Raw genomic sequence first — 144,179 nt, 5'->3', positions numbered from 1 at the left:
ATAGTAAACAAGCTGTAACAACTCAAGTCTAAAAGAAGGAGTATGATCTATGGCCAGTTCTCTGTCGAATTCCCCACAACAGCTCAACAGATTATAGAGAAGAGAGGGAGAGGGGAGGGGGGGACTTAATAGCATCTGTCTGTGGAGGCTCAGTCAGACTGAATCCAAACCCTGGCTGTCTCTCTCTGGAGTGTGGGTTAACACAAGAGAAGAAAGACCACTTTTATGTGGAGCTACTTACTGTCTGCTTTGACAGCCACGGTAGGTTACATATGCAAGAGAAGTGAGGAAAGACTGTTGAAGTGAGGAAAGACAAAGACTCTCATGGCTTTCTGATGAAGACTGATCTTGCCCATGCACTTCAGAGCATACTATGGCATAACAGTGTTCCACGTGCAGAAACAAAAAATTCACTAGAGAGGTCACAGTCATGTTTATTTGTTTTATTTTGATTTAAGTAGGCAAGTCAGTTAAGAACAAATTCTTATTTTACAATGACGGCCTACCACGGCCAACCCCTCCCCTAACCCAGAAGACTCTGGGCCAATTGTGTGCCGCCCTATGGGACTTCCAATCATGGTCGATTGTGATACAGCCCGGGATCGAACCAGGGTCTGTTGAACATCACAGTAGGCTCTGGTGGCAATCACTCTGATTAATATTCTCATCTATAATTCTGTGGAAGACAAGATGAATCAGAGTTCATCTCGCTGCTGGTGTATTTCTCGTTTCTCTGTTGATCCTCTCTGAGAAGCAGCAGTTGTGGGAAGTTTAGTTTGCTGGGGAGATGGAGTAGCGTTGTTTGTGTCAGAGAGAGAGACAGAGAGAGAGTGCAAGAGAGAGAGAGAGCGAGACATGCTATCCGGAGCTATAAAAATGTCTCATTATCATTTTAATTATTAGCGCAGCAGAGACAGAGATGGGAATGGAGACGGAGACGATCCTTCACAGAGCCTTTAATTAGGTGGTAGTGGTGAAGGCTGCAAATCCTCTTCTCAGAGGCAGCAAATAAAGACGGGAGACGGGAGACGGGAGAGCGAGAAAAACAAGCTAAAAGGTGACAGAAGAACCAGGGATGAAGTCCACATGATCTCAAAGTCAATGTGTACTCTTCTCTGTTGTGACAGTTCTGTCTTGTGATGTATCAGATATACAATTGCACATGCTGTACAGACCTGACCCAACAAGTATCTTAGCATGAGTTCTATTGTCAGATTTATCGTCCATGCCGCAGGGGTGTCAAAATCAATTCCAGGAAGGCTGGTATGCTGGTTTTTATTATTTACTTTCAATTTGGGTCCAATTAAGACCTACACAACCTGGTGAGGGGAGTTCCTAATTAATCAATTACCTTAGTTGATCAGTCACATACAAGGAAGGAGCAAAAACCAGCAGACACACAGCCCTTGAGTTTGACATGTGTTCTAGGCCAATGGCATCTGGTTGAAATGTGCTGATAGCACATGTTGGTTATCTCCCTGTTTTTTTAGTATGGCCCCTTTAGCCATATGTGACTGGTGCATTTTAGAGGTTTTAGTTATGCAGGATCTGCCGTTTACAGAAAACGGAGACAAGAGAGACCTCGTTTGAGTACCAAATGGCCCCCTTATTCCCTATATAGTGAGGCCGTGCCCCATTGGGCTCTGGACAAAAGTGGGAATAGGGTGCCATATGGGACTCAGTCCTCTGCAGCTGTTATTCTCTGACATCTAGGTATTCCCTGGTTAGTGTCAGTTCAGGTTATCATTTTCCTATGTAGCCATTACATTTAAACAGTATGAGCAGCACCAAGGACTAATAGCATAAGGCAACATTTGTGAATCTGACTCAAACTGATGCCATGCGGCCCCAAGACACTCATTTTGTGCACACACGTATCGTGATATGCATAGTAGTTTCTGATCTTCGATTCACTGCCATAAATTCACCCATCAATCTTGCTGCATATGGGAGTGAATGCCGCAAGTGTCCCGAGGAGAGGAGAGTCTCCTAACTCTCCTTCACGAGATGCCATCAATCTTACTCACAGCACAGGCATTACTAAGTCATTTCAGGACCCATTCTGTAAAGGGCAGGCTGAGTTAAATAAGGTCAGAAAGAGAGAGAGAGATCCGTTGTCAACACTTTCTCTCTCCCACCCCCCAACGGTCCTGTCACGTCATGAGTGTTTTTGATATGATCAGAGGATTGTTTGGGATTGGGTCGATTTTTCCCTGAGCTCAGATGAAATCATCCAGAAAAACTCTAATTCACCCTCCTAGTTTGTTTTATGCTCAATGAGTTACAGAACACGGTAGTAGAGTATCATAATTGCTTTTGTGTACAAGATATGTGGTCCAAATGGTATCCAATATCAAGGCACAAGGCGAGACCCAAATGCAGACACAGGAGGCAGATGGTTGGAGTATTACAATGTTTATTAATCCAAAGGGGTAGGCAAGAGAATGGTCGTGGACAGATCAAAACTAGATCAGCGTCCAGGAGGTACAGAGTGGCAGAGAGGCTCGTGGTCAAGGCATGCAGAATGGTCAGGCAGGCAGGTACAAAGTCCAGAAACAGGTAAGGGACAAAACCAGGAGGACTAGAAAAAGGAGAATGCAAAAAGCAGTAGAAAGGGAAAAACACTGGTTGACTTGGAAACATAAAAGACAAACTGGCACAGAGAGACAGGAAACACAGGGATAAATACAGTGGGGAAAACAAGTGACACCTGGAGGGGGTGGAGACAACAATGAGGACAGGTGAAACTGATCAGGGTGTGACAATCCAATATCTGTCTCGGTCAGCTGTTGGGTGAGTGTATTGTAAATGGAATGGGCCAGAGGAAAGCCTTCGCTCAGAACGTCCCCCGGTCATGAAAGTTCATACCCTAAAAAGCTCTCTTTATCTCCTCTAACAGATATCATGTTTAGAGGCAGGTGGATCAGACTTCGCAACGAGAGCAGGAAGGCGTCAGTACAATGCCCCCTCTCAGTGTTCCCAGCATTAACTAGTCATTTTGGCAGGAATGTGAGACGGGAGCGCAGAGCAGAGCTACCTCCTTGGCTCCCTGTCAACAGTAGGATAGACCAATCCCACCACACACACACACACACACACACACACACACACACACACACACACACACACACACACACACACACACACACACACACACACACACACACACACACACACACACACACACACACACACACACACACACACACACACACACACGCCAGGTGGAGCCTGGTGAAAGCACTGTCTGTTCTGTACTCTCCAGAGGAATTCACTGCATGGGTAAAAGAGATAAAAAGAGATACCCTGTGATCCTACAGCGGGTTACTGGGCTTTGTACTTCATCAAAGGGGTATACCACAAAGCAGGATAAATGAGGAATAATCAGGAATAACTATAGATGTTCTGGTTCATTATTAATTAAGAAAGCTAAGCTTAGATATGTTGTTGAGTCAATTAGACCATGCCCATTTCAAGCTTATTGTTCTAAAAAATACTAAGTTATTTCAGGATATTTAGTTAACTGGCTCATTCATTGATCCTGCAGTGGTGTATACCCCACCGGTTGTTTCACTTCATCCACCGCAGACATATTGTAATATTGCAATGATCTGACACTTGAGGTAGTTATACCTCAGGTGTTTAAGTATTCAACTCTTCCCAGTTTAGACAATACATTGTTTGAGCTGTTTTGGTTCTGCACACTCTAAGGAATGGTTGAGCTTATCTCTTTAATATTTTATTTTACATAATGATAGAGCAGTTTGTTCATCTCGGTCTCGGTCAGCTGTTGGGTGAGCGCATTGTAAATGGAATGGGCCGGAGGAAGGCTTTCTCTCAGAACGTCCCCGGACATGAAAGTTCATATCATAGACCTAGATCCATGCCCACCATAATACAACAGCACTTGCAAAAGCTCTCTACTGTCACAAGTGTAGAGAGGAGTAGGCAGGAAGCAGTCGCAGGTTTATAACTACTGCATTTATTAAAGCACTGTATGTAGTTATTATATATACACTGCTCAAAAACATAAAGGAAACACTTAAACAACACAATGTAACTCCAAGTCAATCACACTTCTGTGAAATCAAACTGTCCACTGAGGAGCAACACTGATTGCCAATAAATTTCACATGCTGTTGTGCAAATGGAATAGACAACAGGTGGAAATTATAGGCTATTAGCAAGACACCCCCAATAAAGGAGTGGTTCTGCAGGTGGTAACCACAGACCACTTCTCAGTTCCTATGCTTCCTGGCTGATGTTTTGGTGACTTTTGAATGCTGGCGGTGCTTTCACTCTAGTGGTAGCATGAGATGGAGTCTACAACCCACACAAGTGTCTCAGGTAGTGCAGCTCATCCAGGATGGCACATCAATGCGAGCTTTGGCAAGAAGGTTTGCTGTGTCTGTCAGCGTAGTGTCCAGAGCATGGAGGTGCTACCAGGAAACAGGCCAGTACATCAGAAGACGTGGAGGAGGCCGTAGGAGGGCAACAATCCAGCAGCAGGACCGCTACCTCCGCCTTTGTGCAAGGAGGAGCACTGCCAGAGCCCTGCAAAATTACCTCCAGCAGGCCACAAATGTGCATGTGTCTGCTCAAACGGTCAGAAACAGACTCCATGAGGGTGGTATGAGAGCCTGACGTCCACAGGTGGGGGTTGTGCTTACAGCCCAACACCGTGCAGGACGTTTGGTATTTGCCAGAGAACACCAAGATTGTCAAATTCGCCACTGGCGCCCTGTGCTCTTCACAGATGAAAGCAGGTTCACACTGAGCACATGTGACAGACGTGACAGAGTCTGGAGACGCCGTGGAGAACGTTCTGCTGCCTGCAACATCCTCCAGCATGACCGGTTTGGCGGTGGGTCAGTCATGGTGTGGGGTAGCAGTTCTCTGGGGGGCCGCACAGCCCTCCATGTGCTCGCCAGAGGTATCCTGACTGCCATTAGATACCGAGATGAGATCCTCAGACCCCTTGGACCATGCCTCAGGCCTACCTGGCATGATGACTCCTTGCTGTCCCCAGGCCACCTGGCCGTGCTGCTGCTCCAGTTTCAACTGTTCTGCCTGCGGCTATGGAATCCTGACCTGTTCACCGGACGTGCTACCTGTCCCAGACCTATTATTTGACCATGCTGGTCATTTATGAACATTTGAACATCTTGGCCATGTTCTGTTATAATCTCTGCCCGGCACACCCAGAAGAGGACTGGCCACCCATCATAGCCTGGTTCCTCGCTAGGTTTCTTCCTAGGTTTTAGCCTTTCTAGGGAGTTTTTCCTAGCCAATGTGCTTCAACACCTGCATTGCTTGCTGTTTGGGGTTTTAGGCTGGGTTTCTGTACAGCACTTTGAGATATCAGCTGATGTACGAAGGGCTATATAAATACATTTGATTTGCATGCGAGAGAGAGTAGATGTCCCCCGCGGGAGGGTAGAACCAGGCAGTAGGTCGACATGTGGCATGAGTCTTCGAAAAAGCCACCTGTAGGTCCTGGTATTCCTCCGGGGTAGGGACATCGGTGGCCTGGTCCGGACTTTCCATGGAGGTGGCACAGATAGGCACAGAGAGACACCTCCCCTGACACTCCTGTGACCAACCCAACAACCTCCTTTCTGTCCACGATATCCTGGGGTTATGCAACTGTAACAAGGGAAAACCTAAAATTATGGGGTGTGCAGGAGAGCCAAAGATGAGGAAAGGGATGCGTTCATGGTGGTTGTGAGGGAAATGGGAATCGTGGTCTGGCACACCAGTCCTGCTCCTAGGGGATGGTTGTCTTGGGCATGGACTGGGAGGAATGCGAAATGATAAGGCTACTGACCGGCCTAGGAAATTGCCTGCAGAACCTGAGTCCACTAGGGCAGGACTCAGTGGGGGGCCAGGATAGTCAGGGAAGGTGACAGGAAGGCAGACGGGCTGGGTGGCCAGAGAGGAGCAAGGTACTTCCACAGCTACCTGAGAAGGTGCAGGAGTGTTCCTCGGCCTGTAGCTTCCTCGCCTGGTTCTCTTCTGGGACAGGTGTCCCGGGGGTGGTCCGACTCCCCGCAGTAGGAGCAGAGACCCTGTTGATGGCGGCGTTGACATTCCTCTGGGGAAGGTGCTTCGTGCCCTCCTCCATGGGCTCAGTCTCGTTGGAGGTTCCTAGGGGAGACCCGAATCACCGGGATGGGCGACGACGGGCATGCAGGATATTATCCAGGTGGATTGCTGTGGCGATGAGCTGGTCCAGCCTGAGGTCCTCATCACTATAGCCCGCTGCGGAAAATCGTCAACAGGACCCTGGTCGTTCCAGCCAGTGGACGCAGCCATCGTCCAGAAATCCAGAGTGTACTCAGATGCTGTCCTGGACCCCTGGCGTAGACGGAAGAGACGCTCACCTCCCTCTCAGCCCTACCTCCCTCTCACCTCCCTCTCGACCCTCCCAGTGGTCAAAAATGGCACGGAAGAGCTGGGTGAAGCGGTAATAGGACTGCACTTCTGGACCGTCCATCTCCCAGACGACGTGCGCCCACTCCAGAGCCCGGGCCTTTTAGCCTCGAGATCATCTTGTCCCATCTACCTCCATTACAGAAGACATGGGCAAGGGACTCAGAATTAAGCTATCTTTTTCTCCTCTTACAGATATCATGTTTAGAGGCAGGTGGACTTTGCAAGGAGAGGAGGAAGGTGTCAATACAATACCCCTCTCAGTCTCAGTGGTCCCAGCATTAACTAGTCATTTGGCAAGAATGTAAGATGTGAGCGCAGAGCTAACCCCTCGGCTCCCTGTCAACAGCAGGGGTGATTGTTGAGTTTAGGTCAATCTTTTTTAATATATTTTTTTACATAATGAGAGCAGTTCGTTCCTCAAGAAAGAGTCCCACCCCCTTTAGCCCTCAGAACAACCTGAATTCGTGGGGCATGAACTTCACAAGGTGTCGAAAGCGTTCCATAAGGATGCTGGCCTTTGTTGACCGCATTGCTTCCCACAGTTGTGTCAAGTTGACTGGATGTCCTTTGTGTGGTGGACAAGTCTTGATACACACTGGAAACTGTTGAGCGTGAAAAGCCCAGTAGCGTTGCAGTTCTTGACACACTCAAACCGGTGCACCTGGCACCTACTACCATATCCTGTTCAAAGGCACTTAAAACTTTTGCTTTTCCCATTTACCCTCTGAATGGCACACATACACACACAATCCATGTCTCAATTGTCTGAAGGATTCTTTAAGCTGTCTCCTCCCCTTCATCTACACTGATTGAAGTGGATTTAACCTCTAGTGTCGAGCAATCCCGTATCCGGGAGCGTAATCATAGCCTCAAGCTCATTAGCATAACGCAACGTTAACTATTCATGAAAATTGCAAATGAAATGAAATAAATATATTGGCTCACAAGCTTAGCCGTTTGTTAACACACTGTCATCTCAGATTTTCAAACTATGCTTTTCAACCATAGCTACACAAGCATTTGTGTAAGAGTATTGATAGCTAGCATAGCATTAAGCCTAGCATTCAGCAGGCGATATTTTCACAAAAACAAGAAAAGCATTCAAATAAAGTAATTTACCTTTGAAGAACTTCAGATGTTTTCAATGAGGAGACTCAGTTAGATAGAAAATGTTCAGTTTTTCCAAAAAGATTATTTGTGTAGGAGAAATCGTTCCGTTTTGTTCATCACAAAAAAAAAATTCAGTCATTACAACGCCAAACTTTTTTCCAAATTAACTCCATAATTTCGACAGAAACATGGCAAACGTTGTTTAGAATCAATCCTCAAGGTGTTTTTCACATATCTATTCGATGATAAATCATTCGTAGCAGTTGCCTTTCTCTTCTGAACCAAATGGAAAAGTGGACGCAGCTGGAGATTGCGCAATAATTTCGACGGAGGACACCAAGCGGACACCTGGTAAATGTAGTCTCTTATGGTCAATCTTCCAATGATATGCCTACAAATACGTCACAATGCTGCAGACACCTTGGGGAAACAACAGAAAGTGTAGGCTCATTCCTGGCGCATTCACAGCCATATAAGGAGACATTGGAACACAGCGCATTCAAAATCTGGAGCATTTCCTGTATGAAATTTAATCTTGGTTTTGCCTGTAGCATTAGTTCTGTGGCACTCACAGACAATATCTTTGCAGTTTTGGAAACATAAGAGTGTTTTCTGTCCAAAGCTGTCAATTATATGCATAGTCGAGCATCTTTTCGTGACAAAATATCTTGTTTAAAACGGGAACGTTTTTTTATCAAAAAATTAAAAGAGCGCCCCCTATATCGAAGAAGTTAACAAGTGACCTCAATAATGGATCATAGCTTTCACCTGGATTCACCTGGTCAGTCTGTCATGGAAAGAGCAGGTGTTCCTAATGTTTTGTACGCTCATTGTAATGCACTGTCTGGTCCATAAATATTTGGACAGTGACACATTTTGCTCTGTACGCCACCACAATGGATTTGAAAGGAAACTATCAAGATGTACTTTAAGTGTAGACTTTAATCTTTCATTTAAGGGTTTTGTCAAAATTATTGTAGAAACCGTGTAGGAATTACAACTATTTTTTATACATTTTAGGGGCTCAAAAGTAATTGGATAAACTAACACAATCATAACATTGTGAGTTTTTAATACTTGGTTGCAAATCCTTTGCAATCAATGACTGCCTGAAGTATGGAATCCATAGACATCACCAGATGCTGGGTGTGTTTCCTGGTGATGCTCTGCCAGGCCTTTACTGCTGCTGTCTTCAGTTCCTGCATGTTCTTGGGGCATTTTGCCTTCAGCAAGTTAAATGCATGCTCAATTGGATTCAGGTCAGGTGATTTTAGCCATTGCAGAACATTTCACTTCTTTGCCTTAACAAAGTATTGGATTGCTTTCGCAGTATGCTTCAGGACATTGTCCATCTGCACTATGAAGCACCTTCCAATGAGTTCTGAAGCATTTTGCTGAATCTAAGCAGATAATATAGCCCTAAACTCTTCAGAATTCCTCCTGCTGCTTTTGTCAGCAGTCACCGCATCAACAAATCCAAGGGAACCAGTTCCATTGGTAGCCATACATGCCCACCCCATAACATTACCTCCACCATGTTTCACAGATGAGGTGGTATGCTTCGGATGATGAGCAGTTTCTTCCCTTCTCCATACTCTTCTCTTCCCATCATTCTGGTACAAGTTGATCTTTGTCTCATCTGTCTATAGGATGTTGTTCAAGAACTGTACAATCTTTTTTAAATGTTTTTTTGGCTAACTCTAATCTGGACTTCCTGTTTTTGAGGTTTACCAATGGTTTACATCTTGTGGTAAAGTGTCTGTATTTACTCTGGTGAAGTCTTCTCTTGATTGTTGACTTTGACACAGATACACCAATCTCCGGGAGGGTGTTATTGAACTGGCCAGCTGTTGTGAAGGGGTTTTTCTAATTATTCTGTCATCCACCACAGTTGTTTTCGGTTGGTCTCCCGGGCCTTTTGGTGTTCCTGAGCTCACCAGTGTGTTCTTTCTTTTTAAGGAAGTACCAGAATGTTGATTTGGCCAAACCTGATGTTTTTGCTATCTCTCTGATGGGTTTGTTTAGATTTTTCAGTCTAATGATGGCTTGCTTCACTGGCAGTGACAGCTCTTTGGACTTCATATTGAGGGTTATCAGCAACAGATTCCGAATGCAAATGCCACACTTGAAATCAACTCTAGACCTTTTATCTGCTTACTTGTAAATGAACTAATGAGAGAATAACACACACCTGGCTATGGAACAGCTGAGCAGCCATTGTTCAATTACTTTTGATCCCTTTAAAAAGGCGGGTGACCACATATAAATGTGCTGTAATTCCTACACCGTTAACCAGATTTGGATGTAAATACCCTCAAATTAAAGTTTAAAGTCTGCACTTTCAGCTCATATTATTATTATTTGATTTCAATATGCTGTGGTAGACAGCTAAAATAATAACTTGGTCAATGTCCAAATATTTATGGACCTGACTGTATGCCATACTGTAGATGCATTTCTGTCCTCCTCTCTCACATGAAAGGAAGGAAAGAAATCCTTCTACAGGAAGAGCTTAAGATGTGTTTATTACCACTGCTGCGTAGGTGGTAGCCTGTTTCTCTCCCACTCGCTCTCCCTGTCTTTGTCAATTATTTCTGATGTGACACTAAAGGAAGGGATGAATAATGAGGAGCTTTGCACGTATGCTCAACGTAAATCCGATTTGCAGGGATGGAATGTAATAGTCGTTCAAAAAAAGGGCAGCCGTTCATAAGACGACACAGAAACATGAGAAATGTGGAAGTTGGGAGGGAGGCCGGTGATCGTTTTACATCATTGAAATCGAAGACAAGTGGATTGGAAGAGAATAGACACACACAGCAGTAGAAGGATGCCTGAGGGTGCAGCACAATCACCTCTCTGCAGGGACACGGTGAGCAGTAAGTCAATGGAAACGGGGGATCTACAGCGTCAGGTAAACAACAGCTGCTGGGTTTTGCTGCCCAAAGGTAAATTCAATTACAGGTATTCAGCATGCAGAGTGCTGCAGGATGAGAGAGACTGGCATCCCTTCAGAAAATGAATGAACCCCCTGGGTTAGACTAGACACACGCATAGGCATGCATTCACACACACAAACCCACCCCTGTTTGCTGCCACCAAATGCCTTTACGTAGGCAGAAAGGAGTCTGGGATATGCTTCCTCTTCACACCAACACAGTGGGAATGATACTATTACAGCAACCAGCTCTGAGGGTTGAGGTAAGGGAACCGGGAAGAGAGTATAACCACAGCAACCACCATAAGCTCACCATATGCAGAGAGGTGGGATCCAATAATAACTGATTGACTGCAAATCCAGAGTGTATATGTTTGCATATGGGTGCAATGTGGTCTTCGGGCAGTAGGCCTATAAGCTTTTGATTCTCAATGTTCTGTCTGTCTTTTCTGTTGGTCTCCTTCATCCTATTTCTGATCATTCCATTGCGAGACATGAAACAAGTGAGCGCACAGGAGCTTCTATTTTAATAACCATGATTTTTCAAATCTACATAGATTTAATGCTTCCTATATTTCACGGTGGTTGTAATTTAACAGGTGGTATCTTGGGTGCTTTTAATATCACTCTCAGCCATGATTGTTTGTGGATTTTCATTCCCAGGTAAGATTTTAAGGTATGTGTCAAATTCTATGTCTGGCATGCAGTCACAACAACACAATGCCCTGAAGTGTTCTTTGGACAATTCCCTCTTCTGTCTGAAGAAAAACAATACAACATAAAACCAACAGAAAGATAACAGAGCTATGTTAAGTAAAAAAAGCAAAGTACAGTATCTTGAAGATAGTTGACTAGCGTCATACATCAGGGAAGAGCTTTATGACTGTCAATGAAAGACAAAGCGTTATCGTGATGCCTATATTTTCGCAAAAGCTTCACTCTCTTCAAATCAAATCAAATGTTATTTGTCACATACACATGGTTAGCAGATGTTAATGCGAGTGTAGCGAAATGCTTGTGCTTCTAGTTCCGCCAATGCAGTAATAACCAACAAGTAATCTAACTAACAATTCCAAAACTAATGTCTTATACACAAGTGTAAGGGGATAAAGAATATGTACATAAAGATATATGAATGAGTGATGGTATAGAGCAGCATAGGCAAGATACAGTAGATGATATTGAGTACAGTATATACATATGAGATGAGTATGTAAACAAAGTGGCATAGTTAAAGTGGCTAGTGATACATGTATTACATAAAGATGCAGTAGATTATATAGAGTACAGTATATACGTATACAGTGCCTTGCGAAAGTATTCGGCCCCCTTGAACTTTGCGACCATTTGCCACATTTCAGGCTTCAAACATAAAGATATAAAACTGTATTTTTTTGTGAAGAATCAACAACAAGTGGGACACAATCATGAAGTGGAACGACATTTATTGGATATTTCAAACTTTTTTAACAAATCAAAAACTGAAAAATTGGGCGTGCAAAATTATTCAGCCCCCTTAAGTTAATACTTTGTAGCGACACCTTTTGCTGTGATTACAGCTGTAAGTCGCTTGGGGTATGTCTCTATCAGTTTTGCACATCGAGAGACTGAAATCTTTTCCCATTCCTCCTTGCAAAACAGCTCGAGCTCAGTGAGGTTGGATGGAGAGCATTTGTGAACAGCAGTTTTCAGTTCTTTCCACAGATTCTCCATTGGATTCAGGTCTGGACTTTGACTTGGCCATTCTAACACCTGGATATATTTATTTGTGAACCATTCCATTGTAGATTTTGCTTTATGTTTTGGATCATTGTCTTGTTGGAAGACAAATCTCCGTCCCGTGTTGCTTTTACGCCAAACATAACGTTTTGCATTGTTGCCAAAAAGTTCAATTTTGGTTTCATCTGACCAGAGCGCCTTCTTCCACATGTTTGGTGTGTCTCCCAGGTGGCTTGTGGCAAACTTTAAACGACACTTTTTATGGATATCTTTAAGAAATGGCTTTCTTCTTGCCACTCTTCCATAAAGGCCAGATTTGGGCAATATACGACTGATTGTTGTCCTATGGACAGAGTCTCCCACCTCAGCTGTAGATCTCTGCAGTTCATCCAGAGTGATCATGGGCCTCTTGGCTGCATCTCTGATCAGTCTTCTCCTTGTATGAGCTGAAAGTTTAGAGGGACGGCCAGGTCTTGGTAGATTTGCAGTGGTCTGATACCATTTCAATATTGCACAGTGCTCCTTGGGATGTTTAAAGCTTTGGAAATCTTTTTGTATCCAAATCCGGCTTTAAACTTCTTCACAACAGTATCTCGGACCTGCCTGGTGTGTTCCTTGTTCTTCATGATGCTCTCTGCGCTTTTAACGGACCTCTGAGACTATCACAGTGCAGGTGCATTTATACGGAGACTTGATTACACACAGGTGGATTGTATTTATCATCATTAGTCATTTAGGTCAACATTGGATCATTCAGAGAACCTCACTGAACTTCTGGAGAGAGTTTGCTGCACTGAAAGTAAAGGGGCTGAATAATTTTGCACGCCCAATTTTTCAGTTTTTGATTTGTTAAAAAAGTTTGAAATATCCAATAAATGTCGTTCCACTTCTTGATTGTGTCCCACTTGTTGTTGATTCTTCACAAAAAATACAGTTTTATATCTCTATGTTTGAAGCCTGAAATGTGGCAAAAGGTCGCAAAGTTCAAGGGGGTGAATACTTTCGCAAGGCACTGTACATATGAGATTAATAATGTAGGGTATGTAAACATTATATTAGGTAGCATTGTTTAAAGTGGCTAGTGATATATTTTACATCATTTCCCATCAATTCCCATTATTAAAGTGGCTGGAGTTGAGTCAGTGTGTTGGCAGCAGCCACGCAATGTTAGTCTGATGGCCTTGAGATAGAAGCTGTTTTTCAGTCTCTCGGTCCCAGCTTTGATGCACCTGTACTGACCTCGCCTTCTGGATGATAGCGGGGTGCTCGGGTGGTTGTTGTCCTTGATGATCTTTATGGCCTTCCGGTAACATCGGGTGGTGTAGGTGTCCTGGAGGGCAGGTAGTTTGCCCCCGGTGATGCATGTGCAGACCTCACTACCCTCTGGAGAGCCTTACGGTTGTGGGCGGAGCAGTTGCCGTACCAGGCGGTGATACAGCCCGCCAGGATGCTCTCGATTGTGCATCTGTAGAAGTTTGAGAGTGCTTTTGGTGACAATAGTTCATTGCGGCTCATGAACGATACCATGTTGCTGTGGAGGGGTGAAAGCACGTCATTTACATCCTACAAGCTGCATCCTGACTCTAGTAGTGTGAGATGAGACAGTACCCCATAACTATTATCATTAAGCTATTACCTCTCTGGAAAGAGCACTGCACTATGCAGAGTGGTTGGTGGTCCACAATCACAGAAGTGTTTATCAAAACCAACCAACCCCTGCCAAGTAGCTTTCAGTGCCGCCCAGTCTTGACCCCTTCTAATGCGGCTGAGCCTTAAAGCCGTCGAAAGCCCCCGTCTAAAGCCCCTTTAATATGTGTAAACAGACATTTTGGGCTGTAACTCTGAGATGAGGTGAGCTGGAGTATATTTGTTAGGCACCAAAACCGACTGAAACCGGGAGGGACTACCTGAACTTGTCCAATAAGAAACGCTTGTTTTTCGCTTTCCATTGCAAAGCGTTTTGCTACGGCATGCCCTAATGAACACGACCCTGGATAGCTACTGTACCTACTGCAGCTGGAGCCACTCAGACCCTGCAGGCCAGCCCTACCCACAGCTCACAGGACCAGGCTGTGCAAACACCTGCAGCCCCACATCAAACAGCAACACTCATAGGACGGCCCATGAGAAGGACCTGAGAACTGGGAAAGCAACGGGCAACGTCTGGACTTAATTACTAGATCACGCTGATCCTATAGGTCTAATGGGCTTTGCTACCGGTCACCCCTGTTATTCACTTCACACTCTGATCATGTAGCTTCCAGGCTTTCCCAAGATGAGATGTTACTTCTCAAGACCAAAGGCTTGGGTTGTGCAGGTAGAACAAGAGCCACAGCTCTGTAAAGGGCTCTGAGTAGAACTACAGTATGTAGCAGTATGATAGGCACTCCTTCGGTACACAAAAAGCATCGGCCAGAACTGTTGACGACTTTGTATATTCCAAATATGATCCAGGAACAGATTGTCAATGTGAAGGAATTTTGGGTACGTATGGTATATCAAAAGTTGTCTCACATGGAACTGATACTGCATGTACATCTATAGCAGCTGGTTTCTTCTTGAATGCTTTGATACTCTGGACTACCAGGTTTATTGAGTTTCTTTGTAGTTTTGATCTTTTCATGGTATATTAAATCTTCAAAGAAATATCCATGCAGGCTTTCCTCATATTTTTACATCATACACTCCTGAGCTCTTTGAGTAAATCTAGAGAAAAGCCTGTGATTGAGAAATATTTACCACTCTCTCTCTTTCTCTGTCTTGTGTGATCAGGGTCTCAAAGCATTGGTACGTTTTTCTCCATCCTTCTCTCTCTCTCCTCTCTATCTCAGACAGTGTAAGCGGTCTCTTGCCTGCATGTGAGATTACACTGTGTACAGTGCACATCCTCAGGGCACTTCAGTTCTTATTTAACATGCTCGTACACTGGCTGGCTGCTGCCATTAAACTGTTCTCCTCTGATCTAAATTAATTACAAATGGTCCCTGGCAGTGACCGTTTTGCCTCTTGCTACTTTCTCTCACTTTACAATATCTTCATTCCCTTTCTGACTCAATAATTCAGGGTAGAACTTGAATCCTAGACTTCATAACTGAGAATACGAGGGACAGTTTGAGAGAAAGAGCAAGAGAGAGCGAGTAGTAGAGCACTGCCCAAAGACCCTGTGATTGTAAATGCCATGACTGAGGCCTCTGTTTTGCTTCACTGTTCGCACGCTTTGAAAATAAAGTTCATTCTAACAGCCTTCGCCCCAGCTGAAGCTTTCTAAGTTAGATTTGAGCGAGGGCGGGAAAGGGAACTCTCTCTAGCTAGCCACATGCAAGAGCTTTAATTAGTAAGCAATGCAGATCTGAGGTGCCTTCAATTCGATTGAATGTCTCTACGTTGCGCAACGATTTGTGCTGAATGACACGTTTCCCCAAAACGCTCTTGTCCATTCTTGAACAGATTCAAGGTACATTTGCTCCATTCGGTGGGTGTGGCAGGTGTGGCTTGAAACAATGAGTGATGTCTTTAAAGGGCAGCAGCGCATTTTGAACCCCTCAACCCAACACCTCCCTGTTTTTCAACGGGTCACTCAGTACAGCACTGCTTCATTTTCATTTCAATGTTCCACTACCTGTTTGCGTACTGAACGCAGCCCCGATCTGTGTCTCGTTGGATATGCAGCTGTTTCACCCTGGGAGAGAAGCTAAGACCAGACATACATGAATATGTGGTGGAATGGGAAGCATATGGGGATCTGGAAGGAGTGATGAGGTCATGGAAAGAGGAAACAACTATGCCAGGGTGTTGTAACATTTCCGCGACACTGACCCACAAGGGCATGACTACAATACAGGGACCTTGTCACACTATGCCATACACTTGAACAACACTGCCAGCCCGAGAGAAACCGTACATATAGCTTTTAAGTTAGAAAAGTAGATGTTTGAAATGAGGTTGAGAGAGACACAACGGACACAGTGGGCGAGACACAACATGAGAGGTCGAGTACTAATCCCAGTATGCCTATGTGTGCTAGGCTAATCCCAGCATGCCTATGTATGCTAGGCTAATCCCAGCATGCCTATGTATGCTAGGCTAATCCCAGTATGCCTATGTATGCTAGGCTAATCCCAGCATGCCTATGTATGCTAGGCTAATCCCAGTATGCCTATGTATGCTAGGCTAATCCCAGCATGCCTATGTACGCTAGGCTAATCCCAGTATGCCTATGTGTGCTAGGCTAATCCCAGTCATCCCAGAGGAGAGCAGCCTTCCGCAGCCTTACAGCACCAGGCGTTAGCAGCACTGTGATGAGCGCTCCAGGAGGCACACTGCTCATGATCAGTCCCCAGCAGGGGGCCAGCAGGGAGCCAGTTGCAGTCTGGGGCTCATTCATAAACATGAAGCGTAGTCCCACTGGGCATCCATGGTGGTGCCCCACCACCACTACTCACTCAGCACCCCTAAAGTGTCCGCCCTGTCCTTCACCACTTAACATTGCTTTAATGGTTATTTTGATGTAAGTCTGCCCTTCATTTCAACTCCAGAGTTTGGCTGAATAGTAACACCACTGGGTGAAATTCCCCAGTCTGGACTCCTGAGAGGGTTCGCTTCTTAAGTGAGGGAAAGAAACGAAGGAAAGGGGTTTTCAAGTCAAATTCAGAGTCATGTTCTTCACTCAACCTCTTGGCGAAGTCCGACTGACCTAGAAACGAGCGGAGAATTCCAATCCGTCTGACTGTGCTCTAGTCGTCTGAGCATTACATAACTGTGTTCTGCAGTCCCGATCCTATCTTCAAAGTTTGCTGTTGAAACAGCATGTAGGACACCACAGCAGCACGGCTGAAATCGCTCAGATCTCCTAGCTGAGTAACCAAAGATAGAAGCTCGACTGCACTGTATGTACACTGATGTTGTTTTAGTTAGGGTACACCCAGTATCATAATAAAGGAGTAATATCGATGTGAACCCCTTAAGGGAAAAGGGGAAAGCACACTGATGTGGTACCTACCATACCATAACATTATTCTATCTCCTTATTCACACAAGCAACCCAGAAGAAGCTCATATTCAGCTTACATGCTAATTGTATGTACGGTTTGGGGCTTATCTACAGTAAAAACCTGGTACACAAAGTCATGAACTCGACGGGGTCACTTTCATGAATTAATAGATGAATTCATTAATACTCATTTCAGTGTCTTGTCATACAGAATTATTAGACACCATTTTCTTGTGAAGGTGCTCTCGGTGCATTCCTCATAGTCAGTCCCCTGGGACAGGCCTGTCCAACAGAGCAGCAGAGAGGAGAGGGACCTGGCAACGGAACAACGCGCCACAGACAGGAAGCACAGTCTGGGTCAGCCTGTCTGACTGACTGGGAGACAATGTTCTGCTGAAGAGACACAGAGAGAAAGAGAGAGAGAGAGAGAGAGAGAGAGAGAGAGAGAGAGAGAGAGAGAGAGGGAGAGAGAGAGAGAACAAGGTGACCTGCCAACACCCAAAAGGGCTATCTATCAGTCTTCCTCTGAGAGTGTGGAATTTAGTGCACATGGGCAGAATACATTTAACCCTAACCATGCCACTATGAAATCAAAACAACACTCCACAAGCAACATCATGATATTGGAAATGATTTATTCTCAGAAAGAAAATTGCTCAAAAGGCAATTGTTGTATATTATAAATGTCAGCTTTTTATTTATTTTAATTGTACATTTATTTAACTAGGCAAGTCAGTTAAGAACAAAATCTTATTTGCAATGACGGCCTAGGAACAGTGGGTTAATTGCCTTGTTCAGGGCCAAAACGACAGATCTTTACCTTGTTAGCTCGATCCATCAATGTGGTAGCCTAACAAGTGATTAACAGTGATTTTGTTGAGGATTTAGGTCTTTTAGGTTGTAGTGCCACCCTCTGGTTAGAAGTGCATAGTTTCATTCTCTTTGGTCAAAATGATGCGAAGAAAACAACATTTAATCGGTTATTTTTCCATTATAGGGCACCTTACGATACCAATATGTCATTCATTGAAATGTTTTCATCCTGTATCGGGACACTATCGGTTAGTGTTGACTGAATTAAGAGGGTTCAACTTTCTTTGTTGTTCAACAACATTGACATTGGGAGGTGGAGTCTATTTACAGTAGACTATGCACTCCAAATGTACTCTCTCCTCTTGACTACCGTATCGATTTAAAATCAGTAATTATCAACTGGTTTAGGGACTGTTGTATATCAACCACTGGGTGAAAAGTTGTACAAACGGCAGTAAAGCAGCTGAATTTGCTTTCGTCAAGGAGGCGTGTGAGGTGACTGGGGGATTTAGTGAGGAGTCGCAGAAACCCGTCGACACTGGACGTTAATGCGCAAATGAAAGGAAAATGAGTGAGAATAAAGAAACCGATTGCTTGTGTTTCTATGTCAACGGTAAAAAGGTAAATCATTTACTGTAATATTGTATTGTGCATTAGCTGTACGTTGGTTTAAGTTGTAGCACTTTGCGATTATTTTGCACATTGCCTTAACTTTAGCCTACTGCGCTCTGTTCCTCTACAAAACTGTCTGCATGGCTGCTCATGTTGTTGACCAATGATTACTTCCCATCGTCTGTGTTTGTACCGAAGATACTGGCTGTAGGCCTCAGGCCAACTCTCTCAGAATGCCCTCCCAAAAAACTCATGCTATGTGCTTTACACGATTCCTCTCCTACGTTCAAACAGGTGACCGAAAACAATGCAGACCCAGAGACTATGTTACTGTCTTACCTCCGTGAGAGATGTATCCTTTCCTTGCTGAAAATGTATAGATGAGAAGTGAAGCACCAACATTGAATTAAATATTTACATTGAAATGAATAATATAGTGTACTATTTTTGTTTTTGTCATTGTGATTATACTATTATTAATATTTATCCTAAAGAAAAACGGACAGATGTTGTGTAACCTATAGCCAAATTATTGCACAATCAGTATCTTATAAAAAAATCCATACCTTATGGGTAGCCTAGGGTGGTGCACTGATTTTATAAGTGTGTTTTGTTTACCACACAAGCCAGTCCAGAGTTTGAGGTGTGAAAATAATGATAAGGCCTATCGGAGATGGTTCCGTGGTGCGTGTCACTGTGAGTGTGCACTTTCCTTTGATTAGGATTGGCTGTATAATACATCCGTTGAAATCATTTAATGTTATGCTATGTGGAAATATGGATACTGATTGTCCAGCGCAAGCAGAGTGTCTCCTCAGTTGGTAACGTTGTGGGTTGAATTTCTGCATTGATCACATACTGAAAAATGTATCTATCGATCACTCACTGTACTGTAAATCACTTTGGATAAAAAAATGTCTGAGTGGCATATACTATTATATTCCTTGACGGTGCCTGACTCCAGTGAGGTTGACTGGTACCAAGTACGGATGTGGAGGAGGAGCATGTGGAGCCTGTACTGTCATGGTGTCTCGCTACCAGCCCAGCACCAAGACCATCCTGTATCCATTCATCCCTCAACAAACAGCCATCATTTGGATAAATGATTGACAGATTTTTGATGAACTTTGCACGGTTGATGAATACTATTATTGGCATACTGAGACAGTAACTTTTAAGTAGGCCTTTTCTGTGGGGTGGCAGGTAGCCTAGGGGTTAGAGCGTTGGGCCAGTAACCGAAAGGTTGCTGGATTGAACCCGAGCTGACAAGGTAAAATATCTGTTGTTCTGTCCTTGAACAAGGCAGTTAACCAACCCACTGGTAGGACGCCATTGTACATTAGAATGTGTTCTTAACAGACTTGTCTAGTTAAATACAAATGAATAAAAAATTAGATGGGCAAAACTATACACTTTTGTATGAAGCGCATAGTGTGTCACAAGTTGCATGAAAAAAAAACGGGTGCATTTGACGAATCCAACATTTATCTTCGTGTCTTCAAAGCCCTACTTATGATGTTCTCTATTATACTTGGATGATATATTATGTTCATATTGAAAATGTAAATGCCAGTTTACCTTCACCTACTAGCCATTACTCTGCCAACGCCTGCCTGCTGCCAGTCTGCCAGCTTCAGGGGGCAGCCGTCACCACTGTGGAGGGCATTGGCAACACCAAGACCAGGGTGCACCCAGTACAGGTAGGCCCTACGATGGATGGCTGAAGCTCTCATTCAGTGTGGCTGACTGGATTATATGCTTGTGTGTGCTTGCAGGAGCGTATAGCCAAGGCCCACGGGTCTCAGTGTGGGTTCTGTACTCCAGGCATGGTGATGTCCATGTACACTTTACTGAGGAACAAACCACAGCCCAACATGGAGGACATCACAGTGGCACTTGGTGGCAATTTGTGCCGGTGCACAGGATATCGTCCCATTGTTGATGGCTGCAAGACTTTTAGTCCGGTATAAATGATATTGCACATAACAGACACATGCATTGCATTTGTATTTACTGTCTGTAAAGTGAATGTATAATCCATCCTGTTATCCATCATTAGGAATCAAACTGTTGTCAAGCCAATGGTAATGGTGCTGGATGTTGTCTGAATGGAGATTCGCCTCTGGAGAGATCAGAGAATGTGAGTGACTCTTTCTATTCAGGCCATACACGTTTTATTAAATGTTTTAACAGATTTTCCTTTTTTTGAAAAGTGAGGCAAGTGGGCGAATAAAAGCAAATAAATAAAGTAGAACCTCTTGTTAAAATACTATATTAACCTTAGTTCAACACCTAATCAAGAGATTCTTGCCTGACTTGGTTAGCCCGATAGGAAGTATTTTTTATCTCTTTACTGGAAGCTTGAGGACATTAATTTTTGCTCTAAATCATGCAACTTAAAAATAAAAAATAAAAAACGTGTGTGTGTGTGTGTGTGTGTGTGTGTGTGTGTGTGTGTGTGTGTGTGTGTGTGTGTGTGTGTGTGTGTGTGTGTGTGTGTGTGTGTGTGTGTGTGTGTGTGTGTGTGTGTGTGTGTGTGTGTGTGTGTGAAGAGCGGCATCCATTAAACGGTAATCTGCAGTTGCTACATCAATTTTTGGACTTGTAAACAAATGATATGCACCCATTCATTCTTGACAATCTAACTTATAAATGATTCATGGGCTTAGTTCAGCTGTCGTACCGCATCAGAAACCCCAAATATAAGCTTGTTTTACTCCAATGTTTTGTAAACAAAATAAGGTAAAGAAACACTAGATACCCTCAAAACATGGTTAAAAACTAACATTTTGATGGATGGTCAGTCCTTGCATCCATTGCTCTGTCTATGCATTGGAGAGTGTTTCTCTAGCCCTATCCCTCTGCTTTTTACAGAAACGGGGGAAGCCACTTTTTATTGCTCTTTTAAACATTACATTTAATTTGTATGGCTTAACTGTATAATATCATTTATAGTCATTGTATTATCGAATCGCACAGTGGTCTTAGGCAGTGCATCTCAGTGCTAGAGGCGTCACTACAGGCCCTGGTTCGATTCCAGGCTGTATCACCACCGGCCGTGACTGGGAGGCGCAGAATTGGCCCAGCGTGGTTAGGGTTTGGCCGGGTTAGGCCGTCATTGTAAATAAGAATTTGCTCTTAACTGACTTGCCTAGTTAAATAAAGGATATAGTTAAACAAATGTTACCACCACTAATGATATTGGAAAGTTATAGTTCACAATTCCATGACATTGCTGCATTTCATCCGATTTAACACACTTGTTTTATAAAAAGCGAGATGTGTTTTGTTGGAACACATGACATTGACTGTGTCTTCCAGGAGCCTCCACCACAGCTGTTTGACCAGGAGGACCTCCTCCCTCTGGACCCCACCCAAGATCTCATCTTCCCCCCAGAACTCATAGTAAGGCAGCAGGACTAGTAGCTACTCAATATACTAGTGGTCAAATGGTGAATTACACATTTTGATATGCTTTCCCCATATACTGTATGTCACTGTGTAACAGTCAAAAAGTACCGTTCTTCAGTCTAAAATAATTGAACTAACAACCTTTACACAAGACAGAATAATTAATTTACACCAAATCGGCGAAATACTGTTATTTTGCTGTAAAAGTTGTCAGTTGAATACCTCATAGGTCTTATAGTCTGTAATGTCGTTAAAACAGTCTGTATCCTCGTTAGTCTATGAACTAGCGATATTTATATCTTGACAATCCTCCGCTATTCTCCACTCAGCTGATGGCAGAGATGGAGCCCCAGGTTAGTCAGCTGTTCCGTGGCGAAAGGATGGTGTGGGTTTCCCCTGTGTCTCTGGAGGAACTGATCCAGCTGAAGACCAGCCACCCTCAGGCACCGCTGGTCATGGGCAACACCAACATCGGCCCAGACATCAAGTTCAAAGGTGCCTGGCATCCCATAATAATATCACCCACCAGAGTCCAGGAGCTGTTCGAGGTTACCAAGACTCCACAAGGTTAGCTCTTTCAGTTCTTATTCTCTCGGGTTCGGTCTCTCTCTCTCTCTCTCTCAGAACTGTTCATGCGTGTCTGTTGTGTCTGTAGGTGTGTGTTTCGGGGCTGGCTGCAGTCTGTCTGTGGTTAAGGCCTTGTTGGAGGGGCTGGTCCAGGAGATTCCTAAGGAAAAGACGGAGATATACAGATCCCTCCTACAGCAGCTGGGGAACCTGGGAGGACAGCAGATACGCAATGTTGCCGTGCGTATGAATCATCTGTTTCTGTCATTCACTATCAGCTTTGTAGCCTGGTCCCAGATTGTAGCCTGGTTTGTCCGGTCTTGCCAGCACCTTTGGTCATTGTTGGCTATATAGCACAAACAGGTCTGGAACCAGGCTAACAGCTGTGCTGCACATTACTGTCCGAATCTCTACGTCTTAACTACCCTCAGGGGATCACTGGTAAACATGTATTTTTGCATTTGTTTGACTGTTAAACATATTTATGGTGTGTTTCTGTGTGTGTTAGTCCATAGGAGGCAATATTGTCAGTGCATATCCCAATTCAGACCTGAACCCTGTGTTCGCTGCTGGGAACTGTACACTTAATGTGGTGTCAAAGAGTGAGTTGTCAGTAGTGACTATTTTCATTCATTTAATTTATTCTGCGTCTAATTTAACCATGTTTTGGATTGAATTATTACAAATCATTGTGTTAATTGGTTCTATTCCAGGGGGAAGAAGAGAAATCCTGCTGAATAAAGATTTCTTTGTGGGGTTTGGAAAAACATCTCTAAAACCGGATGAGATTGTCCTGTCTGTGTTCATACCAGTATCTAGACAGGTACAGTAAGACGCTTGGGAATGGAGAACCTCTTGAGAATCTCACGCATTTGACCTCACCAGGAAGAACTCCTGGCCTTGAGGTGAGTTGAATCCTGTGACTGCGTGAACAACAACGTTTTTCCCCAATCCAATGTGTCTTTGCAGGGAGAGTTCATGCGAGCGTTCCGCCAGGCCCCTCGTAAGGAGAACGCCCTGGCCACAGTGACCACTGGGATGAGGGTCATGTTCATAGAGGGTTCCAGCGTGGTCAAGGAGCTGAGTATCTACTACGGCGGTGTAGGGCCGTGCACTGTCAGCGCCACCAAAACATGTGCTGCAGTCATCGGAAGGTACAGAGGGAATTTTTCACAGTTAGCAGGATTTGGTTAATGGGCTATTTTCTTTCGAGGAGAGCTGGCTAAACTGGTTTGTGATTCATATGTTTCCTTGTTATCCTCCTCAGCAAGGTTCTTGTTGTGTTACATTATCTGTGTTTTACATCATTGCATGTTTTGTACCCTCCTCCCCCCCACGTCCAAACACACACCCCTCCAGGAAGTGGAATGAGCAGACGCTGAGTGAAGCCTACACCCAGCTCTTAGATGAGATATCCCTGTCTCCCTCCCACCCCGGTGGGCAGGTGGAGTTCCGCAGGTCCCTAACTCTCAGCCTCCTCTTCAAGTTCAACCTGCAGATGCTGCACAAGCTCTGGGAGATGGTATGGACTGGGTCACTCTTCGCCCCAATTGGTAGCCTACTTGGCAAACTTGAAATTTGGAACTTTTATTTGCTAATGTTTCTCAAAATATAGATATGTTTTTGGCATTGTACAGAATGTGATCCAGGAGGACCTATCAGAAGGGGTCAGCAGTGCAATACGTCCACTACCTAAACAGCTACAGCCCAGCCTACAAGAGTTCCAGGTCTGTTTGATTGGATCTTAGTCGGTTGAAGACGAATTTAGCGATTTCACCTACCCCAACCCGTGACTCTATTCCTCATTGTGCAGTACGTGTGATCTGACAACATGAACAAATGCTCCAAAAACACCCAAATCATCCTTGTAGAAACGTGATGCAGGTCTTTACATGTTGTACCCGTGACATTGTCATTCTGAACGTTATATTCCATTTTGTTGCGACTCGAGCGATACCTCGCTGTCCTTTCTAGTGGCAGGCCATACGGAGAATGGAACAGCTGGATAGGGGAAACGGCTCGAGTCGTACCATTTCATGTTTACAGCACTTAAAGAACCCGCATCATTATACTGGGACATTTCGAAAAGTATGTTTTAAAATTATAATTTTTTAGCATTTGTTCATGTTTTTTCAGAGCCTCCATACTGCATAACGAGGATGAGGAAGTGAAGCGCTGGTTGGGTAAATTGTAAAAATACTGAAAATCGGAACAAAAAAGTGTCTGAACCCTTTAATACCATGCGATTTACATCGAAAATGAGAACTTCTCCTTTTTTAAGAACAAATTCTTATTAACAATCATGGTTTGATCATGTTACCCCTTCCTTAATCTCAGTTAACCCAGGACTAAAATCTCGCATCATTTGATCAGTTCACGTATTCTGTCCACAAAAGATTACCCCTGCCTACAAACCAACATTTCCTCTGAGGACAATAAAGTTGGATTGATTGATCTGGATACAAACACGGCTGTCATAAAAACGTGTTTTGTTTTGCAGGCTGTGGTGAAAGGCCAGATTGGTGACGACCCAGTAGGTCGGCCTATCATGCACCGTTCAGCCATCAGCCAGGCTACTGGAGAAGCTGTTTACTGTGATGACATCCCCAAGATGGACGGAGAGCTCCACCTCGTCCTGGTCACCAGCACCAGACCACATGCTAAGATCCTGTAAGTCCTGGAGAACATTGCAAAGGATTCATGGATAAGTTTCCTCACAAACCACTTTTTTTTTAAGTTCATAACATACTGAGCTCTAGTTTAACAAACCTAAAGCAATTGTAAATCTAAGCACTGGCGGTAGCACTATAGGTCGGGGGGCCGGGTCAGAAATATTTGTGCTATTTTCACAGCCGGAATTGTGAGCGCATTAGCTAGTGGTGGCACAATGAATAAACAAGTTGTAGGTGTGACGAGGGCTTGGCCAGTCACTGGCCTATCAAGGCGTTCCATGGCTTAATACTTTATGCTTTTGTCATGTTCTGTTGGTTATTGGCAGTCTGTGCGGTATCATCAACACTAATTCGGCTGGGGGAACGAAATATTCTCATCCTAGTCCCCCTTTATTAAGAAATAAAAGCATTTAGAACTTATTCGGGGTCTTAACTTATTGTTCAGAGTTAGAACAATAGAATGCACAAGGTGCAATTAAGACATTTGGTTGTGCGTAAGCTGTTACACAATTAGTCCATGTCAGCTCATTTCCTTTCTTCCAGCGGCCAGCTATCTAAACTTGTAAGCATGGTCAAATTACTGACCTGTGTGGGGTCCATTGATCATCGGGTATCATGTTAAAAACTGCAAACGTTTGCCTCCAACCCATGACAAAATGTGCTAGAATTCAGGAAATTTGCTGTAAAACTGCACATTTTTCTCTCAGCCCCATGGAAGAAAATGCGTAGAATTGCAGCAAAGTTGCTTTAAAACAGCAATATTTTCAGTTTCTGACGTACGTGGAATTTTTAAAAAATATTTATTTATTTATTAACACGCATACAAAATAATAAAAGGAGCCAAAATAATGTGTACTGAACAAAAACATAAACGCAACATGTAAAGTGTTGGTCCCAGGTTTCATGAGCTGAAATAAAAGATCTCAGAATCTTTCCATATGCACGAAAAGCTTATTTCTCTTACATTTGTTGCAGAAATGTGTTTACATCCCTGTTAGGGAACATTTCTCCTTTGCCAAGATAATCCATCCACCTGACAGATATAGAATATCAAGAAGCTGATTAAACAGCAAGATCATTATACAGGTGCACCTTGTGCTGGGGACAATAAAAGGCCACTCTAAAATGTGCAGTTTTGTCACAACACAATGCCACAGATGTCTCAAGTTTTGAGGGAGTGTGCAGTTGGCATGCTGACTGCAGGAATGTCCAGCAGAGCTGTTGCTAGAGAATTGAATGTTAATTTCTCTACAATAAGCCACCTCCAACATCATTTTAGAGAATTGAGTATGTCCAACTGGCCTCACAACCGCAGACCATGTACAGTGGGGCAAAAAAGTATTTAGTCAGCCACCAATTGTGCAAGTTCTCCCACTTAAAAAGATGAGGCCTGTACTTTTCATCATAGGTACACTTCAACTATGACAGACAAAAAAATGATTTTTTTATGAATTTATTTGCAAATTATGGTGGAAAATAAGTATTTGGTCAATAACAAAAGTTTATCTCAATACTTTGTTATATACACTTTGTTGGCAATGACAGAGGTCAAATGTCTTCACAAGGTTTTCACACACTGTTGCTGGTATTTTGGCCCATTCCTCCATGCAGATCTCTTCTAGAGCAGTGATGTTTTGGGGCTGTTGCTGGGCAACATGGACTTTCAACTCCCTCCAAAGATTTTCTATGGGGTTGAGATCTGGAGACTGGCTAGGCCACTCCAGGACCTTGAAATGCTTCTTACGAAGCCACTCCTTTGTTGCCCGGACGATGTGTTTGGGATCATTGTCATGCTGAAAGACCCAGCCACGTTTCATCTTCAATGCCCTTGCTCATGGAAGGAGGTTTTCACTCAAAATCTCACTATACATGGCCCCATTCATTCTTTACTTTACACGGATCAGTCGTCCTGGTCCCTTTGCAGAAAACCAGCCCCAAAGCATGATGTTTCCACCCCCATGCTTCACAGTAGGTATGGTGTTCTTTGGATGCAACTCAGCATTCTTTGTCCTCCAAACACGACGAGTTGAGTTTTTACCAAGAAGTTCAATTTTGGTTTCATCTGACCATGTGACATTCTCCCAAACTTCTTCTGGATCATCCAAATGCTCTCTAGCAAACTTCAGACGGGCCTGGACATGTACTGGCTTAAGCAGGGGGACACGTCTTGCACTGCAGGATTTGAGTCCCTGGCGGCGTAGTGTGTTACTGATGGTAGGCTTTGTTACTAAGGTCCCAGGTCTCTGCAGGTCAATCACTAGGTCCCCCCGTGTGGTTCTGGGATTTTTGCTCACAATTCTTGTGATCATTTTGACCCCACGGGGTGAGATCTTGCGTGGAGCCCCAGATCGAGGGAGATTATCAGTGGTCTTGTATGTCTTCCATTTCCTAATAATTGCTCCCACAGTTGATTTCTTCAAACCAAGCTGCTTACCTATTGCAGATTCAGTCTTCCCAGCCTGGTGCAGGTCTACAATTTTGTTTCTGGTGTCCTTGGATAGCTCTTTGGTCTTGGCCATAGTGGAGTTTGGAGTGTGACTGTTTGAGGTTGTGGACAGGTGTCTTTTATACTGATAACAAGTTCAAACAGGTGCCATTAATACAGGTAACGAGTGAAGGACAGGGGAGCCTATTAAAGAAGAAGTTACAGGTCTGTCAGAGCCAGAAATCTTGCTTGTTTGTAGGTGACCAAATACTTTTTTTTTAACCATAATTGGCAAATGAGTTCATTAAAAATCCTACAATGTGATTTTCTGGATTTTTTTTCTCATTATATCTGTCATAGTTGAAGTGTACCTATGATGAAAATTACAGGCCTCTCATCTTTTTAAGTGGGAGAACTTGCACAATTGGTGGCTGACTAAATACGTTTTTGCCCCACTGTATATGGTGTTGTGTGGGTGAGCAGTTTGCTGATGTCAACGTTGTGAACAGCGTGCCCCGTGGTGGCGGTGGGTTATGGTATGGGCAGACATAATGTATGGACAACGAACACAATTGCATTTTATTGATGGCAATTTGAATGCAGAGAGGTACAGTGACGAGATCCTGAGACCCATTGTTTTGCCATTCATCTGCCGCCATCACCTCATGTTTCAGCATTATAATGCACTGCCCCATGTCACTAGGTTCTGTACAAAATTCCTGGAAGCTGAAAATGTTCAAGTTCTTCCTTGGCCTGCATACTCACCAGACATGTCACCCACTGAGCATGTTTGGGATGCTCTGGGTCGACGTGTACGACAGCGTGTTTGAGTTCCTAACAATATCTAGCAACTTCGCACAGCCATTGAAGAGGAGTGGGATAACATTGCACAGGCACACAATCAACAGCCTGATCAACTCTATGCGAGGGATATGAGTTGTGTTGCGTGGGAAAAATGGTCACACCAGATACTGACTACTTTTCTGATCTATGTCCCTACCATTTGTTTAAGGTATCTGTGACCAACCAATGCATATCTATATTCTCAGTCATATGAAATATATAGATTAATGAATGTATTTCAATTGACGGATGTCCTTATGTGAACAGTTACTCAGCTTAATTGTTCAATTTTATATTTTTGTTCAGTGTGGATAAAACGGATTTCCACTTACTGTTTTGCTGCTCCCGAACTTGATCTTTTTAATAAAGCTTTGGTGATTAGCTAAAAGTCTATGCCTTTTAAAAGAATATTTATTGTTTTAAGATTGTCATACCATGGATTATTTAGCTATTTGATTTAGAATTTTAGGACCCCCCCCCCCCCCCCCCAAAGTTATATGATAAAATATTGCACTTGGCCTTTAAACATTTATAAATGGCAACAGACAGTCCAAAAATGTTAAATGTTTTGAAGTGTTTGCCCTAGATCTAGGAGATTTACAGTAAGAAAGCTCAGGAAATATTTTTGTTTTTGGGACACACAAAACTACCTCCAAAACCAGCATTTTTCAGCTTAGATTGTAGGCCAAACCGTTTGGACACAAGACATTTTTGTGAGAAGACCGATAATCGGGGTGTCTCATGGTCTGACAAATACCACTGTAGCTTTAGTAGGGGCGGCAGGTAGCCTGGTGGATAGGAGCATTGGGCCAGTAACCGAAAAGTTGCTGGATCGAATCCCCAAACTGACAAGGTAAAAATCTGTCATTCTGCCCTTGAGTAAGGCAGTTAACCCACTGTCACCCGGGTGCCAAAGATGTGGATGTCGATTTTAAGTCAGCCCTCGGCACCTCTCTGATTCAGAGGCGTTGGGTTAAATGCGGAAGACACATTTCAGTTGAATGCATTCAGTTGTACAACTGACTAGGTTTCCCCTTTAACAGGTTGAAATAGTCAAAGACCATATGCTTGACAATTGGGCTGGCTTAATGCTGTCTGAAAATAGAGCCCGCCTAGGGTTAACCAACTATATTCAGCTGCCGGACAATTTTTGGGGAGTTGATGGTGGGGGGGGGGGTAATTATAATTTGTACTATGCAAATTGACTACAAGTAAGCCCAATAAGCGATTTTATTGGAAAATAGCATAGTGACTTCATACCTTGATTACATTGAGACACGATAACGGCTCTCTTATTTGTGGGATTACTAAATCATTTTTTATAATTAAAATCATTGTTTGTTTTCCTAAACTTTGGAGGGCCTGCAAGTGATCACTTGCAGGCCGGTTTTGGCCCACGGGCCGCCTACTGTACACCCCTGGTGTAGATCATACAGTGAGCAGAGTCCCAATCATTCATATAATCACCAATACTGCCTCTCATTTATTGAGGAATCTTAAGATATTCATTTGGCTGCACCCTTGCTAAATATTAAATTATAAAAATCCAAATGAACCCTCTATCCACAGCTAACAGAAATAATGGGTTTTATCCAGGTTGTATAGAATACAAAGTATAGACCATACTCACACATTCACTATTCATTGGACAGGAAGTGGGCTTCAGAGACACCAGTGTGGAGAGACCTGGCTATTGTTAACTAGCATGGTGCGTCATGTGGGCCTCGATAGGTTGTTATCCTCATTGTTAAATGGGTATACACCACCATAAATCCTTATCTGAATGTTATTCACTGTAAATGAGTAATGGCCATGTAAAATCCTAACCTGTATGAAATGAGCTGTAGTATTGGTTAGTATGTGCATGACTGTCTCTCGACTCACTGTCATTTTTCTCCCCTCCGAACAGAGACATAGATATCAGTGAAGCTCTCCGGGTTCCAGGTGTGGTGGACGTCATCACTTCTAAAGACATCCCAGGGAAGACGTTTAGGACGTTTACAGGCATAGACGAGGGCATTCTGGCTCAGAATGAGGTATTGTAGTGCTTCATCGAAGAGACACAACCAGAATCGCACATGTCATGTCATATGTGTTGTTTTCATACAGTGTATGATGTAATCAAAGCCTTGTGCAGTGTGTTGTCACACCGGAACTGAGTAGCCATGCTGTTTATTCACCTCACAATGTAGACTATACTGTGTATATACAAAAGTATGTGGACACCCCTTCAAATTAGTGGATTCTGCTACTTCAGCCACACCTATTGCTGACAGGTGTGTAAAATCGAGCACACAAGTCATGTCATCTCCATAGATTAAACTTAGGCAGTAGAATGGCCTTACTGAAGAGCTCAGTGACTTTCAAAGTGGCCCCATCATGGGATGCCACCTTGGGAGTCATGGGAGCTTCATGAAATGGGTTTCCATGGCCAAGTAGCCGCACACAAGCCTAAGATCACCATGCGCAATGCCAAGCTTCGGCTGGAGTGGTGTAAAGCTCGCCGCCATTGGACTCTGGAGCAGTGGAAACACATTCTCTGGAGTGATGAATCACGCTTCACAATCTGGCAGTCCGACGAACGAATTTGGGTATGGTGGATGCCAGGAGAACACTACCTGTCCGAAGGCAAAGTGCTAGCTGTAAAGTTTGGTGGAGGAGGAATAATGGCCTTGGAATGTTTTTCGTGGTTAGTGCTAGGCCTATTAGTTTCAGTGAAGGGAAATCTTAACGCTACAGCATACAATGACATTCTAGATTATTCTGTGCTTCCAACTTTGTAGCAACTGTTTGGGGAAGGCCCTTTCCTGTTTAAGCATGACAATGCCCCTGTGCACAAAGCAAGGTCTACAGAGAAATGGTTTGACTGGCCTGCATAGATCCCTGACCTCATCGAAAACCTTTGGGATAAATTGGAACGCCGACTGCAAGCCAGGCCTAATCGACCCAACATCAGTGCCTGACCTCACTAATGCTCTTTTGGCGGAATGGAAGCAAGTCCCCCAACTCCATATTAATGCCCATGATTTTGGAAGGAGATGTTCGACGAGCAGGTGTCCACATACGTTTTGGTCATGTATGAAGGCCATTCTCACACAGATGCATGACTGTTAGTTAATACTATGTTCACAAATGTTATTGCCAGGTGTCATGCGTGGGTCACATGGTGTGTGCAGTGGTGGCGGACAACAGGAAGCAAGCTAAGAGAGGGGCGGCTCTAGTGAAGATCGCCTATGAGGATCTGCCAGGCCCAGTGTTCACGGTTGAGGAGGCTATTGAGAAACAGTCCTTCTTTCTGCCCCAGAGGATGATCGAGCGAGGCAACGTGGATGAGGCTTTTGATAAGGTTGACCATATTTACGAAGGTACAGTATGTGTTAGCTTCGTATGCGTACTAGGTGTGTCCACCTGGTTCTTATCTTGAGTGTTTGTATCGGTGAAGTCTATGTACTGAGCCGTGTTGTGCTCTTTAATCTCAGGGGAGATCCGGCTTGGTGGTCAGGAGCATTTCTACATGGAAACACAGAGCATGGTTGTTGTGCCTTCGGGAGAAGAGAGGGAGCTCAAAGTTTATCTCTCCTGTCAACACCCAACCTATGCCCAGGTACAGTCAACTCTACTCCCTCAATCTCCATCCCTGAGGATAGGAAAATATCAAGTAGTCACTGTTGAAGTGTAAGTCATTACTCCTAATTGGCAAATTAGATATTTCTTGTCTGTCTTTTTTCTGTAGGAATCCATCGCAGAGACTCTTGGGATTCCCTCCAACAGAGTGTCCTGTCATGTGAAGAGAGTTGGCGGAGCGTTTGGAGGGAAAGTGACCAAAACGTCTATCATAGCCTGCATCACTTCTGTGGCTGCATGGAAGTAAGTCAAATACTTCAAGAATAACTGACTTGATCCAATGATACATGACTTATTTAACCCAAATGCAATGGTGATCTATAAATTCAAAACATAATTTATGTGTTTGTTTGAATCCCGGCCTGTTCTGATCCGTCTACCCAGGACAGGTCGGGCCGTGCGTTGTGTTCTGGAGAGAGGAGAGGACATGCTGATCACTGGGGCCCGCCACCCTGTCCTGGGCAAACACAAGGTGCTCCCCCTCTTAAGGCTTTGTGATGTGACTGACTCACAAAGGGAGGCATTTGAGGGATCTTTAAGTGGTACTAGATTTAACTGATAGTGTGTTAATGTCCCAGGTGGGCTTTATGAACGATGGAAGGATAATAGCTGCTGATCTACATTATTACGCCAACTCTGGAAACACTGCAGATGAGTCTTTGTTGGTGAGTCACTCTTCCTCTGCCTTTCGCCATTCAATTCTTAACCCCAAGTCCTCCTTGAAAGCTAACACCAGACTCCGTCTCTATGCTTGTCATAGGCAGTGTCTGAGCTCTCTGCCCCCTCCTTTTTCTCCAGGTAATAGAGAAGATTCTCCTTCACCTGGACAATGCATACAACGTGCCCAACCTTCGCGGTCGCTCGGTGGCGTGTAAGACCAACCTTCCCTCCAACACGGCGTTCCGAGGCTTCGGCGTGCCCCAAAGCATGTTGGTCACTGAGAACATGATCAATGACGTGGCCATGAAGTTGGGCTGCAACGCTGAAGAGGTCAGAGGTCAAGTGTTAGGGGTCCTGTTATGTACTTGAGTGAAGACCCAAAAGCGGTTTTAACAGAAAACAGAGTTCTTTAATGAAAAAACAGGTATGGCATAAATCCTCTTCCAACGTTGTCAATGGAACAAAAAGAACGTTAGTATAATGCAGGATGCACCTGCCAGGCGGACTCCGACAGGATAGGACAAGGTGGAAGCAAACGAGACGACAGCTTGCTTCTGGCATCAAAAACACAAACAAGAATCAGACACTGAAAGTAGCAGGAACAGAGAGAGAAATAGAGACCTAATCAGAGGGGGAAGAGAGAACAGGTGGGAAAGAGTGAATGAGCTAGTTAGGGGAGATGTAGAACAGCTGAAGAATGAGAGACAGAGAAGGTAACCTAAAAAGACCAGCAGAGAGAGACAGAGTGAAGAGAAAGGACAGGAACAGACATAACAAGACATGACAGTGCCCCCCCCCCACTCACCGAGCGCCTCCTGGCGCACTCGAGGAGGAAACCTGGCGGCAACGGAGGAAATCATCGATCAGCGAACGGTCCAGCACGTCCCGAGAGGGAACCCAACTCCTCTCCTCAGGACCGTACCCCTCCCAATCCACTAGGTACTGATGACCACGGCCCCGAGGGCGCATGTCCAAAATCTTACGAACCCTGTAGATGGGTGCGCCTCGACAAGGATGGTGGGGGGAGGGACGAGCGGGGGCGCGAAGAACAGGCTTAACACAGGAGACATGGAAGACCGGGTGAACGCGACGAAGATAGCGGGAGAAGAAGTCGCACTGCGACAGGATTAATGACCTGAGAAATACGGAACGGACCAATGAACCGCGGGGCCAACTTGCGAGAAGCTGTCTTAAGGGGAAGGTTCTGAGTGGAGAGCCATACTCTCTGATCACAACAATATCTAGGACTCTTGGTCCTACGCTTATTAGCGGCCCTCACAGTCTGCGCCCTATTACGGCAAAGTGCCGACCTGACCCCTTCCAGGTGCGCTCGCAACGCTGGACAAAAGCCTGAGCGGAGGGGACGCAGGACTCGGCGAGCTGAGATGAGAACAGCGGAGGCTGGTACCCGAGGCTACTCTGAAAAGGAGATAGACCGGTAGCAGACGAGGGAAGCGAGTTGTGGGCGACTCTGCCCAGGGGAGCTGTTCTGACCAAGACGCAGGGTTACGAAAAGAAAGACTGCGTAAAATGCGACCAACAGTCTGATTGGCCCGTTCGGCTTGACCGTTAGACTGGGGATGAAAGCCGGACGAGAGACTGACGGAAGCCCCAATCAAACGGCAAAACTCCCTCCAAAATTGAGACGTGAACTGCGGGCCTCTGTCGGAAACGACGTCAGACGGAAGGCCATGAATTCGGAAAACATTCTCGATAATGATCTGAGCCGTCTCCTTAGCAGAAGGGAGCTTAGCGAGAGGAATGAAATGAGCCGCCTTAGAGAATCTATCGACAACCGTAAGAATAACTGTCTTCCCCGCTGATGAAGGCAGTCCGGTGATAAAATCTAAAGCGATGTGAGTGAGAGGGAATGGGAAGCGGTCTGAGACGGCCGGCAGGAGGAGAGTTCCCAGATTTAGTCTGCGCGCAGACCGAACAAGCGGCGACAAATCGACGCGTCACGTTCCCGAGTGGGCCACCAGAAACGCTGGCGAATGGAAGCGAGCGACCCGAACGCCGGGGTGGCCGGCTAACTTGGCAGAGTGAGCCCACTGAAGAACGGCCGGACGAGTAGGAACGGGAACGAACAGAAGGTTCCTAGGACAAGCTCGCGGCGACGGAGTGTGAGCGAGTGCTTGCTTTACCTGCCTCTCAATTCCCCAGACAGTCAACCCGACAACACGCCCCTCAGGGAGAATCCCCTCGGGGTCGGAGGAGACCTCAGAAGAACTGAAGAGACGAGATAAAGCATCAGGCTTGGTGTTTTTGAGCCCGGACGATAAGAAATAACAAACTCGAAACGAGCGAAAAACAGAGCCCAACGAGCCTGACGCGCATTAAGTCGTTTGGCTGAACGGATGTACTCAAGGTTCCTATGGTCAGTCCAAACGACAAAAGGAACGGTCGCCCCTCCAACCACTGTCGCCATTCGCCTAGGGCTAAGCGGATGGCGAGCAGTTCGCGATTACCAACATCATAGTTACGTTCTGACGGCGATAAGCGATGAGAGAAAAACGCGCAAGGATGGACCTTGCCGTCAGAGAGAGAGCGCTGAGAGAGAATGGCTCCCACGCCCACCTCTGACGCGTCAACCTCAACAACAAACTGACTAGAGATGTCAGGTGTAACAAGAATAGGTGCGGATGTAAAACGATTCTTAAGAAGATCAAAAGCTCCCTGGGCGGAAACGGACCACTTAAAGCACGTCTTAACAGAAGTAAGGGCTGTGAGGGAGCTGCCACCTGACCGAAATTACGGATGAAACGACGATAGAAATTAGCGAAGCCCAGAAAGCGCTGCAGCTCGACGCGTGACTTAGGAACGGGCCAATCAATGACAGCCTGGACCTTAGCGGGATCCATCTTAATGCCCTCAGCGGAAATAACGGAACCAAGAAAAGGGACAGAGGCGGCATGAAAAGTGCACTTCTCAGCCTTCACATAAAGACAGTTCTCCAAAAGGCGCTGGAGGACCGCACGTGCTGAACATGAATCGGGAGAGACGGTGAAAAAATCAGGATATCGTCCATGTAAACGAAAACAAAAATGTTCAGCATGTCTCTCAGGAATCGTTAACTAGTGCCTGAAAGACAGCTGGAGCGTTAACGAGGCCGAAAGGAAGAACCCGGTATTCAAAGTGCCCTAACGGAGTGTTAAACGCCGTCTTCCACTCGTCCCCCTCCCTGATGCGCACGAGATGGTAGGCGTTACGAAGGTCCAATTTGGTGAAAAACCTGGCTCCCTGCAGGATCTCGAAGGCTGAAGACATAAGAGGAAGCGGATAACGATTCTTAACTGTTATGTCATTCAGCCCTCGATAATCCACGCATGGGCGCAGGGACCCGTCCTTCTTATGAACAAAAAAAAATCCCCGCTCCGGCGGGAGAGGAGGAGGAGACTATGGTACCGGCGTCGAGCGAAACCGACAAATAATCCTCGAGAGCCTTACGTTCGGGAGCCGACAGAGAGTATAATCTACCCCGGGGGGGGGAAAGTTCCCGGAAGGAGATCAATACTACAGTCATACGACCGGTGTGGAGGGAGAGAATGGAACGACTGAACACCGTGCGCAGATCGTGATACTCCTCCGGCACCCCTGTCAAATCGCCAGGCTCCTCCTGTGAAGAAGAGACAGAGGAAACAGGAGGGATAGCAGACATTAAACAGGTCACATGACAAGAAACATTCCAGGATAGGATAGTATTACTAGACCAATTAATATAAGGGTTATGGCGCACTAGCCAGGGATGACCCAAAACAACAGGTGTAAAAGGTGAACGAAAAATTAAAAAAGAAATGGTTTCGCTATGATTACCAGAGACAGTGAGGGTTAAAGGCAGCGTCTCACGCTGAATCTTGGGGAGAGAACTACCATCTAAAGCGAACAAGGCCGTGGGCTCCCTAACTGTCTGAGAGGAATGTCATGTTCCCGAGCCCAGGTCTCGTCCATAAAACAGCCCTCCGCCCCAGAGTCTATCAAGGCACTGCAGGAAGCAGATGAACCGGGCCAGCGGAGATGGACCGGAAAGGTAGTGCGTGATCCAGAAGGAGAGGCCTGAGTAGTTGCGCTCACCAGTAGCCCTCCTCTTACTGATGAGCTCTGGCTTTTACTGGACATGAGGTGACAAAATGACCAGCGGAGCCGCAGTAGAGACAGAGGCGATTGGTGATTCTCCGTTCCTTCTCCTTGGCCGAGATGCGGATACCCCCCAGCTGCATAGGCTCAGCATCCGAGCCGGCGGAGGAGGGTGGCAGTGATGCGGCAGGTGGCAGTGATGTGGAGAGGGGAGCAACGGAGGAGCTCCTTTCCACGAGCTCGGCGACGAAGATCAAACCGTCGCTCTATGCGAATAGCGAGAGCTATTAAGGAGTCCAGACTGGAAGGAACCTCCCGGGAGAGGATCTCATCCTTAACCTCGACGAGGAGACCCTCCAGAAAACGAGCGAGCAAAGCCGGCTCGTTCCAGTCACTAGAGGCAGCGAGAGTGCGAAACTCAATAGAATAATCCGTTATGGATCGATTCCCCTGACATAGGGAAGACAGGGCCCTGGAAGCCTCCTCCCCAAAAACAGAACGGTCAAAAACCCGTATCATCTCCTCCTTAAAGTCCTGATACTGGTTAATACACTCAGCCCTCGCCTCCCAGATTGCCGTGCCCCACTCACGCGCCCGTCCGGTAAGGAGAGAAATGACGTAGGCGATGCGGGCTGCGCTCCTGGAGTAAGTGTTGGGCTGGAGAGAGAACACCACATCACACTGAGTGAGGAATGAGCGGCACTCAGTGGGCTCCCCAGAGTAACACGGCGGGTTGTTGATCCTGGGCCCGGAGACTCGGAAACCCTGGAAGTGGGCGGTGGATCGAGGTGGAGTTGGTGAACCTGTCTTGTGAGGTCGGAGACTTGGACGGCCAGGGTCTCAACGGCATGTCGAGCAGCAGACAATTCCTCCTCGTGTCTGCCTAGCATCGCTCCCTGGATCTCGACGACGGAGTGAAAAGGGTCCGGAGCCGCTGGGTCCATTCTTGGTCTGATTCTTCTGTTATGTACTTGAGTGAAGACCCAAAAGCGGTTTTAACAGAAAACAGAGTTCTTTAATGAAAAAACAGGTATGGCATAAATCCTCTTCCAACGTTGTCAATGGAACAAAAAGAACGTTAGTATAATGCAGGATGCACCTGCCAGGCGGACTCCGACAGGATAGGACAAGGTGGAAGCAAACGAGACGACAGCTTGCTTCTGGCATCAAAAACACAAACAAGAATCAGACACTGAAAGTAGCAGGAACAGAGAGAGAAATAGAGACCTAATCAGAGGGGGAAGAGAGAACAGGTGGGAAAGAGTGAATGAGCTAGTTAGGGGAGATGTAGAACAGCTGAAGAATGAGAGACAGAGAAGGTAACCTAAAAAGACCAGCAGAGAGAGACAGAGTGAAGAGAAAGGACAGGAACAGACATAACAAGACATGACAGGTCCGGGAGGGTAATGGGGACAGGGAGGAAAGCCATAAAAATAGAATCAAGCTAATTACTTTTCTATGATGAAAGAGTAGGTGGTACAAGAGCCTTCTATTGAGGAAAATCGAATTGATATAAATAAAAATCTCTCAATGGTTAGTCTCGTGACAGACATGCATAAATCAAAAACTGATGACGTCTGAGATTATTATTAAGATAGCTGAATATGCTATAAAGTCAATATGCTGTAAATGCCTTATAGATTTCCTAAAAGTACTGTATACACTTCATAACACAGTTCTCTTCATAGTTTCTCTTTCTTGAGCAGATCCGTGAGACAAACATGTACAAGGAGGTGTCCCTGACACATTACAAGTTTGAGTTTGATCCCAAGAACCTCCTGCGTTGCTGGGATGAATGCAAGGTGAAGTCTGACTACGGCAGCAGACGCAAATCCGTCGCCCGGTTTAACCAGCAGAACCGCTGGAAGAAGAGGGGCGTGGCCACGATACCCATTAAGTATGGCATCGCATTCTCAGACGGCTTCCTTAACCAGGTTAGCGTTGCCTTTGCACTGTCAAATTAGTCAATCCAAATTATACATCATGAATCAAGAAAATAAAAGGTTTGATATTTTCTCTGTGCGTGTGTCTGTGAGACAGGCTGCATCTCTGGTACACATCTACAAGGATGGTTCTGTTCTAGTCAGTCATGGTGGAACTGAGATGGGCCAGGGAATACACACTAAAATGCAACAGGTAGGTAGAGTGTTTTCTCACTTAGCTTGACTCGTTGGAGTGAAATAATGATTGTCGTACACATTCTGTACTAACTATAACTATTCCATAAATGGGTACTGCTTCTACTTGGCTTGTATGTACTTTTTTTACATTCAGTCAATTCATCAATACCTCCAGGTGGCAAGTAGAGAGCTGCACATCCCCGCCTCTCTCATCCACATCACAGAGACCAACACCAGTGCTGTGCCCAACACCTGCCCCTCCGCCGCCTCCTTTGGCACGGATGCCAATGGCATGGCCGTGAAGGTACAGTATTGCCTGGGATCTCCCCAGCTAGCCTGATCCCAGATCAGTTGGTGCAACCAACACCTGATGTGGATATTTTCCTGTTGGCGTGTTAGTATGGATATTCAACCAATCGATCAGTCATATTCAACCGGTCTGTTTTTTTTTGTCTTGTCCTTAAGGATGCCTGTGAGATCCTGTACCAAAGACTAGAACCTGTCAGGAAACAGAACCCAGAAGGCACATGGCAGACCTGGGTATTTCATATTGATGTGCACTTCCCATGACAACATCATTATTTAAGTAGAACAGAGGGATATACATCAGTTCATGAATAGCAACATGGTTCTAAATGACCTGTTTGTGTGCTGGAAAATAGGTGACCTCCGCATTCATCCAAAGGATCAGTCTGTCAGCTACTGGATACTACAGGTAATGAGATTCAACATAGATTTCCATGCAGACCTAACGCAGAGGAGTGTTTTGAAGCCTTTCATATGGTCTTTTATTTCACTATTACAGATACAAAACCATTAACTTTTAGGACTGTAGGGCCTATGTGTAAAATATTGCTACTCTTAGCTAATGTGGAAAGATACATGTATAATTGTATATAATTACAGTAGATAGCGTTGTGTGTGTGTGTGTATATAAATGATGTATAACATAAACTGCTGACGTTTGTATAGGGGTCATGACCTCTACATGGACTGGGAGAAGCAGGAGGGCCAACCGTATGCCTACTTCACCTACGGTGCCTGCTGCAGTGAGGTGGAGGTTGACTGTCTCACTGGAGACTACAGGGTGACCTCACTTACACAACCAGTATCTCTTACATGCTTTTTCTGTTACACACTTTACCTTAGGTACTAGTCAGATGGTCAAATGAAGACATTCACTATTTCATACTATTAAATATGCACAATTTGACATTTGTTTTCTGCCTATGTCTAGACGGTGAGGACAGACATTGTTATGGATATTGGAAGGAGCATCAACCCCTCCGTAGACATTGGCCAGATTGAGGGCGCTTTCATCCAGGGTTTGGGTCTGTACACCATGGAGGAGCTGAAGTTCTCTCCCTCGGGAGTGTTGTACACACGTGGCCCGTCCCAGTACAAGATCCCTGCTGTCTGTGACATACCACTTCAGTTCAACGTCTACCTGCTTTCAGGCTCTGACAACCCACATGCCATCTACTCATCTAAGGTGAGCGAAGGGTGTGCCAGGAAAAACTATCGTTAAACTAGTTGTGGCCTTTAACCAAGACCTTTGGCGTCTACAGTAGTCCGTAAAGAATGTTCTGTTGAATTAATTGGACGATAAAGTAAATATTCTCCTCTACAGGGAATCGGAGAGCCGGTGCTGTTCCTGGGTAGCTCTGTGTTCTTCGCCATTAAAGACGCGGTGGCAGCAGCCCGGGTAGAGGCTGGTATGGTGGGACCCTTTACCTTGGACAGCCCTGCTACCCCAGAGAGGACCTGTCTGGCCTGTAACACCCCCTTTACTCAGAAGGTAAGGCGATGCCACCAGCCAGTCTCAATTCACTCCCTACCCCAACCCATAATGCTTGACCCTAACCCATCAATGTTTGCCAATTTGAATATGGAGTTTTCATACTGCTTCCATCTTACAGAGCTGCAAACATAAAGGGAGTTAGGAACAGGAAGGGGTAGGGAGTGAAATGGAACCGGCAAGTCACCAGTTCAATGTACTGTACCTTATTCATGTGGCAGCCATGACTGTTTGAAATCCAACTTACTGCTCGGGAGTAATGTCAGCCATTGTTCTCTTCCAGATTCCAGCCAGCAAACCAGGATCATTCCAACCGTGGGCTTTGAGTATTCCCTGAATTAAAATAATATTCTGACTTGTCAGAGGTATTGATCACTGCCATAAGGAATACTACCTAATCATAGAATGTTACTAACATAGAAATTCTTTATTTAGCTGAATAAGGATCAATAACACTGTATGATTGTAATACTTTAAATATCAAGTTACAGAATAAGCCTATGCTTTTGCTGCCTACATATACTTTGCTTAAAATAAAATAAAAAATGTAAAAAAAGTTTGTCTCAAATTAAATTTGATGTAAAAGGTAGGATTGTCCAATTGTGAATCCATCCAATGCCGTGTACGCCTTTCACTTTCAATAAATTGCATGTTTCTCAACTTGAATACAATGCTTCAAAAATGTATACTTTATTAGTCAGACATCCGAATGCTTTACAGCACAGAATTAAACCAACGCTCAAAGTTCAGTTCTATTTTTTTTAGGTGAATCTGGGTTCTGTATGTTGACCGCTCTTGGCCGTAAGTCACAGATGCAGGATTGTTAAAGTTTTACCAAACAGCCCAAAACATACACGACCAAAGCAACACCAGATGGTGTATTTGTCTTACCCTTGGTTCCTAGGACAAGAGTGAAATTTCAAGCAACAGCGTCAATCACATATTCTAGATACATTTCCGAGTCATCCAGAAAGCACACAATCTGCAAGAAACCCACCAATACCGAACGATACGTTAAGATGAGGTGAATGATTAACAGTTGGAGCCAAGCCCAGGTCTGACGAGGCTACCGAGTCATATTCAGTTGATGCTCCATGGTTTGAATGTTCCTTTCTGTGGTTTTAATGTTCCTTTCTGCAACAAACACACAGTTAATTGTATAAAGCCAATGACATAACATAAATCAAAGGCTCATACATGCTTATTGCATGTTCTAAGGCATGCCTGCAGGTACAGTATGAAGTGGTGTTAATTCACATTTCACTGATTTCGACAAACGGTCACACTACTGTACTTCGTGATCTCCAGTGAGACAGTCAATCTCCACTTCTGAGTAGCAGGCCCCGAAGGGTGAAGTAATAGTAGGCTGGACCCACGCTGTTCTCCCAGTCCACACCCGTGTGAGGTCCCCTGGAATCCATATGGTACCCATATTAGGATAGCCTCCTTGTGACTGAGACTTTCCCAATATGAGCGCCGTAATCGTGCCATTGCAGTGATCACGGCCTTACGACAGTCAGTGATTGATACGTTGCATTGCTTCATTACACACTGCAGTCTATTGTATTGACAGGCTACGTACATGAAGAAGCCAGTTGCAGATTAGCTGACCTTCTGGCAATCTGTGGGAAAGAGCAAAAGTTATTGTACGCTATACCATTATTAGTTTATTATAGCCTGGTGGATGTTTGTTGATTACCCATTGTTGCCATGTATATTTGGGATGATTTTCCATGACCGGCTTTAAGCGCCTCATCAGTTTCTCACAAGCATCCTGAGATCATACACAGTAACATCTGGTAAGAGTACAGCAAACACATCGAAACGGTATGTCTTTATAAGCCATTGAGAAGCCTGTGAGAACAGAACATTGGCGCTAGCCTGGTCCCGGATCTGTTTGTGCCGTCTTGCCAACTCCTATGGTCATTGTCCATAGGAGTTGGCGTGACAACACAAACCGATCAGAGACCAGGCTTCGTTGAAATACCTTGACTGCCTTGCCCACTGCGTCCGTGCCAAAGGAGGCTGCTGAGTGTGCAGCATTGGGAACGTTGCCCGTACAGGTCTCTGATGTGGATCTCGCCCTTTGAAATGTTTCCAGAGGCTGTTGCCTTGGGAGAGCAGTTAGTGAAAATCTGATGTTCTATTAAGTGTAAAGGTACCCAGCTCCCAATTGAGTAAGGCCTGGCCATTTGTTTGTTTTTGCCTTACGTTTTACCACGAACGCCAGCACACACACAACCCACCCGTTATGCATATTTGTTAGTGGTGTTTAATACCGTGTCTGATTTATTGTGTGGGGTCTTTTTATTTGGGTTTACTGTGGTTCTTCACGGGTTAGAAAGGGATGCACCTTTAAAGGGAACACAAATACAATTTTCTGAAGTATCTATTGTCCAAATTCTGGTTGCACACATGTAAATTCTCCTAATAAGAAATGTACTGAAACCCCCAATGTAAACCTGGTGCACAGAATGTTTGAAATGTCTTTAAATAATGAGTCTGAAAGCAAAGGGAAAATAACACTCAGTTAATGGTGTCGAATGACCTCTGTCCTGACTTTCTGGTGAGGCCTGATCACCCTCGCTAGAAAGGCTAGAGACATTGGGTGAGATTTAAGTATAATATGTAAATATGAAGAACTGTTGTTGTTTGTTTTTGTCTTGTGTCAAAACAAATCTCACCAGATTGGATCTGCTGTATGGCCTGGATTTCTCCCTAAGAGTTAGCCCTCTAACTCCCTGACACTATAACGCTGTGGTGAGGTCTCCAAAATAATAAAGGAGTATAAGTCCATTTGAAAAATGGCTTCAACAGCGTGTTGTTATTCTCTTTGACATTTCTCTTGGATATTTCTATTAAGAATATTGGGAATGTAATAATTTGTCATACAGTGAAAAGTTTCATAAATGCCCTGTTGTTCTGGTCTCTTTCAAGATTATGGCAAAGGTGACCACAGATGGTATCTAGATGCATGGAAGGGATAGTTTGACTGAGAACAGTGTGAGCCCCTTCCCATCTAACCGGCTGAAGTAATGGCAACAATGCCGTTCACTATGGCCTTTTCTCTCGGGAGTGAGGCATGAGTCCGGAGACCGTCCCCGTGGAGTGAGCATGCAGAGAGATCACGTCTAAACTTCTCTCATTCTGCTGGTGTACTGGTCGGAAAATGGACACGACAGAATGGACCGTAAAGGAAAGGTGGTGGAGGCTCAGGTAAAAAATGTGTCTGTTTGGGAAAATCTGATTATACCCCAGATATTGAAATCAGGACATTATCAAAAGCCATTCACTTTGATGTGCATGAGTTACATGTGTGCCATTGGGAGGATGAACTGTAAAGCTATCTGAAGAAGAAAATGAAGAAACTCCAGAAGAAAGAGCGCCGAGTGATGGACTCAACGTGAAGCACTAGGGACTGACATTCTAAATTTGGGTTGGATAATTTAGCAATAGTTCTATTTATGATTCGGAAAGGTAAGATGGAGAGACAGAGCGCTGCCCCTAAACTGTGAGGAGAGCACAAAGTGAGGGAAGGGTGCACTGCTCATCCTGCAGGTGGCTTCTGAAATGAATTAAGAATCCAGGGAGTTTCGGGAGGTTATCAGAAAACCTACTAGATTGTAGCTTGGGCAAACCATAATTAGGACATTGACAGTATGGGCTTTGTGGTCCTTGCCCCAATCTGATTCTCATCAAGGGTGGTGTGAAATGATTAAACATTATTACTAAACAACAGAATATTCTCTATCTTCCCTCTACAAGTCAATATGTTCTCGAGGTGGCGTGGAACATGTGAGTGATCATTGTTCCAGATGAGGGACGGTTGGAAGCTGACGAGAGCCCGTTTTAGTATGTTTATAACTATATACAGTGCATAATAGTACAAAACTGAAATGTCACATTTACATACAGTACCAGTCAAAAAAAAAGTCAAGGGTTTTTCATAATTTGACTATTTTCTACATTGTAGAATAATAATAAAGACATAACTATGAAATAACACATATGGAATCATGTAGTAACCAAAAAAAGTGTTAAACAAATCAAAATAGATTTTATATTTTAAGATTCTTCAAAGTAGCCCGCCTTCGCCTTGATGACAGCTTTGCACACTCTTGGCATTCTCTCAACCAGCTTCGCCTGAAATGCTTTTCCAACGGTCTTGATGGAGTTCCCATATGCTGAGCACTTGTTGGCTGCTTTTCCTTCACTCTGCAGTCCAAGTAATTCCAAACCATCTCAATTGTGTTGAGGTCAGGTGATTGCGGAGGCCAGGTCAGCTGATGCAGCACTCCATCACTCTCCATCTTGGTCAAATAGCCCTTACACCGCCTGGAGATGTGTTGGGTCTGGGTCCTCTTGGAAAACAAATGATGGGATGGCGTATCGCTGCAGAATGCTGTGGTAGCCATGCTGGTTAAATGTGCCTTTAATTCTAAATAAATCACAGACTGGCACCAGCAAAGCACCCCAACACCATCACATCTCCTCCTCCATGCTTCATGGTGGGAACCACAAATGCGGAGATCATTCATTCACCTACTCTGCGTCTCACAAAGACACAGCAATTGGAACCAAAAATCTCAAATTTGGACTCATCAGACCAAAGAACAGATTTTCACCAGTCTAATATCCATTTCTCTTGTTTCTTGGCTCAAGCAAGTCTCTTCTTATTATTGGTGTCCTTTAGTAGTGGTGAAGGCCTGATTCATGCAGTCTCATCTGAAGAGTTGATGTTGAGCTGTGTCTGTTATTTTAACTCTGTGAAGCATTTATTTGGGCTGCAGGTGAAGTGAAGTTAACTTTAATGAACTTATCCTCTGCAGCAGAGGTAACTGGGTCTCCCTTTCCTGTGGCGGTCCTCATGAGAGCCAGTTTCATCATAGAGCTTGATGGTTTTTGCGACTGCACTTGAAGAAACATTCAAAGTGCTTGAAATGTTCTGGATTGACTGACCTTCATGTCTTAAAAGTAATGATGGACTGTAAGTTTGATTGGGCTAAAAGAAATGCCATTTGCTTATGAGAATGATGAAAATAATGAGGACTATAAGGAACTCACTGAAGGTCATGAAGAGTATAACCATGTTCTCCCCCCTGCTCATGATGATAGAATTTCCATAAATTGTGTAATAAAGCATTTGTGTAACAGTATGAAATTAAGGTCTTAAATGATACCATTCTACTGCAATGATTTTACATGTGTAAGGGCTAAGGAATACCTATGTAAGAATGCTGTTCATTGACTATAGCTCAACATTCAACACCATAGTACCTTCCAAGCTCATCATTGTGGTGTCAGGAAAATAACCTCTCACTCAACATCAACAAAACAAAGGAGATAATCGTGGACTTCAGGAAACAGCACCCCCTATCCATATCCATATTGACGGGACAGCAGTGGAGAAGGTGGAAAGTTCCTCTGTGTACACATCACTGACAAACTGAAATGGTCCACCCACACATACAGTGTGGTGTAGAAGGAGCAACAGCGACTTGTCAATCTCAGGAGGCTGAAGAAATTTGGCTTGTCAACCAAAACCCTCACAAACTTTTACAGATGCACAATTGAGAGCAGGGCTCTCCAGAGGGTAGTGCGGTCTGCACAACGCATCACTGGGGGCAAACTACCTGCCCTCCAGGACACCTACAGCACCCAATGTCACAGGAAGGCCAAAAAGGTAATCAAGGCAACAACCACCCGAGCCACTGCCTGTTCACAACGCTACCATCCAGAAGGCGAGGTCAGTACAGGTGCATCAAAGCTGGGACCGAGAGACTGAAAAACAGCTTCTATATCAAAGTCATCAGACTGTTAAACAGCCATCACTAGCACAGATAGGCTGCTGCCTACATACAGACCTGAAATCATTGGCCACTTTAATAAATGGAACACGAGTCACTTTAATAATGCCACTTTAATAATGTTTACATATCTTGCATTACTCATCTCATATGTATATACTGTATTCTATACTATCATTTGCATCTTAGCCTATGCACTCTGTCATTGCTCATCCAGATATATATATATATTCTTATTCCATTCCTATACCAATAGATTTGTATGTATTAGGTATTTGGTTGGGGAATTGTTAGATGTTACTTGTTAAATATTGCTGCACTTTTGTTACACTCGCAATAACATCTGCTAACCATGTATGTGACCAATATAATTTGATTTGATTGTATGGAATAAGGATCGGTTACTAGTTAGATTGTACAGCCCAGAGTGAAGGGTTTGACAGGATAAAGTGTCTGGTTTCACTTTTAATAGAAGTGTTTTGATATAACCTTCTTTGATAGTGTAAGCCATAATATAATGCTTACCTTAATATGTAACAATAATTATCACAACAGAAAGAGCTTGGAGTTATGAGTTAAACTAAGGTCATCACCAATATCCAGAGTGGTATTTGAATGAGAGAGTAAAGCAGTTATTCCTCGCTGGTTTGGAGTAAGGGATGTCAATGGACAGAAGGACTTCATCTGGTCAAAGCTCTGTCTTGCCAGTGAAGAGATCTTCATTCAGAGGGATCTCCCATGTCCCATTTTCTACAACAAAAAGACAGTTTCATACTATGAATCGAGGCATCACTCATGGTTGATTAACCATGTCCTTCCCATTTAGGTCATGTGAATTGAATGATCACGAACTGAATGAAAAGGATCAAATCAAGGAGAATCAATGCTTTGCCCAACAGTACCTGTAGACTGGACCTGTAGCATGCAGTCCAATGCAGCTAGGACACTATTGAGATCATACTTTGGGTTGGCACTGAGGATATTGCCTCCAATGGTCTGTAAACATGGGACATCATAAAACCCATCAAATAAAACACATCAATAAGGCTTTCAGGCAAGAGTAATGCAGTGGTCTAATGTCATGCGACTGGCCTATTGCACGACAGTGGCCCAGCGACACCCTTTTCACACTACATAGCCAAGCCAAGCTGTACTGTCTATGCTTGCCTAGTTATGCATTGACCATAGATGCTGGAACCATTCTAAAAAGGTGAGAAGAAAATATCTGAGCCAGCACAGTTAAGTTTGTTGGGTACATACAGGTGTGCGTTCTTAATTTGATCATTCTGTTGTCACAGGGAATTTTCCTGTGCAGGAGGAAATGCAAATTAGCACAGTTAAGTTTGTTGGGTACATACAGGTGTGCGTTCTTAATTTGATCATTCTGTTGTCACAGAGAATTTTCCTGTGCAGGAGGAAATGCAAATTGTAGTGTACTCAAGGTTTAAAAAGGCTTCTAAAGTTGGTCATTTAAAATGTCCGACTTGATTTACCCTAACTAAAAATGTATCAGCCAATACAACCATGTCCATTAATTATAATCCACATACTAATTAAAGTGTCCTTTTGCTGCAGGATTACTTTCCTGCTGTGAGAAACTGGTCAAATTATGTTAGCACATCTGTATCTGTAGGCAACAGTTATAGGGCTTACAGCCATGTTGCGGACCTGTTTCCTTGCTAGACACTGCAGGGTCTGAAGCAGGGCCTGGTACCACCTGGTTCTCGCTGCCTCCATCTCCCTCACAGCCCTCTCCATCTCCTCCTTCAGACCGGACAGGGTGCAGATAGCCACCACACTTACACCTGCATGGACACGAACACACAGCAAGTAGATGACGAAAAGCTGAAAAGTCATTGAAATGAACAGACAATAAATACACATCTAAACCTTCCATTCCTTCCCCCACGTCACAGTATGTAAATCTGAAACTCTCCCGGCGTAGATGGTAAGAGGATGATGGACTCCTTTCACTTGCATATTTGGTCCTGCTCAAAATAAATACACGCATAATAGATACAATGTGGCTTAGTAGTCATCAGGATGAATGTTTGTTGTACAGTATACAACGTATGGGTCTAAACTCAGCAAAAAAAGAAACGTCCACTCACTGTCAACTGCGTATATTTTCAGCAAACTTAACATGTGTAAATATTTGTATAACAAGACCCCGGGCATGAGCAGGGACCCTGGGTATCTTTCATTTTGTGTTTTTTAGAGTCAGTAGAAAGGCCTCTTTAGTGTCCTAAGTTTTCATTGAAAAAGCTACTTTGCCCCTTAGGGCCATGCTGACCCTATTCATTCTGAAACCCCAGCAAAAATCTGCTTTTCATTTATGGGACTTTCATTTATCTGCATGTCCAGCCCTTATATTTAGCCTGACAATTAAATGTTTTACCATTTTATTTTTTACAACAACCAGGGCGACAAGTAGACTAGTACACAAAACAATTTGACATAAACAGTTGCATTCCTGATTTTTATTGACATAAAATAAGGTCTGCCAAAGCAAAAACTTGATAAAAAAATGAATTTATATGAATGCGAAATAGTTTGCTCACTGGGAAATTAATATCCATCGAGTCAGTGACAACTGTGTGGAGTTTGTGACAGCAACTATGTGAGCTTATTATAATATTGTCACAATAGACACAAAACGTTCATATTTGCCATATTTGCCATATTTGTCATGGTAATTTCCTGTATTACTAAACATTGAGAGAGCAAACCACACTCAAGTCAGAGTTATATTATAAAGTCCATCTTTAATTATATATGAGCTTCACCATAGCCCTGTGACTCTCAGATCAATTCAGTGTCTATAAAGGAATTCTCTGAGAGTGCTTACAAAACAGTTCTTAGTATCATTTATAGCCAAGACACACTCATCTCAACTCACATGACGAAACACAGAACTCAGGAACAGTTCACAAAGAACCCTTTACTTGAAAGAGGAGTATCCCATAGCCAGATAGCATTAGCTATAAATTATCGTTCAGTTTGCTCTCCTAAAACGAGAGCTTAGGACCAAAACATTACCTTATCCAATGGCATATATCAATTTTCAATTCTAGATACTCCCATCTCAAATACACCCCCTCCTGGACAAGCTCACGGAGACAGTGAGCCTCTTCGGTCATATACTAAATCAAGATAAGGGCAACCTCAGAGGGGACATACAATAGTTACAGACACATTCCCATAAGAAGACAAGCCTCCATTCTGTCCTCCTCCCCTTCTGATATTCTTCACAGCATTACATGGTTTAACAGATACAATGACATATGAAGACAAGCCTGACCTCTCCCCTCTCTGGGCCCCTAGTGACTAAGCCCTAGCAGAGAAAGGAGAACTGCAAACTGCCAACAGTATTATCCAAAAGAAGACATCCTAATGACAAATATCTCACATAAGCATTGTTAAGTAAATAAAACATAATTTATCAATGTTACCTAAATAATTCTGATTCAACAACGACACGAGTCTCAGCTTTTAGTAGTTTGTAGCTGAAACCATTCGAACTCCACAGACATGTATGTAAAAGACCCAGCCCCGTGCCCCTTCGGGATCCGCCCTTGACTCACAAACACCACTCTAGCTCAGCCCCCATTAATCACAAAGTCTAACGGATGCAGAAGAAATATACACAATGTTTAAAATGTGTTAAAAGTCCAAAACACGCCGGCGTTACGTTGGGACTCGTTGGGTTAAGGGGACTATACCATTCCCTAACGCATCTTGCTCAAGTATAAGTGGAATTCCTTAGGTTAAAGTGTAAAGTATTAAACTCACATCACTATTCATGTGTTGCTTAGTTCCATTCTCTATACAGCACTTTCCTCCTGATTCTCCATTGCGGCAACATCCCTCTTCATTCTCTGATACCTAGTGATATGTAACATGCATTTTACAGAACATGTGCCAAAGTAATCAAAAGAGAAAGCATGTGCATTTTGGTTAAAGAGACATGTGCTTTGAATCAAACAACTAGCTTGGGGAAATGGGTTAAAGGCATTTCTCACATCACAGAAAGTACAGTGGCAGAGGTTTCCTTTGAGGAAGTCAAAAAACTGTCAATAATGTTCGAAAATAGCTAGCACCTACAGCTAACGTTTTTGTAGAGACCTTCGGACTATTCAATATTATAAAAATAATAATAATAGCCTATGTTTTATATTTGATCTGTAAAATATATAGAAATGACCTCCTAGAGCCTCTCTGATGTCCTCCATGTTGGGCTGTGGTTTGTTCCTCAGTAAAGTGTACATGGACATCACCATGCCTGGAGTACAGAACCCACACTGAGACCCGTGGGCCTTGGCTATACACTCCTTGAAGAACATAGATCAGCTTCCCTTACAATGAATGGTGAGATCCACGTGTAGGATTTAGGATCACAAAACCCTATATAACCCTATAGTAGGACCTACCTGAACCGGATGCAGTTTGGTCTTGGTGCTGCCGATACCCTCCACTGTTACCACAGCAGCCCCATGCAGTGTGCAGATGGGCTGCAGACAGGCGTTAACAGTGTAGTGGCTAGGATCAGAGGTCAAGGATATTATAAGCAGTGCCGTCTCAAATGGAATAGAATAGTGTGATGCAAATTGAAGAAGATTCCAGTCATTATACCCCTAAACTGTGTTTCTCAGTCATGATATTTTGTGGTGGTGTTATTTAGTAAAATATTAAATTGTTTTCTTCCCACATATAGTTGCGAGGGCAGTATTAAAATGAAAGGACACAGAACTCTGTTGTGGAGTTGGTCATATCTGGACACCATGACTGTGCAGGACCCACAGCCACCCACTCCACAACCATACTTAGTCCCAGTTAAAAGCACTATATAGGGAAGAGATACATGTAGATGATTTTGTCTAAGCATTTTGAAATGACTCACTGCTACTCAACCCAGCACCTTAGAGGCTGCAGCCCTATTAACATAGACATGGAATCACTGGCCACTTTAATAATGGAACACTAGTCACTTTAATAATGTTTACTTACTGCTTTACTCATCTCATTTGTATTAACTGTATTCGATTCTACTGTATTTAGTCAATGCCATTCCATCATTGCTCGTCCTAATATTTATATATTTCTTAATTCCATTCTTTTACTTTTAGATTTGTGTATTGTTAGATACTACTGCACTGTTGGAGCTAGGAACACAAGCATTTTGCTACACCCACAATAATATCTGCTAAATATGTGTATGTGACCAATGAAATTAGATTTGATGAACATAGACATTATGTGCTGTTTATTTACATAAAAAAAGGTGTTGTTATTTTGTTGAGAAAAAGTACCTTTCCTTCTGAGGAATTTGAGTAGCACCTCCTCTCTAAGATCTGAAATGTGTACATCCGCCAACGCACGCGTACACACACACACACACACACACACACACACACACACACACACACACACACACACATACATACATACACACACACACACACACACACACACACACACACACACACACACACACACACACACACACACACACACACACACACACACACACACACACACACACACTCACACACACACACACATACACATACATACACACGTACACATACACACACACACCACACACCACAATCTATTCTAAGACAACCAAGCCTCTGTCTGTGAGAAAACAGTAACAAGGCATATCTACATCAGGAGACAGGAAAGTCCCTTGAGACAGGAAAGGACCCTGGAGAGTCAAAATGAAAGTCTATGGTACCTTGAGACAATTTTGGTGGAAAGGACCCAATAATGGAGTCATAGCATCTAAATGATATGACAATAATCAATATTGGTGGCATCTAATCTATGGAGACAATAATCAGGATATTGGTGTCATACTCTCTGCATCTAATCCATGGTACTATCTGTGACAATAATCAGGATATTGGTGTCATACTCTCTGCATCTAATCTATGGTACTATCTGTGACAATAATCAGGATATTGGTGTCATCTAATCCATGGTACTATCTGTGACAATAATCAGGATATTGGTGTCATACTCTCTGCATCCATGGTACTATCTGTGACAATAATCAGGATATTGGTGGATAATCCATGGTACTATCTGTGACAATAATCAGGATATTGGTGTCATACTCTCTGCATCTAATCTATGGTACTATCTGTGACAATAATCAATATTGGTGTCATACTCTCTGCATCTAATCCATGGTACTATCTGTGACAATAATCAGGATATTGGTGTCATACTCTCTGCATCTAATCCATGGTACTATCTGTGACAATAATCAGGATATTGGTGACAATAATCAGGATATTGGTGTCATCTCTGCATCTAATCCATGGTACTATCTGTGACAATAATCAGGATATTGGTGTCATCTAATCCATGGTACTATCTGTGACAATAATCAGGATATTGGTGTCATACTCTCTGCATCTAATCTGACAATAATCAGGATAATCTATGCACTCTCTGCATCTAATCCATGGTACTATCTGTGACAATAATCAATATTGGTGTCATACTCTCTGCATCTAATCTATGGTACTATCTGTGACAATAATCAGGATATTGGTGTCATACTCTCTGCATCTAATCCATGGTACTATCTGTGACAATAATCAGGATATTGGTGTCATACTCTCTGCATCTAATCCATGGTACTATCTGTGACAATAATCAGGATATTGGTGCATCTAATCATATCTGTGACAATAATCTGCATCTAATCCATGGTACTATCTGTGACAATAATCAGGATATTGGTGTCATAACTCTATCTGCATCTAATCATGGTACTATCTGTGACAATAATCAGGATATTGGTGTCATATTGGTGTCATCTCTGCATCTAATCCATGGTACTATCTGTGACAATAATCAGGATATTGGTGTCATACTCTCTGCATCTAATATATGGTACTATCTGTGACAATAATCAGGATATTGGTGTCATACATCTAATCTATGGCATGACTAATCAGGATATGGCATCTAACTATCTGTGACAATAATCAGGATTTTGGTGGCATCTAATCCATGGGTGACAATAATCAGGATATTGGTGTCATACTCTCTGCATCTAATATATGGTACTATCTGTGACAATAATCAGGATATTGGTGTATCAGTCTGCTGACAATCATGTGCAATCAAGTGAACATTTTGAGGTGGGAGGACTGGAGGAATATGCATCAATAAATGAAATACTGCATAATAAAATATTTCAGAAAATTATACATTTTAGAAAGCAGCCTTTTGTTTAATATTTTCTTACAGTGATGAAGTGATATGATTTCCTCATACTAACCATAGAAATAATAGAAAGTATCACAAACACAATACTTATTTACCAGACAACTGCATGACAATTATTATTCAATTTAATTTGGAACTAATGTCAATTGAGCTGCTCAGCAAAAGGAACATATTCCATCCTCTGCAGTTTGAAAATGTGGCCTAATGTTATTCCAAAAGACCAGTACAGCATAAATGGTCAAACCAACATCTAATGGAGAGTAAATAAAGTGTTGATTCAATATGGTTAAGCAGTCCGGATTTTTTTTACACAGGCAGCCCAATTCGGATATTTTACTCCATTATTGGCAAAAGATCTGATTTAAAAAAAATATAGATATTTAACTATGCAAGTCAGTTAAGAAAGAAATATTATTTACAATGATGGCCTACACCGGTCAAGCCCGGACGGCACTGGGCCAATTGTGTGCCGCCCTATGGGACTCCCAACAACAGCCAGTTGTGATACAGCCTGTATTCGAACCAGGGTATCTGTAGGGACGCCTCAAGCACTGAGACACAGTGCCTTAGACCAATGCACCACTCGGGAGCCCATTTGGTTAGTCAAAAGACCAATAATAGGGCAAAATATCAAAATTGAGTCACATTAGAAAAATCTAATTTCTTCTTTACCCATTTACAATTGTGGTATTTTGTTTGTTTTTTGTGTTTTGTGTAACTTATTGACCAAAAATAACTTCTGGACATCTGTAACGGCTGTTGTTGGTGGAAGAAGGTGAGGACCAAGGTGTAGCGTGGTATGTGTCAATATTTATTAATTGAACACGGAAAGAACAAAAAAACAAAGAGAAACGACCGAAAACAGTTCTGGCTGGTGCAGACACACAACAGAAAACAGAAAACAATCACCCACGAAACACTGGTGGGAAAAGGTTACCTAAGTATGATTCTCAATCAGAGACAACTAATGACACCTGCCTCTGATTGAGAACCATACCAGGCCAAACGCAAAATACAACATAGAAAAACAAACATAGACTGCCCACCACACCTCACGCCCTTACCATACTAAACAAAGAAAAAACAAAGGAACTAAGGTCAGAATGTGACAACATCAGAACAGCAATTACTCACCGTGGACTGGAAGAAACGTTTTCCTTTAACGAGTCCGACAAGAAGGATATCATGCTTTCACCGGAACAGGACCAGATCCACGCCTTTTGCGTTAAGAAAAGAAGCAAGAAAAGAGGCTGCAGATTGGACAGCCTTCTGAGAATCCGTAGGCTAGCGAGTAAACTCCCACTGCCATCCGTTCTACTTGATAACGTGCAATCATTGGAGAAAAAAATTGATGATCTACGATTAAGATTATCCTACCAACAGGATATCAAAAACAGTAACATCTTATGTTTCACCGAGACATGGCTGAACGACGATACGGACAATATAGACCTAGCGGGATTTTCCATGCACCGGCAAAACAGACCCCCACCCCTCTGGTAAGACGAGTGTGTGTCGGGAGGTATTGCCCGCCTGAGGTAGAGTACCTTATGATAAGCTGTAGACCACACTATCTACCAAGAGAGTTATCATCGATATTATTCGCACCACCACAGAACGAAGCTGGAACTAAGACTGCTCTCAACCAGCTCTATAAGGCCATAAGCAAAGAAAAAAATGGTCATCCAGAAGCGGCGCCCCCTAGTGACCGGGGACTTTAATGCAGGTAAACTTAAATCAGTTTTACCACATTTTTACCAGCATGTCACGTGCAACCAGAAAAAAAAAATCCTAGACCACCTTTACTCCACACACAGATGCATACAAAGCTCTCCCCCGCCCGCCATTTGGCACATATGACCATAATTATAGCCTCCTGATTCCTGCTCACAAGCAAAAACTAAAGCAGGAAAATACCAGTGACTTGCTCAATACGGAAGTGGTCAGATGATGCGAATGCTACACTGCAGTCATTGGCTTCATCAATGAGTGCATCGATGATGTCGTTGCCCTCAGACGAACCATCAAACAAGCAAAGCATCAATACAGGATTAAGATTGAATCCTACTACACTGGCTCTGATGCTCGTCGGATGTGGCAGGGCTTGAAAACTATTACGGACTACAAACAAAAGCCAGACGCGAGCTGCCCAGTGACGCAAGCCTACCAGATGAGCTAAATACCTTTTATGCTCGCTTCGAGGCAAGCAACACTGAAGCATACACAAGAGCACCAGCTGTTCTGGATGACTGTGTGATAATGCTCTCTGTAGCCAATGTGAACAAACCCTTTAAACAGGTCAACATTCACAAATCCGCTGGATTACCAGGACGTGTACTCAAAGCATGCGTGGACCAACTGTCAAGTGTCTTCACAGATATTTTCAAGCTCTCTGTGACCGATTCTGTAATACCTACATGTTCCAAGACCACCATAGTCCCTGTGCCCAAGCAAGTGAAGGTAACCTGCCTAAATGATTACCGCCCCATGGCACTCACAGTGGTAGCCATGAAGTGCTTTGAAAGGCTGGTCATGGCTCACATCAACAACATCCTCCCGGACACCCTAGACCCACTCTAATTCGCATACCGCCCCAACAGATCCACAATCTCAATCGCACTCCACACTGCCCTTTCTTACCTGGACAAAACCAATACCTATTAGAGAATGCTGTTTATTAACTACAGCTCAGCATTCAACACCATACTGCCCACGAAACTCATCACTAAGATAAGGACTCTGGGACTAAACACCTGCCTCTGCAGCTGGATCCTGGACTTCCTGACAGAGTAGGAAACTCTTACCACCTGTGTATAAGATGTATAAATTGAAGGTAAAAGCTGAAGTGTTTATTAATTTACTCCAATTGGGGGATCGGTGGTAGGGTTTGCGGGGAATAATAATAAAGGTATATTCCTCTGGACAAGAGGAATACCTATGTGAGAATGCTGTTCATCGACTACAGCTCGGCATTTAACACCATAGTGCCCTCCAAGCTCGCCATCAAGCTCGAGACCCTGGGTCTCGACCCCGCCCTGTGCAACTGGGTACTGGACCTCCTGACGGGCCGCCCCCAGGTGGTGAGGGTAGGCAACAACATCTCCACCCCGCTGATCCTCAACACTGGGGCCCCACAAGGGTGCATTCTGAGCCCTCTCCTGTACTCCCTGTTCACCCACGACTGCGTGGCCACGCACGCCTCCAACTCAATCATCAAGTTTGCGGATGACACAACAGTGGTAGGCTTGATTACCAACAACGACGAGACGGCCTACAGGGTGGAGGTGAGGGCCCTCGGAGTGTGGTGTCAGGAAATTGACCTCACACTCAACGTCAACAAAACTAAGGAGATGACTGTGGACTTCAGGAAACAGCAGAGGGAACACCCCCCTATCCACATCGATGGAACAGTAGTGGAGACGGTAGTAAGTTTTAAGTTCCTCGGCGTACACATCACAGACAAACTGAATTGGTCCACCCAAACAGACAGCACCGTGAAGAAGGCGCAGCAGCGCCTCTTCAACCTCAGGAGGCTGAAGAAATTCGGCTTGTCACCAAAAGCACTCACAAACTTCTACAGATGCACAATCGAGAGCATCCTGTCGGGCTGTATCACCGCCTGGTACGGCAACTGCTCCGCCCACAACCGTAAGGCTCTCCAGAGGGTAGTGAGGTCTGCACAACGCATCACCGGGGGCAAACTACCTGCCCTCCAGGACACCTACACCACCCGATGTCACAGGAAGGCCATAAAGATCATCAAGGACAACAACCACCCGAGCCACTGCCTGTTCACCCCGCTATCATCCAGAAGGCTAGGTCAGTACAGGTGCATCAAAGCTGGGACCGAGAGACTGAAAAACAGCTTCTATCTCAAGGCCATCAGACTGTTAAACAGCCACCACTAACATTGAGTGGCTGCTGCCAACACACTGACTCAACTCCAGCCACTTTAATAATGGGAATTGATGAGAAATTATGTAAAATATATCACTAGCCACTTTAAACAATGCTACCGAATATAATGTTTACATACCCTACATTATTCATCTCATATGTATACGTATATACTGTACTCTATATCATCTACTGCATCTTTATGTACTACATGTATCACTAGCCACTTTAAATATGCCACTTTGTTTACATTCTCATCTCATATGTATATACTGTACTCAATACCATCTACTGTATCTTGCCTATGCCGCTCTGTACCATCACTCATTCATATATCTTTATGTACATATTCTTTATCCCCTTACACTTGTGTCTATAAGGTAGTAGTTTTGGAATTTTTAGCGAGATTACTCGTTGGTTATTACTGCATTGTCGGAACTAGAAGCACAAGCATTTCGCTACACTCGCATTAACATCTGCTAACCATGTGTATGTGACAAATAAAATTTGATTTGATTTCTTTAAAAAAGTATGTATGTATGTCTATATAGGTATGTGTATGTATATATGTGTATATGTATGCATGTGTGTATGGATATATATATTTACCCCAAAAATATATGGGGGATTGGAAATTATGCAGATAATTACTTTGACGGAAGCAACATTCTTTCCGCAATATTAAGCTGATCCACCCCTTATTTTTATTTTTTTAAAGAATAGGCAACAACACATCTGTCACCCTGATCCTTAACACTGGGGCCCCTCAGGGGTGTGTACTTAGTCCCCTCCTGTATTCCCTGTTCACCCACGACTGCGTGGCCAAACACGACTCCAACACCATCATTAAATTTGCTGACGACACAGCAGTGGTAGGCCTGATCACCGACAACGATGAGACAGCCTATAGGGAAGAGGTCAGAGAACTGGCCATGTGGTGCTAGGACAACAACCTCTCCCTCACTGTGAGCAAGACAATGGAGCTGATCGTGGACTACAGGAAAAAGTGGGCCAGACAGACCCCCATTAACATCGACGGGGCTGTACTGGAGCGGGTTCCTTGGTGTCCACATCACTAAAGAACTATCATGGTCCAAACATACCAAGACAGTCGTGAAGAGGGCACGACAAAACCTTTTCCAGGAGACTGAAAAGATTTGGCATGGGTCCCCAGATCCTCAAAAGGTTCTACAGCTGCACCATCGAGTGCATCCTGACCAGTTACATCACCGCCTGGTATGGCAACTGCTCAGCATCTGACCTATGGCGCTACAGATGGTGGAGCGAACAGCCCAGTACATCACTGGGGCCAAGCTTCCTGCCATCCAGGACCTACACAATAGGTGGTGTCAGAGGAAAGATTTATTTATTTTTTATATATTAACAACAAATTAATACATAAAGCACATGAGGGAACACAAGCATACATAGATTACAAACAATGGACAATCGAGCTAGGGGGTACAATATCACATTACAATTACACAAGGCCCTTAAGGGACATGCATATACTTACAATTCTAACAGCTTTTTTGTTAGTAGAGCATTTAACCATCTTAAAATACAGTTCAATTTCTTTTTGTAGGGTACAAAAATGTGGTTTTCTGTTTGTAAATGTACATTTGTGTGTATGAAATTTGGCCAAAAGAATAATGAAATTAATTACATAAAAATGTTTCAGCTTATTTCTATTGTATGTAAAGAATCCAAACAGTACATCTCTCCACAATAGTGTAAACCCTACTGATGTCTTGCCACAGTTGTCTTACATGCATACAATGCCAAAAAAAGATGCAACACTATTTCTAGGTGGTCATTACAAAAGGAGCAATTTGAGTTGATGTTTTCCTTAAAATGCTTCATATAGTGGTTGGCAGGATAATATTTATGAATAATTTTAAAGGAAACTTCCTTAATTTTGTTAACAAGTAGGTATATGTGTGGCAACATCCAAACTTTTTCCCAACAGATATTATCAATAAATCCATTCCAATAAGGCATGACATAAGGTATAGATAGATACAACATCCTGCTGAAACAAGGATCGTATCGCTCTGTTGTTGAATGGACCAAAAGAGAAAGAAATCTTTCCTACTGATGAGTCAACAGGGTCAATAGAAGGTAGGCTCTGAGGGTCAGGTCTTGACACGTTCCTGAATAACATAGCAACACCTGAGGGAATGGCATCTAAAACAATGACATCGAAAATCAATTCACAGCAATTTGGTGGGATGACATCATTGATGTTTGCTCAAAAGCTCTGAAGTATCATTTGTGGCAGTTTAAATACCTTCGGAATTGACCAATGTCACATGGCTTGAACTTGACCATAATTTACACACATTATCAAGAAAGTTACATCATGACAAAGAAACATTACATATACACTATAGAGCCGTATTTAAACACGCATGCGTACTTGCGAAAACCAGTCACTGGTTGGTTCCGGAAATAGTATTTTTGTTAGGTCGATAGAACTGAAATCGGGTGTTTTGAATTTGTTCTTTCTCTAACCGTTTTTTTATCTGCAGACATTTCGGTAGGTGACCTGCATACTTTGCACATTCGGTAGACAATTTAATCTACACGTGTCTGTTTAAACTAACATGTACTAGCTGGAGTTCTTTTTCAGGCAACTAAATGGCTAACAACGTTAGCTGTCATGTCGGAAGAACTGACTTTGTTCGATATGGCACGTTGAAACGCATGTTTTAATTAACGGCCCACTGTAGAGACACCTAGTTGCCAAATCGACGTCCTTTGGTCCAAGTTTTGTTCGCATTACAGGAAATTGTGGCTTGTTAGCTAACGTTAGCTGCTGTGGGTGTTTCGCAGGTGCCACACGAACAAGCAAGGCCTGGCTGAACAGGCGCATGGGGGAAGGTCCCCGTGCTCACACTAAAGCCTACCATATTGGATGGCAACTAAGCAGGCTAGCTAACTTCACCTAACTACAGTTCGATTGTAACCTAGCTTGGTCACGATGAATATTAAACCATGTCAACTTTGCCAGTTATCCAAATTACCAGGTGTGGCTTGCTAAAAGATATCCAGAACAAGGCATAGCATAGCATAGCTCTGACTGGCTCGCATGGGCCTAACGTTAGGTAAATACTGGTGGGCAGAGCACCTTTCCAACTAGCTATACATAGCCTGCTAATGTTTACTAGTTATCTTGACAGTGCTCAATCACAGACGTTAATGTTAAACTTTTCTCATCCAGAGTGTCTTTTATGAATAATCAAAAGCAGCAAAAGCCAACGCTAACCGGCCAGCGTTTCAAAACGAGGAAAAGAGGTAAGTTGGGCATCTTCTTTGTTGACCAATTGACCACTATTTTGGTTTCACCTTGCTATGTCAAAATGCTACCGGCAGTGAAATTCTGGCATGTTTTTCAACAGATGAAAAGGAGAGATTTGACCCTACTCAGTTTCAAGAAAGTATCGTACAAGGCTTGAATCAAACTGGCTCTGATTTGGAAGCTGTTGCAAAATTCCTTGATGCCTCTGGCGCCAAGCTTGACTACCGCCGGTATGCAGAGACACTCTTTGACATCCTGGTGGCTGGCGGAATGCTTGGTGAGTACAGATCTTTAAGTAGTGTAGAAAATCAGTAACTTTCAGGGATCCCTTGCCTCCTTCCCAAGTCCCACCCATCGGACCTTCAACAATGTGTTTTTTGAGAAGGAAAGGGGATTCATTGAGAGTTTTAGAGGAAGTGTAGTGTTGGAGGTCAGATTCCATACTGTTTGGAAAGCCACTGTTGTCCAGATCAGCACACATGACACTTTCTTTCTCCCCCTTCACCTGACTGCAGCCCCAGGAGGTAGTATATCGGACGACCTGACCCGCACAGAGTTCTGCCTCTTCACGGCACAAGAGGACCTTGAGACAATGCAAGCATATGCTCAGGTAAGAGGATGTGGAAATAATTTCTTAGGGCAATGTATCTATATCCAACTATAGATATACATTCGATTAGCTGGGTAGAGCTTCTTGACAGATGCATCTATATCCAACTATAGATATACATTCGATTAGCTGGGTAGAGCTTCTTGACAGATGTATCTATATCCAACTATAGATATACATTCGATTAGCTGGGTAGAGCTTCTTAACAGATGTATCTATATCCAACTATAGATATACATTCGATTAGCCGGGTAGAGCTTCTTGACAGATGTATCTATATCCAACTATAGATCTACATCTGTCAAGAAGCTCTACCCAGCTAATCGATGCTGTATAATAATGAATTTACCACAATTTCACATCTTCCTTTTGTTTTGGACTTGTAGGTTTTTAACAAGCTGATCCGGCGTTACAAGTACCTGGAGAAAGGGTTTGAGGAGGAGATCAAGAAGGTGAGACAGTTGGTTTGAACTCCTGCTTGGCAGTTGTCACTGATGGGAGTTGCACATAATGGAACCTGCATGAGCTGTTTGAATGGGATATTTTATTTTCGCAACAAAGAACTAAAACATTTACCCTGCAGGCTCATTATTTTATCTACTCCACAGTTGCTGCTGTTTTTAAAAGGGTTCACCGAATCCGAACGCAACAAGCTGGCCATGCTCACTGGCATTCTGTTGGCCAATGGAAACATATCAGCCGCTGTCATTGGAAGTCTCTTCAACGAGAACGTGGTCAAAGAGGGTGAGTGTCTGCCAGCCCACCACTATCTTTACCTGGACCTGTCCAATAAGAGCTGCTTGTTTTCATTTTCACAAATGTTTTGGTTACGGTGGGCCCTAATGAACATGAACCTCTTCACTGGATACGCACCTTTTTGTTAAATGGTCTCTGAAATAGACACAGTATTCAGTCAAACAACTTATTTTTTATGAATCCAATGTCTCTGAAATGTTTTTAGTTCATACAAATGATTGATTTGAGTGCTGTTTATTGCAAGGTACCTGCTGCTTTGACTGTTGCATTATGACTGTTTGCAGGAGTATCTGCAGCCTTTGCTGTGAAACTGTTCAAGTCCTGGATCTATGAAAGGGATATCAACGCTGTTGCTGTCGCTCTCCGCAAAGTCAGCATGGACAACAGGCTGATGGTAAAGCTACAATTCCTTACTCAATTCCTCTTTTTTGTGCCCCTTGAAGGATACCAATACATATAAAGTGGTGCTTTCCTCAACACAGATTAAAGGGATGGTTCTCCAAAGTGACATACGCTTCCTTACAACATTTAATGGCGCCGGAGAGGATGGCTGCTGTTCTATTGTTTTTTTAATTTTTGCGTTTAACTTTATTTTGTACGTAATGTCACAGCTACCGTCTCTTATGACCGAAATGAGCTTCTGGACATCAGAACAGCGACTACTCACCTGGAATTGGACACAGAATTTTTCTTTAATGAGTTGGACGAGAGGGATTTACTGCAGATGCCCGAACAGGCCCTCATCCCTGTCGTTCACAACAGGAGAAAGAGACAAAGATTTTACGGAAGGAGATCGGGGGTGCCTTGTGAGGATTAGGCGACGGGTAGCTAATCTGCCTTTGTATGTTGGCTAACAGCACAGATGGCAATCGCTGGAAAATAAATGGGACGAACTAAAAGCATGTATTAACTGTAATTTTATGTTCCACCGAGTCGTCGTGGCTGAACGACCAACATGAATAACATACAGCTGGCGGGTTATACACTCTATCGGCAGGATAGAACAGCAGCCTCTGGTAAGACAAGGGGTAGCGGTCTATGTATATTTGTAGGAAGAAAGTCTCAAGGTTTTGCTCGCCTGAGGTAGAGTATTTTATGATAAGCTGTAGACCACACGGGCTACGTAGAGTTTTCATGTGTGTTTTTCATAGCTGTCTACATACCACCACAGACCGATGCGGCACTAAGACCGCACTCAATGAGCTGTATACCACCATAAGCAAACAGGAAAACGCTCATCCAGAGGCGGCGCTCCTAGTGGCTGGAAACTTAAATCAGTTTTACCTCATTTCTATCAGCATATTAAATGTGCAACCAGACGGGGGGGGGGTGGTGGGACTCAAGACCACCGTTATTCCACACACAGATGTATACAAAGCTCTCCCTCGCCTTCCATTTAGCAAATCTGACGTTCTATCTTGATTCCTGCTTATACAAGTGAATATTATAGCAGGGAGCACCAGTGACTCGGTCAATTAAAAAAAAGTGGTCAGATGACGCAGATGCTAAACTATAGGACTGTTTTGCTAGCGGACTGGAATGTGTTCCGGGATTCTTTCGATGGCATTGAGGAGTACACCACATCAGTCACTGGCTTCATCAATAAGTGCATCGATGATGTCGTCCCCACAGTGACTGTACGTACATACTAGAGGTCGACCGATTATGATTTTAACGCCGATACCGATTATTGGAGGACCAAAAAGGCCGATACCGATTTTAAAAATGTAAATTTAAAAGTTTAAATGTATTTATTTATTTGGAATAATGACAATTACAACAATACTGAATAAACACGTATTATATTAAGTTAAAATAAATCAATAAAATCAATTTAGCCTCATAAATAATTAAATGGTTAATGGTTAAAATAATGCAAAAACAAAGTGTTGGAGAAGTAGTATGTGCCAATATGCAGTATGTGCCATGTAAGAAAGCTAATGTTTAAGTTCCTTGCTCAGAACATGAGAACATATGAAAGTTGGTGGTTCCTTTTAACATGAGACTTCAATATTCCAAGGTAAGACGTTTTAGGCTGTAGTTAATATATTATTTATAGGACTATTTCTCTCTCTACCGTTTGTATTTCATATACCTTTGACTATTGGATGTTCTTATAGGCACTTTAGTATTGCCAGTGTAACAGTATAGCTTCCATCCCTCTCCTCGCCCCTACCGGGGCTTGAACCGTCTCTAGGCAGCGTTACCCATCGTTCCACAAAAGCCGCGGCCATTGCAGCGCAAGGGGAATAACTACTCCAAATCTAAAAGCGAGTGACGTTTGAAACGGTATTAGCTCACACCCAGCTCACTAGCTAGCCATTTCACATTGGTTACACCAGCCATTAGTGCTGATAGGCTTGAAGTCATAAACGGCGCTGTGCTTGCAAAGAGCTGCTGGCAAAACGCACAAAAGTGCTGTTTGAATGAATGATTACGGGCCTGCTGCTGCTCAGTCAGACTGCTCTATCAAATCAGACTTAATTATAACATAATAACACAGAAATACGAGCCTTTGGTCATTAATATGGTCAAATCCGGAAACTATCATTTATTTCAGTGAAATACGGAACCGTATTTTATCTAACAGGTGGCATCTTAGTCTAAATATTCTTGTTATATTGCACAACCTTCAATGTTATGTCATAATTACGTAAAATTATGGCAAATTAGTTCGCAATGAGCCAGGCAGCCCAAACTGTTGCATATACCCTGACTGCGTGCAATGAACGCAAGAGAAATGACACAATTTCACCTGATTTAATATTGCCTGCTAAACTGGATTAGTAGTTATAACTAGTGATTATGCTTGATTGTTTTTTATGAGAAGGTTAATGCTCGCTTGCAATTTACCTTGGCTTCCACTGCATTCGCGTTACAGGCAGGCTCCTCGTGGAGTGCAATGGTTTGAGCGTTGGACTTGTTAACAGTACGGTTGCAGGATTGGATCCCTTGAGCTGACAAGGTTAAAATCTGTCGTTCTGCCCCTGAAAAAGGCAGTTAACCCACCGTTCCTAGGCCGTCATTGAAAATAAGAATGTGTTCTTAACTGACTTGCCTAGTTAAATAAAGGTATAAAAAATATATAATAAATAATAAATCGGAGCCCAAAAATACAGATTTCCGATTGTTATGAAAACTTGAAATCAGCCCTAATTAATCGGTCGACCTCTAGTACATACCCCAACCAGAAGCCATGGATTACAGGCAACATCCGCACCTAGTTCAAGGGTAGAGCTACCGCTTTTAAGGAGTGGGACTCTAATCCGGAAGCTTATAAGAAATCCCGCTATGCCCTCCGAACCATCAAACAGGCAAAACAATACAGGACTAAGATCAAATCGTACTACGCCGGCTCTGACGCTCGTTGGATGTGGCAGGGCTTGCAAACTTAGACTACAAAGGGAAGCACAGCTGAGAGGCGTGTGTCACTGGGCAGCTATCAGATGAGCTAAAGAACTTCTATGCTCGCTTCGAGGCAAGTAACACTGAAACATGCATATGAGAGCATCGGCTGTTGCAGATGACTGTGATCACGCTCTCCGCAGTCGTTGTAAGACTTTTAAACAGGTCAACATTCACAAGGCCGCAAGGCTAGACTGATTACCAGGACGTGTACTCTGAGCATGCTCTGACCAACTCAAGTCTTCACCGACATTTTCAACCTCTACCTGTCAGTCTGTAGTACCAACATGTTTCAAGCAGACCACCATTGTCCCTGTGCCCAAGAACACAATGTGAGAATGCAATTCTGGGACTAAACAATACCCATTGCAACTGGATCCTGGACTTCCTGACGGGTTGCCCCAGGTGGTAAGGGTAGGAAACAACACATCCTCCACAATGATCAACACGGGGACCCCTCAGAGGTGCGTGCTAAGTCCCCTGTACACTCATGATTGCACAACTCCAACACTATGAAGTTTGCCATTGACAGAACAGTGGTAGGCCTGAACAATGACGAGACAGCCTATAGGGAGGTCAGAGACCTGCCCGTGTGGTGCAAGGACAACTTCTCCCTCAGCATGACAAAGACTAAGGAGATGATTGTGGACTACAGCAAAAGGAGGACCGAGCACACACCCATTCTCATTGACAGGGCTGTAGTAGAACAGGTTTAGAGCGTCAAGTTCCTTGGTGTCCATATCACCAACAAACTAACATGGTCCAAGCACACCAATTTGTATTGTGTGTGTCCCCCCTCCCCCCTCCTCCTCCTCTTCTCTCTACGCTGCTGTTACTCTCATCTATGCATAGTCACTTTAACTCTACTTACATGTACATATTACCTGGACTAACCAGTGCCCCCGCTCACTGACTCTGTACCGGTACCCCCTGTATATAGCCTCGATATTGTTATTTTACTGCTGCTCGCTCTTTAGTTATTTCTTACTTTAAAAAAAGTTATTTTCTTAACTCTATTGTTGGTTAAGGGGCTTACAGGGTAAACAATGTTTACTTACAAGCCCGTGTCCTACTAATTCTACGGAAGGCAGTGTCTGCGGGTTTTTGCTCGTCCCTTGTACTTGATTGACTCCAGGTCACTAATTAGTAAGACACTCCCCTCACCTGCTTGTCTAGGTCTTAATTGCAAGGAAAAACCAGCAGGCACTAGGCCCTCCATGGAAATTAGTTTGATACACCTGCTGTAAGCAGTCTATGGACAAGGCATGACAGCAATCCATGCTTTGTTTTAGTATCCCTGGCGTTGTTTCCATATGTTAGCATTTGTGGCACAAATCCCATTAGTCATGGGACCAATATTAACATTTCACATCACTTTCAAGCTCAACAAAGTGACTTTGTTGAGCTTCACAATCAATTTTAGATACTTTTGAATGATTTAGACTTAATGTGTACGAAAAATGCTAATCTGTCCCATGACTTTAATGGGATTTGTTCATAAATGCTGAAATGTTAGCATATTGAAATTGTGCGAGGGATACTAAACCAAAGTATGGATTTATGTTGTACCTTATCCATAGGGGTAAGGAAGCAAGTATAATTTTGTCATTTGGGTGCTTCTACACCTGCATTGCTTGCTGTTTGGGGTTTTAGGCTGGGTTTCTGTACAGCACTTTGAGATATCAGCTGATGTACGAAGGGCTATATAAATAAATTTGATTTGAACTATCCCTTCAAGACTAGTCGTAGTCTAAAAAGCATGTTCAATGGAGATTGTCTGTTGAACCCTAAGAGTTTTTATATAGGCCTGTAGATTTAAAACAAAATAAATATTGAATGGGAACTAATTACTTGTATCTATATCTGTCATAGGAACTCTTTCCTGCCAACAAGCGGAGCTGTGAGCATTTTTCTAAGTACTTCACTGACGCGGGACTGAAGGAGCTGTCGGACTTTGCCAGGAACCAGGAGGCCATCGGGTCCCGTAAGGAGCTGCAGAAAGAGCTCCAGGAGATGATGGCCCGTGGGGATAACTTCAAAGATGTGAGGCCTGGCTACTCTATTCTTATACAGTGGGCTCAAAGTATTGGGACAGTGACACATTATATATTTTTTGTCTCTCTACTGCATACAGAACTTTGAAATTATACAATGACAGGTTAAAGTGCAGTCTTGTCAGCTTTCATTTGTGGGTATTTTCATTGATTGGGTGAACTACTTAGAAATAACACCACTCTTTGTGCATAGTCCCCACTTTTTTTAAGAGGTCTAGAAGTATTGGGACAAATTAGTTTGTGTATTAAAGTAGTTAACAATTTAGTATTTGGTCCCATATTCCTAGCACGCAACGATTGTAGCGTAATACTCAAGAAGTCTAGAGGCTGTAATCGCTACCAAAGGTGCTTCAACAAAATACTGAGTAAAGGGTTTAATGTTTTTGCTTTGTCATTATGGGATGTTGTGTGTTTGAGGGGGGGGGGAAACATTTTTAAATCCATTTTAGAATAAGGCTGTAATGTAACAAAGTGGAAAAGTCAAGGGGTCTGAATGCGCTGTACAGTTCATATAAGGATATCAGTACATTGAAATACATCTTAGGCGTATCTTTGGATTTCACATGACCAGGGGCGCAGCTATGGGTGGCCCTGGGAGGGCATCAGCCCACCTACTTGGGAGCCAGACCCAGCTAATCAGAATTAGTTTTCTTCCACAAAAGGACTTTATTATAGATACAAGCACTCGTCAGTTTCATCAGTGTTCCGGGTGGCTGGTCTCTACCGATCCCGCAGGCAAAGAACCTGGTTGTGGAGGTTTTGGGCTTGCATGGTTACACATGGTCTGCATTTCTGAGGCTAGAAGTACTGCAAAATTCTCTAAAATGACTTATGGTAGAGAAATGAATGCTCCATTCTCTGGCAACCGCTCTGCTTGACGTGCCTCTTGTCAGCAGAGGAATTGCCCGCTCCCTCAACTTGAGACATCTGTGATGTTGTGTGACAACTGCACATTTTAGTGGCCTTTTGTCCTCAGCACAAGGTGCACCTGTGTAATAAGCATGCTGCTTAATCAGCTTCTTGATATTCCACACCTGTCGGGTAGATGGATTATGTTGGCAAATGAGAAATGCTCACTTACAGGGAAGTAAACAAATTAAAATACACATTTTGTGCATACAGTATGGAGATTTTTTTTGTCTTTTTTCCACTCAAGAAACATTAGACCTCCACTTTACATGTTGTGTTTATATTTTTGTTCTGTATGTATGTATGTATGTTATATTTTTTTATTTAACCAGGTAGGCTAGTTGAGAACAAGTTCTCATTTGCAACTGCGACCTGGCCAAGATAAAGCATAGCAGTGTGAACAGACGACAGTTACACATGGAGTAAACAATTAACAAGTCAATAACACAGTAGAAAAAAGTCTATATACATTGTGTGCAAAAGGCATGAGGAGGTAGGCGAATAATTACAATTTTTGCAGATTAACACTGGAGTGATAAATGATCAGATGTTCATGTACAGGTAGAGATATTGGTGTGCAAAAGAGCAGAAAAGTAAATAAAAACAGTATGGGGATGAGGGAGGTAAAAATGGGTGGGCTATTTACCGACAGACTATGTACAGCTGCAGCGATCGGTTAGCTGCTCAGATAGCAGATGTTTGAAGTTGGTGAGGGAGATAAGTCTCCAACTTCAGCGATTTTTGCAATTCGTTCCAGTCATAGGCAGCAGAGAACTGGAATGAAAGGCGGCCAAATGAGGTGTTTGCTTTAGGGATGATCAGTGAGATACACCTGCTGGAGCGCGTGCTACGGGTGGGTGTTGCCATATACTCGCTTGATAGCTGTTCATTGACATGTTTCCTGCTTTGGTTAGATAATTGCCTACGTCAGGGAGGAGATGAAGAAGACCAGCATCTCTGAACAACTGATGATCGGCATCGTGTGGTCTAGTGTCATGAGCTGTGTGGAATGGAACAAGAAGGAAGAGCTGGTCTGCGAACAATCTATCAAACACTTGAAGGTAAAAGCTTTGTAACTAGACTTCTGCGTTATTGAACAGGTCTCTTGCCAGACATTTCTCAATGAGACAAACCTAGATGAAGGTTAAATTGGTTGTTGCTAAATTAACTTCAGATTAGTGTCTTCTGGAACTGTATAGTATTGGAAGAGGGTGGGGTGGTACTAATATCGGCCAGATTGGAGTGTTGCCCCCCCCCCCGTATAGCGGTTAACCTCTTGCGACGAGCAATCCCGTATCCGGGATCGTAATCAGCCTCAAGCTCATTAGCATAATGCAACGTTACCTATTCATGCAAATGAAATTAAATAAATATATTAGCTCTCAAGCTTAGCCTTTTGTGAACAACCCTGTAATCTCAGATTTTCAAAATATGCTTTTGAACCATAGCTAAACAAGCATTTGTGTAAGAGTATTGATAGCTAGCATAGCATTAAGCCTAGCATTCAGCAGGCAACATTTTCACAAAAATAAGAAAAGCATTCAAATAAAATCATTTACCTTTGAAGAACTTCAGATGTTTTCAATGCGGAGACTCTCAGATTATTTGTGTAGGAGAAATCGCTCTGTTTTGTTCATCACGTTTGGCTAAGAAAACCCCCCGAAAATTCAGTCATTACAACGCAAACGTTTTCCCAAATTAACTCCATAATATCGACAAACATGGCAAACGTTGTTTAGAATCAATCCTCAAGGTGTTTTTCACATATCTATCGATGATAAATCATTCGTGGCAATTGACTTTCTCTTCTGAATCAAATGGAAACGCGCATGCAGCTGGAGATTACGCAATTTTGACGGAGGACACCAGGCGGACACCTGGTAAATGTAGTCTCTTATGTTCAATCTTCCAATGATATGCCTACAAATACGTCCCAATGCTGCAGACACCTTGGGGAAACGACAGAGTGTAGGCGCATTCACAGCCATATAAGGAGACATTGGAACACAGCGCATTCAAAATCTGGGCCATTTCTTGTATGAAATTTCATCTTGGCTTCGCCTGTAGCATTAGTTATGGGGCACTCACAGATAATATCTTTGCAGTTTTGGAAACGTCAGTGTTTTCTTTCCAAAGCTGTCAATTATATGCATAGTCGAGCATCTTTTCATGACAAAATATCTTGTTTAAAACGGGAACGTTTTTTATTCCAAAAATGAAATACTACCCCCAGAGGTTCAAGAGGTTACAAGTGTTGTAAATAACCAAAATGTTACCCAAGAGCATCGGTGTAACTTCTTGAGTGTAGGGGGCAGGCTTTTCGTTTTTGCTAAAAACGTACCCATTTGAAACCGCCAATTTCTCAGGCCCAGAAACTAGAATATGCATATACTTGTCAGATTAGGATAGAAAACACTCTAAAGTTTCTAAAACTGTCAAAGTATTGTCTGTGAGTATAACAGAACTGATATTGCAGGTGAAAACCTGAGGGAAATCCAACAAGGAAGTACTGTTTTTTCTGAAAGCTCTCTGTTCCATTGGATGCCTTGCCTCCTTTTTAAAGGGATATCAACCAGATTCCTTTTCCTATGGCTTCCTTAAGGTATCAAGTCTTTAGACATAGTTTCAGGCTTTTATTTTTTTTAAATGAGCGAGAAAGATAACGTCGCGTCAGTGGATAGCTGGGTGTTCGCAGAGTTTTGCTTGCGTAACAGAGTGGAGCAGCCATTGTCTCTCCCTCTCCTATTGAAAAAGCGACAGTCCCAGTTGATATATTATCGATTATATAGTTTAAAAACAACCTGAGTATTGATTATAAAAAAAACTTTTGACATGTTTCTGTGGGCATTACGGATACTATTTGGAATTTTCATCTGCAATGCCGTGACCGCTCGAGCATGTGGATTTCTGAACATAACGCGCCAAACAAATGGAGTTGTTTTGGATATAAAAATCATCTTTATGGAACAAAAGGAACACTTATTGTGGAACTGTGAGTCTCGGGAGTGCAAACATCCGAAGATCATCAAAGGGTAAGCGATTTAATCTATTGCTTTTCTGATTTTTGTGACTAATCTACTTGGCTGCTAGGTGTTTGTAATATTTTGTCTACTGAGAGAGATGTTCTTACATAAACGCTTGTTGTGCGTTTATGCCAGGTGGATTAACAACAAGCTAAAATGTGTTTTGCTATATTGCACTTGTGATTTCATGAAAATTAAATATGTTTAGGAATTTAATTTGAATTTGGCGCACTGCAATTCAGCAGGTGTTGCTGAAAATGATCCCGCTAACGGGATGGGTGCGTCAAGAAGTTAATGACTAAAATGTAAATGTATGTGCTTATTGCTGCTGTCCTGACATCTTGTCATTGCAACTAAGAATCTGTTCTTATTTGACTTGCCTATTAGTAAATTAAAGATTGGATACATGGAAACTTATTGGTCCTCTCTCCACCACAGCATTAGTCCTCTCCTGAATGTGTTCACCTCCCAAGGAGCCTCTGAGATCATCTAGTGTCTCACCCTCCTGTACCCTAACCCCGTGTCTTTCTCTTGCTCTTCTCCACAGCAATACAGTCCTCTCCTGAAGGCATTCACCTCCCAGGGAGCCTCTGAGATTATCCTGCTGGTGAAGATCCAGGAGTACTGCTACGACAACATCCACTTCATGAAGGCCTTCCAGAAGATTGTGGTGCTCCTCTACAAAGGTGTGGGACCTGGTTGAAAGTAGTGCACACTGAAGGGAATAGGGTGCCATTTCGGACCGACTGTGTGGGGCGGGGGCTTTCATGTGACATGTCATTTTTATTAGGTACCAAACGGAAGAAAATGGACTGAAACGGGGACAGAGACTTTCCCCAGACTTATCTAATAAGAAACATTAATTTTCGTTATCCGTTGAGGCTTTATGGTGTGCCCCAATGAACCCTGGTCCCCTGGCTTTCATGACCTTTGACCTAACATTTTTATGTTCCTTGTTCTTGCCCCTCTCTTCCAACACAGCGGATGTTTTGAGTGAAGAGGCCATTCTTAAGTGGTACACAGAGGCCCACGTTGCTAAAGGAAAGAGTGTTTTCCTCGAGCAGATGAAGAAATTTGTTGAGTGGTTGAAGCATGCAGAGGAAGGTAAAATGATTTTTTTTAAACATGTTTTCATAGTAAATAGTCACCTTTTTGAAAAACACAAGTTCTCTTAATATTCATGTTGTAAATTGAAATGTTCTGATTTGAGTCCACTCTTTTCTGTCTTCCAGAGTCTGAGTCTGAGGAGGAGGAAGAGAACTGAGAACTCAACCCTCCGGGTGTGCATTTTAAACGGCACAGTAGGAGCAGTAGAATGTTACTGAAGTGCTCGTCTCTCCCAGTCCTGTTTTTCTATTTTACCCCTCTCCAACTTCAACATTTACATTTAATTCAAGAGCTGTGATGTCAACAGTACACTCCTTTATTAGATTTTATTTGAAACTTACCCTTAGTAGTTCACATATATTGTGAATTAAAACCTCAATCATAAAATGAACAAATTGTGTTGATTTGTTTGGAAAGATGCAGAAATGAACCCCCTTTTTTATTAGTATTTCGTTCTGCTTGATGATTAAGATATTCTATTGATGTTGCTGCATCCAGTCTAAAGTCTGATAAACCATGATATTCCCCGATTACTGCTGTATCTGTTAATATTTCAGTAGTGCGCCTTCTTGCCATGTGACTTAAAGGCACCCTAAAATGACAAGTCATTGCCTTCTCGCCAAAGGATTTACCAGTAGCCCTATCCTCATGTTCGCTCCTTTCCTTACCTTGGCCTTTTGGACAAACCTGTAATGAACAGTTGAATTGGTGATCAAATGAACGTTGTGCAGTGACCGTCATCTTGGTATAACCACCTTTTGACCTGACTGACATCCTCTCTGGAAGATGAATTGCCAGCTAAGTAATTCATATTGGTTACTACTTTCTTTAATCTGATTAAACCAATTGACTTTTTTTTAAGAAATAAAAAGGACTAATTCATATTGTTTTGATTATTTATGGTATACAATTGTCTGTTTGGTGTGTAGCAATCAATTACTATACTTTAACATGGCTGCCTGCTGTACTTATACATCTCCACCTGAGGTCCCAAATTCAGACACAGCTTAATGTTATTACTGGGTAAACCTGATGAGTGTACTACACAAGCCACAGTAAATGGTCTTGAGTGATTTAAAAATATATATATTTATTAAGGCTGTGTTAACACAGGCAATTATGGACAAAAGAGCCCAATTATGGACAAAAGAGCTGATCTGATCAGAATTGGACTGCCTGTGTAAACTTGGCCGAAAGGTCTTTTTACATGCACATTCAAGTCATCAGTCCAATATTATTTTGAAAGTTTAATGATTGTGTTTACAAGTCAAATAATATATATTTTTAACAAATTGTACAAAAATACATAATTTTTTTCTTAAACAGCTTCTCATTGTTTATGTGCAGAGGATAATTGTCTTCCATAAGTTATGAGAAATTCAAGTATGTTTACAACAATTGGAGGTAGGCCTATAATTCTATTAGGTTAATACATTCAGATATCTTCATTGAGGTAAAAGTGTATTGCAACAAGTTATTTGTTTTGGATAATTCATAAAAAGATTGTATTTTTATCTTGCATGATTTTGAAGTAATTTAATATATACCCAAATCAATGCATAAAATACAAATATTGTGTTAAGCTGAAAGGTGTTGCAGGTCCAGTGCAGTCAATTCTGTTCCGGTCTTTTAAATTATATTGTGCTGATGAAACTAACACTGTAAAAGTATGAAAACATTTTGATCAGTGTTATTTCCTGGTAGTTGCTGGTTGAAAATACAATCTACACAGGACCTTCTGCTCAGCAGGTTTGCATGGGTGGGAGTTTTGACTTTCCATTGTGACATCACCAGGCAGTTAATACACCATGACCTATAAGAGTTCCAAACTTCCAACTCAGACCACTCCCAGACAGTCCTAGCAAAAGTCTTGCTTGAGAATTTTTTTTTCTCCCTATTTTAATGGAAATCTATTACAGTAAGGTACTTTGTTAAGTAGAAATGATTTGATGCTGATATAAAAACAGCTGCATTGGGCCTTCAAAGGTGCAACCAATACTGCACAGACACACATGCAGAACTATTGTGTGTTTATGAATTGTGAAAAGGCTTGTGCAATACATGCAAGTAAACATTTCTCAACATACGGTATAACATTGAGCTCCCAAAAGCAGTGTTTACATATATGTATGTTATGTTTTCTTCTGTTCCACACCATGTTACATTTGACATGGAATATGATTTGATATTGTGGTAAATTTTGTAAACACCAAGTGGGGTTGCTTCTGCTGTACTAGTGGGGGGGGGGGCTATATATATAACACTTTAATATTTGGATTCAAGCACATTTTATATTTGTTTTGCCTCCCACATTTAGATTTCAAGACTCCCATGAAAGCAGTGGCTTATACTCATTTACTAAGTGGACTATCCTGGTTAAAATGGAATACAATTTTACAGCTACCAAAGTATATTTGGGGCTATTGAATTGAGTTTGAATTCATAATAATCAAGCAAGGAACCTGCTACTCAGTTGGCAAAAGATGAGTCAGTCAGGAGACAAGCCAACCAGTCCACTACTCTACTGACAGCAACCGCTGCACGGCCTTGGCTTGGGTTACAACCATGTGACTGGCTGCATGGGGGAGGCGAGACTGTGTTTTTAGGAGCGCAACACTAGGGCTTACTATTTCTGATACCGAAATAGCCCACTGTCAGGTGGAACCTTACACATTGTGCTCGAGTTACAATTTGACCAAAACACAGTGGATAAGACACACGTGAGAACGGAAAGTGCATTTCAGTGGGGGGGGGGTTTGTCCTAAGATTTAGCAAAAATATGTACAAAGTTATATCGTTTTTTTTTTTTCACTCGTAGGTACATGTAAACATCCGTGTGACTTGGTATGCATCCTGGTCTTGACAGTAGTGCGTGACCATGTCAGATGGCTGTGTGCTTTTCTCCATCTCTGAGCTGTGAGGGTAGAGAAATTGTAGTAGTTTACATTGAAATAAAACCGTTGAAATACTATTGATTGTGATGGCTGTTATGGAATTGCTCCAATGTTAAATAAAGTACTGGCCCTTTTACTAAATGTAGCCAAATCCCATCCATCCTATTTTGTGGAGATTATGTGCAGCCTTCCATCATAGCCCACAGCCTGTCAACCAATATATACTGATTTATTTTGAGGACTCACCGTTTTCCTCTGGTTACTGAGACAGAAAGTACATATGGGCCTGAGCGGGGGGCTGCTGCTGTTGATGTTGGTGCTGCTCTGCAGGATGCTGTGGTACCTGAGACAGGGCTGTCCGTCCAAACACTCGTCCCCCAGCAGCAGCACGTTGGCAAGGTGGGAGATGTAGCTGGACGCCAGGCGCAGCGTCTCGATCTTGGACAGTTTCCTGTCGGCCGGTTCTGTGGGGATGAGGGTGCGCAGCGCGGTGAAGGCCGTGTTCACGCTGTGGGTCCTGTCCCGTTCCCGCGCGTTGGCTGCCTGTCTCTGTTTGCTAACGCCCGGCAGACGCCTGCTGCACCCCCTCTCCCTCTGCCTGGCTCCCTCCCGGCACCCTCCCTGGGGGCTACAGCCGCCGCCCGTCGACTTGTTGTCGGAGCTTTCCTCGCTTCCACTATCCAGCTCGTCCAGGTCGGAGGGGAAACCGTCCGGCGTGGCACTCTGTTCGCTCCCTGTGGACTTCATGGTGGACCTGGCTGGGTGTCTAAGGCGGGGGGACTGAGCTGCAACTGTGTCTGTTTCATGGTGCAGCCGACTGCTGCCACCCACTTTATAAAAGCAGAGTGAAAATAGCACCTGGGACCAGCTGCCACCGTGTGATCCGGTGACTGGGGGTGGGGGATCCTGCGCTAACTGGGCTCACGCCATTCCCTTGGCAGAGCAGCATGCCATTTCTTGAATAACGGATCCGTTCTGGGCCCGGTCACCGTGCATGCGGCCTCTGGAAAAGGAAAGACAGGTGGAGGCTAGAGAGTAGAGGCCACCTGTCGTGGTTCTTTGGGTGCTAGAGGTTTATATATATATATACACCCACCCCCCCACAGAGGGCCAGCACACTCCCACTTTGCTCCTAACCCCTGCTCCTTGACCCCTAACCCTTCCACGTTTGCAGATCTGTAAGGTGGAAGCTTGACCATTCCACTGCTTATACTTATCCAGCCCCTTCAGATCTGCACGCATTGAGGGGTCAGGGTGTGACAGTGTCGATGCACTACATGAACCTTCTCCTACTCTCAGCCCAGGAAAAGACATGGTTCTGCTGTGATTCTCTACTCCCTGCTTCATCACAAACCTTTATTTTCTCATCTCCTGTTTCCTGGAAGTCTTTCATCTTTCATCTCAACTACCGGACGCCTCAACAACATACACATTCGCACAAGCTTCTACAGTGCCTTGCAAAAGTATTCGGCGACCTTTTGCCACATTTCAGGCTTCAAACATAAAGATATAAAACTTTTTTTTTGTGAAGAATCAACAACAAGTGGGACACAATCATGAAGCGGAACGACATTTATTGGATATTTCAAACTTTTTTAACAAATCAAAAACTGAAAAATTGGGCGTGCAAAATTATTCAGCCCCTTTACTTTCAGTGCAGCAAACTCTCTCCAGAAGTTCAGTGAGGATCTCTGAATGATCCAATGTTGACCTAAATGACTAATGATGATAAATACATTCCACCTGTGTGTAATCAAGTCTCCGTATAAATGCCCACTGTCAAACATGGTGGTAGCAGCTGGGTATACAGTTTTATATTTTTATGTTTGAAGCCTGAAATGTGGCAAAAGGTCGCAAAGTTCAAGGGGGCCGAATACTTTCGCAAGGCACTGTATTGCATGCAAAGGTGCAAAGGTCACGAAATGATGATAATGCAAATCTGGACATAATGAAAACATTCATCCGGTTTACATTAGACCACTGTGTCAGTCAAATGACACTGATATTTAGAACACGTTGCATAGTTTCACATTAGGATGTGTGTTCCTAGAAATCCTGTCATTATGATTTGGGGAAGCATTTCGTGGGGAAGTGCTACTTCGTTACAGCATGTCAACAACTCTCAGAACTCAAATTCAAACTCAGTTCAAACCCCAGTGAAGGAATTACTCCTTGGTCTTAGAGTCATGACACCAGCTTCAGCGCCCTCCGACCAGGACCGTGAGTGAATAGTCCAGGTGTATCAGTCACCCTCCACCTGTTCCTCCACCCCATGGCAGTCGCCCCATAACCTGTGCCATCTTTAGCCTTGATATAAATATCTGTCAATGCACAAGTCACTTATATAGTGTTACTTCAGTAAACTTTAAGATCATCATACCAAGATTCTTCGTCGTGATACCAACAACAGTTTGTGTTCTCGGGAGCAATGTAAGTTGTGTGAAAAGAGAATTCTAATCACAGCAATTTCATGTCAATAGGTTTGAATGATTTCAAAGGGCCAACTGATGCTAATCAATGCAAGCATAAATTGTGGAAATGAAAATGTAAAAAAATGAGGGGAGTTGATTTGTATGTGCGTTCTTGTTTTGGTATTTCAGGTCAATACTATGGGTTATATAGCAATAGACTGCATGTCATCACTAGATGGCAATATAACACTGGTGTGGAACTACTATGAGCCATTTTGACAGAAGTACTTTTGACAGCCTTTATTTGTGTAGGTGGGCACGGGCATACATGCGCAGGAATGGTGCTGTGTCAGCTGTGTGTGTGTGTGTGTGACAGCACATTGGTTGACTTACTCGTGACAAGTGCGTGACATGTTTGACGCAGCAGCTCTGTCACTAACACTGTTGACAGAGGGAGAGCTCAGAGGCAAACTGCTCCTGAGAGAGAGGGGGAATAGAGAGAGCAGTGGGGTAGGGGAGAGAACGACAAGAGGTGGGAGCGAGAGAGGAGAGGGGGCTGAAAGATTCCAGGAGCAAGGTGCAGGCCTACATGCTTGTCTGTCTGTGCTAAAAGAGTGGTGTAGTTAGGTGTAGTTCAGCTTTTTCTTTCTGTTAGTCGGGTCATTAGCAGCAGCTGCTTCTCCCCTTTGTGTCTGGACCATTATGCAACACTAAGAAACTGTGCACCTCCCAAATCACTTTGATTACCACCCATAGACGTGTACAGGCACACTTTATTGGTAAATATGAAGGGTTTAGAGAGATCAGTCAGTGAGACTGGGGACTAACAGAGGACAGAGTGAAAAGAGAGAGAGACAGACAGACAGAGGGAGAATAAAATAAAATACATTTGTCACGTGTCGTAAACAACATGTGTAGGTTAACAGTGAAATTCTAATTTACGGATCATTTTCCAAGAACGCAGAGTTAAACATAAAAAGTAGAAGTAGTGACACAAGGAATAAATACACAGCTAATAACGAATAACAATAACGAGTCAAAATAACATGGCTATTTACAGGCAGTACCAGTACCGAGTCGATGTGCTGGGGTAAGAGGTGATTGAGGTAGCTATGTATATATAGGTAGGGATAAAGTGACTAGGCAACAGGATAGATAACAGACAGTAGCAGCAACGTATGTGTTTAGTGTGAAAGTGTGTGTGTTTGTGTGTGAGTGAGTGTGGCGTCAGTATGCATGTGTGCGCATGTTAAGTGTGTGTGTTGGGGTTTCAGGGTAAGTATGTGTTAGTGTGTGGGTAGTCCAGTTTGTGTGCATAGAGTCAGTGCAACAGAGTTAGTGCCAAAAAGGGTCAATGCAGATAGTCCAGGTAGCGATTTGATTAGCTATTTAGCAATCTTATGGCTTGGGGGAAGAAGCTGTTCACGGTGCTGTTGGTTCCAGACTTGGTGCACTGATATTGCTTGCCATGCAGTTGCAGAGAGAACACTCTATGGCTGGAGTGGCTGGAGTCTTTGACAATTTTTTGGGGCCTTCCTCTGACACCACCTGGTGTAGAGGTCCTGGATGGCAGGGAGCTTGGCCCCAGTGATGTACTGGGCCGGAATCACCACCCTCTGTAGCGCCTTTGCAGTCGGGTGCCTTGCAGTTGCCATTCCAAGTGGTGATGCAGCCAGACAAGATGCTCTCAGTGGCGCAGCTGTAGAACTGTTGAGGATCTGACAGACACAGTCAGACAGAGACAGTCAGACACAATCAGAGAGAGACAGTCAGACAGAAACAGTCAGACAGAGAGAGTCTGACAGAGACAGTCAGACAGAGAGAGTCAGACACAATCAGATAGAGACAGTCTGACAGAAATAGTCAGACAGAGAGAGTCAGACACAATCAGACAGAGACAGTCTGACAGAAATAGTCAGACAGAGACAGTCTGACAGAGACAGTCAGACAGAGAGAGTCAGACACAATCAGATAGAGACAGTCTGACAGAAATAGTCAGACAGAGACAGTCTGACAGAGACAGTCAGACAGAGAGAGTCAGACACAATCAGATAGAGACAGTCTGACAGAAATAGTCAGACAGAGACAGTCTGACAGAAATAGTCAGACAGAGACAGTCTGACAGACACAGTCAGACAGACACAGAAAGGGAAGTTGTGACTAACTTTTGTTGGAGAGGAAGATACTTGGTCATGTCTGTGACAAAATGAACAGTGTTTTTATCTAATGCAAGCAATTCTGTTATTCCAAAAGAGAAACATTTCCATAAACGCATATCTTTCAGCATCTTGTGAGGGATAAACAGCAGAGAATACAACTGTCATTTCCCATCACAAAGTTTGTTCCGCTTCTCAAAGTTTTAACCGCGAGAGACAATCGCTGAGGGTGGATCTCAGGCCTTCCCGTGATATTTATCATCCAGGAGTTAGTGAGGTTGCCACAGAATTATTCGGAACACTATTTCAAAAGCAGAGGCTGCTTGCTTGGGTTCAACTAGAATTAGCTGCCCGTATGCAGAGTACGGGGGATTAGAACAAAGATACGCAAACATCAACTGACTTGCAAAAAGACTAATCCTACTGAGCTCAAACAGGGCAACTAAGACTCATTTTAATGAGATTTGAAAACCAACGACAAAAGGCTGCTGGAGCCTGTCGTAATTGGCTCAGAGTTGATGCGGTTTGGTGGTGGTTTTATCTGCTTAATCCCCATTTCCTCCTCATCCTCCACCTCCAGTGACTCACATAGTGAATGTCTGTGGCCCCTGGGCTAGGTGAGGCATCCCTCTAACCCCTGTCCCCCTAACTTCCTCACTGCATCATTACCAGGGGCCTCATTTATAAATGGTTTGGTATGCACAGATTTGATCGTAAAATGTTCATGCATATGACAAAAGGTGTACCACAGGGGTCAGTACTGGGACCTGTTCTCTTTACTATTTATGTAAATGAGAATGGTATATCTGTTAAAACTTGTATTATTCATCTGTATGCAAACAACACTGTCATGTACGTCATTGCCCCAACTGTTGACCAGGCTTTGTTAGAGCTGCACAAAGCAAAAGGGGACCATCGCGCTCTTCCAGAAGCGCGGCTGGTGTGTAAAACCCGGTCCGCACTCAAAAAATATGTTGCATAAAGCTTCATGTATAAAAGTAAGCTTTATGGGACATATTTTTGAGTGCGGATCCATCACACCTTTTATGTGTTAGAGCTGCAATCTGACCTTGTTACCTTACAGAAAGCCTTGGTTGGCTTAAAACTTGGATTTATTGCAGGAAGGACTAAATACTGTATATGTTGTTCTCTAGTCCTCACAAGAATGTTTCAGCTGGACTACATGTTTATTCATTGGACGGGTTGACAAAGACTTAATGCCTTAAAAAAGCATATGGATGAGCTAGTTAAAAAGCTACGGCTCCTTTTTTATAAATACAGTTGAAGTCGGAAGCTTACATACACTTAGGTTGGAGACATTAAAACTTGTTTTTCAACCACTCCACAAATTTCTTGTTAACAAACTATAGTTTTGGCAAGTCGGTTAGGACATCTACTTTGTGCATGACACAAGTAATTTTTCCAACAATTGTTTACATAGTGATTATTTCACTTATAATTCACTGTATCACAATTCCAGTGGGTCAGAAGTTTATATACACTAAGTTGACTGTGCATTTAAAAAGCTTGGAAAATTCCAGAAAATTATGTCATGGCTTTAGAAGCTTCTGATAAGCTAATTGACATCATTTGAGTCAATTGGATTTAGTTGTACCTGTGGATGTATTTCAAGGCCTACCTTCAAACTCAGTGCCTCTTAGTTGACATCATGGGAAAATCAAACGCAATCAGCCAAGACCTCAGAAAAAAATTGCAGACCTCCACAAGTCTGGTTCATCCTTGGGAGAAATGTCCAAATGCCTGAAGGTACCATGTTCATCTGTACAAACAATAGTACACAAGTATAAACACCATGGGACCACGCTTCCGTCATACTGCTCAGGAAGGAGACACATTCTATCTCCTAGAGATGAACGTACTTTGGTGTGAAAAGTGCAAATCAATCCCAGAACAACGACAAAGGACCTTGTGAAGATGCTGGAGGAAATAGGTACAAAAGTATATATCCACAGTAAAACGAGTCCTATGTCGACATAACCTGAAAGGCCGCTCAGCAAGGAAGAAGCCACTGCTCCAAACCCGCCATAAAAAGCCAGACTATGGTTTGCAACTGCACAAAGACTGTACATTTTGGAGAATTGTCCTATGGTCTGATGAAACAAAAATTTAACTGTTAGGACATAATGACCATCGTTATATTTGGAGGAGAATTGCAAGCCGAAGAACACCATCTCAACCGTGAATCACGGGGGTGGCAGCATCAGGTTGTGGGGGTGCTTTGCTGCAAGAAGGACTGGTGCACTTCACAAAATAGATGGCATCATGAGGGAGGAAAATTATGTGGATATATTGAAGCAACATCTCAAGACATCAGTTAAAGCTTGGTTGCAAATGGGTCTTCCAAGTGGACAATGACCCCAAGCATACTTCCAGATTTGTGGAAAAATGGCTTAAGGACATCAAAGTCAAGGTATTGGAGTGGTCATCACAAAGCCCTGACCTCAATCCTATAGACAATTTGTGGGCAGAACTGAAAAAGTGTGTGCGAGCATGGAGGCCTACAAACCTGACTCAGTTTGCACCAGCTCTGTCAGGAGGAAATTCACCCAACTTATTGTGGGAAGCTTGTGGAAGTCTACCCGAAACGTTTTACCCAAGTTAACAATTTAAAGGCAATGCTACCAAATACTAATTGAGTGTATGTAAACTTCTGACCCACTGGGAATGTGATGAAAGAAATAAAAGCTGAAATGAATAATTCTCTCTACTATTATTCTGACATTTCACATTCCTAAAATAAGGTGGCGATCCGAACTGACCTAAGACAGGGATTGTTTGCTAGGATACAAATATCAGGAATTGTGAAAAACTGAGTTTAAATGTATTTGGCTAAGGTATATGTAAACTTCCGACTTCAACTGTAATAAACTGTAAAACACTTCTTGCTCGTTCTTGATGATGGTGACACCGTTTCCCAGAATGCAGCAGTCACTACTCTACTCTCCTTTGGATGCCGTCTAACATAGGGACATTTGTTTTATCACTGGCGACAGTTTTAATACTCATCACTGCATCCTGTATCAAAAGGTTGGCTGGTCCTCATTAAAGTCCCATAGATCAAGTCATTACTCCCTATGTGTTCACAAAGCCCTACTACACAAGCTTTCAACTTACCTAACTTTGTGGTTAAAGTATTTTTAAAAATTTATGAGAGACCAAACCATGGTTGGTTAACTCTTGAGATTGCTCGGGCCAAATGAGGTAAATCAGCTTTTAGTTTTAATGCACCTCATTACTGGATCCAACTGCAAAATACACTGGAATTGGATGCTCTGATGCCGCATAGGGAAAATGTCAATATCGATTGGGGAACTATTTGCTGTGGAATGTGGCTGTTTTCTTGATTGTTTGTAGTGCAGTATTTTAGTTTGTTTCTCTGATTTTCATTTGATTTGGTCTATGAATTGCATGTGCAGATTGTGTGTGCAGGTCTCCTTTTGCCAAAGAGACCCTGATCTCAATGGTGACCTGTTTAAATAAAGCTAAAATGTAAAAAAAATATAGACATTACACAAACCACATTTCTTCTCACATTTTAAGAAATGATTGTATGCAGAATGAGGATCGAGACTATGTATTGTACATATGTACAACAGTATAAAATTATAAAACATCAGACAACCAAATAAATAACAATTCCAAGCAAGTTTTTAGTTTGATCGTAAAACTGCCAGTTTGTTCCAGGACTGTTTTGTGCTTTGTTTTAATCTTCTTTTTTAAAGCCAGACTTTAATAGATAAAATAGAGTATTATTGGTTCTAAGAAAAGGTATTATACAAATATTATACATATATTATGTACAGATCATAATCTTTGGAATTGCGACATATATTACAAATTATTTTGAAGAAACAAAAGCCATGGGCATCGAGAATCCTAATATTCAGTGTGGTGGTTCCATTAGGAGTTTCATTGTCTTGTTTCAGCCCAGCATCTTCAGTACATAGTTCACAGACCTCCATCAGCCTCGTGGAATTGGGAGCTGAAAAACACCATACATATTCCGGCCACACTTATTCCACCGTGCATTCATATAGTCTTGAAATGGACCAGCCAATGCAAAAGAGTGGAAAAGCCCCCATCAATAAGAGATTTCTGACTTTCAGGCGTGAGCTTGTTGCTCAGCTTTCAAATTATATTCCCAATTCCTCTCTTGATTCCAGTCACAGTAAGTGTTGGGGTGATGTATCTACTTACCTTATGGGAACACAGGACCCCTGAATATCCTTTCCTGCAGGCACAGACATTAGGGCGGACACATCGGCTCCCATAAAGACGTTTCTGTTCACAGAGTGCTGTAGCAATGACAGAAATCACAATGGAGAAATGACAAATTTGAAATGAAAATCACAATGCAGAGAAGAGAGAGAGAGAGAGAGAGAGAGAGAGAGAGAGAGAGAGAGAGAGAGAGAGAGAGAGAGAGAGAGAGAGAGAGAGAGAAAGGCAGCAGGTGAGGGACGAGTCCTAAATCAGCCTAGCATCCTAATAATGGCATCGTCATAATGACAGAACTAATCTCTCTCTACTCATATTACCATCCTGAGGATTCTGGGTAAGTCCCAGAGAGGGGCCAAAATGGAGCCATGACAACACAGTCGCCATAATCATCCCATCCAACCTCATTACCATGCATAACTAAATGTGAACACTGGGACTGCCTTTGAATTTAAGGCAGGAATGACTTTATTATACACTTGAATACCCCTGTGTGGACTGAATTTTATAGATTTTATTACGCCGTATACTTGGGAGATTTACTTACAGCTATTAGTGGTTTGATAGAAAGAAATAAACAGGGCTGAGGCAGTGTAAACAGATAAACAGAAATGATGAATCATCTTTACGTACGGTGACTTCACTATAAAGGGAGTTAAGTGCTTCCGTTCCTCTCATGACTCCCGAGTCATTCTTCAAAGTCATGTATTGGCTGGTTAATGACTGGGATGCTGAACAAGCTCACGCAGGAACTACTAGTGATACTCTGACGAGATGTAGCTGTCAGTGTGTGTGTGTGCAACCAACACACACCGCGGATTGTTAACGTGGTTGTTGTGGTTGTTGTTGTTGCTGCTGCGATGACCAGATGATAAAAGTTGTTAACGGAGAGCTTGTTAAGCATGGTGGTGGTGAGAGTGAGCTGACGAGGGACGTTTTAGAGACGTATGAAACTGGCAATAAACGTCAATAAAAGAGAACTATTGTAAAATATACTGTGTCCATAAAAATGTATATAGTATGTATAAGCTGGAAGTAGAAGCCTAAGGGTTGTTGTCCACTAGTTCACTCCAATTAGGGGAGGGGTGGTAGGGTTAGGGGAATATAATAAAGGAAAATATACATAAAAATAAATAAATATATATATATATATATTCCCCAAAAATATATGGGGGATTGGAAATTATGTAGACAATTACATTGATGGAAGCCACAATCTAGCTGCAATATTAAAGCTTATCTACCCCTTTAGAAAATAAATAAATAAATAAATAAAGATGTTTATCAGCAGTAACTCTGGGGGAATAACCACTGTCTAAATCGGTATCTCATTGGTATCATAAACCAGCCCAGGACTGTTTGGAGCTGGTCTCAGGAGTCAACACCAGAGGAGGCTGGTGGGAGGAGCTATAGGAGGACGGGCTCATTGTGATGGCTGGAATGGATTGAATGGAACAGTATCAAACACATCAAGCATAAGGAAACCTCAGGTTTGACTTCAAGCCATTACAATGAGCCTGTCCTCCTATTGCTCCCCCCACCAGCTTCCTCTGGTCTACACCTAACAATGTAATTGTAGTAGAGACCTGGCCTATGCTAGACACACGTAACAGGGGAAGGAGACAGAACATTTGTCACAGAGAGAGTTCCACTCTCCACAGAAGAACTAGGGTGGTGGGATGCAATTAACAGACGATTTCAGATAATTAACCTAAACACACCACTCTCTTCAGAGAGGAAGAGTGTGTGTGTGTGTGTGTGTGTGTGTGTGTGTGTGTGTGTGTGTGTGTGTGTGTGTGTGTGTGTGTGTGTGTGTGTGTGTGTGTGTGTGTGTGTGTGTGTGTGTGTGTGAGTGTGTGTGTGTAGGCTCGCGAATGTAGGCGTACTTACGGACTTGGCATAGCATGCCCTGCCAGCCTGGAGGACAGTGGCAAGTGTTATGGCCAACACACTCTCCTCCATTCAGACGCTTCTGTAGACAAGTGACTGGGGAGCGACAACACAACATCAATCAATTCACAAACCACTTGCCAATGAATGAGTTAACTCTGGCTTATGAATGAGTTACGAATAGCTTATGAATGTGTTATGTATGGCTTGTGAACATTCTGAATGTATCGTTCTGAATGTGTTATGTATGGCTTATGAACATTCTGAATGTGTTATGTATGGCTTATGAACATTTTGAATGTGTTATGTATGGCTTATGAACATTCTGAATGTGTTATGTATGGCTTATGAACATTCTGAATGTGTTATGTATGGCTTATGAACATTCTGAATGTGTTATGTATAGCTTATGAACATTCTGAATGTGTTATGTATAGCTTATGAACATTCTGAATGTGTTATGTATGGCTTATGAACATTCTGAATGTGTTATGTATGGCTTATGAACATTCTGAATGTGTTATGTATAGCTTATGAACATTCTTAATGTGTTATGTATGGCTTATGAACATTCTGAATGTGTTATGTATGGCTTATGAACATTCTGAATGTGTTATGTATGGCTTATGAACATTCTGAATGTGTTATGTATAGCTTATGAACATTCTGAATGTGTTATGTATGGCTTATGAACATTCTGAATGTGTTATGTATAGCTTATGAACATTCTGAATGTGTTATGTATGGCTTATGAACATTCTGAATGTGTTATGTATGGCTTATGAACATTCTGAATGTGTTATGTATGGCTTATGAACATTCTGAATGTGTTATGTATGGCTTATGAACATTCTGAATGTGTTATGTATAGCTTATGAACATTCTGAATGTGTTATGTATGGCTTATGAACATTCTGAATGTGTTATGTATAGCTTATGAACATTCTGAATGTGTTATGTATGGCTTATGAACATTCTGAATGTGTTATGTATGGCTTATGAACATTCTGAATGTGTTATGTATGGCTTATGAACATTCTGAATGTGTTATGTATGGCTTATGAACATTCTGAATGTGTTATGTATGGCTTATGAACATTCTGAATGTGTTATGTATGGCTTATGAACATTCTGAATGTGTTATGTATAGCTTATGAACGTTCTGAATGTATCGTTATGAATGTGTTATAAAGTCCTTATGTCAGAACCATTGAAATAAACAGAGTGACACCAGAATATCTTTTGGCATGTTGTAATTGTGTCCATAAACAGGCTCTTGCATAAAGCGCTTCACAAGCGGTTAAACATTCTAGGTGACTACCTGCTGCTATTAAATGCTTGTTTGTGAGCGCCTGCCGTTGGTGAACCACTACACATCCCAAACGCACTGATTAATTGTTTCCGTATGCACACGCCTCCACAGCTAGCGTGGAAGCGTCTGTTTACAGGTGGCCGGTTCAAACTGGAACTCCTGCGGGAGCCCACGGACGTTTACTGCACCGCTTTCCTCTCCATCCAGATGGACAGTCGCAGACAGTCGCGCACCGCCCGCCGCTCACGCACATGGGCTCACATACACCTGCATAAGGGGGGGAGGGCGGGATGTAGAGGGAGAGACTGGAACTTACCATCTCAGCTCCTACACATTAACCAGGATAACGATCCACAGTATCTCACACGGCAGAGAGAGATTGTCAACTGACCCGCGCATTTACTGCACCTGATAGGCGTAATCAATGTTGTGGAGAGGACAGCCAGTTCTACCATGAGCACATTGCTGAAGCTATCACGGCACTAATAACCCATTAGTAGCAGGTTGGTAATGTATAGCTAAATTAAAACCTTCACGTAAAACCCCCTGCATGCATCACTACTCTTAGTCAATAGCACTCCATAGCATCAATTTGACTATACCCAGTCTCCACATGAAGCTCTGAAATGTTGGTTCCTGCTCCCTCGGGCGGGCGCCTCTTACTGGGTGCATCCATCAAATGCTTCCCTCATCCATATGGCTCAATTTACCCGCCAATATGCTGTACATTAACACGGCTCTGGAATTAACTGGCTCCACTGTGTTGAGGGCACTTTGTCAGACTGACACACATATGGTGGTGGGTAATAGATGACGAGGAGGAGGGGTAGAGGACGAAGAGAGGGGGGGGGGTGGAGGAAGAGGAGGTGAATGAGGAGCAGGTGGAGGGGCGGGCCGTGGAGGAGGAGGGGGAGGTGGCGTGGCTTTATTCACTTTTTTCACAGCGCCACCCGATGTATCCCTCGGCGCAGGAGCAGACGCTGTTTCTCATGCATACGCCCCCGTTCTTACAGGGAGGGCTGCAGACAGCTGGGAAACAGCAAGAGATAGAAAGAGAGGGGAGAGATGGAGAAAGAGAGAGAGAGAGAGAGAGAGAGAGGAGAGATGGAAAGAGAGAGAGAGAGAGAGAGAGAGAGAGAGAGAGAGTGGGGAGAGAGAAATAGAGAGAGAGAGAGAGAGAGATGCACCTAAACCTCTGTCAATCTATTGGATTAGTTTTCCTTTAATTCAACAAGTAAATGCACAAGTCAAAACTCCCACAGCAGGCCCATGACTCTGTGCTGTCGTCAGGACAGTATGTGGGCAAGGACATGCGCAGACTGTGTGGCTCAGCTGGTAAGAGTGTGATGCTAGCAACGCCAAGGTTGTGGAGACCACACACTAAAAAACGTACGCAGCCACTTTACTGTAAGTCACGTTGGATAAAAGTGTCTCCTAAGTGCAACAATTAAATGAAGAGTGCAATTTACCGTGCAATTTACCGCTACTGGGCGCCGTAGATGCCCCGGGGACAGACACAGGTGTTCAGACGAAGACAAGTCCCTCCGTTCAGACACATAGGGGAGCACACAGCTGGAGGACAGACACTCAGAACAGTCAACCAATCAACTGACCAATCAATCAATCAATCAATCAATCAATCAAATGTGTTTATAAAGCCCTTCATACATCGACAGTTGTCACACAGTGCTTTACAGTAGCCCAACCTAGACCCCAAAGAGCAAGCAGAAGGACAGAGGAACACACCAGGAAGGGTAGCTTGCTGCATGCGCAACAGCTAATGAGGATCCTAATAAACTAAAAGAAAGTGTCCAGGACCAGAGCTGTACCTGTCTCACAGGAGGGTCCGGTCCAGCCAGACAGACAGGCACACTCATCAGGAGACACACTCTCCTCCGTTGTGACAATGGCGGTTCCACACCACTGCAGAACAGATAGATGGGATAGAGTGAGCAACACAGATACCATATACGTTATTGACGTAGCATTGTTCTGGACAATGTTCTCCACCTATATGGTATACCCCAATTCATGTCGTTAAGTTAAAAAGAATACAAAATTATTTGAATTTTTTCTCTCACACCTTTCAAATCAATGAGGGTTCGGAACTTTTCAGCTAATTATCTCAGAGTCATATTTTGGCAGATAAAACCATATAATTCCAAGGTCACGATATTACTAGAGTGGGTCATGTCATAAACTTTTCTAACCATTTCATTCTGTGGTGAGGAGGGACACAGCTCTATTTCGTTCTGTGGTGAGGAGGGACACAGCTCTATTTCGTTCTGTGGTGAGGAGGGACACAGCCTCATTTCGTTCTGTGGTGAGGAGGGACACAGCCTCATTTCGTTCTGTGGTGAGGAGGGACACAGTTCCATTTCGTTCTGTGGTGAGGAGGGACACAGCCTCATTTCGTTCTGTGGTGAGGAGGGACACAGCTCCATTTCGTTCTGTGGTGAGGAGGGACACAGCTCCATTTCGTTCTGTGGTGAGGAGGGACACAGCCTCATTTCGTTCTGTGGTGAGGAGGGACACAGCTCCATTTCGTTCTGTGGTGAGGAGGGACACAGCCTCATTTCGTTCTGTGGTGAGGAGGGACACAGCTCTATTTCGTTCTGTGGTGAGGAGGGACACAGCCTCATTTCGTTCTGTGGTGAGGAGGGACACAGCCTCATTTCGTTCTGTGGTGAGGAGGGACACAGTTCCATTTCGTTCTGTGGTGAGGAGGGACACAGCCTCATTTCGTTCTGTGGTGAGGAGGGACACAGCTCCATTTCGTTCTGTGGTGAGGAGGGACACAGCTCCATTTCGTTCTGTGGTGAGGAGGGACACAGCCTCATTTCGTTCTGTGGTGAGGAGGGACACAGCTCCATTTCGTTCTGTGGTGAGGAGGGACACAGCCTCATTTCGTTCTGTGGTGAGGAGGGACACAGCCTCATTTCGTTCTGTGGTGAGGAGGGACACAGCTCCATTTCGTTCTGTGGTGAGGAGGGACACAGCCTCATTTCGTTCTGTGGTGAGGAGGGACACAGCTCCATTTCGTTCTGTGGTGAGGAGGGACACAGCTCCATTTCGTTCTGTGGTGAGGAGGGACACAGCCTCATTTCGTTCTGTGGTGAGGAGGGACACAGCTCCATTTCGTTCTGTGGTGAGGAGGGACACAGCCTCATTTCGTTCTGTGGTGAGGAGGGACACAGCTCCATTTCGTTCTGTGGTGAGGAGGGACACAGCCTTGACATTAACACTATTGGTTCGCCAAGTCCAATCCAATTTAAACGCGAGTAACCTGACAAAGATCCATCTTGGAATAAAAGACAAATTAAGGTTTGCAAATCAAATCAAATGTTATTTGTCACACGCGCCGAATACAACAACGAATACGAATACGTGAAATGCTTACTTACAAGCCCTTAACCAACAATGCAGTTCAAGTAAGAGTATACAGAAAATATTTACTAAATAAATGAAAGTAAAAAATTCTATAGAAAAGTAACACAATAAAATAAGAATAACGAGGCTTTATACAGGGGGTTCTGGTACCGAGTCAATGTGCAGGGGTACAGGTTAGTCGAGGTAATTTGTACATGTAGGTAGGGATAAAGTGACTATGTATAGATAATGAACAGCGAGTAGCAGCAGTGTAAAAACAAAGGGGGGGGGGCTGTCAATAGAATTGTCCGGGTGGCCATTTCATTAATTGTTCAGCAGTCTTATGGCTTGGGGGTAGAAGCTGTGAAGGAGCCATTTGGACCTAGACAGTACCGCTTGCCGTGCGGTAGCAGAGGGAACAGTCTATGACTTGGGTGACTGGAGTCTTTTTACAATTTTCTTGGGCCTTCCTCTGACACTGCCTGGCATATAGGTCCTGGATGGCAGGAAGCTTGGCCCCAGTGATGTACTGGGCCACTCGCACTATCCTCTGTATGTGGCAGAGCAGTCACGAGTGTGGGCCCTACTTCATTTGTGAGTGATGGCATATTCAATTTGCATGATGAATGACTTGTGATGATGTGTGCTGAACTCACTGGTCTCACATCTGGGGCCCCACAAAGCCGTAGGGACAGGAGCAGGTGCTGGGTCCCACGCATATTCCTCCGTGCTCACAGGGCAGACTGCACAGAGCTGTGGGTGGGGATGTTATGAATGCGTTACGCATGGGTTACGAATGTGTTACGCATGGGTTATGAATGCGTTACGCACGGGTTACGAATGCGTTACGCATGGGTTATGAATGCGTTACGCAGTTCTTAGGTAGGTACCCTTTAAATAAAGTGTTAACGGGAAAATAATCAGGGAAAATAAGCAGCCAGGCTTTGCCCACACATTTCTCCATCAGTCAGCTAGTACTAGGAAGCAGTGTCTCACTACAGCTTGGTTTAACCTCATCTCCATTGCATTGGTGGGACTCTGATTCTGAGCTGTAGGTGGCAGTAATGTCTCAAACCAGCTCAAGGAGGGAGGGCTTATCAAATGCCCACAACTGCTTCATTAGATCTGCACTCGCTCGCACGCACACATCCTGTCTGTAGTCTGACACAGAGACCGTTCTGATTGGCCCCTAACAAGTACCGATAAGCCGCGGCCCATACGTCACCCTATTCCCTACGCCACGCATTACTTTTGACCAGATCGCCGGTAGGTAAATGTGCCATTTGGGACGCGGGCGTATAATTACCTGTCACCCCGTGGTAGCCTTTCAGGCACTCACACGCCCCCGGGGCGACGCACTGGCCTCCGTTCCGACGCTCAGGTTTACAGATCGCCGAGGAGAAGATTGTGAGGACGTCAAATGATTCGGAAGGCCTGTCAGGTTAAGCAATGCATGGGAATCAAAAACAACCATATCAGGATGATGATGTGGCATATTGAGAGACTAAGAGAGAGAGAGAGAGAGAGAGAGAGAGAGTTTGAGGGGAGAAGATGGAGGGGGAAGGGAGAGCGAGAGCAAGGGAGAGAGAGAGAGAGAGAGAGAGAGAGAGAGAGAGAGAGAGAGAGAGAGAGAAGAGAGAGTTTTACCTGTTTGACAGTTGGTCCCGGCGAAGCCTGGTTTACAGCGGCATGTGTTGGGAGCGGCACACTCCATGTTCCTGCCACACACATGCCTGCACACAGCTGTAGATAACAGGCAGGCAGGCGACACACACACACAAACACAAACAGAGGCAGCACCAAGGGCCAATTACAAGCTGCTTCCATCTATTTCAACTCCAACCTCCCTTACTGCATCTGTACAGAAACATCTGTCAACTCAACCCAACCCACGCTGCTCTGGTACAGAGAAGCACTCAGCTAGTCAGCTTGAAAAACAACCATCGTTAGGGGGCCTTTTGGAGAGGCTAGAGAAAGGCATCACTTTCATTCATAGAAAAGGATTGATGCACAGGTGGTATTCAATACAGCCGGTAAATAGCAATGGTAAGGGGCCTCTGTAATGGACCAGTGACAATAGATAATAGATCATAGTATTTCTCAAAGCAGTACCTCTTTCTCAAGCAGTGATACACTGATAACAGATAGTGTTTCTCAAAGCTGTAGCTCGTTCTCAAGAAGAGGGATCAACCTTGGGCATACTTCACAAGCCACTTCATTTTTTGCACCTCTCATGTTCCTTTTTGCCTTATAATCACATTGTTCCGTAATATTTTGTTTTTAAATAAATAAATACAATAAAAATACCTCTGCATGTTTGTCTGTCTCCGTTGTATCCCGTCCCTGGTGAGTTCACAGGGGACCCCTGGGAAACAGGGCATGTCAGCGCAGGTCAGAGGCCGCTCCAAGATCAGTGATACTGCCACAGTATCACTGATCCTGGTCCCACGGCGGAAGTGGGGAGACGCGGCCCTGTGCAGGGGGGGGGGGGGGGTGGTACTTTCGGGCAGAGGTGGTGAGGGTGAGGGAGAGCAGGGGTTCCTGTGGGTGGTCAGGTAGGTCAGAGGGGTTCGAGCTCAGTCGGCAGAGAACTCAGACTCGGAAAGGGAGTAGGTAAGGGAGGATAGGGAGTAGGTAAGGGAGGATAGGGAGTAGGTAAGGGAGGATAGGGAGTAGGTAAGGGAGGATAGGGAGTAGGTAAGGGAGGAAAGGGAGTAGGTAAGGGAGGATAGGGAGTAGGTAAGGGAGGAAAGGGAGTAGGTAAGGGAGGATAGGGAGTAGGTAAGGGAGGATAGGGAGTAGGTAAGGGAGGAAAGGGAATAGGTAAGGGAGGAAAGGGAGTAGGTAAGGGAGGATAGGGAGTAGGTAAGGGAGGATAGGGAGTAGGTAAGGGAGGATAGGGAGTAGGTAAGGGAGGATAGGGAGTAGGTAAGGGAGGAAAGGGAGTAGGTAAGGGAGGATAGGGAGTAGGTAAGGGAGGATAGGGAGTAGGTAAGGGAGGAAAGGGAGTAGGTAAGGGAGGAAAGGGAGTAGGTAAGGGAGGATAGGGAGTAGGTAAGGGAGGAAAGGGAGTAGGTAAGGGAGGATAGGGAGTAGGTAAGGGAGGATAGGGAGTAGGTAAGGGAGGAAAGGGAGTAGGTAAGGGAGGAAAGGGAGTAGGTAAGGAAGGATAGGGAGTAGGTAAGGGAGGATAGGGAGTAGGTAAGGGAGGATAGGGAGTAGGTAAGGGAGGATAGGGAGTAGGTAAGGGAGGAAAGGGAGTAGGTAAGGGAGGAAAGGGAGTATGTAAGGGAGGAAAGGGAGTAGGTAAGGGAGGAAAGGGAGTAGGTAAGCAAGGAAAGGGAGTAGGTAAGGGAGGAAAGGGAGTAGGTAAGGGAGGAAAGGGAGTAGGTAAGGGAGGAAAGGGCTGCGGTCAGCGGGGCCACAGCTTTAGAGAGGGTCCAGGGCTTGGTCAGGGTGGGCACCACTACCACATCTATGAGCTTCCCCTGGCTTGTCTGCCTGGAATCTGTGTTGGCTGAAGAATGGGGTGGGGTCACCTTGGATTGGGGTGGTATAACCTTGGGGTAGCTGGAGAATGGAGGAGTAACCTTGGAAGAGGTGGCACGACAGCTACAGACTCTCTGGTTGTCACCTTGAGTGTGGTAGCGCTGGCATTGGCACCTGTTTTAGTCCTACTGAGGGCACTGATGGAATGATGACTGCCTGTGGTAAGGCTGTGGGAACCTTCAGGTGACATAGGGGTGTGTCTAGGAAATTGGGGCGCGGCCGCCTCTCTCCACCCAGTGATTGGCCCTCGGCGGGCGAGAGGGGAGGGTGCGGGGGGCTCTGATAGGCTCCCATGGAGACTGGCGAGGAGAGAGAGGAGAGACGTTTCACTCTGTGCCTGGGGGACAAGGTGGGAAGGTGGAGTTGGGACACTTTACTGTTGCTGTGGTGGTAGGGTTTTCTGCTCTTGGCTAGTGTCAGCTGCTGCTGGGTCAGGTGAAGGTTACCCGAGGAGAGATAATGATGTGACACAAAAAAAACTAAGGTTACACTCTTAGAAAGGAGGATTCCAAAGGGTTCTTTGCCTGTCCCCATAGGATAACCCCTTTTAGTTCCAGGTAGAAAGAATCCTTTTTTAGTTCCAGGTAGAACTCCTCTGCAGAAATGGTTCTACATGGAACCAAATGGGTTCTACCTGGTCCTTCAATGGGTTCTCCTTTGGGGAAAGCTGAAGAACCCTTTTAGGTTCCAGATAGCACCTTTTTTTAAAGAGTGTAGGGTTAGTGTTGTGGTTAAGGGTTAGGATTGAAGTGTGTGACGTAGAAGTCCGTCACTGGCCGCGGGCAGCATTTGGTTCTTTAACGCACACACATATTCATCACTCCTCCCTGCGCCATTATAAGATAAGTTAACAATGTGGGTCGACACACAAATTAACTTCTGTCTTGGTGCATGCATTTCACACTTGTCAATGTTCATATTTGAGAGATACAATAATTATTATACTTATCAATGTTGTGGATGAGCGCATTGTTTGTTTGTTCTGTTCCTCTCTCTCCATCTCTGTAGCTTCCGGGTATGCTGGAAAAGGACCCGAGCTAAGGGAATTGGGTTGGCTTTATAGTGCCTGTCCCAAATGGCTCATTAATGCATATGGGCATATTGAAAGATATTGTCAGTAGTGATGTAATGTTGTAAATGTTATGTTGTGATATTGTTTAAAACCGTGTTGCAATGTATATCCTTTAGTATGTTTAGTTCATGGAAAATGTAGGTTTGTATTGTTAATTGATTAATTAATTAGGGTTAATTGTTCTGAGGGGAGGGGCTAGCCCTACAAAAGGAGCCTCTCTTTCAGTCATGAAGAGGCAGTTTGGATTGAGCTGTGGATGGGGCAGCATTGTTTTTAAGCTGTCCCATAAGGTAGACGTTGATGGCAGTACTGTTGTTTTTTGTTCCGGAATCACTTGTAAATAAACACCTTTGCACAGAAGAACTTTTGCGGTTCCGCCATCTTTTTATTTTGATAGAGGTTAGGTTATCCAGTTTAGCCTTCTGGCCTACTCTACGTGACAAAGTGGAATGTAGACAAGCTGGACTCTCCAAATAAAAGTATTACAGCATCTGACACAGTGCAAAACAAAACAAAGATGATGATATGTTCTAATGAACAGCTGCTACAAACACGGATGTTGACACAGAACATGGTTGGAACAGAATCAAGACCGCCATTGGACAGCTCATGGGAACAATAAAGTTATTCAAATTTCGAATTGAAATTAAATAAAAGTGTTATGGGTGTGGGGTCTATACAGATATTACCCGACGCCAGTGTTAATGACATATTGAGAGACGCCGCCCAACACTTCATTGATGTATTGTCCCCTACTGAGACTAACTGGAAACATCGCCTGTTTTGAAACCTCACAAAAGATGCCCAAATCACTTCATAGAGGAATCTGATACACAGTGAGGGAATTACAAACACACACACACACACACACACACACACACACACACACACACACACACTGAAGCAGCTGGACTGAAAGGGAACTGACTGTGTAGGAAGTTATGACCACAGGGGTTGGGTATTAAACACTGATGTGATTTAGAAAGGTGGCGGCACAAATTATGAGACGCACTAAAAGGATTTATTTAGTACAATTAAGAAAAAAGTCATCACACTGGCTGGGCGAAGACACAAAAGACAATCACTGCACAAAAATATTGAAACACTGTAAACTAGTCTGTGCTCTTCAAAGCAACCCGGCATGAGTCCCGTCCACTCAATAGAAGGACTGACTAACCATGGGAAATACTTGAACGCTCACTCAGAATAAATATGTTTCATTTTTTCACATCCTCGTGAAAGATGAATGCATGAGAAAAGCATATTCCACTGACATGAATTGATCATCTGGAAGTGCCTGCTGTTGACTTGGACAGCAGACACACAGGGACAGAGTCCAAACAAGAAGGGACAAATACGGTGGATATATGAAACAGAACCAAACTGAGAGGAGAAGATGGAGTGCAAAGCTTTCCACATTTCACTGATCTACAACAAAAACGCAATGATTAGCATATTAAGCTTATTAATAGGGCAGCCTGGCCTCAGAGCCATACGAAGCATACTATTTGTATTTTTATGGACCTCACATTTACATTTACATTTAAGTCATTTAGCAGACGCTCTTATCCAGAGCGACTTACAAATTGGTGAATTCACCTTCTGACATCGACGTATGATCACCTCCAAGACCTCCAAGACGTATGATATGATCTAATGGTCTAGTTCAGGGTTTCCCAACTGGCGGCCCACGGGTGGTTTTGTTTCTGAGAAAAAAATTATGAAGTTACATTTGATTTAGGACATCTACTTTGTGCATGACAAAAGTCATTTTTCCAACAATTGTTGACAGACAGATTATTTCACTTATAATTCACTTTATTCCAATTCCAGTGGGTTAGAAGTTTACATACAAGTTGACTGTGCCTTTATACAGCTTGGAAAATTTCAGAAAATTATGTCATGGCTTTAGAAGCTTCTGATAGGCTAATTGACATCATTTGAGTCAATTGGAGGTGTACCTGTGGATGTATTTTAAGGCCCACCTTCAAACCCAGTCCCCCTTTGCTTGACAGCATGGGAAAATCAAAAGAAATGAGCCAAGACCTCAAATTTTTTTTTGTAGACCTCCACAAGTCTGGTTCATCCTTGGGAGAAATTTACAAATGCCTGAAGGTACCACATTCATCTGGACAAACAATAGTATGCAAGTATAAACACTATGGGTCCACATAGCCGTCATACCACTCAGGAAGGAGACGCGTTTCGTCTCCTAGAGATGAACGTACTTTGGTGCGAAAAGTGCAAATCAACAGCAAAGGACCTCGTGAAGATGCTGGAGGAAACAGGTACAGACGTATCTATATATTCACAGTAAAAAAATGTCCTATATCGACATAACCTGAAAGGCCCTCAGCAAGGAAGAAGCCACTGTTCCAAACAGTTTGGAACGGTTTGCAACTGCACATGGGAACAAAGAGAAATGAGAAATATCCTCTAGTCTGATGAAACAAAAATAGAACTGTTAGGACATAATGACCATCGTTATATTTGGAGGAAAATGGGGATGCTTGCAAGCTGAAGAACACCATCCCAACCATGAAGCACGGGGGTGGCAGCATCATGTTGTGGGGGTGTTTTGCTGCAGGAGGGACTGGTGCACTTCACAAAATAGATGGCATCATGAGGGAGGAAAATTATGTGGCTATATTGAAGCAACATCTCAAGACATCAGTTAAAGCTTGGTCGCAAATGGGTCTTCCAAGTGGACAATGACCCCAAGCATACTTCCAAAGTTGTGGAAAAATGGCTTAAGGACATCAAAGTCAAGGTATTGGAGTGGCCATCACAAAGCCCTCACCTCAATCCTATAGACAATTTGTGGGCAGAACTGAAAAAGTGTGTGCAAGCAAGGAGGCCTACAAACCTGACTCAGTTCCACCAGCTCTGTCAGGAGGAATGGGACAACATAATTGTGGGAACCTTGTGGAAGGCTACCCAAATATTTTAAACAATTAAAAGGCAATACTACCAAATACTAATTGAGTGTATGTAAACTTCTGACCCACTGGGAGTGTGATGAAAGAAACAAAAGCTGAAATAAATCATTCTCTACTATTATTCTGACATTCCTAAAATAAAGTGGTGATCCTAACTGACCTAAGACAGGGATTGTTTACTAGTATTAAATGTCAGGAATGGTAAAAAACTAAGTTTAAATGTATTTGGCTAAGGTGTATGTAAACTTCAATTGTAATAAACTGTAAAAACACCAGGAAATCAGCTCCAAGTGATTTTAATTTAAGAAATCTGTTCCAAAGTATTCCCATGGAAAATAGAGAGCGACGTAATCATATACAAATATAAGCAAGGCTTGAAGTTAAATATTTGTTTGGCAGGCTACGTTCCGGCCCCCCAACCATCCGCTCAAGGAAAAATCATCCTGCGGCCTAATTTAGTTGATGATCCCTGTTCTAGTTACTTTAGACAGAAACTAAAGTAGGAAGGTTGGTCTGGGAAGACGGTTGGGCATATACCGCGACCATCTATCAATCCAAAGGTCGCGTGTTTGAGTCGTGTCGGGGACAACTGTAGCATTTTAGCTCACCCTTCCCCTAACCTTAGTTCTCCTAACCTGTTTAAGTTCACCTTTACCATAAATTACCCGAACATTTGTCATTTGTTCTCCTAACCCACAATGTAAATATGTATATGGAAAATGTGATATGTAAAATGTATGTACATGTAGCAAAAAAGCTGTAAAAACTAAAATGTATATTTGTGTCCTTTGAAAGGGGTGTTAATACAAATTTCGTAATTCTCCTTGGTTGCTAGGTTCCAACAAGCAACCTGGTCTCAGAAAAATACGTGCAATACTTAACTTCTATCAAGAAGTATGATAACTCATCCAATTCGTATGCTATTGTACGACTGGGTAAGACGTTTGATGCTATACGTCCCCTAATTCGTCCGCTATTGTATAACCGCTATTCCATTCACAATGTAACCTAATATAATGAAATATACCACAGTAAATGCAGGGATCATGTTTGCATACCAAATCTTACGAATTGCCCTGAGACCAGGTTGAATAGGGAAGTAACAGCACAGAGGCACTTCAGGACCATTCTCACCACGTCAGATTGTTTTCAAATAGTTTTCCAAAAGTGACAGTAGAATAACTACTAAAAAGCCAATGTGTGGTGAATGTACTAACGTATTTCGATAGCCTGGTGCCAGATCTGTTTTTTGTCTTGCAGATTCCTATAGTCCTTGGCATAGGTAACAACAGGTGTTGGCTGTACAGCACAAACAGATCTGGGACCAGGCTAGTAACTACGGCCAGGGAGGGCGTTTAACACTTCAAGCCAAAGTCTTACATTGAGCGGTTTTGGTGCAAGTGCGTCCATTGCCATTGAGGGGCGGTGGGCAGCGCCCGCAGACACAGCCCGCGTAGGGTGGAAGTCGGTCGATGCACTGGACCCCCAGGAAGCACGGTCGGCTGGCACACGTATCTGTCACATTGTTGTTGTTCCCTGATGATAGCTCCAGGCCTGGAACACATAATCACTGTTATCAGCCCCAGGAAATGTACATATTTATCAATTAATTCCCTTTCCCCTAGCCTTCACATGAACAGCGATGATCACCCTTTGTTTATGCTCAGTGGGATGCTGTAATCAGTTGTCAATGCCTCTGCATCGACCACACCATGCTGTCTTCATCTGCATATTTCATGATTAGTCATAACTCAAATAAACACAGCCCCGTAGATGAAAACAGCTCACAAATACCACTGCCTACCGGGGTGATATATTCAACATTGCCTGACAAATTTTATGTGGCAGGACCCGCAGTTAAATCCAAAGCTGCTACAGTTGCTAATTGCTCAAATGTCTTTGATTAAAATGCAAAGTCTTGGAAGACCAATTATATAAAGGCACTTTATAACTAAATTAGGGCTGTGGAGAAACTCTTAGTTGGCACTTTGTGTTTTGATGGCAGGCGGCTCATTACGGTGCTTCAGGATGAATGTCTCTGAGCAATTGATTGATACGCTACCAAGGTCAGAAACCCCTTGGAGCAAGAGAGAGAGAGAGAGAGAGAGAGAGAGAGATGAGTGTGTGTGACCCCGACTGTGTCCCGTCTTCACCTCCAGACCCGCCCTCACCCCCAATCCAGCTGCATCAGCTTCTCTTTACCCATAGGCCTTCACTCCCCTCCTGGGCTCCCCTCTCACCCCCACCCACAAAGAAGAGTGATGAAAATGCCAATTGCCCTATTAGTCTTAAACAAAGATATGTCCTTTAGAACTAAAACTGCTGGTATCATTGGCACTTTTTTAAACGGATTCTTTTAAGTTTGTCCCATAACTTTGTCCTTTGTTTCTCACCTTGCACAGGCACCACATCAAACCACCACATCATCAAAAGTGTATTATGGCTCGACTCTGCTGTATTATATTGGTCTTGTACATTTATCAGCATATCTCTATTCTATGACGGATCTATGGAAGAGAGCAGACTGAGAGCAAATGACTGTCATTGTAGTGCAGTTAGAAGCTTTGAAACGTGACACTGGCAACCCTTCTCTTTTTCCTATTTGCGTGTGCCGCACAGCGATTCTCTCTCTCTCTCTCTCTCTCTCTCTCTCTCTCTCTCTCTCTCTCTCTCTCTCTCTCTCTCTCGCGCGCTAATAAAGCGGTTCGTCTTCGCGGTGACAAAAGAGGAAAAAGAATGGACCATCTGTCTTTTATTAAGAAGTGATTTATCAGCGTTATGACTCCACATATCATGGCTTATCGCCTGTGAATTGTGTCTCATTTTCGACGAGGGCAGCAGAATCCACTCAGACAATGGGTGGTTTTATCGGAACTGCAGGGCCGACGGGAGATGACATATTTTGCTGCGTGCCTTTCAATCCCATCTCCAGCCCTTTAGTGTGATGATGATGACAGGCAATTTTGCAAGGCCGCTAACTGGGCTGGCTATAGCTGCCAATGCCAACGAGGTACTCGGTCGCGGAGTAATGTGACACCCCTGATGGACTATTATAGGAGCCCTGGTGTTAAACAGCCTTTTGTAGGCGATCTGAAGAGGATTAGACAGAGGCTTTGGGAAATACGGGGTATGTTAGTAAGTGCCAGGCGCACCGGTTTGTGTTAAGAACTGCAATGCTGCTGGATTTTTCACGCTCAACAGTTTCCGGTGTGCGTCAAGGATGGTCCACCACCCAAAAAAACGTCCATCCAACTTGACAAACGTGGGAAGGCATTGGAGTCAGCATGGGCCAGCATCCCTTTGGAACGCTTTCGACACCTTGTAGAGTCCATCTCCCGACGAATTGAGGCTGTTCCGCGGGCAAAAGGAGGGGGTGTAACCCAATATTAGGAAGGCGTTCCTAATGTTTGGTATACCCAGAGTTCTTGCCAGTTTTTCGTCCATTCTCAGATGGTGTATGTATAGTTGGGGCCTTGGCAGCTGCCCTGTTGGTCTCTGGAAGTCCAGGCGTGTTGGTTTGTAGGGGTCCAGGTCTGCCAGAGTCCATCCTGAGTTGATTGTGTATTTATCTGGTTTGTTGTTGGGCGAGGTCTTAGTGGTGGTAGTGGTGGTAGGGACAGTGGTGGGTCCAATGCTGGGGACATTGGGGATCGATCGTAGAGGTGCTGTTGTGTAGAGACAGATGAGGATACATGGTGAGAGAAAGAAGTGGGCTTTGTAATACCTCAGTGCTTGTATGATGCTGGGAGAGAGATAGATAGACACCACAGGTTCAGCGCGGGAGTTTGTCTTATGGTGTCACACAACCAATACTGTTTTTATGATACATTTCATGGAATCTTGATTTCTCAAACTCTATTCAAGAATGTTGGTCCACAGTTTATCAGCTCTCTTTTATTTTTTTTTATTTTTTTTAATATTTTGTTTTTACAACACTTTTCATCCCACACCTACACAGCTAGAAATCACAGCTCCTCAGTAGATCTGTGAATGTTACGGATACCAGTATCCTGTGTGTGTATCCTGTGTGTGTTTTCTCTCCTTCTCCCCTCACAGGTGAAAATCATCACTCCCCAATCAGTCAACAATCAATCATCAATCAGAAGACACACCTCCTCCTGTTTTCCTACCCTATCACAGTTCATTTCCCTTGGTTTAAAAACCCTGTCAGTTGTTTGCTCTTGAGCTTAATCTCTCTCTGTAAATGCCATGTCTGTAGGTCTCTGTGTTTCACTCTCTCGTTGTGTATTAACCTCTCTTTTGTTTGAGCACCTCCATAGCACTTTGTCTTCACCTGTGAGTATTGTTTTGGTTATGCTGTTTGTGTTTGATTGCAGGTGGGAAAAGGGGAAGCCAAGACAAGTCGCCCATGGGCATACACTACACGTAGGTAGACTTTGTTAAATACACTAGTTAGAACTGGGCGGACCACCCACTGTATTTTTGGTTAGTTAGTTAGCTGTTGTTAAAGTAGGCTAGTCTAGCTTAGGTTTTTTTATACTTATTGTTTCTTTCCTTGGGTCCAGCTCAGCCCCTTTTCCTGCTCCCCCCATTACCGTGTGTTTATAAATAAACCTGGAGTTTGACGGTAGATTTCAGATGTCCTGGTTATTTCGTTCTCACTTTTACTTTGTCACAATTATAATTTGCATGAGTTATGTTACGGGTCTCATTACCATCCCCCCCCCTAGACTGTCGGGCCAAAAGATATTCGTAACAGTGAGCAACAGAATCGTAAACATAAAAAATTAAAACAAATACGTAGAAAGGAAAGCAGAGCAGGAGGAGAGGGAGAAAGAGGCGGTGTGATTGATTGACGGCAGAGCGGAGCGATGTCAAGTGAAATAAACCTGGCAGTGTAACTCCAGCCGAGGCAGCATGGCACTGTAATAAACAAAGCAGAGGACCACTCAGTCGAAACTCATTGCTCAGAGGGAGAAAAAGATTAGAGAGAGGGAAAGGCTAAGATGCTTGGAAAAGAAAAGCGCGGAGCTTGGTGGAAACATGGCATGGCTTTTTAGGAGCAAAATGGTCCCTAAGTGTGTGTGTACAGTGGTTCTTCCTTTAAACGTAGGGGCGTACTGCAGCACAGCTTGCGGGGTGCAGCAGAATTCTATGGCACGTCATTTAAGTGTCAGCCATAGTTCCCAGAATGACGCAATTTACCACAATCTACCTCAACCGGTTGCGGCATGAAGCTCAACACTTTTAAAGGAAGAAACACTGTATATGTGCAGGTTCGCCTGCACTCCGGCAGAATTCAAGTGGTTTACCCTGGACTACAGAAACAAACGTCTGCTGAATGAAAATTGCATTTCCCTCTAGGCGCAGTTATATGTGTGTTTTATAGATGGTGCTCCAGCTTAGCCTCTACTCCCCCAAGCTCTGTTCCGCTCTCCCTGTGGCCCAGGCATTAGATCACTTTGTATTCAACTAGGCCGTGCTCCTTCCATGGTCCCCCCCCCCCCCACTTCTCCTCACCTCAGCTTTAGGATCGGGGAGTACTGTTGATCACTCTGCATTCACCCAGGCCCCAACACCTCACCTCACCTTACATTACCTTGCCTCACCTCAGCTCTGTGGCCCAGGAGATAGATCACTCTGTATTCCACCAGGTCATGCTCCTCTTCCGTCTCCCTGCTGCTAGCCAGGCCCCTTACCTCATCACTGTATTCAGCCACGCTCCTTCCTCCCAGCCCTACTCTCTGCTCCCTCCTCTGCACCCTTCCAGGTTCCCACACTTCACCTCTAATGGCCTTTGTCAGTTAGCTGTCAACAGAGAGAGGCACACCTGAGGTGCTGCGGCAGCACTCTGAGCCTGAGGCCAGGTGGTAGGATAGTCTCTGCTCTGCTCTCCCGTCAGAGGCGAAGTGTTCCACCAATTATCTCAGCTCAACACCCCCCCCCCCCCCCCATAAAACCTTCAAAAATGAAGAAAAGAAAACACCAGAAATAATTTATGGGGGGGGGGTCGAGCCATCACCTACCCTCTGGTTTCCATTGGACATGCATCCCTGTTGGTTATCATGTGAGCGGTTCATCACCTGCCCTCTGGTTTCCATTGGACATGCATCCCTGTTGGTTATCATGTGAGCGGTTCATCACCTGCCCTCTGGTTTCCATTGGACATGCATCCCTGTTGGTTATCATATGAGCGGTTCATCACCTGCCCTCTGGTTTCCATTGGACATGCATCCCTGTTGGTTATCATATGAGCGGTTCATCACCTGCCCTCTGGTTTCCATTGGACATGCATCCCTGTTGGTTATCATGTGAGCGGTTCATCACCTGCCCTCTGGTTTCCATTGGACATGCATCCCTGTTGGTTATCATGTGAGCTGTTCATCACCTGCCCTCTGGTTTCCATTGGACATGCATCCCTGTTGGTTATCATGTGAGCGGTTCATCACCTGCCCTCTGGTTTCCATTGGACATGCATCCCTGTTGGTTATCATGTGAGCTGTTCATCACCTGCCCTCTGGTTTCCATTGGACATGCATCCCTGTTGGTTATCATGTGAGCGGTTCATCACCTGCCCTCTGGTTTCCATTGGACATGCATCCCTGTTGGTTATCATGTGAGCGGTTCATCACCTGCCCTCTGGTTTCCATTGGACATGCATCCCTGTTGGTTATCATGTGAGTGGTTCAAAGTGCAGTGGCAATTATTTCCATCATTGTGTGTGCAATGATATCCAGATATGGGAATTGTGGACTGCTGTGCTGGAACGTCATATTGTTTCTGATTGTCTTGTCAAAGATAACAGTGACTGTCTGGTCTTCCCACAGTTAGAGGTGCATGCGGCTTTACGTTTCCATCCACTTCCATATTACAGGTGGGAGAAGGTTGCAAGTACCTCCGGAACATCTTTGTGACGTTTCTTATATTCATATCAAATCAATCCCTTTTCTATACTGATAAACAAGGCCCACAGTCTGTTTCTAAGGAAGTGAATTGGCTAATTGATACAGTAGTGTAGTAGCACTTGTGATTTGAATGGCCATGTCTACATGTTGATGTAAAATGTGTTGATACATTTTTTATATTCCACCTTTATTTAACCTGGTAGGCTAGTTGAGAACAAGTTCTCATTTGCAACTGCGACCTGGCCAAGATCAAGCAGTTCGACACATACAACAACACAGGGTTACACATGGAATAAACAAACATACAATCAATAATACAATAGAAAAGTCTATATACAGCATGTGCAAATGAGGTAGGATAAGAGAGGGAAGGCAATAAATAGGTAATGGTGGCAAAGTAATTACAATATAGCAATTAAACACTGGAATGGTAGAATGTGCAAGTAGAGATACTGGGGTGCAAAGGAGCAAGATAAATAAATAAAAACAGTATGGGGATGAGGTAGATTGGGTGGGCTATTTACAGATGGGCTATGTACAGGTGCAGTGATCTGTGAGCTGCTCTGACAGCTGGTGCTTAAAGCTAGTGAGGGAGGTAGGAGTCTCTAGCTTTAGTGATTTTTGCAGTTTGTTCCAGTCATTGGCAGCAGAGAACTGGAAGGAGAGGCGGCCAAAGGAAGAATTGTACATTTGAAATACATTTAATTGACTGACCATGCCTACCTGTTGATGTAAAAGTGTTGATAAATACATTTGATTGATTGACCATGCCTACCTGTGCAGGTGGTCCCATCTCTCAGCATGCTGGGGGGAAGCCTCCACACCTATAGGAGCCGAAGATGTTGAAACACTGGACTCCAGGCATGCAGGGTGTCCTCCCACACTCATTTACATCTTTCTGACAGGTAGCGCCTACACAGAGTCCTAGAGACGGACAGACATCATTATAACAGACAACACAAAGACAGACAGCCAAAGTCCATTACTACAACAGGGAGCCCTTACACCCCCAAAAGACAGAAAGCCAAGGTATGAGCCAAGCTCACAGACACACAGACAGAAAGACAAGGTCTGAGCCAAGCTCACAGACAGAAAGACAGGGTCTGAGCCAAGCTCACAGATAAAGAGACATAGAGCCAAGGAAGCCCATTACAACAACAGAGAGTCCATGTGTTTTCAGCCAGTGACGTGCGGTCAGGGGAGGCACAATGAATGAAAAAATAACGGCAATGAAAAATAAATATACATTTGATCAATAATCATTTTGTCATCCTAAATGTTTTGTTCTGCGCGATAAAAAACGATTTCTGAACTAGCACTTTCCAAATTTGCAGTGATCTGGTAGAAAATGCACAAGGAGGCCAGGTGGACAGGCAGCCTCGCCCCGCGCTTTTCTCCTGCCTCTCGCACTCCAAACAGGCATGGACATACATTTACATACATTTAAGTCATTTAGCAGATGCTCTTATCCAGAGCGACTTACATATTGGTGAATTCACCTTCTGACATCCAGTGGAACAGCCACTTTACAATAGTGCATCTAAATCATTAAGGGGGGGTGAGAAGGATTACTTATCCTATCCTAGGTATTCCTTGAAGAGGTGGGGTTTCAGGTGTCTCCGGAAGGTGGTGATTGACTCCGCTGTCCTGGCGTCGTGAGGGAGTTTGTTCCACCATTGGGGGCCAGAGCAGCGAACAGTTTTGACTGGGCTGAGCGGGAACTGTACTTCCTCAGTGGTAGGGAGGCGAGCAGGCCAGAGGTGGATGAACGCAGTGCCCTTGTTTGGGTGTAGGGCCTGATCAGAGCCTGGAGGTACTGCGGTGCCGTTCCCCTCACAGCTCCGTAGGCAAGCACCATGGTCTTGTAGCGGATGCGAGCTTCAACTGGAAGCCAGTGGAGAGAGCGGAGGAGCGGGGTGACGTGAGAGAACTTGGGAAGGTTGAACACCAGACGGGCTGCGGCGTTCTGGATGAGTTGTAGGGGTTTAATGGCACAGGCAGGGAGCCCAGCCAACAGCGAGTTGCAGTAATCCAGACGGGAGATGACAAGTGCCTGGATTAGGACCTGCGCCGCTTCCTGTGTGAGGCAGGGTCGTACTCTGCGGATGTTGTAGAGCATGAACCTACAGGAACGGGCCACCGCCATGATGTTGGTTGAGAACGACAGGGTGTTGTCCAGGATCACGCCAAGGTTCTTAGCGCTCTGGGAGGAGGACACAATGGAGTTGTCAACCGTGATGGCGAGATCATGGAACGGGCAGTCCTTCCCCGGGAGGAAGAGCAGCTCCGTCTTGCCGAGGTTCAGCTTGAGGTGGTGATCCGTCATCCACACTGATATGTCTGCCAGACATGCAGAGATGCGATTCGCCACCTGGTCATCAGAAGGGGGAAAGGAGAAGATTAATTGTGTGTCGTCTGCATAGCAATGATAGGAGAGACCATGTGAGGTTATGACAGAGCCAAGTGACTTGGTGTATAGCGAGAATAGGAGAGTGCCTATAACAGACCCCTGGGGGACACCAGTGGTGAGAACGCGTGGCGAGGAGACAGATTCTCGCCACGCCACCTGGTAGGAGCGACCTGTCAGGTAGGACGCAATCCAAGCGTGGGCCGCGCCGGAGATGCCCAACTCGGAGAGGGTGGGGAGGAGGATCTGATGGTTCACAGTATCGAAGGCAGCCGATAGGTCTAGAAGGATGAGAGCAGAGGAGAGAGAGTTAGCTTTAGCAGTGCGGAGCGCCTCCGTGATACAGAGAAGAGCAGTCTCAGTTGAATGACTAGTCTTGAAACCTGACTGATTTGGATCAAGAAGGTCATTCTGAGAGAGATAGCGGGAGAGCTGGCCAAGGACGGCACGTTCAAGAGTTTTGGAGAGAAAAGAAAGAAGGGATACTGGTCTGTAGTTGTTGACATCGGAGGGATCGAGTGTAGGTTTTTTCAGAAGGGGTGCAACTCTCGCTCTCTTGAAGACGGAAGGGACGTAGCCAGCGGTCAGGGATGAGCTGATGAGCGAGGTGAGGTAAGGGAGAAGGTCTCCGGAAATGGTCTGGAGAAGAGAGGAGGGGATAGGGTCAAGCGGGCAGGTTGTTGGGCGGCCGGCCGTCACAAGAAGCGAGATTTCATCTGGAGAGAGAGGGGAGAAAGAGGTCAGAGCACAGGGTAGGGCAGTGTGAGCAGAACCAGCGGTGTCGTTTGACTTAGCAAACGAGGATCGGATGTCGTCGACCTTCTTTTCAAAATGGTTGACGAAGTCATCTGCAGAGAGGGGGGGGGGGGAGGAGGATTCAGGAGGGAGGAGAAGGTGGCAAAGAGCTTCCTAGGGTTAGAGGCAGATGCTTGGAATTTAGAGTGGTAGAAAGTGGCTTTAGCAGCAGAGACAGAGGAGGAAAATGTAGAGAGGAGGGAGTGAAAGGATGCCAGGTCCGCAGGGAGGCGAGTTTTCCTCCATTTCCGCTTGGCTGCCTGGAGCTCTGTTCTGTGAGCTCGCAATGAGTCGTTGAGCCACGGAGCGGGAGGGGAGGACCGAGCTGGCCTGGAGGATAGGGGACATAGAGAGTCAAAGGATGCAGAAAGGGAAGAGAGGAGGGTTGAGGAGGCAGAATCAGGAGATAGGTTGGAGAAGGTATGAGCAGAGGGAAGAGATGATAGGATGGAAGAGGAGAGAGTAGCGGGGGGGAGAGAGCAAAGGTTGGGACGGCGCGATACCATCCGAGTAGGGGCAGTGTGGGAAGTGTTGGATGAGAGCGAGAGGGAAAAGGATACAAGGTAGTGGTCGGAGACTTGGAGGGGAGTTGCAATGAGGTTAGTGGAAGAACAGCATCTAGTAAAGATGAGGTCGAGCGTATTGCCTGCCTTGTGAGTAGGGGGGAAGGTGAGAGGGTGAGGTCAAAAGAGGAGAGGAGTGGAAAGAAGGAGGCAGAGAGGAATGAGTCAAAGGTAGACGTGGGGAGGTTAAAGTCGCCCAGGACTGTGAGAGGTGAGCCGTCCTCAGGAAAGGAGCTTATCAAGGCATCAAGCTCATTGATGAACTCTCCGAGGGAACCTGGAGGGCGATAAATGATAAGGATGTTAAGCTTGAAAGGGCTGGTAACTGTGACAGCATGGAATTCAAAGGAGGCGATAGACAGATGGGTAAGGGGAGAGAGAGAGAATGACCACTTGGGAGAGATGAGGATCCCGGTGCCACCACCCCGCTGGCCAGAAGCTCTCGGGGTGTGCGAGAACACGTGGGCGGACGAAGAGAGAGCAGTAGGAGTAGCAGTGTTATCTGTGGTGATCCATGTTTCCGTCAGTGCCAAGAAGTCGAGGGACTGGAGGGAGGCATAGGCTGAGATGAACTCTGACATGACTTGTGCAAACATGTTTCTACCTTATACTGCCAGCTCCTGGACGCCAAAAGGAAGGCAGAGAGCTTCACTGCCTTTCAAGTGTCAATGTGTCCCATTCATTTTCCATGCACCCAAATAATATGTCACACGTCATCTGCCAGTTCTGTTCGTTTCACGGCGAGATGAAGTAAGCTGATAAGGATGGCTAGTATTCAAAGTTGGATCTTCTAGCGGAAACAGCAGGTGATAAGGGATGGAAGACCAACACCTAAGCTTAGGGGCCTACATCAAAGGAAGGGACAGAAATGAACACTATCATTTCAATATGCGTGGTATCAACCGAAAGACTGGCCCTGTGGCTGCGATGCTAACAGCCAAGTCTACTACTTCCCCTGCCTGCTTCTTCACCAGTGACAGCGTGTAGACAAGAGCTGGTTACTGCGAAAAGCTTGAATGTAGCACTCAACAAGCATGAGAAATCGCGAGCGTCTCATATCCAAAGCCAGACTGTTCTTAAAACATTTGGCAATGAATGAACAACAGACAGCATCTAGCTAAATAATGCTACGCCATGCTACCTAGGTAGGAGTTTGCTCATCAAACAGGCCCCGGGCCAACTATGTGGAACGATTCAACAGTCAGCAACCCACATCGCTTTTTACTCATAGCCTATGATGGAATTTTCTATGTAAAATTGTTTCTCCCGTGCTCTGCAGAACAAAGTGACGGATATGGGTTTCTGCTTCGCCAGTATCAGAATCACAAGGAAAGCACTGGAAAGACAGCGACAAACCTATGATAGTTTCTAGGAGCGACTCAAGCAGAGATGCAATGAACTGGGCCTGGCAGAAAGTGAAACTCATAGTAAACAGTCGATCAGAGTAGAGAGGGGGCTAATCTACCATAACATAATGGACAATATCAACGTTCAGATGAGAGCAAGTGTAACACGCGGGATGCAAACCCAAGTCTGCCACGGGAGTAACCTACGTCTTCGACCATTAGACCAATAGGATATTCCTTACTGGCCTGAGGGTAGATACTGGTTTTGAAGTTCGCAGGCAGGGTTCCCTCATCACATCACAATGACCGACTCATGTCTGCTACGTCAGGTTTGACCACTTTGCTGAACTTCATTTCCTTGGCTTAGTGGTCTGCAAAGAAATTGGAAACAATGTCACGAGACAAATCACCTGGACAGCTCCTCAGCTTTTTGTTCCAGCATGACCTGAAACAGACCGTCCCCGAGGTCGACAAAGTTACTGCAGCTGGTCCTCACTGTACCAGCCACAACAGCACCGTTGAGAGGCCATTTTCGAAAGCTGAAACGGATAAAGACATACAGCCGAAACCGAACCGATCAAGGACGACTCTCATCCCTTGCCATCATCTCCATTGCACTGAGAACGACTTTTAAAAACTGACGGCAAGCAGGGACGAGTGTCACTGATATCTTCACCCAGAAGGATAGACGGATGGACTTTGTATACAAGTGCAAGTGTTTATTTACAGTAGTGCCGTCTACTATGATTACATTACATGTCTACTCTGTAAGTACAGTATATCTCTCAATCAGTAGCACTGACTAATAGGCTTGTTGTGTTTGTAGCGTTGTCACAAGTAGGCATTTGGGTTGCTGTCCGCGGTGCTGAGAGTCGCCTGTTCGTGCAGGGCAGTAGCTGAGAGGGGCAGAACCTATTAGGTCCTGTGAATGTATGTGTCTAATGGTTAACCCGCCTAACTGACTCTGTTTGATGGTGGTTGTTTGATGGTTATCTTTGCGATGGTGTCACACCTATAAACACTGCAGCAGGAATCCGCTTTCTGAGTGCGCGTGCATGTGTGAGTGAGTGACGGGGACCAGGGGAGCTCAATAGAAAGTGCCTGCACGCCGTCAGACCTCAACGCACGTCACTGTTTTCAGCCCTTAGCTACTCCCGACCCCCACCTCTCCTCACCTCACCCCTGACCTTTCAACGCGTACTAGCTACACACACGGCCTAGCGGGAGTGATCAGGATGTTTGGACCTCGCCCACCGCTGTTTGTTGACCCACGGGAGCACAGATCTGTGTTTTCAGCAGGGGTTATGAATACATGGCAAACACCACTAAGACTCTGGGCTCTTGGTTTCTGCTAGTGGTGAACGGGGAGCGGGGAACATGTATCAGATCTCTGGCAGTGTCAATACACACTTCTGGGTTTCTCTGTCTTTGTGTGTGTTCATGCGTGCCAGTGTTCCTGTAGCCTTACCTCTCAGGCCTGCAGGGCATTCACAGAGGAAGCCATTCGAAGGTAGCAGCACACACCCCCGGCACCTCGCACAGAGCCGACAGACACGCGTCAATGTCCTCCTGACACAGGCCCCCTCCTATCCCCTGGACACACACACACACGCAGGTACTCGCCGCTGCCGCCTTGGAAGACCACGTTGGTCACACACGTCCCGCCGTTCAAACACCCACCAGGCTTCACAGCCACCTGAAGAGAAGAGACGGACGGACGGATAGACAGAAGGACAGAAAAAACAGCTGTTCCACACATAGCTTTCCACGCAGCCAATGAAATGTCATCACACTCAGCCTGCTACAGGAACCGAAGAGCTTCATATGGTCTGCTTAATCACACAGCGTATGGCTGTTTTAATTTTCCCCAGATCCTCAACTCCTCTCAACGCTAATAAAGAGATGAATATCCACTCTGACTCAACGATACCCTCAGACAGAAAACCACCATCTGCTCCCAGAGATCTTTGTATTACTGGTTTAACCGCGGGAGTTGAGGGCGATTATCAGCATCAGCACCAAGCCAGACCTGGGCTCGCAGGGTAAGGTGCAGATCCTTTAGTTGTCTCACAGCTTTTGCGTAAACTGTTTTATTACCACTTAACCAACTATTAGCATGGGCCTGGGAATGTGAAAACCTTGGGTTGTCAACTTGTCACACACATCCCGTGGTAACCAGTGTCTTCTCCAGCTCATACATCTCGTCAACAAGAGGATACGCATGTGTGGAGCTATGGGGTGGAGAGAGACACATCCGTAATGAATGCATATGCTGACTGAGGTCTGTTTGTGGTCTGTTTTCAGTCGTTGAGGGCTAAACTCACCCACCAAGTGAGGTAGGGAGGGAATGAGGGAGGTAGGAATAAACTGTCAAGCCGAGTATTCCCCTGCATCTCCACCAGATGGACTTTCCAGATGAGGAGGCCGGTGGGGGAGAGGGTGGATTCGGGAGGGGCCCTGCTCCAGGAGGAAGAGGAGCGCCGAGCCTTCGGGGTCCGTCGGCGTGAACTGGAACACAAAGTTTGCCCCCACGAAGGTGCTGAGGCCCCCCTGAGGCTGGTGCAGGTTGGGGGGCTGGTTGACTGGGGGTAGAGGGGAGAGGGAGAGAGAGTGAGAGAGAGACAGAGAGAAAGACGGAGAGATAAAAGATAAAACAGTATAAAGTGTTCTCTTTTTATCAATTGTGTCTGACAGACGGTATTCATTATTGTACTCCAGCTGTTTGAGAGGGTAGTTCCAGGCACACAGGGGGATTGAGGGGGAGCTGGTGTCTACTGCAGACAGCATCACTGACACTGTGAAGCCCCAAAAGGCTGTCACAACGCGTTAGTGTCAGGGGTGGGATGCAGGGAGGGAAGGAGAAAGGGAGAGAGAGGGTTGGGATGGCGGGAGGGAGAGGAGAGGAAGATGGAGGGGATGAAAGGTGGGAGGAAGAAGGAGGGTTACAGTCTCTCTACGGGGACACAGAGACATGTGAAGACAGGCTCCTCTGTTGCAGAGTGCTGTTAGACCGGTCCTGACAGGTATAGAAACACAGCCCCTGCAGATGGCCTGCTCTCCTTTGATCTAACACTGGGACAGAGACTGATGACACAGCTAATGGGACCAGGCATCTTCCTCAGAGCTGAGACCGAATGACATAGACAGTAAAACTGGGACAGGCTGCTTCAGAAACACACAGCCCTTGAGAAGTGAGAAAGACAGGGCCTGCTCAAGGCCTACTAAGAGACTATTTTGTCAATTGTGTGTGTGTGTGTGTGTGTGTGTGTGTGTGTGTGTGTGTGTGTGTGTGTGTGTTTGTGCCTGCGCATGGGTGTGTTTGGAAGTATAATCCAACAATATAACCTTCAAAGGGAAAGCTGTTCAAAGCCCATACATGAAACTTCCTGACCTATAACTCAACTAAAAGAGAATCACCCCCTTTTTCATAAAACTCATAAAACTCCAAAGTTCTCCACTCCATCAAAGGTGCCCTGTGCCAATCATGATCAATCTTGTCTGACTGTCCATTATTAATCCCTATTAGACGGTGTTAATGAAGTGAACCATGCAGCGCAAAGATATGGGAAGCATCTGTAGCCCTGGGTGGGTGGGTGTGTTGCAGGCCGGCAGGCAGACTGTAAATATACCTGAGGAGGGGTAGAAAGGTGGGGGGAGGGAGAGAGACGACTGTATATAGACATAATATGACATTTGTAATGTCTTTATTCTTTTGGAACTTCTGTGAGTGTAATGTCTACCGTTCATTTTTATTGTTAATTTAAATTTTTTATATTATCTACTTTACTTGCTTTGGCAATGTGAACATATGTTTCCCATGCCAACAAAGCCTCTGAATTGAATTGAAAGAGAGAGAGAGAGAGAGAAGGAGAGAAAAAATGGAGAGATTGTCTCCCCTCTCTATACCAGTGTGTCAGCCCCCCTCCAAGTGAAAATGAATGACCGTGGCAAGAACACCGCTATCTATCGTTTCCTTCTCTCATTCCTCAAGACGGTCACCTTCCCACTTTGGTCTTGCGGAGAATGTGAATTGCATTTCTTTGATCCTTCGTGTCCTCTCTCCTCACCTCCTTCTCAAAACCCATTGGATGAGAAGGTCAGAGGGGAGGGACATCTGACCTTCTCATCGAATGGTTTTTGAAAAGGAGGAGAGAGGACACAAGGAATCAAGGATATGCAATTGATATTCTCCGATTGTCAAGATGTTGATCCTTTTTCAAACCTTACATGCCGATCACGATTACCATAGCGGCTTGCAGTTTGTTGTATCAGTGTGGAGTTTGTGTGTGTGTGTGTGTGTGTGTGTGTGTGTGTGTGTGTGTGTGTGTGTGTGTGTGTGTGTGTGTGTGTGTGTGTGTGTGGAGGACATTCATAACATCTGTGGTTTAGAACAAACATCCATGGGCGTAGGGAGCTCTGAAAGTGATGTTGTGTGGACAACATGTTCAGCAGCAACTACCCTGCAGACATTACGAGACGGCCTGCTTTTCACTTCTCTTTATACGAGTATCTTATGTCTTTCTCGGTGGTGAAGAGTTTTCCTAAACTTGCATGGTTTTTGAGGAGATACGCTGCGTCTTTTAGGGGAAATATGAATGTGTGCGTGCATGTGTGCGTGTGTTTGTGTGGTGTCTGGTAGTTACGTTTAACTTACAGAGTCCGGAGTGGGTTGGTTCACACACCTGGCGCACGCCATCGTAGATTGTTAGCACCTTAGGCTCACTGTACTGAGAGCCGTCATTGGTCACCTGAGACAGGAAGGAACAACACTGTAGCCAACCAATACTCAACACACTCTAGTGCTAATCAGTTCAAGACATTCATATCATACAGGAGGACTTCCTTGTCTTGAGTTTGGTTTGGATGGTCAAATGGTTTGGTGGTTTAGCTAAGTAATTCATGTAATATGATTTCAGAAGTTTGAAGCTCACATGCTGTAAAAAAAAATTAGAACAATTTGAAACTCATGCTTATGTACACTTGGACATTTTCACAGCATCCAATACAAATATACCTCACATTCCTAAGGGACGGGTGACTCAAACTCCCCTAAACCTTGTAGATTAATGGCAGAGCCTGGACTAAGGTAGGTAATATCGGGCTCATCTTCTAAGCCCACTCACCTAATCCAGAAAGACCTGACTTTGGGCTAACCTTGGGGGCGTGGAGAGAAGCCCCACGGCTCTGTCTCCTACATTGAGATTTATGCTAATGTCTTCTAATACAGCAGTAAACAAACAGCGATCCCAAACCACTCAGGGACATGCTGGAACATGATATATAGGCTGTATACGAGGCAAGGAGAAGGTCAGGAACAGGGCAAAGCGGAAAGACTTCAAGTTGTCTTTGAAAAAGTGAGCCATAATCACAGGTTCTTGCAAGGAGATGAGATGACTTTCCATGTGCTTTTAGTAAAACAAATAAGTTAACTTTATTGATATAACTTTACCAGATGGTAAATACCGTACACAACTTTACCTTGACTTCCCAGCGAGTGTAGGGTTTGTCATTCAGTTAGGGGACGGAACAGTCTAGAACCTTGGAGCTCAGGAAGGTAGCTCTGGTCCTCCGCTCACCATTCAGGTTCTAGAGGAGATAGATAGATAGATAGATAGATAGATAGATATATAGATAGATAGATAGATCACCATCAGAGCATGTGAACAATGTGTGTCTTACGTGTAATTATAATGTTGATAATGACTGAAGGCCAGTCCTGTAGAGCGGTAGTTTGTTAGGCCAACACACTATCACAGCTTATTGTGAAATAGACACAAATGACTTATTGTGGCAGGCAAGTGCATTACACAATTTTCATCACACTGCATTTTGTGTGTATTACACAATTTTCATTCATCATAACGCATTTGTGTACATTACACAAATAATTGTTCTTTGTGGCTAATGTTAGGTAGTCTAGCTAGGTGGCTAATGTTAGCTAGGCTAGGTGTTAAGGTTAGGGTTAGGTTTAGGGGTTAAGGTTAGTTAACAGGTTAGGTAGTTAACAGGTTAGGTTTATGAGTAAGGATAAAGGGTTATGTTTAGGGGAAGTGTTAGCTAACATACTAAGTAGTTGCAGAGTAGCTGAAAAGTAGTAAGCAGTTGCAAAAATGCTAAAGTGCTAAATGCTAAAGTTATCCGCGTTCAGATTTGAACACACAACCGTTGGGTTGCGAGCCATTCACGTTGAATGCCAACCCCTTCCTCCCTGACCAACCTCCCTCCTATTGTTTCTGTCTTAAGTAACCTACTGTCTTCATCTGGGATTGAAATGCGCTGTATAAAAAAAATCGTATAGTGCACAGGAAAAAAATATACTTTGGGATATTAGAGTCCTGTGGTGAACTAGTAGTTTACCAGTCTGTCTGAGGGATAATCACAAGGCCTACTGCAATGAGTCCTCCTCCTATGATCGGAAAAGAGAATCTAGAGCATCATAGTTTTGTTGAACTCTTTCAATTAAAAAAAACTCAGATAGATTCCAGCATCTCGTCTGTTTTTTCTGTGTTCCCCACTCTGTTTATTAATACGGCAACACTTTGGGGTATGTCCTTGTACGCCCGTGACCATTGTCTGAGTTATTTCTCTCACCATCAGTCATGTGAGGTGACAGCCCAGGTTGGGGAGAGTCGATGAAGCCGAGGCGAAGACCCCGAACGCTGCGACAGTCGAACGCTCTGATGTTATACAGACAGACCACTGTTCTCCAGGTCTGTCAACTCCACGGGCTGACCTGAGGATGGACGAGAGAGGGATGAGTGGGGAACGGAGAGATAGATCATCAGAGAGGAGGAAAGGCGGAGTGGAATAAGTGAGGAAGCTCCAAATAGAAAACTCAGTATGCAAGTCTAGTGCAATACAAGCCCACTTGCTGACAAACCACAATGGAAGATCCACCAATTCAAAGGCAGTCCTCGACTAGAACACAGTTAGCAAATTCACAGAGACGGTCGCAATAAACACATCACCAGCCTGACACAAAAGTCATAGCATTGAGAGGTCATGCTCAAGTACATTGTCATGAAGCAGCAAACTGTTTTATAATACCCGCCAGAATGAGTTTAACATTTGGAAAGAGTCATTTTGACTCTGTCTGCATAAAGTACAGTACTAGTACGTCTGCCATCTTTGATTCCAGTTTGATTCTACGTTCTACAGAATACAATGCCATAAGTGATATTAAACTCAGTGGCATTTACTTGAATAAGGTAAGATGCTATCCCCACAGCATAACAACAAACAATCAACACAAATAGAGGAGACAATTCGCCTTCAATGTCCCCTCCCTGATCTGTGCTGTGGCCCAGGGGGAGACTTGATGTTCGCCTGTGATCAGTTGAGCTATTAGCTGGATGTATTGGCGTGCCCTGCCGTGTTCCCCAAGGACCCTGATCCCAGATCAGCTACTATAAATCACACAACACACAGAGAGAGGTCACGGATGGATGCCCGGACCTCTATCTGGTGATAAACAGCATCCTACTATCTCCCATCTCTCAATCAGGATCTGTGTTCACAAAGCATACCAGAGTAGGAGTACTGATCTAGGGCCAGTTTTGTGTTTTAGATTATAATTATATGGACCATAGGGACCTGATCCTAAATCAGTACTCCTTTGTGGATGTGGATTAGGATTGCTCACTGTATCCAATATTAAAAATAACTTGAGAGTGCAGTAGTCTAATGTCGTAGACTTAACAACAAAATGACCAATGTGCTGATGAAATCCAATTTTAAGATGAGCTGTTTTGACGCCAAAATTACGCCCAACCTCTGAGCAGCTTGCGAGTGAACACTCACTGATAGCCAGACTGCAGTCGTAGAAGCTGTGGCCAGGATAGCATTGACAACCCCACACAGTGCACTGGCCGTTCCCGTTGCAGAAGTTGGGGCAGCGCAGTGCGGTGAGTACCGTCCCAACGATCCCCCCAACCCCCTCCATCCCGGTCCTGGCCATGGACTCCCCCAGCTCCAGGGCCCTCTGGGTCCGGTCCTCCAATAGCATCCTCTCACACTCGTTCTCCAGGTAGGGCACCAGAGTCTCCTCCCAGGCCAGGTCATCCTATAACATCAAGTTCAAGAAGTTCAAGTTCAACTGCACTCACATTGCGGTCAATGGAAATAACAATAGAAAAATGCTTAAATAATATCAAGGGTCATTCAAATCTACTCAAGGACACTATACAACAAGATAAACAATAAGATAAGAAAAAATACAAAGGTAGAACACCTGTCTCTTTGTCTTGGGCCTGTTGTCGTCTATGGCAACCAAGAAGTCTCTTCTGAGCTCCCGGTCAATCTCTCTCTCACTCTTATCCACGTGGTCCCCAAACCCACCATAGTCCACCATCTGGGAACTCGGCTGTTTGTGTATCTCCATAGGCAGAGCTGGGCCTTTCAGAATGGACACTCCCTGGTGGTCACTTTGTTCTGGCTCAGCGCTCCTAATGTACTCAGAGGTAGTGTCCACCCAGGGGAAGACATCCACGTTGTCGTGAGACTGGCACTGGGCCTGGTGCTGGGACGACGAGGGGTTAAAGTTATCGTGGCTTATCTCCCGGTGTGGCCCGTGGTGAAATGCAGAGACATGCTGTAGCCCTCCTGACACCGACAGAAAGGCCGTAGTTCCTCCACCTCCATTACAGGGGGCACGGCGTCAAATAAGCTCTCCCCCGCGGCTAGCCTGACACGAAGAAGAAACAGAGGGATATGGATCAGACAACGAGCTATCTCATCAGACTCTGAATTAGAGGAAGCCTTGGGGATAACACAGAATTTGATAAAGGCTTTCTTTTCTCATGCCAGCTAAAATAGAGAAAGTAACCCAAGGTTATTATGGAACAACAATTCACTTACAAACTAAAGGACCAAAAGGAAAGGGAATGTACACTGAACAGTTACAAGCTCAGGGGAACCCTCTCAGATCTATATAGAATCATTAATAGTTATCTCCATTCCTGCACAAAGCGTTCGTTCTTGTTCAGTGCTCCCATAGGTGGTCCCATCAGGTCCATGGAAGTCGTTGTGACCGTTCCGGTCGAACGTCCCACAGAGTCCCGTGGTACTGCTGTAGTCCACCCTGGGAGCTCTGATTGACAGGCTCATCCCACAATCACTGACGTCTGCCCTCACAAAGGCCCTAGATGGAAAGATCAACTACAAAAGGAATAAAAAGGGATAACAGCATCTGCTAAATGAAATATATTATAAATATATTATAAAATATTATAAAAGTTCACCTTTATTTCCCCCGGATGCCAATTCTAACAGATCTTTATGCAAACTGCCTATTACATAAAGAGTTCACTCATAGTTTTCTTGTGTGGATCAGTGCAGTACATAGAGGAACCTATCAAAACAACAACAACAATATCAATCTCCAAATCTTTCTATCTGGAGAACTAGTGATGGACATTACATTACATCAATCGTACAGATTTTCCAAAAGGTAGTAGCATTAGTCACGTAAACACAGAAATAAACACATGGCACATTGGATTCCTAATTTTAAAAATAAGTGGTGCTTTTCTTACCGAGGAGACAAAGTTAAATAAATCACTACCATAAACGTTACATACAAATCTGATTGCCCCTAGCAGAATGTTTTTTTTCCCCATGACTGGTAAAAGTCGTTTCATTCAATATTGGGCTCAGTGGGCTCACAAACTCTCACATCCCCAAACCTGTCTAGACAGTGAGGGAGGAAACAGCCCATAAAAGTGGTGGTCATGACTTTAGTAAAAAGCATGAGCTGACGCATACCCAAAGATGCTTGTAGAGATGCTGACTACCCGAGACAAAACAGTACAAACACAAAGTCACACAAGGGGGCCTGGTCTCCTGAAGCTGACCGTTACCCATGACCAGCATGACCACCTTAAGGACCACAAAATAAAATAGGCCATTTACTGTATTGTGTTATCCTTATAGTTTTCTACTGTTTTTACAAGCTGTATACATATATATACAGTGGGGCAAAAAAAGTATTTAGTCAGCCACCAATTGTGCAAGTTCTCCCACTTAAAAAGATGAGAGAGGCCTATAATTTTCATCATAGGTACACTTCAACTATGACAGACAAAATGAGAAAAAAATCCAGAAAATCACATTGTAGGATTTTTTAGGAATTTATTTGCAAATTATGGTGGAAAATAAGTATTTGGTCACCTACAAACAAGCAAGATTTCTGGCTCTCACAGACCTGTAACTTCTTCTTTATATAGGCTCCCCTGTCCTTCACTCGTTATCTGTATTAATGGCACCTGTTTGAACTTGTTATCAGTATAAAAATCAACTGTGGGAGCAATTATTAGGAAGTGGAAGACATACAATACCACTGATAATCTCCCACGATCTGGGGCTCCACGCAAGATCTCACCCCATGGAGTCAAAATGATCACAAGAACGGTGAGCAAAAATCCCAGAACCACACGGGGGGACCTAGTGGGGCGGCAGGGTAGCCTAGTGGTTAGAGCGTTGGACTAGTAACTGAAAGGTTGCAAGTTCAAATCCCCGAGCTGACAAGGTACAAATCTGTCGTTCTGCCCCTGAACAGGCAGTTAACCCACTGTTCCTAGGCCGTCATTGAAAATAAGAATTTATTCTTAACTGACTTGCCTAGTAAAATAAAAGTAAAATAAATAATAATAAAAAAAGAGAGCTGGGACCAAAGTAACAAAGCCTACCATCAGTAACACACTACGCCGCCAGGGACTCAAATCCTGCAGTGCCAGACGTGTCCCCCTGCTTAAGCCAGTACATGTCCAGGACCGTCTGAAGTGTGCTAGAGATGATCCAGAAGAAGATTGAGAGAATGTAATATGGTCAGATGAAACCAAAATATAACTTTTTGGTAAAAACTCAACTCGTCGTGTTTGGAGGACAAAGAATGCTGAGTTGCATCCAGTGGCTGTTTTTCTGCAAAGAGACCAGGACGACTGATCCGTGTAAAGGAAAGAATGAATGGGGCCATGTATCATGAGATTTTGAGTGAAAACCTCCTTCCATCAGTAAGGGCATTGAAGATGAAACATGGCTGGGTCTTTCAGCATGACAATGATCCCAAACACACCGCCCGGGCAACGAAGGATTTGCTTCGTAAGAAGCATTTCAAGGTCCTGGAGTGGCCTAGCCAGTCTCCAGATCTCAACCCCATAGAAAATCTTTGGAGGGAGTTGAAAGTCTGTGTTGCCCAGCAACAGCCCCAAAACATCACTGCTCTAGAGGAGAACTGCATGGAGGAATGGGCAAAAATACCAGCAACAGTGTGTGAAAACCTTGTGAAGACTTACAGAAAACGTTTGACCTCTGTCATTGCCAACAAAGGGTATATAACAAAGTATTGAGATAAACTTTCGTTATTGACCAAATACTTATTTTCCACCACAATTTGCAAATAAATTCATTAAAAATCCTACAATGTGATTTTCTGGATTTTTTTTCCTCATTTTGTCTGTCATAGTTGAAGTGTACCTATGATGAAAATTACAGGCCTCTCTCATCTTTTTAAGTCGGATAACTTGCACAATTGGTGGCTGAATAAATACTTTTTTGCCCCTCTGAATATATATATATATATACATGCATTTCTTTAACAATAAAAGTGGCAACTTATTTTTAGTATTTTGTACCGCAAATTGGTAACGATTGCAAAGAGACACTGTCTGTCAAGCAGTACCACTTTCTATTTTATCAACCCTTCGCAACACAAGTAAATGGTTTAAATTCTCCACGATAAGCTCATATCAAAAAATGGTCATACATTTACAGTCAAATATAATATTTCAAAATATAGGTCTTTGTATGTTTTAAGAGATATTTTGATCAATTTCATCCATTGCCACTTGTTATTAACATTTGTTTGTTATTCATTCAAAGTGTTATGTTTCTGTGGTACTCAAAGCCTGACAAATTGGCGATTGAGCCACCAATATGGGTGATATAGGTGATATGGGCGCCATCAGACTTTTAGCTCTAACTCTGGAACGCTATAGGCTATCAACTCAGTTAAATTTGCATATCAAAGATGAGACTCTCTAATTGGTATAGAGATATTGAATGAAAGCTAATTTATGTTTTATTTATGCTGGCTGCCACACCCTCCCAGGATCCAAATCTGGGGTGGCTCCATATCTATATATTTTCGGAGTACATATGTACATCTACCTCTGTGCCAAATTTGGTTGCTAAGTTTACTATTGAGTCCACATTTGATTTTGTAAATAGGGATCTTTCAGCCTATAGTTTGTTAAAGACAGAGGTTGATGGGAAATTTTATCAAGCAATCCAGTCTCTTTACAAAGTGCCAATTGCTTGTGTGTGTGTGTTAATGAATATCATACAGATTGGTTTCCCACACCCTCGGGTGTAAAACAAGGAGCCGCCTTATCACCAACTTTGTTTGCTTTGCTTATTAAATGATTTGGCAAAATAAATTAAACAGTTCAAAATTGGACTAAGATATGATGATGAAATGCTTAGTATCCTTTGATATGCCGATGATACTATTTTGATTGCAGAAACTGGACAAGTCCTGCAGAACATGTTATTATGTGCAGTCAGTTGGTGTAAAAGACGGAGACTCATGATCAACCAGACAAAAACACAGATAATGACTTTTAGAAAACCAGCTACTAAGATCAGTGTTTTTCAGTTTTGTTTTGGGGAAGACATTCTAGAGTTTATTAGCATTTATAGATATTTAGGTATTTTTTATTGATGAACATATTACCTTTCTATATGGAACATCTGCCCGGGGCGACTCAGCAAGTGGAGCTCTTGGGGGAGTTATAGGAAAGGTGAGATGTGAGGTGGAGGTAAGATGGTGATACTTCAGAATAGACTGTTGGATACGCCAACTACCAGAAACGTTTTTCAATGGGATCTATCCATAGGGGAAGCCTGGGCAACTGAAATGTCTGACCTTCTTCAACAGTCTGACTGATAACGTCTGTATGAAAACCAAATTAAGGGAAAACTGTTCATGCAATATGAAAACAATTGGGTGGAGGAGATTAATCATAAACCCAAACTGAGAAACTTTTGTTTGATTAAGGGTTCATTCGTGTGTGAGAGATATATTATGTTTAACCTACCTAAAAACAAGAGATCACTATGTGCACAGGAAAAGTCAGGGATATTGCCTCTGTGTATTGAAACAGGTAAAATCAGGGCTATTGCCTTTGCCTCTGCATATTGAAACAGGTCAGAGCAGGGATATTGCCTCTGCGTATTGAAACAGGTAAGATCAGGGATATTGCCTCTGCGTATTGATACAGGTCAGAGCAGGGATATTGCCTCTGCGTATTGAAACAGGTCAGAGCAGGGATATTGCCTCTGCGTATTGGAAACAGGTCAGATCAGGGATATTGCCTCTGCGTATTGAAACAGGTCAGATCAGGGATATTGCTTCAGCGTATTGAAACAGGCCAGATCAGGGATATTGCCTCTGCGTATTGAAACAGTTAAGATCAGGGATATTGCCTCTGCGTATTGAAACAGGTCAGATCAGGGATATTGCCTCTGCGTATTGAAACAGGTCAGATCAGGGATATTGCCTCTGCGTATAGAAACAGGTCAGATCAGGGATATTGCCTCTGCGTATTGAAACAGGTCAGATCAGGGATATTGCTTCTGCGTATTGAAACAGGTCAGATCAGGGATATTGCCTCTGCGTATTGAAGTAGGTCAGATCAGGGATATTGCCTCTGCGTATTGAAACAGGTCAGATCAGGGATATTGCCTCTGCGTATTGAAACAGGTCAGATCAGGGATATTGCCTCTGCATATTGAAACAGGTCAGATCAGGGATATTGCCTCTGCGTATTGAAACAGGTCAGATCAGGGATATTGCCTCTGCATATTGAAACAGGTCAGATCAGGGATATTGCCTCTGCGTATTGAAACAGGTCAGATCAGGGATATTGCCTCTGCGTATTGAAACAGGTCAGTATTGTGGTGAAATGGACAAGGAAAGACTACGTAATTATTGTAACTTCAAAGAAATAGAGAATGAAACAAATTTGATCCTCTATTGCCCTTTCTACCTCGATATGCGCTTGCTCTTTTTCCAGAAAGCACATCAGATATTTCTACCCTGGCATTATGTGGCTGAGTGATGAGGAGAAATTGAAATGTTTTTTTTTGTCCATTGTGTATTTCCGTTTGCAAAATATTTACAAAGCATGGAATAAAAGAAAATGGCTACCTATAATTAAATAGTAAAAATATGTATCTTCTATGCGGTTACTGATGTGTATATATACAATGGGGCAAAAAAGTATTTAGTCAGCCACCAATTGTGCAAGTTCTCCCACTTAAAAAGATGAGAGAGGCCTGCCATTTTCATCAAGAGGTCTCTCTTGTAAAAATCAATGTTTAATCTCAATGAGACGAATTTATAAAAGGTCAAATAAAAATACAAATTGAATCAATCAACCTCGTTTCCCTCCCTGGCCGCCACTCCACAGTTGCAGGACACAGCGTAATGGCGGCTGCCACAGTCCCACTGACGAGCCTGGACCTCGAACAGTGATGCTAAATTGGACTGATATCGTAGCTGTGATGTTCTTACTTAAAAATACCAAAACAACATTTATGTATTGTGCATCTTGCTCGCGAAAAGGTTGGCGCCCATTTGTTAGAATTGAACAGGGGGCATCAAATAAGTTATTTTAAAGTTATTTCACTGGCATGTTCAAATAAATGGTAAGACCTAGTCTCTAATAATTGTCACGTTGGTATGACTGATTTGGGAGACAGGCGCAGGAATACGTAATAGGGTTTTTAATTTCACCCAAATTACAGCGTGCCATGTAAATCGGGGACGAAGACCAAAGAAACACGTAGACAACACACAGGGTTGAAACCCAAACAAAAGAGTGAGGAGTACCTCGATTAAATAACACAAGCGCACAATGATTAGCACACAGGACGAGACCCGTAATCATCTGTGCAATCCACAATGGTACGAAAGCCAAAACACACAGCACAGGTACTCACACGACCAACAGACATAGTAACAATTATCAACAGCCCAATGGAAACCAAAGGGCACATATATACAAATGCAATCAGTGGGAATTGGGGACGGGTGTGCGTAATGAAAGTTCATCTAAAAAAATATTTTTTCCATCTAATCAAGCAAAAAATGTATTTTGATTATGGGATCTGGAGATTGCATAAGCACAATGAAGGTGACGCAATTACTTAAAAATAAATAGGCTTTAAAATGTTCTCTCCATTTAGAAAGTTATGGACTGGTCCCCTTCGGACCTGTTCGGTCTGGAAAACATTTGTAACATATTTATCTCTGAGTAGTGAGTGTTTTTTAGCAAGGTTTTCAAGTACCAGCTTTGACCAAACTCTCACGTAGTGAGCTGCGAGAGGATAGTTAATAATAATAATTACAGTAAAGAAGCAGGAGGTGGAGTGGTGATTTAAATAGCTCTTCTTGATCATTAAATTAGCTCAAATCAAGTAATGTGGGGGAAAAAAAGTTATGCATAGTAAATGAGAATTTTCTTGAAACACACTGTATTTTAATGTACATGAAGGTCTATTGGGGGGAAAGAATGGGAATGTGAAATCGGTACTCGTCTCCAAGCCTGTGTGTAACACTAATATATAATAATAATAATATAGGCCATTTAGCAGATGCTTTTATCCAAAGGGATTTACAGATTGGTGCTCCTGGGAATCTAACAAGCGACAAGCTTGTGTGTGTGTGTGTGTGTGTGTGTGTGTGTGTGTGTGTGTGTGTGTGTGTGTGTGTGTGTGTGTGTGTGTGTGTGTGTGTGTGTGTGTGTGTGTGTGTGTGTGTGTGTGTGTGTGTGTGTGTGTGTGTGTGTGTGTGTGTGTGTGTGTGTGTGTGTGTGTGTGTGTGTGTGTGTGTGTGTGTGAAAAACAGGCCAAATGCTTTCATGTCTTAAACACTAAACACAGATGTGGCTAGCCTGATTGCATGACTGAGTGATGACACAACAAAGGGGAAGTGGGAAGTTTAGGAGGACACAACAGTTTTGCTACATGAGTAATGTTCAGCCTTGGTTTATTAAAGGACAGAGTGGAGGCTCACGTAGAAAAGCAGTGTGAGTGATTTGTCGTTGGTTCATAACAGTCCATGAACCATGTAAACACTGTGGCACTATATCATTCAGACATTTACTGCAGTTCTGTTAGTGTCATAAGCAGCTGTTCTGAGGCTTATAGCTACACTATCTCTCTCTCGGACCTTGAGTGGGTTGGTGCTGCAGCCCATCCGGAGGCGTGGTTTCATAGAAAAGAGAATTAGAATATTCGAAAGTTCTAATTCCATTCTGTTGTTCTAATGTTTTGTAATTATATTTCTATGGGTCTCCAGGTCAGGCCTTGAGGGGTGTAGGGGTGTATCCCCTCCAGAGGCGCGGTGCATCAGAGTGTGGCGTGGCGCTGAGGAGGCTGGGTCGGTTGTCGTCGCGGGTGAAGTCATTGACGGTGGTGAGGGTGATACTGGCCCAGGCACACCCCTGGCTCCGGCTGCAGGCTGCAGTAGGCTGCAGCTCCACCTGGCAGGTAGACAGGGACATGTTGAGGGGCCTCCATGCTGGGATCCAGGCTGTCTGGAAGGGCAACAGGACACATAACAGTGTCTGCTTAGTAAATACCCACACAGAGCTGCAAGACAAGACAAGCCTGCGTATGAAATCAACTCCTAGCCCCTAGATCTGAGAAAGGATTGGATGGGTATAAACAAACAGGAAGTAATCACATGTTGAGTCTCTTGGTTTTAAACCTCTCTGGCACTAGTACAGTAAGCACTGACTCACACAGTGGGGCTCCTGAGGAGTACAGACAGGTTCCTGGACAGTCTGGGCTCAATCCTCATTTAATTTACAGCACGCAATGCAGTTCAGGAGGCGTTTAATGCTCAACAATGGATTATACACAACTTAGAGGTCAACCTAAGCTCTCACTCTCTTTGGCCAGAGATTGTGTCCGGCTGGAGTTACTCAGGAACGTGGAGACACCACAGGAGAACTGGGAAATAATCGCATGTTAGTAATGACATAAAGTAGCCACAAATGAAACAGCATTTTGAATATTTTCCCTTCAAAAAAGCATAAGGCTTAGGGTCGTAAAAATGGTCTTTCTAATTTGTGTTGGCTTGTATGTGTAATTCATCCAAACGTTTCACTGAGTCATATGGCGTGTAGGCTACATGAGCAATGTGCTAGGGCTTGAGCCGTGGTGTGTTTAACTCAACCCTCAGTAAAGTAGTGACCCCTGATCTAGCCCAGCTGTGACATCAGCATGTGTGGAACAGAGCCTGATGAGTGAGTCCAGGCCTGCCTTGTACTGCACAGGTTGTCATGGATACACACTGGTACTAGTAGTATCCATCAGCACATGGCTTCACATGGCAGGGATGTACAGTAATTTAGCAGACAAACCACTCATACAGTAATTTCCATAATTTCTGGACTATTAAGCGCACCTGAATATAAGCCGCACCCACTGAATTAAAAAAATATATGTATTTTGTACATAAACAAGCCGCACATGCCTCTAAGCCGCAGGTGCCTACCGGTACATTGAAACAAATGAACTTTACACAGCCTTTAAATGAAACATGGCTTGTAACAAAAATAAATAGGCTTTTAAACTAAACACAGCTTGTAACAAAAATAAATAGGCTTTTAAATGAAACACGGCTTGTAACAAAAATAAATTGGCTTTTAAACGAAACACGGCTTGTAACAAAAATAAATAGGCTCTTAAACGAAACACGGCTTGTAACAAAAATAAATAGGCTTTTAAACGAAACACGGCTTGTAACAAAAATAAATAGGCTTTAACGAAACACGGCTTGTAACAAAAAAATAAAAAATAGCAGTAAACAGTAGCCTACCAAGAAAGTCATTGGTCACTATCTTCTTCCTCCTGTGCACTGAAACCACTGAAGTCATCACCTTCGGTGTCGGAATTGAATAGCCTCAGTTGAAACACCTCGGCCGTCTGCTCTCTGTGTGTTGACCCAGTCTTCAAGCTCATTTTCTAGTTCGGGCCATCTGCTTTTCTTCCCTCTGAAAGCTTTTGTTGTCTTTTTGTACTAAGTCAGTTCCTCACGCTGCTGTTTCCAACGTCTTATCATCGACTCATTAAGGCCAAGCTCCTGTGCAGCAGCTCTATTTCCTTTTCCAACAGCCAGATCAATCGCCTTCAACTTGAAAGCTGCATCATATGCATTTCTCCGTGTCTTTGCCATGATGAGGGTGACAAAATGACTACCGTAATCAGAATGATGGGAAGTTTGAGCACGCTCGAACATTATGTGACGGTGCTCAGTTTTTCTCGGCATGAATCTTGTGAAAGCAGGAAAAATCCATAAAATAGCAGCGACATTGTATAAACCGCGAGGTTCAAATCGTGGGAAAAAAGTAGCGGCTTATAGTCCGGAAATTACGGTACTCTCTCAAGTTTCAAGTCTTCTTAGTATACAGGATACACATGGTATACACCGTCCAACCAAATGCTTACTTGCAGGTTCCTTCTAGACAATGCAACAGCAATAATAAATGTGAAAATATAAGAATACGAACATAAAGTAAATGGCTCAGTAGAAAATAATAAATGTTTTAGCATAAGTATAATTCAGAAAGGCACAATTGATAGTTCAATTTTTACGCGTGTATTGGGGAGGAGTGGATTGGGGGGCAACTGTTTAAATTGTGCAGTATTAACAACAGTCTGGTAGCAGCAGTTGTGATGTGTGTGTAGCACAACAGTTGAAGGTCATGAGTCTGAACCCTTTGGTATTGGCACTGGTGTGAGGCAAAGGTGTGTGCTTGAAGTGGTCCTATTCAATGTCTTCCTCCTGTGTGTCCAGATTTCTTAAGCCGCCTTAGGAAGTAGAGGCGCTGTTGCACCCTCTTGACAACAGTGGGGACAGTGTTGGTCCATGTGAATTCATCTGTGGTGTGGACACTGAGGAACTTAAAAATGCTGACTCTCTACTGCAGTCCCATTGATGTGGATAGGGCATGTTCCCTCTGCTTCCTGAAGTAAACAATCAACTCCTTTGTTTTGCTGACGTTGAGGGAGATGTTGTTTTCCTGGCACCACAATACCAGGTCACTTACCTCCTCCCTAGAGGTTGCTCATCGTTGTTGGTTACAGGCCTACAGCCGTGGTGTCATCAGCAAACTTCATGATGGAATTGGGATCATACAAAGCCATGCAGTCATGGGTGAACAAGGAGTGCAGCAGAGGGCTGAGGACACACCCTGGGGTGGCCTCTGTGTTAAGAGTCAGTGTGGAGGAAGTGTTGTTGCAAATCCTCACAGCCTGTGGTCAGCCCTTCAGGAAGTCCAGGATCCAGTTGCAGAGGGTAGTGTCCAGAACAAGTGCTCTGAGCTTGGTGACAAACTTGGAGGGAACAACAGTGTTGAATGCAGAACCATAGTCAATGAACAGCATTCTCACATACTGTAGGTGTTCCTCTAGTCCAGATGTCTTAGGGCCGTGTGAATAGCGATGGAATTGGCATCTTCCGTGGATCTGTTGGAGCGGTAGTCAAATTGGAGTTGGTCCAGTGTGCCTGGCCTTGACGTGGGCCAAGACCTGTCTTTCGAAGCACTTCACGATTACAGGGGTGAGTGTGACAGGGCGATAGTCATTTGGGTATGTCACCTTGGTTTTCTTGGGCACTGGGACTATGGTGGTCTCTTTGAAGTGGTGGGGACTACAGCCTTGAAGTGGGGACTACAGCCTGGGACAGGGACAGTTTGAAGAAGACTAATATCTAATACCTGTGTTAGAAGAAGAGCCTCAATGCCACGTACCAATTGCAAAGAAAGCATTTGATGGGAATCATTTGAAAGAGTCCTCCCAGCAATTAAAAGTAAGAAAGACCAACCGTAAGCTGAGTCTGATGTATTCCTCTACCCTTCCTGCCCTCCTTTCTCTTCCCTGACAATCTGACACACTTTCTTCTTTAGTTGAACCCAGTCATAAATGTCAAGAGGTCAACAGGATCCATCCATTAGTTAAGCCGCCAAAGAGGGTCAACCCCTAATCCCCCATCACATAAAAACACGCACGCAAGCTCACATACACGCACACAAACATGTACATACACACATCCACATCCACACCCACACGTCTGGTAGGCATCCGTCCATCTCCACCAATGAGAAGGTCTCCATGATATAATCTTTCCTGATCTCCAACTTCATATTGGATGCCAGGTGTCGGGCCCAGACCACCAGGTAGCCCAAGGGGAGTCCCGAGGTCTTCACACCACTGAAGGTGCATCACAGGTGGACACTGCTGCCCAGCAGCTCTGGGGTGATCACAGGCTTGTGGGAGACTTGCTGAGCAAGGGAAAGACGAGGGATGAACAAGAAGTTGATATCAAGGACCAACCAGACATGATTAAATAAAGAATCACAATAAATGTGAATAATATTTATTTGAGCTTGTAGTTGTTTACCTTTGCATCGCCCATTGACTTCCACCTTACCCGTGGGGCATAATTTAGGTCCAAATTCTGATATGACTAAAAACAAGAAAAATACAGTTAAGACCTTTATTTTTTTGATTTCCTTAATTCCACTTGAAGGCTTTAGACCAGAGAGAATGAATAGAGCAGCAGACATATCTTAATAAGGCTAATAACAAATTCCAAATTCCAGCGAAGCAGTCACCAATACATCCCATCACACCAAACTGACAGTGACTCTGTAATTCTAATTCACCTTTGGCACAATATCCCATACACCCCTGGGTGGGCTCAGTTGCGCACTGAGATGGGGATGTGGAAGAGGCAGCAGTCCTTGGTGCTCCCGTGGAAGAACTGCCAGGTGGCACAGGTTGAAAGCTTGCGGACCTCCCCTGGGCGGGGCAACGAGCTATCAGTCAGAGGCAGCCTGGGTGCCACATCTGTTCATCTGGAGAGAAGACAATGACCCGTATTCACAAAGCACCTCAGAGTAAGTGCTGATTGAGGATCAGTTGTGCCTTTTAAATTGTAACGGATATGAGGGGGGACTTGATCCTAGATCAGCACACCTACTCTGAGACACTTTGTGAAAAAGCTTCCACCTGTCTTGTTGCTACTCATTATACAGTTTACACTCAACGTTTCACTATCAACAAAAAACAAACTCAAAAAGCAAAAACTAAACACAGCTGTATTGAATGAGGTCAGTTGTATGGACTCATTTCCATGGAAATTAATCATGTAATTCATGCCTTGCAGTTTGGATGTTTATAAAGAATAATCCTTATAATTCTCATTATACACCAGACTTTAAATATTGGATGCACAACATGTTTCTTCATGAAAACCACTTGATTAAGTACAGTATCTTCAAGTAAATTCAAGAAAATCCCTCCCACTGTGAAGAGTTAATCATAGCTTTGCCTGTATTGATGGTTGTAAATGGTAAATAAAACAGGCCCTAAAACGGAGCCTTGTGGAACCCCTTTACACACTAGGTGCAAGAAGGTTTAACAGCTTTAGCTTACTTCCACACAGCTGGTGGGCATCTCTGCAGGCTTGTTGTTAATGCTGAAGCGGTACCATCCTGGGGAGAGGGAGTGATCACAGATCAGGTCCTGTATGGCAGTGTTCTGCAGGTCACTGGAGTCAAAGTCCACGCTGCGATATGGGTTCCTCAACATGCGGTAACCTCCCAGGTGCCACTCTGGAGCTGGGTGAGACAGAATGACAAGGTTAGAAAGAAAACACGTTATGTTCACAGGATACATTTTATTTTCAAGATGAATGTATTTGGAACATAAAAGTCTTTCTGGGTAGTTACTGAGATGTCAACCTGGACTGTGGAGGAAGGGAGGGTTGGAGGGAGGGAGGGGGTGAGTGTGGCATGGTAGCAAAAAAAGGTAGCAAAATATGTAATTCCAGTGGCTCTATAACTTCAGTCAGTTCATTAAAGGGTGGAACTAGAGTTAATTTACTGTAACCTTCAGAGGGAGAGATGAGGAGGGTACATTCAAACAGGTAAAAATAACACTCATTCATTTACCTAATTCCCCTCCTTTCTAAACTCACCCCTGGAGGGTTAGACAATAAAGCCAGCGATCCATGACAGGGTCTGAACATAGCTCGCAGCTGAAGGCTAAAAATGGAGAGAAAAGGACTTTAAAGTCAGACTTCTCACATCCCATGTCTATTCAAGTGTCAAAGAACCTGCACCAATATCACACTCTGTCGATAATAAAGCGATACTCTGCCTTCTTAACAACATTATCAACAAGGCAGGTCCTACAGGCCCTGGTTTTGTTGCACCTTGACTGCTGTTCAGTCGTGTGGTCAGGTGCCACAGAAAAGGACAGCACGGCTGGCCCTTGGAGGTACACAGAGAGCAAATATTAATAATATGCATGTCAATCTCTCCTGGCTGAAAGTGGAGGAGAGATTGACTTCATCACTAGTTTGATTTATGAGAGGTATAGGCACCGGGCTGTCAGTCTAAACTACTGGCACACAGCTCGGACACCCATGCATACCCCACAAGACATGCCACAAGAGGTCTCTTCACAGTCCCCAAGTCCAGAACAGACTATGAGAGGCACACAGTACTAGATAGAGCCATGACTACATGGAACTCTATTCCACATCAAGAAACTGACACATGCAGTAAAATTTAATTTAAAAAACAGATTAAAAAAACACCTTATGGAACAGCGGGGACTGTGAATTAACACAAACATTGGCACAGACACATGCATGCACACACGCACACGCACACACACACACACACACACACACACACACACACACACACACACACACACACACACACACACACACACACACACACACACACACACACACACACACACACACACACACACACACACACACACACACACACACACACACACACACACACACACACACACACACACACACACACAAATAATAACATACGCACTATACATACACATGGATTTAGTACTGTAGATATGTGGTAGTGGTGGAATAGGGGCCTGAGGGCACAGAGTGTGTTGTGCAAATCTGTGAATGTATTGTAATGTTTTAAAATGGTATAAACTGCCTTAATTTTGCTGGACCCCAGGAAGAGTAGCTTTGGCAGCAGTTAATGGGGATCCATAATAAATACAAATACAAATACACATCTCTGTCTGTAAATTGAAAATGGGTCAAAACGACTAGGACTTCAGGATATCAGTCAGAGCTATGAAAGAGGAATAGGAAGGCCTTACTCTGTTTCTACCTAATGCAGAGCATCCTTTGGAAATCCTACCTTGGTGACTATATTATGAAATATATTCTATATACTGTACCTTAAAGGCGTCTTGCTCTACATGTTCACTATGGTGTTGAATGATCAATTACAAAATATAGCATGTTACACATTTCTTACAGTACCCCCAAATGGTGTTACATATTTCCTATCATTTGGATGCGGCAACAGTCTGCCCCCTTGGCTAATGATGAAGGTTTGTCCTGGGCTGAAATTTCCCTAGAGACTATTTATGACGTTACCTCCCTACCGTGCTGTAAACTCTGTTCAAGGCCAATTTGACTAGGTTAACCAAACAGCCACAGCCCAGTCTCACCTCTGTGTCATCCTCTCCTATGGAAAACATGGCTGTTTGGACAACCTTTGACCTTCGTGCTTGGAGAGAATTAGTTCCCAGACACAGACAAGGTGTGAAGCTTCCAGGCAAGGTGTATGTGTGCAGAGAGATAGAGGATTTGTGAACACAACACGTGCTCTCAAATTTGGACGGCAAGGAAATGTAATACATTTTCAGTGTTACCCTCCAGACCTTGTTGAAGACTGAATGTGGCCGCTGGGGCAAAATGAGTTAGATACCCCTGCTGTATGGAGTGACTTGATTGGATGGAATTTGGTATTTTATTAGGATCAACATTATCTGTTTCAAAAGCAAGCAGCTACTTTTTCTAGGGTCCACACAAAACATGAAACATAACATAATACAGAACGTCAATATACAAGAACATCTCAAGACAGAACTACATACATTTTTTTAAAGGCACATGTAGCCTACATATCAATGCATACACACAAACTATCTAGGTCAAATAGAGGAGAGGCGTTGGGCCATGAGGTGTTGCGTTATCTGTTTTTTTTTAAAACCAGGTTTGCTGTTTATTTGAGCAGTATGAGATGGGAGGAAGTTCCATGCAATAAGGGCTCTATATAATACTGTACGCTTTCTTGAATTTGTTCTGGATTTGGGGACTGTGAAAAGACCCCTAGTGGCATGTCTGGTGGGGTAAGTGTGTGTGTCAGAGCTGTGTGTAAGGTGACTACGCAAACAATTTGGGATTTCCAACACATTAATGTTTCTTATAAAAAGAAGAAGTGATGCAGTCAGTTTCTCCTCAACTCTTAGCCAAGACAAACTGCCATGCATATTATTTATATCAGCCCTCTGATTACAATGAAGAGCAAAATGTGCTGCTCTGTTCTGGCCAGCTGCAGCTTAACTAGGTCTTCCCTTGCAGCACTGGACCACACGACCGGACAATAATCAAGATTAGACAAAACTAGAGCCTACAGAACTTGCTTTTTTGGAGTGTTGTGTCAAAAAAGCAGAGCATCTCTTTATTACGGACAGACCTCTCCCTATCTTTACAACCATTGAATCTATATATTTTGACCATGGCAGTTTACAATCTAAGGTACCGGCAACTAATTTAGTCTCCTCAACTTGTTCAACAGCCACACCATTCATTACCAGATTCAGCTGAGGTCTAGAACTTTTGTACCAAAATATTTGTACCAAATACAATGCTCTTAGTTTTAGAGACCAGGACCAGTTTATTACTGGCCACCCATTCCAAAATAGACTGCAACTCTTTGTTAAGGGTTTCATGACTTTATTAGCTGTGGTTGCTGATGCATACATGGTTGAATCATCAGCATATGTGGACACACATGCTTTGTTTAATGCAAGTGGCAGGTCATTGGTAAAAATAGAAAAGAGTAGAGCGCCGAGAGAGCAGCTCTGCGGTACACCACACTTTACATGTTTGACATTAGAGAATCTTCCATTAAAGAAAACCCTTTGAGTTCTATTACATAGGTAGCTCTGAATTCACGATATGGCAGAGGTTGAAAAGGCATAACACATAAGGTAAGACTTCGTCCAAAATGTTACACTTCTCCCTACATAGTGCAATACTTTTGACCAGAGCCCTACAGACACGAGCATTATATAGGGAATAGGGTGCCATTTGAGACACAGCATAGGTGACACCCAACAACAGGCTCCCCAGCAGGAGTGTGGCATCATGATCTGACCTATGACCCCAACCATGGTGCTGCTAGTGAAAGAATGCTTTGTTGTCTCATGAGGAGATGGTCATCAGAGTCCATTCTCAGGGCAGTTGTTTAGTGGTTTAATTGAGACTCTCTGACTACACACACACATGCACAAACGCATGCACGCACGCACAAACACACACACACACACACACACACGTGCGCACTCACCCACACACACACCGTGCTGTGATGAACTAAAGGGTCAGGGCCCTTTCTTTGATTTATTTGTTGTGACAACTCTGCTGAAGGAGCAAATGACCCGCTGATTGGATGTGGGAGAGGAGAGAAGAAACACCAAGGAACTAGTGCTTACTCTCCCTAATGGTATAACTACTAGTCCCCTGCACTGTAACCCCAATGTGCTGTCATTACTCAAAACTTTTGAGGAAACCCGTTGCACTTAAAGGAATAATTCGGGATTTTGGAAATTAGGCCCTTTATCTACTTCCCTAGAGTCAGATGAACTCGTAGATACCATTTTTATGGCAGTTTGAAGGAAGCTGCTAACTAGAGGTAGCGCAATTGCTAACTAGCGTTAGCATAATTACTGGGAGTCTATGGTATCTGCTAGCATTCTAGCAGATACACATAGATTTCCAGTCATTGCGCTCACTCTAGTTAACTTTGGCTTGCGAAACTACATCTAATGGTATTCACCAGTTCATCTAACTCTGGGGAAGTAGATAAAGGGCCTCATTGCCAAAATCCTGAAGTATCCCTTTAATATATATGAGTACGGTCACCAAAAGGGATTTTGTAGTCATTACTCCAACTGACAGTAGTGGTGTGTGGGTAACACCATTGGGGAAGCCAAGCCAGTAAAGAAAAGCCATATCACAACCTATGTTGTGATATTTGTGTTGTTTGCTCTATTACCCATTCGTTCATATGCCACTGTGATATACAATAAAGACGTGACAAAAAAAAAGACAACAGTCAGTCAGTGGCGGAATAAGTTTAACTAAACACACATTTGTTTCTTCACAAAACCGGAGAGCAACATCTGTCCGGTCAAGTCCACACCCTACTTGTAGACTAGTTGAAATCTAATGCCATTCTACTCTCTTTCATGTTGGCAAAACGGTCTATGGCTCTGTATGCTTTTAGTTTTAGTTTTCATAGGCTACCTAGCTAAAATGCTTGCTAGCCTGACTACCTCACATGGGCAACAATGAACCGGCTAAGTTAGCTAGCTAGTTAACCTGAGACTACTAGGCTACATATTGAACCTCAGTTGTCTCAGGCTCGTGGCACAATATATTAATTCATGGTTAGATCAGAATCGGCGTCACAATCATTGGCCTGTGCAGAGTATTAAGTCAAAACCACAAGGGGCATTTTGCTGCATCAGGACAACCTACAATTATTTTATATATTTTTTTATCAAGAGAGGATTCTCAAATGGGATCAATCAATCAAATGCTACGGTGGCAACATGTCGTACTCTTTTGTTCCCCAAAGCATCAGATACATGGGCTGCACATACTAAGACAGAGGGCCTCACTCGGATGATTTCTCTGGTGAGACTCAGCCACTTGCGAATTGATGGAAAATTCTGAAAATGCAGAGACTAAATATAAATCATTTTTATTCGTCAAACATTTGGGGAAGTCTGACTTCCCTTGGTATCCATGAATACATGCCATTGCAAACGGATAGAGTCACTGTGTAGGGGTAGGGGGCCCAGATTTGAGTTGTATCAGCTTGAACATTTTGAATAATGCCCCCACTAAGCCACTCCTCTAATATAATTTCCCAGTGTGCCGTTTCTTTTTGAGTGAATTGTAGAGTTACCACCCATGACTGTATTTGTTAGTGACAGAGATATAGTTGTTGAATTCCTTGATTTTCAGTCCTGTGGCCTTCACCAAGTGAGTTACTAGATGAATGTTATCATTATAATTCAACTCTTTATGACTATTCAGTACATATCTCATAAGGCCTTATTTTTTATACTAATACAGTGGCCTGAAACTCATGGTTTATAGGCCACATCAGGCCTGCAAGTAGGGTTGCAAAATTCCAGTAACTTTCCAAAAAATACCAGATTTTCTACAAATCCTGGAAGGATTTCCAGGAATCTCCCAACCGAAAGTTCTGGAAAACCTCGGAAATGTACCACAATTTTGCAACCATACCTGCAAGTCACATTATGCTAGCTTGCAAAGTGATGTAATTGATGTGATGTAATTCCTACTGGAATCCAACCAAAGTTAAAATTTCCAACAGTTTGTCGCCTTAGAGCTTTTTAGGTCTCTATTTTGGTTTGGTCAGGGTGTCCCATTGGTTGGGCATTCTATGTTGTGTTTCTATGTTTTTGTATTTCTTTGTTTTGGCCGGGTATGGTTCTCAATCAGTGACAGCTGTCTATCGTTGTCTCTGATTGGGAACCATACTTAGGTAGCTTTTTCCCACATGGTTTTTGTGGGTAGTTGTTTTCTGTTTAGTGTTTTGCACCTGACAGGACTGTTTCGGTTTCGTTTAGTCACTTTGTTATTTTTGTTTAGTGGTCAGTTTAAATAAAAAGTCATGAAAAACTCACCAAGCTGCGCTTTGGTCCAATTCCTCTTCATCCGACGATGACACCTGTGACAGAACTACCCACCACAAGCGGACCAAGCAGGGTGGTATGGAGGAGCAGAGGGTTCAGGACTCCTGGACATGGGAGGAGATACTGGACGGACAGGGACCCTGGAGACAGGCTGGGGAATATCGCCGCCCGAAAGAAGAACTGGAGGCGGCAATGTGAGGCAAGGCAGCGCAGCAACTACGAGAGGCAGCACCCCCCTCCCCTCCCCCCAAAAAAATGTTTGGGGGCACACAGGAAGATTTGCGGAGTCAGGCGATAGACCTGAGCCAACTCCCCGTGCTTACCGGAAGCAGCGTGGTACTGGTCAGGCACCATGTTATGCGGTAAAGAGCACGGTGTCTCCAGTGCACGCTCATAGCCAGGAGCGCTGTATGCCAGCCCCCCGCAAGTGCCATGCAAGAGTGGGCAACCAGCCAGGGCGGATTGTGCCAACTTAGCGCGCTTGGTCTCCGGTGCGCCGTTTTGGCCCAGGGTATCCTGCGCCGGCTCTGCGTACTGTGTCTCTATTTTGGTTTGGTCAGGGCGTGATTTGGGTGGGCATTCCATGTTCTTTTTTCTATGTTTTTGTATTTCTTTGTTTTGGGCAGGTATGGTTCTCAATCAGGGACAGGTGTCTATCATTGTCTCTGATTGGGAACCATACTTAGGTAGCTTTTTCCCACATGGATTTTGTGGGTAGTTGTTTTCTGTTTAGTGTTTTGCACCTGACAGGACTGTTTCGGTTTCGTTTATTCACTTTTTTATTTTTGTTTAGTGGTCAGTTTAAATAAAAAGTCATGAACACTTACCATGCTGCTCTTTGGTCCTATTCCTCTTCATCTGACGACGACACCCGTGACACAGTTGGAATATTTATTCACCCACAAACTGCATTCATAATGACTGCCAGTGATAGGACACAGTTAAACTGGAACCATTTAAACTGGAACAACCGTTTCAGTAACGGGTGCAAAAAAATCTAACTCAATAGCATGTGTAGCATAGAATTAATTAATCAATCACTTAATGTACATGCAAAAACACAGATATTAAATACAATTCCCAAAAAATCTGCCTGCAATAGCACATGCTAGGGAAAAAAAAGTACATTTGTTATCATAACTTAAAACATATAGTTGATGTGACTTCTCATTTCATTTTGAGTCAGTACCACAAAACAATTTAAGCGATAATGACTTTTAATTTACTTTGGGTTCAATTTACTAGAAGTATTTGAGTTAAAAATGCCTCGGGGCTTACAGTGTGGGGGAGAAGAGGTCCAACTTCGAGTCTACAATGGTCTAAGTTTAAAATGCTTTACTTGATTACTTGAATCATAATCTAACAGTGGGATGTCCCACATAGGCTATGTTTATAATGTTGTATTGACATTGTTTTAATGTTGTATTACTGCTAACTTAGTTACAATCCTGTAAAGCTGCCCCCCCCCCCCAGGTATGCAAGGCTTTAGAACGAGACACCAAATGACACATGACACAGCAGCACAACCCCTAATTGTGTCCTCCTCAGCAACTGGCTACAGTGCCAAGTTCTCCAGCAGCTTGCATGTCTCAAACACTTAGGCCTACAATATTACGCATTATACACAACTTATAATATAGCCCCAGTCTAAGGTGTTGAGAAAGAGACCGTAGCTACACAGTGCCAAGTTCTCCAGCAGCTTGCATGTCTCAAACACTTAGGTCTACAATATTACGCATTATACACAACTTATAATATAGCCCTACTCTAAGGTGTTGAGAAAGAGACCGTAGCTACACAGTGCCAAGTTCTCCAGCTGGTTGGATTTCTACAACAGTTTGAATAATAGAGAGTCCGGTGCATTATTACATAAGGTGTCAAAGCATAACAATAGCTACAGACCGACACAGAGCTATACCATACTGCACTCTGATTGTTTAAAAGTATTTCATTTAGAAGTAGAACAACAGAAGGCTGGTTTAGATACCAAGGGAGACATTCGTTCCACCTCCCCCAAAAGCAACCCAGACTGTAACTGCATGTAAGGCTATAATGATTTTCAGCACTGCTATATTGTCTACGGGTGTGTCCAATAAACTTTCTTACCATATGGTCCATACCGCCATATCACATGTTCTTAAATCTGATGTAGCTGTCTGACAATGGAAAAGTTTGAGAAAATGTTCTGATCCTCTCAAGTCTTATCTATGAATTGTTATGAAAAAGTAACTGGAGGAGTGAAAGAACACTGAAAATACACTTTATATTATTCCCTGGACCATAAAAAATAATCAAACTGCAAAGCTCTCATCAGTCAACAATTGTACGCTAAACTACATTTTGTTATCTTCCTTCTTATCAAGGGCAATAGTCGAGGCATTCACGTCTTACTGTATTTTTTTTTTAAACATTATGATTTATCCCGGGAATGACGCATGTGAGAGGCTGCAAACTGCGCAATCCATAGTTGCGGTTCACAATTTCACAGAAGGAAAGATGACACAAATTTTCACAGATGTTAGATCCCATTTGAGAATCCTCAAAAGTTTTCAAAATGTTCTTAAGTGACAAAATAGTTATCGTTTAGTTGTTTCAGAGCCGTGGTTCCTCAGATTGTATTAACGGTTGAATCCGTGGGAAGTTTTAGAGCGTTCTTTTCTTTTCAACCAACTAATCAAGACACAACAAGTTGCTCAGTCTTAAAAGGAGGAGGGAGGACAGCACATTACGCCTTCAAGTCCACATACTAACCCTTGGGGTGTAGGTGGACCCTCTTGAAGAATCCATACTGTGACAATATTCTTTGGCAAATTCAACTGGGAAAAGCCTCAAATATTTTTGTGGGAAATCAAAAAAAGAATTGTGAATAGAAATGTTATTACTGTTATAATATAATACACAAAAATATAATTGACCAATTTATGATATTAGCTTGATTATCATTTAGATGATGTTGATTGAATCCAGGTTGTTGGTGTAATCTCAAACCTGATTTAGCCCACTGAGCTAAAGCCTAGACATTCGTTCTGGGAAGTAACATGAGTCTTGGGAACTATTCTCCACATGCTCCTTTTCCCATCTGATTTAGAAATGCTGCAGCTATGTTGTTTATTCTCACTCTGACTGACCAGCCAATAACACCGTAATCCCCTAAATGTACGTGAGCAGAATAGAGGGAGATCATCCCACTGTCAATGCTGTGCCATAGAATGTGGCTCTGTCCCGATTGATAGTCATTGCTCTGTCCAGATGCCATCTATTAGACTTGGCTTGCTTTCATTCTAGCCTGGTCTGGAAGTAGAGCTGTGGCTCTGCTATGGCCATGGCCCTGCTATGGCCCTGCAGTGGCTCTGGATTCTCCCAGCCTCCCCCAGACAGATGCCCTGGATTAATGGTTGGAGACAGTGGCCTGGGCTGGTCTAGCATGTCACATTTCAGCCAACGAAGCACACATGTATGCCGGTGCCAGGATGGGTTCAGCTGTCCAACACGGTCTCTGTCCAATGAACGTAGAACAAATGCAGTATGCAGGGAAAAGGGGTTGGAGACATACTGCAGGGCAGGTGCCTCCTTCATCTTTCGTCTGCCTCTAACCCGATTCCACAAACAGACTACATTGAGTCAGAGGTTGTCACCAACCCTGTCTTAAAGGTTGGTGACAAGCTGTAGGGCAGGAGCCAACTTCCACTCCTGTCATCCTCTGGATGACCCAGGCCTGGATGGAAACAGGATGAAAACATGGTTGGACTACTTGAATCAGAATTTTGTTTTTTGTTGAAAATTGTATTGCAGTGCTAGAGGCATCACTACAGACCCGGTTCGATCCCAGGCTGTGTCACATCCGGCCGTGATGGCGAGACCCATGAGGCGGCGCACAATTGGCCCAGCATCGTCCGGGTTAGGGGAGGATTTGGCTGGCCTGGGATGTCCATTTCCCATTGTGTTCTAGCGACTCCTTGTGGCGGGCCGGGCACATGCACGCTGACTTTGGTCTTCAGCTGTTTCCTCCGACATATTGGTGTGGCTGGCTTCCCGGGTTAAGCGAGCAGTGTGTCAAGAAGCAATGCGGCTTTGCGGGGTTGTGTTGCGGAGGACACATGGGTCTCGAGCTTCGCCTCTCTCTCTCTTTCTCTCTCTCTCTCTCGTTCTCTCTCTCGTTCTCTCTCTCTCTCTCGTTCTCTCTCTCTCTCTCTCTCTCTCTCTCTCTCTCTCTCTCTCTCTCTCTCTCTCTCTCTCGTCCATACAGTAGTTGCAGCGATGGGACCAAACTGTAACTACCAATTGGACACAATGAAATTGGGGAGAAAAATGTCTGTTTGTTAAGGAATGCGACCCTGGAGCCACCCTCCCGTCTGCCTCACCCAGGCCTGGAACTGTCAGCTCTACCATGAGTCAGACTAAATACCTAACAGCCCATCTACCATGGGTAGTCCCAAATGACACCCTATTCCCTACATAGGCACTACTTTTGACCAGGGTACATAGGGCTCTGGTCAAACGTAGTGCACGATATAGGAAATGTGAGGCCGTTTGGCACAAAACCTTCAGTCAGACGTTGATGTGAGCAGGTCATTGGGTCAAAGACGAGATGAAGCCTAATGGAAAGTTTACTGTCCTAGAGCAGGTTTTACTGGATTGCTGCTAATCTTTACTGCTTTTCCTGTATGTGGACATTGCAAATCTGGCAATACATACTGATGCTGTTGTGGATTTGAGTCAGCCTGCTGCAGAGGAAAAGCTCAGTAGAGTAACCAGCCTCAGAAATTGCAGCCCAAATAAATGCTTCACAGAGTTCAAGTAACAGACATCTCAACATCAACTATTCAGATGAAACTGCGTGAACCAGGTATTAATGGTTGAATTGCTGCAAAGAAACCACTACTAAAGGACACCAATAATAAGAAGAGACTTGCTTGGGGCAAGAAACACAAGCAATGGACATTAGACTGGTGGAAATATGTCCTTTGGTCTGATGAGTTCAAATTTGAGATTTTTGGTTCCAACTGCCTTGTCTTTGTGAGACGCAGAGTAGGTGAACGGAATATCTTTGTATGTGTGGCTCCCACCATGAAGCATGGAGGAGGAGGTGTGATGGTGTGGGGGTGCTTTGCTGGTGACACTGTCTGTGATTTATTTAGAATCCAAGGCACACTTAACCAGCATGGCTACCTCAGCATTCTGCAGCGATATGCCATCCCATCATTTGTTTTTCAACAGGACAACGACCCCTAACACACCTCCAGGCTGTGTAAGGGCTATTTGACCAAGGAGAGTGATGGAGTGCTGCATCAGATGACCTGGCCTCCGCAATCACCCAACCTAAACCCAATGGAGATGGTTTGGAATTAGTTGGACTGCAGAGTGAAGGAAAAGCAGCCAACAAGTGCTCAGCATGTGGGAACTCCTTCAAGAACGTTGGAAAAGCATTTCAGGCAAAGCTGGTTGAGAGAATGCCAAGAGTGTGCAAAGCTGTCATCAAGGCGATGGGTGGCCACGTTGAAGAATCTTAAATATAAAATCTATTTTGATTTGTTTAACACTTTTTGGTTACTACATGATTGCATGTGTGTTAT

The 144,179-nt window shown here is 43.9% G+C and overlaps 3 protein-coding genes, 1 long non-coding RNA gene and 1 pseudogene across 4 annotated transcripts; 2 read left to right on the top strand and 3 right to left on the bottom strand.

The window, feature by feature from the left end:
* Positions 1-18,316: 18,316 nt before the first annotated feature.
* On the top strand, positions 18,317-41,398 carry aox6 (aldehyde oxidase 6). Its single transcript, XM_064969497.1, has 31 exons — positions 18,317-18,626; positions 18,912-18,969; positions 19,582-19,678; positions 20,209-20,317; positions 20,393-20,581; positions 20,677-20,757; positions 21,939-22,022; positions 22,358-22,595; positions 22,684-22,835; positions 23,104-23,197; positions 23,309-23,418; positions 23,565-23,749; positions 23,955-24,117; positions 24,233-24,322; positions 25,096-25,265; positions 30,445-30,571; positions 31,681-31,900; positions 32,015-32,139; positions 32,269-32,402; positions 32,544-32,631; positions 32,738-32,824; positions 32,958-33,149; positions 38,600-38,827; positions 38,934-39,029; positions 39,189-39,317; positions 39,479-39,553; positions 39,676-39,728; positions 39,986-40,100; positions 40,251-40,505; positions 40,644-40,811; positions 41,095-41,398. Exons 1-31 carry the CDS (start codon positions 18,573-18,575, stop codon positions 41,146-41,148), a joined length of 4,020 nt encoding a protein of 1,339 aa, XP_064825569.1. The 5' UTR covers positions 18,317-18,572; the 3' UTR covers positions 41,149-41,398.
* A 5,335-nt stretch (positions 41,399-46,733) lies between these two features.
* LOC135541180 (uncharacterized) lies at positions 46,734-50,139 on the bottom strand. The gene is made up of 4 exons (XR_010455933.1): positions 50,071-50,139; positions 48,287-48,423; positions 47,521-47,614; positions 46,734-47,368 (listed from the first exon to the last, which is right to left on the bottom strand). It is a non-coding gene; the product is annotated as an uncharacterized LOC135541180 (long non-coding RNA).
* Positions 50,140-60,181: 10,042 nt separating this feature from the next.
* On the top strand, positions 60,182-73,807 carry LOC135542496 (eIF5-mimic protein 2-A-like). Its single transcript, XM_064969496.1, has 12 exons — positions 60,182-60,299; positions 60,984-61,057; positions 61,162-61,338; positions 61,577-61,671; positions 62,058-62,123; positions 62,280-62,415; positions 62,712-62,821; positions 67,705-67,875; positions 69,710-69,856; positions 72,366-72,504; positions 72,800-72,922; positions 73,051-73,807. The coding sequence occupies exons 2-12, from the start codon at positions 60,994-60,996 to the stop codon at positions 73,080-73,082; spliced, it is 1,260 nt and encodes a 419-aa protein (XP_064825568.1). The 5' UTR covers positions 60,182-60,299; positions 60,984-60,993; the 3' UTR covers positions 73,083-73,807.
* A 1,999-nt stretch (positions 73,808-75,806) lies between these two features.
* Positions 75,807-79,885, bottom strand: LOC135541676 (transcription factor 15-like). The gene is made up of 4 exons (XM_064967997.1): positions 79,779-79,885; positions 76,745-76,822; positions 76,066-76,636; positions 75,807-75,839 (listed from the first exon to the last, which is right to left on the bottom strand). The coding sequence occupies exons 1-4, from the start codon at positions 79,883-79,885 to the stop codon at positions 75,807-75,809; spliced, it is 789 nt and encodes a 262-aa protein (XP_064824069.1).
* A 4,483-nt stretch (positions 79,886-84,368) lies between these two features.
* Positions 84,369-134,346, bottom strand: LOC135541674 (von Willebrand factor D and EGF domain-containing protein-like; annotated as a pseudogene).
* Positions 134,347-144,179: the final 9,833 nt, after the last annotated feature.

The sequence above is a fragment of the Oncorhynchus masou genome, chromosome 6 (assembly GCF_036934945.1).
Source record: "Oncorhynchus masou masou isolate Uvic2021 chromosome 6, UVic_Omas_1.1, whole genome shotgun sequence".
NCBI classification, from domain to species: Eukaryota; Metazoa; Chordata; class Actinopteri; order Salmoniformes; family Salmonidae; genus Oncorhynchus; species Oncorhynchus masou.
This window is presented reverse-complemented; position numbering and strand designations above follow the sequence as displayed.

Bases quoted from the DNA above. Each gene is read 5' to 3' on its own strand.
- LOC135541676 (XM_064967997.1), bottom strand. From the start codon at position 79,885: ATGGCAACTGCAAGGCACCCGACTGCAAAGGCGCTACAGAGGGTGGTG. The intron at 76,823-79,778 runs GTGGTGTCAGAG...TTCCTTTTCCAG, and splicing joins ATCCAGGACCTCTACACCAG to AGGCCGCATGCACGGTGACC. The intron at 75,840-76,065 runs GTGAGTCCTCAA...CTACCCTCACAG, and splicing joins TCAGTAACCAGAGGAAAACG to CTCAGAGATGGAGAAAAGCA.
- LOC135542496 (XM_064969496.1), top strand. From the start codon at position 60,994: ATGAATAATCAAAAGCAGCAAAAGCCAACGCTAACCGGCCAGCGTTTC. The intron at 61,339-61,576 runs GTGAGTACAGAT...ACCTGACTGCAG, and splicing joins GGTGGCTGGCGGAATGCTTG to CCCCAGGAGGTAGTATATCG. The intron at 62,124-62,279 runs GTGAGACAGTTG...TCTACTCCACAG, and splicing joins TTGAGGAGGAGATCAAGAAG to TTGCTGCTGTTTTTAAAAGG.
- aox6 (XM_064969497.1), top strand. From the start codon at position 18,573: ATGAGTGAGAATAAAGAAACCGATTGCTTGTGTTTCTATGTCAACGGT. The intron at 24,323-25,095 runs GTCTGTTTGATT...TTTGTTTTGCAG, and splicing joins CCAGCCTACAAGAGTTCCAG to GCTGTGGTGAAAGGCCAGAT. The intron at 32,140-32,268 runs GTACAGTCAACT...TTTTTTCTGTAG, and splicing joins AACACCCAACCTATGCCCAG to GAATCCATCGCAGAGACTCT.